General features: G+C 38.7%; 4 protein-coding genes across 5 annotated transcripts; 2 read left to right on the plus strand and 2 right to left on the minus strand.

Annotated features, from left to right (window-relative positions):
• The first annotated feature begins 6,339 nt into the window (after positions 1-6,339).
• Positions 6,340-35,891, plus strand: pcsk2 (proprotein convertase subtilisin/kexin type 2). The gene is made up of 12 exons (XM_085182222.1): positions 6,340-6,940; positions 8,776-8,880; positions 13,029-13,142; positions 13,579-13,687; positions 14,361-14,398; positions 22,245-22,321; positions 23,260-23,348; positions 23,907-24,082; positions 27,130-27,345; positions 28,929-29,029; positions 30,353-30,580; positions 34,802-35,891. Exons 1-12 carry the CDS (start codon positions 6,758-6,760, stop codon positions 35,289-35,291), a joined length of 1,926 nt encoding a protein of 641 aa, XP_085038348.1. The 5' UTR covers positions 6,340-6,757; the 3' UTR covers positions 35,292-35,891.
• A 1,166-nt stretch (positions 35,892-37,057) lies between these two features.
• Positions 37,058-46,734, minus strand: bfsp1 (beaded filament structural protein 1). Of its 2 annotated transcripts, none has more exons than XM_085182221.1 (8): positions 46,174-46,734; positions 45,240-45,300; positions 44,686-44,781; positions 42,917-43,009; positions 41,293-41,400; positions 39,848-40,068; positions 38,815-38,906; positions 37,058-38,612 (listed from the first exon to the last, which is right to left on the minus strand). In XM_085182221.1, exons 1-8 carry the CDS (start codon positions 46,536-46,538, stop codon positions 37,615-37,617), a joined length of 2,034 nt encoding a protein of 677 aa, XP_085038347.1. In that variant the 5' UTR covers positions 46,539-46,734; the 3' UTR covers positions 37,058-37,614. The 2 variants fall into 2 exon arrangements, with proteins under 2 accessions (XP_085038347.1, XP_085038346.1); XM_085182220.1 differs by having other exon boundaries at positions 41,293-41,406.
• A 9,098-nt stretch (positions 46,735-55,832) lies between these two features.
• prokr1b (prokineticin receptor 1b) lies at positions 55,833-67,592 on the plus strand. Its single transcript, XM_085182853.1, has 3 exons — positions 55,833-59,279; positions 59,968-60,606; positions 65,340-67,592. Exons 2-3 carry the CDS (start codon positions 60,167-60,169, stop codon positions 66,043-66,045), a joined length of 1,146 nt encoding a protein of 381 aa, XP_085038979.1. The 5' UTR covers positions 55,833-59,279; positions 59,968-60,166; the 3' UTR covers positions 66,046-67,592.
• Positions 67,593-88,445: 20,853 nt separating this feature from the next.
• Positions 88,446-95,207, minus strand: plek (pleckstrin). Its single transcript, XM_085182855.1, has 9 exons — positions 95,060-95,207; positions 92,742-92,897; positions 92,019-92,200; positions 91,636-91,727; positions 91,349-91,533; positions 91,129-91,233; positions 90,779-90,862; positions 90,264-90,333; positions 88,446-90,159 (listed from the first exon to the last, which is right to left on the minus strand). The coding sequence occupies exons 1-9, from the start codon at positions 95,099-95,101 to the stop codon at positions 90,020-90,022; spliced, it is 1,056 nt and encodes a 351-aa protein (XP_085038981.1). The 5' UTR covers positions 95,102-95,207; the 3' UTR covers positions 88,446-90,019.
• Positions 95,208-109,929: the final 14,722 nt, after the last annotated feature.

Genomic DNA, 109,929 nt, shown 5'->3' on the forward strand with positions numbered 1-109,929 from the left:
CAAGCCCAGTGAGTTCATGTTATTTCTGGGTTTACAGAAAAGTCGGGCTAAAGAGAAGAAATTATAGAGGCAAGGTATGTCGTATGACTAACACAGATAAACAGACAATGGCACAGTCACTAAAAAAATATAATAATGGGGATAAATCAGATTAAATGAATGAATGTAACTTAAGGGCAATCAATAACTATTATATTTACACACTCTTAATCATAGTCAGAGTTAAGCCAGAGTTTTAGCTTTATGGTATGCTTGTTAATGGACAGTTAATCATAATGCATTGTATCTTGAGACAGCACTTTTTTGATTGGGTAATAAATTTACCTATAGTGAAAAACACAAAGAGTGCTCAGATGTCAGGCATCGATTTAGATTCAATCTACAATGATGCTAGAGACCAAAACCAAATTATGTGATGTTTAATGAAGCATCAGTCATTTCAAGTAAAGACATACAGCTCAAATGTATGCTTATAAATGAAATACAATACATTAAAAATAATTTGCTTTGTACATTTGTACATGATTTATAACAATAATAACCTCCAACTTTGTTGAGAGAGAGTGAAGAAGAACACAATACAACACAGTCAGCACAGCACTGCTCCCTTACTGAGAAGAGGATGCTACAGCAGGTAGCTGTGATTTGGCTGATCTGCTACACCTGGGGGATTTGTGTCTCCAAGTCATATAACAATGTAGATTTTTTTTGTGTGTGTGTACGGAATATGATCAGCTGGCCTGTTCTGCTATTTATTCACTGCTCTTTGGGGATTTAACCAACGCAATTCAACAAGATCTAAGCAGATGTTATGCAAGCTGTACTGACACTGTGAATATAAAGCTTGTATAAAAGGTAGAAGTCAGTGAGTGAATTTATTCTGCATCATCTTAAATAAAAATTGATGTCTGCTGCCTTTGATGTAACCTAGTAACAATACCCGAGGTGTAACCAGTCCAAAGTTCATCACTGTAAAGGCTATATTAAACTGCTTGATATGTTCGTGCAATCTTTGAATTGCTTCAGTAATTACTTGAGTTAGTTTTACAAGATGTTTCACAAAAACCAAAACATAATAAGTGCATGTAATAACTTTATTAAAAATTATTTAGCACATCACGTGTGAGATTTACATTTTCAGACTATTAAATTCCATGTGCTGAATAGTCATTACTGACTGTTTAGCAACTTTGCATCTGCACCATGAACACATTACAGAAATGAGAAGAAAAATCTGTGCGATGAGACTATAAGCAGGCTGTGGGATGTCATTATTTTTGTTATTACTGAGCTAGTATCTCTCTGCTGTCACTGGAAGCGATGACAGGCTGTAGCACAGGAAAAATGAACTCATTCACTAGTAATATGCAGTAACCTGCCTATGAGATTTAATTACTCATTAACAAAAAGTGCCCTAATCATTCTGTTTAGCCCCTGATCTTAGGGCACTTTGCTACTAGCAGCCTGTCACAAAAATGCACAAGGTGTTCCATTAATTTAGTTGAAACCATGAAAAATGCTAATGATAACATAGTTTGACAGGCATAAAATAAATGTTGTGCACCAAGAAGGTGATTTCCAAAGAGCTATTAGCTAAAAACTTGGCATATTTCAGCATGGTCTGCAGAGTCTTGTTAAAACATCCAAGAAAACTGGACAAGTGGAGCGCAAAAGTAAAGGTGGCAGGCTTAGAAATCTATCTACAACAGATGACCAGTATCTAAAAGCTATGTCCTAAAGAAATATAAAAAAGTATCCAGCAAAGACTTGGCACAGAACATGAGACATGACAACAGGTCTTAAAGAGTAATGGTAATGATCCTAAATACACTCCTAATGCAGCAGAAGAGTGCCTGGACAGACAAAACACACAATAGCCTCCCCAAAGCTATTACAACTTAAAGAAATAATAAGAAAGCTTAAATGTGGTCATACCAAATATTGACTTGAAGTTCATTAAACTTTACAAACTCTATTTTTGCCTTATATACTGTATTTCCATGTATATTTAATGTTTGTAAAGGAATAGTTGAAATTTCTCATTTTCCCTGTATTCCTGGTATTTAATTGACTACATTTTCAGGAGATACTTGGAAAAATTGTGCACTAAGTTTAATGGTGAGAATAAAAAACAGACTTATTCTTTTCCTCTGCTTGAGAAATAAATAGATTTGCTCGCAAAATCACAATCGACAGCTGGCCAAAACATCAATAGACAAAGTGCCGATATTTTAGCAGTGGAAAACATGTGCACAACATAGTATATTTTCAATACAACCAAAACGGATACAGTGAGTTTTTACTCCAGTCAGTTTACATCATGTTGCTGCATATTAAACACAAGTAGAATGTGGCTCACCTACACTTATATTGATAGATGTATTACAGTATTTCATGGTTTATATTATTAGCTCAAGGCTAAACAGAAGCACAGGCAGGAATATCAATAGCACCATATTAGCTAGCGCCCCACAGAGAGAAAAATCAAAACATCACAGCAGTGTAGCTTTGGACTTTTCATATGAAAGCTGTGGGCTGTGGTAACTTGAATTACCTGTTTCCCCAAGGATAGAACGGGCTTTCCTGAGACTCCCTCAGACCTACTGAGGGGATGTAAACAGCACTTACAATGAAACATGACAAGTTCAGTAGCTTTGATGGGGGGAGGAAATGTTAAATGATACAGTGTTTTGCAGGAAGAATAGAGAGAGTGATGACTTCAGTTTAATCTTCCTCGGTGCTGAGCTGAGTGGTCCATGACAAATCAGGCTGGTGTTTGCACCTGAGCTGGCCATGTGCTGTCTGCCTCATAGCACATTAAGACCAACATATAATCCCTCTTCTTGCAGCTCCCTGTTAACCTCTTCTCCAGCTGCTCCGATGGAATATAATAGATCTGGTGAATACAGTTTTACATCCTCGTATTCGTGTCTCGAGTCTGTAAAATGAACTATTCTCAATTTTTAGAGCAATGAGATCTGCCAAAAATCCCATTTTACATATGTCAACTTATGCATCATTTATATTTGGTTTGCACGATGCCTGAACCGCAGTCAAAGCCAAACTGAATGATCTAAAGGAAGAGACACTAAAGTAATGATCACTCGCAACTTCTGTGAAATTATGAAAGACCAGTGTTGTCTGAATTTTGATGTCTGCCTACCCAGGTCTACCCATAAAGGCTGTCATCTTATGTCACAGGGGCAGATCGACATGCAGTAGCTGCTTATATCATAGGTAGAGTGGAACAGAGAAACATACAGAAAGAAACAGAAAAGAGAGTGAACAAAACCATCAAATATGAGGCTGCTGAAACTATCTGCAATCATTGTGAGTATAGCAACCATAACCCCCAACTCGCTCAGAGACATCCCATCCCATAGCCAGCACTGCCGAAGCATTAGAGGATTGCCTCTGAAATGACAGCTTAACTACTGAGGGAGATAAGACAAGCTTCTGTCATTTCTATCCATGCCTCTCCCTCCATGTGGCTCCTAACATATGTGGCACTAACAAAGAAGAGAACTGCAATATATTAATGTTTTGCTTTGCAGGTTTCCCAAGAAAAAGAGACACACTTGCTCTCTCACTGAATGTTTAATTTTTAGTGTGAGTGACATTTAAATGAGTCACAGGGAATGCATTTTCTCTATAGTCTTAAAATATTTATGATTTCTGCGCACAAGATATATTAAGAAACTGGAATCAGATGTAAATGTCTTGGTTGTTTCAGTGTTTATTTGATTTTATCTTTGGAAACCCAATATAAAGTTCAGCGTGAAATATCAAAAGTGTTTTTTTCTTGTCTGGTTGAAAGGTTGGTAAAGGCTGCAGAGGCTTTGTCGTGGTTTAGCAATCAGTGGGTTTCATTGTGTGTGTGTGTGCCCGTGTGTGTGTATGTGTGTGTGCGTGTTTGATTATCTGCCGTTTATCACCTTGTAGCTGTCAGTCTAATCTATCTACCTCTTGCCCAAACTCTGACAGGCATCCTGCTTTCTCTACAGCCTTGGGCAAATATGAAAAATTAAAGAGCCATGATTCTCAGCACCTCCTCCAACACTACTGCAGATACACATCAATGCTTTTTAACAACTCCATTTATGTAATGCCATCTCTGCAAAGCCAGTTTTTTAATAGACGGTTGTCCAGTTGTAAATTAAATTCCACTGTAACTTATCCTGTATCCAAAGGTTGCCAGAGGTTGAGCTCTTTAATTAACTTATGATAGTACATGCTTGTGGAAACAAAACTTTCCAGTGCTGAACATCAGCAATATTTCAACTTTAAAATGCTATTGTTATAATATGTTTCATAGAACAACCACTGCAGTGAGATGTGAAGAATTGGATCAATTAAAATTGAATGGATAACAAATTTCTACTTCATGAGTTAACAAGCAAACTTGAGTTAAGAGGATGCCTTCCTTAATATGAGCTAAAACATGTTTCTTCAAATGATTTATTAATTTATTTCACATTTTCTCAGGATTTCATGCACTTACTCGAAACCTCTAAAAATCTGACTTTACTCATCCACCCACAAGCTACAAACAGATCTCTTATGTACAAACTGTTATAAAACTCAAGGGAAATTCAAAAGAATCATTTGGGAGATGCAGAGCTGCACAGCAAGCAGTGCCAGCAATCTCAGATAAAGAGCATGATGTAAATACATTGTATTTATGTATTATTATAAAAGTATAATTATATATATTATTAATTTTAACATTAAATTAAAATTAAAACCCTCATTTATTGTGTAACTTTATATTGATTGTGAGAGGTGAGCAGTTTGTACTACTTGCATTTCAAAGAAAATTTATTTGTTTTTTCTTTCTGTAATAACTGCAGACAGAGGTGTAATGTCAGCATCACTTCAGACAGTGAGAAGATTTTCAACATCCTGCTGATGTCCACGTTTCTCACAAAACTGTTACTGAGTTGCCAAAAAAATCTAGGTTGCTCTTTAAAAGCAGAAGATGCTACAGCACGTCAGGCACATAGGCAGGCAGGCGGGCCAGGATACAGTCCATGTGAGTCAGCAGTCAAAACAGACACGCGGATCACTCATGTGGCCCCAGCAGGGAAGAAATTTTTACTGATGCTGAAGAGAAGGGCTTGCCCAAGCTAAATAAATAATCGCTGGGCTACAGAATAGCAGGAGTGTGGGAGGATGTCCGCATGGTGCATGGAAACAGTGATTAGTAAAGCAGATCCACTTATAGAAAATCCACCTTCATTATTTTCTAGACATCTAACTGATCCCCGTGCTATCATTCTCCCTCGTCACGCCTTTCAGATTAATTTAATGTGAACATTATACCAGACAGTATGCCATTATATAAGTACATTAGTATATTTCAAACAAGTACATACAGAGTTAACAGAGAGGAACATTTTAAATGCAAAATGAGGTTTTGCATATTTTGTATGGCTGTTCTAATTATGTTCCACAAATATTTGATTTAATGATGCTGCCTCTTGACATTTACTGACATTTGGTGGGGGAGGAAATGATTTGCACAAGAGTATTTTTGTAATTATGATATTTTGCTTATTACTGGACTCTAAGCAAAGCAAAAATGGTACCGCTCTCAATCCGTTGCTCACGTTCAAAAATGCATGCAAAGTTGCATTAAAGGAAAATTTGCTGAATTTGAAACTGGCTCATGAATGAAGGGGGCTCTGGAGGCATTTTTATTCAAGAATTGCAATGAGTGCTTCTCACTATTGAGTCCTTGTGGCTGAACTGAAAAGGCTATAGCATTAACAACAGATAACTGCGCAGCAATAAGCACTCATGATGCTCTTTGGCGAATGTTGTCTGTGTAAAGGAAATTAGTAGCCTCACAGCAAGCAACCATTTCCCCATCTTGCTGTACTTTCTCATTCATACAGACCACCCTCATATCACCTCCCAGCAGCCCTGTATGCCCACCTTCTAGTTTACAGTAGCAAGAAAGCAGGAGGACAGGGAGTCCTTTAATGAGCTACCTTTGTAGCAGCACTTACCATGTAGCAGCACTCCTTTCGCTGCTACATGCTGCTCACCTCCAAATGACCAATTATAGTCCAGTGGGACTATTCTTTCATTCCGCTGCACAGAAACGGTCAGGTTGATCATTGCACATATATAGGGTAAAACAAGAGAACTTCAGCCTACAGAAATATATTGAAGAATTATGTCATAAAAATCTTTCTGTAGGACTTCTACAGAAAGCTGTATTTAAAGGTCGCTATATGTCACATGAGTTTCCCCCCCCAGTTGGATGGCCAGCCCCAGACAGCCTACCCATCAATAGAATTCCCATCAACTCTGAGGACGATAGGAGGAATTCTCCAAGGTGCAGAAAAGTGCCCTCGAGCGCATCCGGGGGAGGAAACGACGGGACACACCCGCCAAGGCCATTGGTACAACGTCACGCGCAGAAACTACCCGAGCTAGGAAGGTAGATGAATAACAGATGAGAGGAGGAAGAGGAGGAGAGCTAGAAAGCTGAGGATGCAGGTTTGGTCCACAACCGCCCCAACTCGAAGCACACGGTAAGAGCGGCTACACCTCGGTGAAATCCAACTTCCAGTGCCACCATCAGCTGACGACGAGGAGATGCGTTCGCAAAAGCGTTGATTCGACACCTTTACATCCCGCTGTTCTTCCCCCTGTTCCTCCTCTTCGCTTCTCTGACGAGGAGCATCCCATACACTGATTTTACTCTGACGGGCAAGCAGACAAGGCATACTGACACAAGCCAGACACGATGCTTGGATCGCCCCGATATGGGACAGCCTTGGGATTTACAGTGCTGCTGAACGCGCTGCTGCTTGCGACGCAGGCTGCAGAAGGAGTCTTAACGGACCATTTTCTGGTTCAGTTGCATGAGGACGCACAGGATGAAGCGCACCAAGTTGCAACACAACATGGGTTCCAGAGTGCCCGAAAGGTAGGGATGCTCTGATTAAAAAAGCATCACGCAATCCTGGCAGCAAATGTTTTAATTTTTCTTTTCTTTCTTTCTTAAGTAAACCGACCAATTGATATAAATATTATTAAATGAAAATGTCAGCGCGAAATGTTTCTGGTTGTTTAGTAACGTTTGTGGGCATTCTCGCTCTTTTAAAACAATCAGACATACTGCACGTAGTGAAACTATCCAGTAGAGGAGACATTGAGAAGCTTCTTCTGGTTTTCTTCTGGTTTGACTTCACTGCACTTTTTCTTGACTTGATGACGTCATTCTCACTGAACCTAAGGCCTTGTTTATTAGGTTTACCACCGGCCCGTGGGCTAAATTCTATTTCAAAAACGCATCAAATTTCAGTGTCGTGCAAAAGGAAGATTCACCTGGAGCCATCTGTGAAAGATGCTGCTGAAGAAGAGACAAAACATTTCATGAACAAAACATCACACGAAGTTCTGGTTTGATATAATCCTCACAGTTTTGGACACCCCCTCCCCTTTTTTTTAATGCTTAGTTGCCAAATCACATTAAAAAAACAGCAAATTTACTTGGATACCTTGTTGGATGCCCTCTTTGTCAGAGGCTGACATAAAAAAACACATTTTCCAATAAAATATAAAACATCTCTTTATTATTTGTCTTTTGCAGAGCACATAGTGTATTCACATTCGTGGCCCTCCTTTGTCTCACCTGAGACAAATCAGATAGCTCGACAAATTTCGGATGCCTTTCAACATGTCAGAAGACTTAACAAGGCGTTTATGGCAGACTGATAGAAATAATTCCCCAGCAGTGTGTGTTCCTTGTCACATGTCAAAATAAATGTGTGGGTGAAATTGGCTGGAGCCTTAGTCAGTGAGGCGTAGCAGTGAACGGAGGGGTGTCTGCACAGCTCTGAATGAGGATGTGTGTTTTTTCTCCTCTCACCTCCACAGTAATAATAATAATAAAGAAAAGTGTTTGATTTGTATCTCATCATCATAATCTCATAACATCCTTGTGGTAGTTGTGCAGCATTGCTATTTCTGCTATGGCTTGCTCGCTTTCTTGTAGGCAATAGATCATCCCCTCCGTCTACTGCCTCCCAGGTTATGTAATCTGCAGCTATATTTGTCTTAATGGGATATGCGCCATTAAACAATGTCTGCGTTGTTTGAATTCTCTTCTTTTGTAGCTTAATTAACTAGACTGGGATACAGACAGGGGACACGCATACAAATGTAAGCCTAAAGAGTGGCAAAAAGAAAAGCAAAACAGATCTGTGATCAGCCAATGTAAAGCAATGATAATGATACTGCTACTGCTACTACTCTTAACCATCATCACCATAATAATAACACATATTGTAATACTATGAGGACATTTCAATCTGACAAAAATGTTCAAATGAAAGAGCACTGGCAGATAAGGAGAATCTTTTGATAAGTGTTACATTTTCACATTAGATCTGACAGCCGCATCTGAAACCATTTATTTTGAGGATTGACCTGTGCCCTGACTGTTACTAAAGCATAAGGGGGTCTTTAATCTGTGCATAGTGCTGGAGGGAACACTCTGGATGATGCATCTCATTTCCCTCCCCATGTGACTTATTATGGTTGATCCCAGTGCTGTTCTCCAGGCTTAACCGTCTGTGAAAGCCAGGGAGTCAGTGCCCTTGTTTCCATCTGGAAGATAACCTGCTATCCTCTTTCCTTTATGAACTATTGTATTTTGATTTGTCATTCACACTTTATGATTGCTGCCTCAACCCTCCCATCTGTATTTCTGCCCCTGATCCATTTCCCTGTCTTGTACTTCTTTTCTTTTCTTTCCAGCTTCCCTTCGGAGAAGGGCTCTTTCACCTCTACCCTCAGGATACTTCGAAGAGGCGGAGCAAACGCAGTGCCCGTAGGAGACAGCAGCTCCAAAAAGACAAAAGGGTAAGAATGCATATGACAATGAAACAATATACTGTGTATACATGTGCTGTAACCACTACAGCTTTTCTTTCACTTCACATGAAAGTCTTTTTTCTATATGTAAAAAGTCCTAAATAAGAGATTTAACTTAAACAGTGCTTGTTACAAAAAAGCAAAATGTTTTTTTAAGGTTCCAAGAAACATTCTAAATAAAGACAATACATAGATATAAAATCTCACAAGGACGAGATTTCACAAGCCACTTTGTAAACACCAGGCAAAAGAAATTCTAACAAATGAAATAAACTACTACACAATCACCCTCATTTCATCGAACTGAAACTTCCAATGAGCTACTGAAGCAAAATCATTTGGCTCCACATCTAGTTTAGTGCTTTATTGTGTATATAGTCATAGCAGTTTTACCACCAGTTCTCAATGAGAAATTGCAGTCCTTACACAACTACAGGGTAATTATGCAGTAACACTATGATAAGCTGTGGCTCAGCCTAAGATTAACTGGTCGTCGTCCTGACTTTTTTCTGTTTATTTTTCAGAAAAACAAAAAAAAAGAAAACTTGTTTTTCCCATCAGAGCCAAATAGAATGCAAGCAATTCCAAACCCAGCACTAAATAACATGCTAAAACTTAATACACTTGTTTTTGGACATTATTTTAGAATTTATTTTTCATAATGTTGCAGTGAATCTAATTCCTTGTTTTATTTCATTTTTGTATTTTATGATTAGCGTTTTCCTCAGAAACATTTTGATTGCACACATAAATAAACAGGGCCATTTCTTGGATTAGTCGGCGCTTCAGTGGTTCTGCATTTGCAGTAGTAAAAGCTGAGCTATATTAATGAGAAAAAGTGTCTTTTTTTCTTCTTCTGACATCTGCTTTTCTAATAAAAATATACTTTCTTACAAAGTCTGGTGACATTTATGTTGCACTTGGTTAAGTATGTAATCATTAATTTGGGAGCTTAAATGTTTGGATTGGGTAATAAGTCGTGCAATGATCGATTTCCACATACAGTTTGTTACCTCTTGACAAACAATAGCTGTAAGTAAACATTATTCTCATTTTCAAGTAATCTTCTTATTGTTTGGGTTAATATTTAATAAGTCTACCCATTTACCACAATTGTTCAGCTCATAAGGCCTTACACACGTAAAGCAATGCCTTTCTTGGGGATTGCTTTGTAGCTAATGGCCTATGACAACCTCAAACTAGAAATTCGTTTTGACCTGACTCGCCCACTTTGGGTTGCCAGTGGTTATTTCCCCTGTCACTGCTACAAGTTGCCCACTTTCACTGATGTTTTAATCTCAATTAACTGCTACTTGTCCTGTAAGACAAAGTCTCACAATCATATTTATTTTTTTGTCTGACCAACTGTCCAATACCCCAAAATATAATCAGTTTACAGTAATGAAGGAAAGTATCAACTCTTACATTTATGGCAGTAAATATTTGCCCTGTAGCTTGAAAAATAACTCAATCAATTATGAAGCAAGTGTAAATTATGGTAATCTCATGACAGTCATGACACTGGACTCACTCACAAATTGTTTCAGCTGTTTTTTCTTATATAAAAACACGTATGTGCCGCATCTTGAAGCTCAGTACTGTTGTGTGCTGAGCTGTGTGTGTTCAGCTCTGTCCACTGTTGGATGTAGTGAACGTGGAGGTCCTGCTGCATACAATCAACTAACCTCTCTAATTGCGCTTGTGAGAGGTGCTAATGAAAATAAATGCGAGCCACTCTGACGAGCTAATTCTGCAAATGGAAGTGAGACAGCACGAACATGGGCAGGTCCACATTCCAGGTTTTAATCAGCTGCTTGACATGCTCACGTGTGACACCAAGGCTATTGATTTCTTTGGATTTCCAGAACCTATGAGGTCAACAAGTCTGATTTTATGTTCTTTGTTTATAATTTTGAGGTATCTTTCTGTCATTTCCCAACCTACAGCAATATCTCTCAGCTCTGGGAACATAAAAGAAAGATCTAATTGGTGGAAATTGTATTCCACAGCCCTAAATAAATAAGCATTGTATTTAGTAGACATTATATTCTGTTAAACCTCCTTTTACCTGTAACTGAGTCATTAAACACTCATTTAACATGCAGTCTAATTGAGTAGCAGTATTGATGGAACTGGGTGGTGTCCCAAGAACCCTGTTATTCCTCAGATTCTATTAGTGGAGCGTGTTGACCCACTTCCGACCAAAATAATCTACTTGTATCTCTCCTTTGCATTTCTCTCTGTGCATACCTGTCTATACTTCCCTGCTTTTTCCCAGTTTATCCACTGATCTGTCCATCCATAAATCCTGAAATACACCTTTTTTTTATGAGACATAGATAATATAATATAGCCTTTTAATAGAGATTAAAAGGCTATATTAAAAAGTGGGAATGTAGCAAAGGTGGAATGTAAAACTGTAATGTAATATAAAAAAAATGTTGTGAGTGAGCAGCATCCCCTGACCCCGAAAGATGCACGCATGGAAAAGCCAGGAGGGAAATGAGGGCAGTGAGAAAGGAGACAGCCAGCACTGCTCTTTGATTTGGAGTGAACTGAAGCATTGTGAGCAGGCAGTGGCAAAGGCGGAGAGTGATGGCAGTGCATGGGCACTGTTTGATGTTGTGAGTGGGCAGTATGACATGCTGTCTCAAGGGAAATACCAACTCTCCTGCCAAGTAATGGAATAAACTGCTGATGGATGGAAAGAAGACGAGGAAATGCCAGGATAATATAGATATTGCCGCTAGCCGCTCTGAATATGAATGCAATTTTGTGATTACAAAAGTAATATAAGGCTAAAACAGCGATCTTACTTTAAGCAAGAGATCTTACTTTACAGAGCTAGTTTCTGTTTAGCTGATTTGTGTGCTTATTTACAGTTTCTTTGCCTCATTATTGTGTAGGGTATACCATAACAGGAGAGCCAGCTGAATAGGCTTTGGCCATTTTAGAAGGACACATTTAAGTGCTGCTCCGCTCTCTTATCTTTGCGGGTAAACACGCCAGACAATGCCTGTTTCTTTGTGACACACTAGAGGGAATTTGTGAAGGGTAAACATAAGAAGAACATTTAGCTGGAGACCTATTTTCAAAATGAAGCTTTGAAATTGTGAAAAACATATTTAGTTTCTCACGTACAACCGCACAGAGAGAGAGAGAATCAGAAACTGACCCAAAACCTTCAAATGAAATCATTGTCCATATGACCTTCAAGACAAGCAGAGTGTTGGCAATAAATTTCAAATTGAGAGCTTCTCTTCAGGCTTGGTTTAGCCAGTGCCAGACTCTAAAAGATTAAGTGGCTTGTTGTTCCTTTGCCTCTACTTCACCTATTCAGCTTTTCCAAATGACTGAATATGGGTACAGTATTTTAGAGAGAGAGAGAGAGAAAAAGTTAAACTGTCACAGGAGATGGGGTGCAGTTCCCAATTAGAATGACTAAATTGATAGGTTATTATTACTCCTGTCCTCAGTTGCTGACAGAGATGAAGGCAGCGGAATAATGGGAGTGTTTTCTTAGCTCTATGATTTGAAGTGTGAGCAGAAATTAAATACAACATCGCTATCAAAGACAACCAGTCATTTTCATGCCAACCACCAGCTAATCAAGCAACTACATTTCATCCCAATCATTTATTTGTTCTGTCCTATTTTATCTTTCTGTGCTCGATAATGGTTATTGTGGCAGCATTCAGTAAGTATTTGTAATCCAAATCAGAGCTGTTCATCTGCTGAGATTTCTTTGATGATTCAGAGAAACACAAGCGTGTTTGCGAGTGTAATTGCTGTGGCTTTTGAGCATACTGACAAGGTGAGTTTGGGAGCCCCCGGCTCCAGCCGCAGCCACTCTTATTAGGAGAAAAAGAATAGCCTCTTTCATTTAGGTGATGTTCTGCCTTCACGGTACAGTAGAGCACAGCTGGGTTTTGTGATTTCCTGTGCACAGAGCAATTCCAGGCAACATCTCAAGTGTCATATCAAGCAGAATCTTATTGCTTCTGTGCTCCAGCATAAACGCACCTGGGTTTCATTTGGCTCTTTGTATGATTCTTTTCAAAATGTGCGTGAGATCATTGTTGATTTTAAACTGACATTGACCTGACTTTTTTTCCTTTTTTTCCTTTCCCCCGCAGGTGAAGAATGTCATCGAACAGGAGGGATTTAGTCGTCAGAAGCGAGGCTACAGAAATATCAACGATATTGAAGTTAACATGAGTGACCCTCTATTCACCAAGCAGTGGTATCTGGTGAGTAATAAGCCAGCTAGCTGTCTGCGCGAAGCCTGACCTTTAGCATCAGCCCACATTTTTTCCACCTTAATTACTCAGAGACCGACCATATTCCCTACCGCCTTCTGTATGAACATTGTTATTCTTTGTTAAATTAGCCTGGCAAATATCATGCCATCTCATCTCTGCATTCATGTTGCCTAGTTTCCCCTCGTTTACATTAACCGGTGAGCATGACTTTGATGCTGTCGCAAGCTCGCTTTCATTCATCTGGCATGTCAGATGAATCTGCTGACATTTACTTCCCCTTCCTTTCAAAATCACCCTCAAGCAGTCCTTATCCATAACATCCTGTTCCTGCACATACACATTCTGCATGTTGACTAATTTCCTAATGGTGGCTCACCTGGGTGCCATGAGTCATGGACGTTCTCCATATTGTCTGAGTGATTAGATAAACACAGGCCAGGCAGACGGGACCCCTGGGTTGGATCTTAATGTGGCTGAAGCTTGGCAACTGGGCTACACAGGCAAAGGAGTTACCATTGCAATCATGGATGACGGTGAGTATAAAATCCTTAATTTATAACCAGGAGCACTGTCTGGAAGCACTTAATCACACCTCCAAATATCCATCGAGCCGATTTATTTGTATATGTTGAACTTAATAAAGAATGTATGTTGGTTCTGATTAATTTGTCTCCCTGTTTGAGGGGACTCACAGCATGAAATCATGATTTACTGACCAGGTTTTCAAACAGCCGCATGTCATTGTGCAATAAAAAAAACAGAAACCTCTTTCTCCTTTAGTATGCATGCTGTTTTTTTATACACACAAAGAAGCATTTAATCATTTTTGTATATATTGAATATTACCATTACAACTGTTGAATCCAAGCTGACAGGCTCAATTTTCTAGTTTAAAGTCCAAAGATAGAACTGTATTTTATTTCATTATATTTGAGAAGCTGGACCCTGTGATTGTGGAATATTAATTTTAGAGATTGTTAACATGTAATTATTTTCTTTCCCAGTTCATTAATCATCTAAATTGAATTGCGCAATTTGAGTCATTTGCTAATTTGTGAAAAGTTGTGTCAGAATAATATTATTCATCATTATCCTCATTATCAAGCATTCAGAATATAATAAAGCAAAAATGAAACTGTGATATAAAAATCCATCTGTGATGCATGTTATATGACTCAGTATTAATTAAAAAAAGTCCCATTCCAGGTATTGACTATCTACATCCAGACCTGGCATCAAATTATGTGAGTACATACATTTTCTTTTAATGTCATACTTTCCTTCATTTGCGTAAAGTGCTGTTAATAAACAAAGCAGGAGTTTAGGTCGAGGATTTCATGGGCTTCGTGTGGTTTGTCATTGCCAGTGACAGGTGCTTTCCAAGTTGCCTTCATGGCTGCTGAGTCTCCTTGTGTTCCCGGAGGACGCAGAGGCAGGCAGACGGCCAGCCAAGCTGTTTAATGTTAATGCACACTGCACTGTAGCAGGCACAATGGCAGGCCGATCTGTCACAAGCAGAGATAATGCCAGGGTAGTTGGTGCTGCATAATGTGATGCTCTATCTCCAGAATACTGATAAAACCTTAAAGGACAAGAGGGATTGCTAAATGGAACACGGCCTTGAAGGTTCAGTCTGATTACACTATAACTTGTGCAGTTTCATCAGTGTGTCTGCATTGTGGTGTCTTCTTCAATCTAGGGATGAACAAATGCAAACCTTCTAAAGAAACTCTAATGCTTTGTTGATTTCAAAATCCTCCTACTTGAAAACACACCTTTATGGTATTTTAGGCTTTTATCTAAAAATGCCAAGAGTTTTGGCTCTTTTTTCAGCTGTTTGCTTATGTTTTGTTTCCAGGAGATTATCCTGACACAAAGGGCTTTCTGTTTGTACTTGTCTGCTGTAGCTATTGCGCATTAAATGTGGCTTGTTTTTTTCCCCCCTGTCATGCATGCATGTATCCTGAAACTTGCATCCATTTTTGCCTGCCTTTGCATGTCTTGCCTGTTAACAGAGATGAGCTGTGGCCCAAAAATAACACAGCCTCAGCTGTGTTGATGCGGGAGCATCCTCCGCTGGATTGATGGATCATGCTGTGCATAGATCCAAAGTGTGTGTCTGTGTGCGTGACACTGTGTATGTAATCCTGTGGTGCTATTGTTGTTTTGCTTTTTTATAGACCTAGACATACCTAGAAAACCCCCCCGAAACAAAACAAAGAAAGCATTAAAAACCATTTTGAGTTGATCTCGAGTCGTTACTTTGAATTGATCATGTGGTAGAGCTGCTTTGAGGAGACAAATGTCAGCTCATGCAAGGGTTTTATGCTGCTTGTTTTTCAAGATCATAATGCTACAGTTTACGAGATACATTTTGATATGACAAATAAAATGCGAGGCTGTGTTTTTCTCGAGATAAATATTAAAATATTAAAATATTAATAATATAACGTGACACTTCAATTTCATGGCAAATTTATTTGCAAGTGCAGGAGTAATAGTGCTTCACAAGATTCACAAAAACTCACAATTCAAGTCTTTCACTATATTCTATATATTGTTTTTACTACCATCAAAAAAAATTAAAGAACTGAATATAAAATAATAGTAGTAAAAATCACAGGCAAAATAACAGACATTGAATCTGATTTAATTCCTACAGATGCGTATGGAGTTGATCTTTCTTTGTATCTCAGCATGCAGACAATCTGCAGGGGCCTTGTAGTTATAGTAAAATGTTGAACACAGGACCCAATGATTTTGGTGACCCTTGCAAGCCTGGAATGAAAAGTTCATTTTATTTAGCTTTTTTCAATTTCTAAATAACAATGACATAATTGCCTGAATAAACTGACTGTGTGACTTGAGCTTGATTGCCTAAAATACCAACTCTCACCCCTTACAAATGAAACAAAATGGTTTGGTCCACCCCATACCAGGACTGCCCTTTACAGCACTGATAATATTTTATTTATTCTACCTTGGGGACCGTGAGCCACTGTATCCACACAGAAAAGAAAGCAAGAAGAGGGAGAGAAAGCAAAAAAAGGACATCGCCTGTTAACAAAGGTTAGCATAGCTCACGTAGAAGGTCAAGTATTGTTCAGTTATCAGCAGTTGTTAAAAACAGTGAATTAGAGTCAAAATTAACCAGCACAACGGCCAGAAAGAGTGAAGCAGTAACAGGTCCCTCTCCAAAAGGATGCACAAGATGTGACAAAAGGTGAAGTCCCATAGCTGCAATGAAGAGCTGTATGAGCTGAAAGCATAGCACTAAGCTTCACTGTATGTTGGACCAGCTGTTCTGAGCTGCCAGGTATTTTGAGGAAGCCAGGCTGATGAAACAGTATGCTAAAATATCACAATGACACTTCACTATATTTAGCATGGTTCTAATGAAACAGCATGAGGCAGCAGATAACTGAAACAATTTTTCAAAAGTGGATACATACATGAGAGTTTGCTCGCTTCTTCCTCTGCAGCCATTAGTTTGAAAAGTCCCATTAGCCGGGTGAAATTTAGGAATGTTGCAGTTGGGCAGTCATTCCCTTCCTAGGAAACAACTACTTCACTACAGAAATTCAACCACTGGATAAATTTCAGCATTTAACTTTCGATTTATCTGCATTCTACCATAGGAAAACCAATTTAATTCAAACATGGCCCATTTATCCCCCTGAAGTTCAGTGAAATTCGTGTATTTAATGCATGAAGACTTCTTTACCCATGGCTCAGCTCTTCTATGTCTTGTCATCAATTTATTATTGTTATTATCATTGTTATTAACAGGGTAACACTAACACCGATAGACAGATAACTACATCACACCAGCAGCCACTTTAGAACCACCAGTTAACCTGGTAGACCCGTCTTTGGACAGACTCAAACACAGAACCTTCTTACTGTGAGGTGACCGGTAGCTCTGTGCTGATACACTGATATAACTAATCTAACTACATTACGTATATTATTTAATGCTGTCAGTTAGTGTTGTCTTTGTTCTATCCTCTCCTGGTTTATATAATGCCCTTTTACTCTCATGTAACACTCAAATGCTTTTTTACACTGCAAACTGGATCCACAGACACAATTTCAACACTCACGGACACGTGAGCCCACATGGATGTCTCAGGAGATACCTGGGGTTCAAACGTCTAAATAACTAATGACTCTGACTTCTAAAATCAACCTCTATATTGTTGAATGTCTGTGGTTGTAAGATCATTTTAGAATCTTTTAGATTCTTTATACTGAAAATGACAATCAACTTGGTTTTCAAATGGCTAATGGGCTTTCTCAAGAGTAATCTTGAGAAATCTTAATCTTGTTAAGTAATCTGCTGCACTGCGTGTCGAATGAGTGGCGTGCCATGAAACAACCAAGGCATTTTGAAGAAGCCAGTGTGTTTCAGGCTGATGAGATGGCATTTTAAAATACCACAGTGATGCCGCTTGTTAATTTCGTTTGTTACTTACATGGGCACGGATGTGTTTCTTTAGCTTTTTCTACTTCAAATCAAATGACACACAAACACTCTTGTGTGTACACTCTTGCAAATGTTTTCATGTATCGCTAAATTATCAGATATGCAAACTGCCATGTATGAGATCTCTAACTTTTGTGTTTGATAACATTAAGAACGTTAAATGGCTAATGGATAATTAAATTATTTACAATTATTATGGTGTCTCTAGGGGTGTGACCTTAGCACCAAAAAGGTTGAAATCTGCACGAGACCGTAAACAGATTAAGACACTAATAGTATTTTGAGACATAAGGGTTGAAATGTGAGGGGATTTCAAACTGTGCTGATTTATGGACATATTATAGATTTTTATTAAATGAAAATTTAATTACTGGCTGATTTCAGTGACCACTACAGATTGCTGTGTGTGGTTGTCAGAGCAATTTTCTTTCTTTTTTTTTTAGTCAAAAGTTGCATGAGTGATATGGCACAAGAAAGAGACTGCTTATTTATAGGGACCATAGTTCTGAGACAAGTCCATGCAACTTGATCATTGGTGTTATTTGTTATTGGCTTTAGAGGATATAACACTTGTCTTTTCTCTTTTAAATTGAACTTTGTGAAAAGTTGTAATATTGAGTTTTAGGTCCTTTCTGAGGAATGTCATGTTGTTTTCTGTAATGGAGAGATGTCTTCAGAAAGACGTTTTTAAAGATTTTAAAGAGAATTATGTGGCCTAAGATTATGTCCACTAAAACAGAGAATAGTCAGTGTAAACTCTCTGAAATTGGTTGGGACCTTGTACTATAGTTAAAGTGTTTTGCCAAGGGCTTCCAAGAAATCATGCATTAACTTTCCTGCATTATAAATTTGCTTATCAGCACTAGTGGCCTGTTGAAATCTGTCCTGATAACATGATAAATGGTTCTGGGAGAGATACATAAGGAAGTTTTGTCTGAGTTTTCCCCTTTATCACCAACATACCTCAGGAAATAAAACAAATTTTAACTACTTAGAGCATTTCTCAGGGGTCCCACTAATACGTCGTATTACACTGACTTGATCCAGTCATTCCCATGTTGGGCCGGACAAAACAACAAGATTTGTAAAATAAGGAGAGGGTTAGATTAAAATCTTTAAGCGCTTCTTAAATGTTTTCTGTATTTTCAGTACTTTTACCACTTCAGGTTAAAAAGTTAAAAGTAGTGTTTAAATAAAGCCATAGTCAAATTTAAAGGTGAAATATCTCTTTGACAGGATATCTTAAAAAGGCTTAGTGTAAATGTGGCAAGAGTCCTGTCCGGATAGATCTTCTCCTTTTGGCCCGATGAGCCAAAAAGCTGACAGAAATATGGAGCAAACAAAGTGAGGCTGCAAAGTTGTACAGTTGTACAACCTTGCTTTGCAGCTGTCAATTGAGCGAATGAGCTGTTAACTCATGTGATCTAATTGTTACTATAGCTGACTCTAGAAAAAAAAAATACTTGCCTCACTACCACATGAGCATGGATGGATGACAAGTTTGCTTCATTGTTCACTTAAGTACCATAGGTTCATGTGACAGTGAACAGCTAGTGGTTGCTGGGGAAAGGCGACGAGGCTGAGGCTCGGCAGAATCCATTATTCCGACTGTTGCTGTGCACAGGACAGCAGAGAAAGAGTAGAGCCTGATTGATAGCAGAAGAAGAGCTTGAGAAGCACAGAAAGTGATTCATCGACAGGCTTGGTGTCATTTATTACTAGGGCTCAGGACTTTTCACTTCATTTAATAAAAGAGAACAAGGACACACTCCTGCGTCTGACGTGGACTCAAAATCTATTAGGGAACAGCATGTTCTAGTTTCAAATGTTTCTGCTCTGAGTATTAACATTTAAAGACAAAACCTTAGATTTTTAACTTTGCATTTGTTGAGCAATATGTTATATGCAATTTTTGTGTGGCATCATACCTACTTAGAGCAGGAAAAAGAGGAAACCAAATGTCACAAATACATTAGGTAACTTTCACCTTTCTGGTTATTACCCCTTCTCTTTAAACAATTACATAGTTATGAAGTGATCTCCATCACGTAACCCTAGTGGCTCTAAGTATTTGTACTGTCCTCTAGTTGTCTGCTCCACATTGTGATAATTACAGTGTTTCTCCATTGGGTCACTAAGCTATTGTCGTTTTTCTTCTTCCATTGTTGCTGACTGAGTCATCTCCTCCAAATGCCAGCCTACACAGCTCACAATCTGCAGCATGGAAACAGCATCCAAGAATGATCTGATGTATTTGGGTCTGTAGTTAATGAACAGTGCTGTGGCTTCTCTGTGACCACACAAAGCGGCATGTTATAGGGACTAAATACACAGCTCAAAACAGGATGCACTCCAAGTGACAAAAGTGACAAGTAAAGGAGAGACTTCACCTGCTGCAATAAGTCAATAGGCCATTTTGTATTAAAGTAAGAACAAGTGTAGTGTTTACCCGAGGATGTCTTACTGTGTGTGTATATCTTCCAGACATGGTTATTCTGATAATTCTGTTGACTGGGTTACTATCTGTCCAGCGGATGTGTGTCTGTCTCCTGCATTTTCTCTTGCTTTTCCGTTGCTGTGTGCTCTGATCATATTACTTTTGGCCATGTGGAATTAAATGTTGGCAGTGATTTGGCCATTACTTTCTCAGTTTGAAATCCCCACTGTGACCACACATTACATTAGCATTGCCGCAGATTAAATATTGGTAGTTAAGTGTTGCATGAAGGTGTTCAAATGAGTTTTAATGTATAAACCATACTGTAAGTTTTTTAGGAAGAGCTAGCTAAATCTAATACAGTCGAATACAATTCTGCACTACAATAAATCATGTCTTTATGAAGGTTAGACAATAATGTTCAATGCTGACGTAAGCTTTTCTATGCTGCTCTGAGGTATTGTGCAAAAGTCTCGAGCCGCCACTCATTCCTTTATATTTTGCTTCCAAAGAACCAGACCAGACTTTTTAAAGTGATCTAGGCCAACAATTCTCTAGGCTTTCTAAAGGTCTTTCAGTGTTTTTCTTTGGACATAGACTGCTTCTTTACTGAGTCTTATCTTTTTAATTTCAAAGGAATTGTTTTTTTTATTTGTTTTAGCCACTTAGCACTGACTTATCAATCTTTCAAACATAAAAAGGCATATATCTTAAAGGATGAGTCAGTATTGTCTAGATAACATTTGTCCTATGGTGACAACTTGGCAAAGAACCAATTTGTTCCAATTTTCTGACTCTGTGAAAAATGTCAAAGATAACACAGTTTGACTTGCATGAAATATATATATTTTTTCCAGTAAGGTGAAAAAAAAAAGCTATTAAATGAAAACCTAGGCAAGTCTTGGCATAGTGCACAGTGTGTCCTTAAGAAAAACTGAAGAAACTGGACAAGCGGTGGACAAAAGAGGAAGTGCTAGGCTTAAAAAACTACTACAGTTGAACAGTATTTGAAAGTCATGTACTCAAAAATAGGAAAACAATCAAAAGACCTGCCAGAAGACCTGAGAGGTGCATCTGTCATTCCAGTTGATTCATCGACTTTTTTCTGAAGTCTTAACAGAAATGAGAAAGTGTGGCTGTCAAGGACGGAGTCATTCTTCAGGTAGGGAAACAGGTTGAGGTACGCCAAATTACACAAGAACTGGCAGGTATGAACTGAATGATAAATCCATCTTTGATTCAAATATCAGTATGTATGAAAGAGGTCAGGTAAAACAGTGAGTGTTTAAGTCATCTGTGAAACACAGTGGTGGGTCTGGTATAGTTTAAGGTGGCATTTCAGGCACTGGTGTTGAAGATCTTTTCACAATTGTTGAAATTATGATCACGGAAAAATATTTTGGTCCAACACACCATGCTGTACCATGTCTGGAAATACTCTTATTGGCAATGACTGCATTGTTCAGCATGACAATGAGGTCAAACATAAAAGCATAAATGATAGAAAAACACATAATGGACACTATCATTCATGGACTGGCCTCCTCAGAGCCTGGACCTCAACATTATTGTAGCAGTGTGATCATCTTGACACACAATGTAGGAAAACTCAACAGTAAAAGAAAAGCTTTGAATGTCCTTCAAGAAACTCAGAGAGTTATTCCTGAAGACTACTTTAAAGAATTCCCAGAAAACCTAAGAGAGTTCAGGCTGTGTAAATAAAGGTGGTCAGACCAAATAATGACTATTGGCTTATATATTCTGTTTTCAAGTATAATTGCAAATGCTTCACCTATTTTCCATTTTCCATGCAACATATAAAGAAATGCGCAAAGAAATTGGTTTTGTTTTTTTGTTTTTGTTTTTAACAAAAACAATATCAGACTAGATGTAGCCTTTTGGCAAAAAAAAAAAAAAAGTGAATGAAAACATTTCTAAAAATGCCTAAATTTTCCCTGAGCTGCAGGTTGGGTGGCTAGATTTACCTGATTAACTTCCACACTAGCAAGCTTAGAATTCAAAATCACCTCTGACCGATGCATAAGGATGACAGAACAGACTGTGATAAGGTCAGCACTTGACTGTGAAATGCTCTTCCCTGTCGTCTCTCCTGCTGTTTTTCTGTCTCTATGTTGTTTTCGTAAATGCATCCATTCGGTCCTTTCAGAATGCCGATGCCAGCTACGACTTCAGCAGCAATGACCCGTTCCCATTTCCGCGCTACACAGATGACTGGTTTAACAGGTAAAGCTCGCCCAGACGTTGCCTATTTCTATATACACATACTCAGTGTGTTTTTGTGTGCACGTGTGTGCTCTCCCTAGAGTCTGGCAGCTCTCTTCTATTGATTTTCTCTCCACATAGTTCCATTAAGACATAATGGTGTGGTATAAACAGAGCTGTTGTCCAACACAAGAGAATAGAAAACACAATGGCTATTTTTAGCTTCTCACTTGGAGGAGATAAGGTGGATAAAGGCGGACAACCACAAGTCTAGTCTCCTCTCAGGGACAAGTGTTCATGGTGGTGACCTTCTGTCTGATAACATCTTATCTGCCTCCCATCTCCCAATCACACCAGGGGATCCACTACCACTACAACACATGGAGCAAAGGGAACTATATTCTTTCTCTCTCGCTCCTTCTGTACCTCCATCTGCTCAGCTATATCTACATATGTGCAAGTGTCTGTTACATAGAGAAGCGGGTATTTGGGTCTGGTACTGAAGCAGTTGCTGACTGTCGGGCAATACTTGCTGGTTAATCGGCTGGTTGTTATAAATAGCTGCCTGTCTGTAGCAAAGCATGCTGGGAAAGAAGGGTTGACTGCAGTGTCCCTGTGGGGTGTAACGGGATGGAGACATAGACACGCATCACATGGCGAACACAAAACGCTGATATGTGCAGTCGTACTCAGACTCATATAAATGCTCTGAAAATGGATGGAAATGTTGCTTTTCCTCAAGCAGAGCCATTCTGTTAATTATAATAGATTTATGGCTAAATCTACCCATGCTGTTATCAATATCCTCATTCAAGACACACACAAAGGCAACAATGACAAGGGGTACAATGAATGTGTGAATGCTTAGCTCAGACCTAAACCACAATATATCATTTTCAAATGTATGTAAATTAATGCAAATCATTTTAAGCGCTTTCTTTGCTTTCCGCTGTCACCAGTCACGGCACAAGATGTGCTGGAGAGGTTTCTGCGGTAGCCAACAACAACATCTGTGGTGTGGGAGTCGCCTACAACTCCAAGGTGGCAGGTGTGTGTTATAATAAGCTTGCAGGTTCAACAGAGGAATAACAATGAGGGGACAGCAATGTTAAACATCAGGCCCAATGATGGTGATGTGGTGAAAGCTGGGAGGGTGATTCAGCAAGGGAGATACTAAATGCTTCTCCTATAAAATATACTGTAGGGCACTGTGGAAGAGTAGAGTTACATCGCTGAAACATGTTAAAATGGTATTTCTCTGCTCACAGAAGTAGGAAGATTTAGATTCAACTGAAAAACAGGACAAGAGTCCAGTTTTTGTTTCATTTTGATTTTTATTATTTTTGTTTCGCTTTTTGAGTAACAAATTAGAAATAAGAAAATCAGTACTGACAGCTTGATTTATGTTCTGCTACAAAGCTAACATAAAGATTTGCTTTAAACATTGTTTAGGGTTTACATGCATGAATGCATCACACTATGGATATGCAAAACCTATGCTTTCTTTAATTAGCAAGTAAATTAGTAACTTATACTTACTTTTTGGTATCAACTTGATGGCATCCGTTTGTACCAAAAAACTCGAGTCAGACTTTTACTCTTTCAGGTATCAGAATGCTGGACCAGCCATTTATGACTGACATCATTGAGGCATCATCCATCAGTCACATGCCCCAGATTATTGACATCTACAGTGCTAGTTGGGGACCAACTGATGATGGCAAGACGGTGGATGGACCCAGAGAGCTCACATTGCAGGCTATGGCAGATGGCGTGAACAAGGTAAAGGCACACCTTTACCTTGTGCTGTAAACTTTAACCTGTGATGGAAATTTATTGGTGTATCTTTAAAGTTCTTGAAAGAAATCTTCATTTTTTTAGTGCCGCCCCTTGTGAAGGTTTTGCTCACCCTTGAAGTGGCACTAACAAGTAGACAAGGTCTTTTATTACACCAGCTGTAGGGTTTTGAGACATTGGGTAAAGTCACCTGTTCAAAACTGTAAATGGGTTGTGGTTACCATAACATTTTGTTTTTAATTTAATGTTTCAATTAGTTTCTAGAGTATGATTTCATATTCTTTTTATTTTGTTTAGTTTTATTATATTTTCTTTTTTATTACTTTTCTTCTAGAAGGAGGTGATTTGTCAGGTGCTTATGTTTTACATGTTCATAAGAGACATTAGAATACAAATATATTTAATTACCTTTAATTGACTCACTATCATGTAGGTAGTCTAAAGACTCAATACACACGAACCAAGGCCTTGTTCAACAAAATGCTGTATCATTTGTTTTTGTTTTATCTCAGATTTGTGAGTGCACTTATTTCCATTAATTAAAATGTTTAGCTTTAGTTTTTAATCTAGTTTTAGTTAAAGTCAAAGCATTTGCATGTACGTAACAATCCCAATTACCCTCAAATATACTTTGTGTTTTGTGCCAGTTATCAAATGTAGGCAAATGTAGTTAAACAAGTGCAGCTGTATGTGGACAATCTATCGCTCAACTTTAATATGACAGCATTGTACTTGTGAGCATTTTAGCAAAGCTTAAAGCATGTAGATTACAATGCAGACTCATAGAGGCCTCACACTCTTTGTCATGTTTTGCTTGAGTGATGCTCATGAGCCAAATTACTCTTTGTGGATGGTGAGGCACAAGTAACTACTATACTAACGCAAAGATGAAAAGGTGGTACCTTCAGGGTACCATGCGCTCTACAGTACACTGATGCTGATCTACAGCCAGTGTAGATCAGTGTAGATTTTTTCACTCATCCAAGTGACTTCTTCAGTCTCAGCTGACTGCAGATTTCTCCAAACCTTATGAACAGCACATTTGCATAGTGACCGAAACTAAGACCACTGACTAACAATGGGCCGTGTGGTCAGTTTCCTGATTATTAATATACAAACTGTCAACGACCATTGATCAGTGGCCATGAGTACCTTTCACAGAAAGTTGGGGAATGGCTGCAATCAAAGCATTGGAAGATGGTGAAAGATGAACCCTTCGGCCCCCTAAAGGGATGGTCTTCCCTCCTTGACTCAAACCAGCATTCCTCCCGGTCCAGGATGCCTTTCTCCAGTTAAACATAATCACCTTTCTGGGATTTCCTTACTGGACGACTGAGCATGCATGAACACACTCCATATTCACTTCCTAGAGACTTACTCTAACCTAAACCTATTACTAACCATTGCTCCAACCTTGAAAATAAAAAAAATTTTAATTTAGGGCCAGACAACATCAGCAATGTCTGGACCAAACGCACACACAAACACTCACACAGCCATCATGCTAGTAGTGCCACTGCCAGTTGCTTGCCTGATTAATCATCATCTACCCAGGTGTGGGTTGGTCTGAAACGACCCTGTCGTAGGCAGGGTAGGTGAGCGGGAGCAAAGCTCACTGTAATGTCTGATCATGTAAACACAACTAATCAAGCAGCCACTCTGCGATCTGCCACTTAGATTCTAATGATCACTTATGTAAGCTATTGTGTAGGCCGAACATGATGTGCATTGTGCGCAAAGGGAAACATTTAAAATTAAGAAGCACATTATTTCATATTAACAGCTGAATAAGGCAGCACGGCTTTAATGGAATTAAATACACTGGGTGCTGTTCCAAATGAAAGCACTTTGTTTGGATAGTGCAGGAGACAGATTGCAGAAGGCCTAGAGCACATAGGTGTGCTCAACAATACTCAAACCTCTTTTTGCATTTCAAATAAAAAGAGATAAATAAGCATCATGAAAGGTAGGACATGGCACTCCTCCTCCACTTGATCCTTTGTTCTGTGGGGAAATGGTCGGCCTTTTGTAGAACAGGTGCAGCATTTGGTGAGGAGGATGCTCTCTGCGTGGAGCCACAGTCAGTTGTTTCATGTTTCAAGGCACTCTATCGGTAACAAAGATGTCATTTTACTGTGTTTAAATTTGCAGAATGAGGTGTAGAAAAAAAGACAAAAAATGCTGTCATTTTACCTTCCTTGACTGTAGCAATGCCAATTTACATGCTGTAATGGAAAAATAAGAGACAGGACAAAACAGACTTGTGTGCCTGTGTGAGTTGCCAGTTCCGGTACACAAAACAAATTTCACTGAATTCTTTTGAGTGCTTTCTTTTTTCTTGTTGCTATCATTTGTGCGATCACAAAGTTTTTTCATCAATAGCATTGTTTCTTTTTTTAATATTATGACCTTCTGATGAGATCTGCCTGCTTTGCATGCTTACAGGCACAGAATATCACAATAAAATTTATTTAGCTCTAGAAAGCAATTTATTTTAATACCAGTGGGCTGGACAGCGTGGGCCAGTGGAGTTTATGTGTTTTGCTTAAACGCTATCCTCTGTGTCGATCCTTTAATAATGTAAGATTGTTCATTTACTCCCTGCCAGTTTTCCCCAGATCCTTCTTTCTACTTCATGAAATAATAAAGAAGACAAATAATTAAACAAATAAAAAAAAAACACCTGCCAAAAGACAGCAGAGTTTTGCCAGCTTTCAGTGGGCAGTGGGTGATTAAGCAGTTTCTTCTAAAGAGCACTCCCAAAGTGACTAAAAGAAATGATTCCAAATAGGAAACCACCACCTGTGACAAGGGAGGTCTGACTGGCTTGTTGTCAGTGAGTAATTGAGAAATATACACAGGAGTCCTGTTATTCAATCATTTAAAGTTCTAAGCAAAGTATCACACATTGATATGCATCATAAACTCTCAGATTTCCAATTTTCATTTCACCCAAATGAATTCCAGCAAAAAAGAGAAGCACTGTGACGCACTTTCATTTCACTGGGATCATGATGATAATGTTGTTTTAGGGGCGCGGAGGGAAAGGCAGCATCTATGTCTGGGCCTCAGGAGATGGTGGTAGCTATGATGACTGTAACTGCGATGGTTATGCCTCAAGTATGTGGACAATCTCCATCAACTCTGCCATCAACGATGGGCGCACTGCTCTGTATGACGAGAGCTGCTCATCCACCCTGGCATCTACATTCAGTAATGGACGGAAGAGGAACCCAGAGGCTGGAGTGGTGAGTGTGCTTGTGTTTTATTTGATCTCAATGTGCAACACAGTTCTGAAAGAAGAAACAACCTCAAATGTTTGCCGTAATGTCTATCAAATGTTTTGATAGTTCAGGGTCCCTGATCTTTTTCCATTCAAAGATGACTCAAGGCTCGTTTGTGATGTTAAATGCCTTTAAACGATGGCTCTTCTGATTCATAGATGGAACTGGAAATAGCTTTTCAATTCGCCATGCAGTCAGAAAATACTATGAATGTAACTTATGAAGCTGTCAGTTTCTGATGGAAGAATTGCTCCTCATTGTGACCTACAGCCCAGCATTTAATTGCATAATGGATGTCTGTGTGTTTGTGTGAGTGTGTGTAAGTGCAGCTGGCTAAAGCCTATCTGCACATTTACGCAAAGAACAAATACATGACATCTTGGGTTGTTTTAGGATAATCCCAGGATAATAATATATAATAAAAATTGCTCTTCTGTCTTCGTATGCACATAAATTGATCAACATCCTATATAACATGCTGTGAATGAAGCATGCAAAGGCAGCATAAGCGATTATGCAAATCACCTTTGTTGTTGACAAAGTCATGGATCTTCCCAAGGGTTTCCCCTCTAATTAATGTCAGTCTGTTATCATTTCTAATTAAGCACAAATTAAAATTGAAAACACTGTTTATCCAGAGACATAAACATTTTCTCAATGTGTGTGCACAGCAGTTCAGCCAAAGCACCCTGGTCATGCACATCTCTCTATGTCTTTTCATATTTGTGCAGAAACATAATAAAAAGGTTGTTTTGTATCTTGTGCACTCTCACTAACATAATGATAATATATGCAAAGACGATGAAAACACGTTAAATAAAGGATTTCATTGAAAATAGTATAAATACCACATGTCAAGTGCAAAAAATTGAATCCATGAATGTATATATTCTTTTAAAATTTGTGCTTGTTTTTAATTTGATGCCAGCAATATGGTTCAAAATAGCACAACAGCATGTTTGCCCCTGGCTTGCATCACGTGTCACTCTGTAAGCGGGAACCGAGGAGACCAGCGGTTGTAATGTTTCCCATTTTTGGCCTAACGTTTGCTTTTTAAATTTCATAATGGCTCAGTAACAGGTCTGGAGTTGTGGCTTTCAGACGTCTTGCTAAGCACATGCACTGATTTCCACTACACAACTGAGTCTATTTCAGACAAAATCACTGTTATTTCATACAATTTTTTTGTCCTTGTTCCCCGTGTCCACAACATTTATTTATATTTCACAAAGTCCTTTAATGAAATTGTGTACCGTATATGAAGAAATATTGGATTTTCTTTATGCATATTGAGTTATCTGATTTACTACAACAATTATTATAACATATTACTGACTTACTAAAATGAAATTTTGATTATAACATTACATCCTTTTTGCATATTTGCAACAACGGCAAAATCAACTCCACGAAATAAAGACTTAAATTACTTTGATATATATATATTTTTTCACTTGTACTTGAAGAGTGCCTTCTAAAAACAAATTTAAACAATAAAAAAATGTTGATCTTCTACGTATAAAGTTGCCTTTTTGTGATTATTTTAGGCTACTACAGATCTGTATGGGAACTGCACACTGCGTCACTCGGGAACCTCAGCAGCAGCGCCAGAGGCAGCTGGTGTCTTTGCTCTGGCTCTTGAGGCTAAGTATGTACTCTACTGGCCCTTTCAAAGTGCTGTAATAATTGCGATTATTGATTTAGACAGACTGTCTGTATAAAAACATAATTAGGTTTCCTTATTCAACTTCACTCTGCTGGAGAAAGTGATAATCACAAGTTATAATTTTAACCTTTAGATCTGGACAATCTTCAGTTTGTTTTTAAGTACAACCTCGAGCTTTTGTGTATTTCTGAAGTAATGGCTTTAACGTCCTCTGTCTGTGTGCATCTAAACTCCTTGAGAGCACAAATAATCTCTCCACTTTTCACAGAGTTGCTTATTTATCACAACTGTGAAAAGGAAAAACTGCACTCACTCTAACGCCCACAGAGCACAGACTCAATGTATGTTTGTACCAACGGCACAAATAACCCTGGATCAATGCTCTTTATACCTTAGTGCAAGGCTAAAATAAATTCAGTTCATTTTCTTTTATGAGGGTTCAGTACTTTCCCCTATATGCCAGATGATACCAAAAAAACAACACTTATTATCTTAGCTTGCTGAAAACATTTCTGTCTGGAGGCTAATCTTTGCAATCTATGGATTCCATCCTTGATGTGTCATACTAAATCTGTTAATCGTGCCATTTACACTCCATTACAAGATAGAATTCACTTTATGAGTTTCATTAGTTCTAAAGAAAAGGAACCTTGTGGATCAGAAAGTAATTGAAAACCTTTACCACTTAAGCAAACCCACCCACACATTATTATGAAACCTAGAGAATTGCAGCTTCTATAATCCTCGGGGGAAGACGTTTCCTTTTCTCAGATGCTTCATTTCTCACGTTAAAGGGTGACAAGATTCTCTTGCCTTTAACTAACACCAGATAGTGAAGTTGAGTAAAGAAATGGTGTTTGCTTTGCACACACAATAATGATGTTGCTGTTGGGAGGAGCGGATGCTCACCCTGTCCGGCAGCAAATAACCCACGAGCCTTTTTACTGCCCAAACACACTTGAATCGTGCAGCAGCAGGAGTCAGTGAGTCAGCCAGAACAAAGCTGTCACTACACACAGCCAATATAATGGAGGGAGACACAGACAAAAGCAACCTTTCTGCCTCCAAGCATAGACTCGATGATGTTTTAGATAATTGAATTAATTTCAGCAAACCCACGAATCAGAAATGTTTACAATCGTAACATTTGTTTTCTTTTGCTTTTACCACTTGTAACTAAGCTTTCCGTGTTTTTCTAGTTAGCCCTACCACAGCTAACCTACAATGCTGTCTCTTCTCTGTCACTCTTTTTTTCCCCCCCTTGCCTTTGTCATATCTGCGCTCATGACTGTCAATCCATCACAGCCCTAACCTGACATGGAGAGACATGCAGCACCTGTCAGTCCTAACTTCTAAGAGAAACCAGCTCCATGACGAAGTTCACCAGTGGCGAAGGAATGGCGTGGGACTCGAGTTCAATCACCTTTTTGGCTATGGCGTGCTGGATGCTGGGGGCATGGTGAAAATGGCAAAGGAATGGAAAACTGTGCCTGAGCGTTTTCATTGTGTAGCTGGATCCATTCAGGAAGTCCAGTGAGTCACATTTCTACTTATTCTGCATTTTCTTGTGCCCCAAATGCTGCATATTACATATGTACGCTGTATAGTCCACAATCTCAAACTGCTTTTTTCCCCCAAAAGTTTAAAAGGGAAACCCTGCGAGTGCAAAAGACACACTCAACTAATTACTGGGTCATCCCAGTATGGCCCAATTCAATAAAACATTGCAAAGGGAGTGTCTACTTCATGATGCTGTAATGTTTGGATTGGGTCATCAGTCTCTCTGCTGGTCTTGAACCTCTAAAAGATCAACACTGAATACCCTGGCAGAGGAGGAATTACATTTCTAAATTTCAGCTTAAATCAAACATCTAAAGTGGTCATATAGATTTGAGCATTTTGTCTAGTGTTGTCTTGTTTTGATTAATAGTGACAGTTTTGCTAATTTTACTTCCCTGGGTGTAGGGTGGCTGTAGCTCAGGTGGCAGAGCAGGTCAGCCACTAATCAGAAGGTCGGTGGTTCGATCCCAGGCTGCCTCCTGGCTGCATGCCAAATATCCTTGGGCAAGATACTAACCCCATGTTTGCCTACTGGTGGTGGTCAGAGGGCCCGGTGGCGCCTGTGTCCGGCAGCCTCCCCTCTGTCAGTGCGCCCCAGGGCAGCTGTGGCTGCAATGTAGCTTGCCATTGCCAGTGTGTGAATGTGTGTGTGAATGGGTGAATGACTGAATGTAGTGTAAAGCGCTTTGGGGTCCTTAGGACTAGAAAAGCGCTATACAAATGCAGGCCATTCCCTGGGATGTTTGACCTTCATCGCGAAGAATAACGTAAGCGCTCAGTTTATCAGATGACTAATTTATCTGTTAAAGAGAAGTGACTGAGTGCACATCATGAAGTCTGCACTTACCAGAAGGATTTTGTGTCAATACAACTACAGATAGGGGAGAAAATAAAGGAAAAGCCTGCAATTGCCTACGGAGAAAGGTGATATGATGGTTCTCTAAAGCCATGAGGGTGAGGGGTAGGGGAACTGCTGGCATGGTTTGGGTCCAGATGTGTCATATGTGCGAAGCTTTCCTACAAATCAATACAAAGTTGCTATGTTTATATTTATCCTATGATGGAACACCTCTGTTCTGCTGGGAGTGGTCTCTTCCAGGATGTCAATACTCCAAACCATAGGATACAAGCAGTCACTGAATGTTTGAGTATGGCAATAATATGAAGTACACAGTGAACTATATCACAACCTAAGCGAGATTTTGACCTGATGTCTAAGGTAACGTTCTACTCCACCACCATTAAAACAACAGCTTTGGTCCTTGTCTCCAGGAGATTTCATGAGACCTTTAAAATTTTGTTGGTTTTCCTTTAATTTGCTAATGTTACCATTACTATTGTTGTTTCCCAGTGTGCACTCACAAGAAATCTATGTCTACAAAATGTCTGGGGAGCATCTTTAGCAACAGAATTACTAAAGCACAGAAGGGAATATGTAACATGCTTAAGGAGTTGGCGGGAAGGAGGCAATGTAGTTTTTTGGATGAGATTCCTTTAAAATGACTATATCATTCTAAGCATGATGCATTTCTCACATGAAATAATGTTAACTACATCAGTTTGAGCTCTGGCAGCTTTAGTCTCTGCCCTCATATTTCACAGATGTAGCTGTAGTTAATGCGTCCTCCCTCTCGTCTTATCCTCACTACATTAGTACATGATCTCTCCCTGTATTTTGTCCATCTACAGCCTTGCTTTCACTTCACTGTGCTTCCAATCTCCATCTCTGTCGTCCTCTGATTCCTTCCTCTGATTCCCCTGTCCCACCACTGTACCAGTCACAAGGGTTCTGGTATCCATTCATCTGTCATATCGTAAGGCTTTGAGTTTAAGTGTGCGATGCCTGGTGGTTTCCTCCATCCCTCTTATTTGCTCTAATTAGAGCAACACAAGTAGGCTTGGAGTTCCCTGGAAATGCCATCAATCCTGGTGGAGGTGTACATTTGTGTAGATGTGTGTGACCTAAAGTAATGCTCTAACATGTATTGTGAAAGTGTCAGTGTGTGGGTGAAGATAAAAAGCTGAGTGAATGCAGTCCGTCTTTGTATTTTCTTCCACCATCAACACCCACAGTACCTTATTTCGGTCTCTAATCAGAGCTTCACAGACGATTCAGTCACGACAACATGGTGTGAAAATGTTCCTTTGTGTGCTTGCGTGTGTCTGTGTGTTCCTCCCCTGAGTTCAGTGACACATAAAAAAAAGAGCATGGTACAGCTTTTATTGCATCCCTGGAGAGACCACATGCAAATGGTGGAAAGAACCTGCTCTCTTATACAGAGTGCTGGTGACTTTACACTGCCATCATTATCTGGATATTTAAGTTTCCAGTGCCAAAAACTAAACAAAACCCCCAAACAAAAAATAACCTATTTTTTACACTGACATGAAAAAGGTTTGCATATCTCAGGGAAAAATGAGTAGCGGGTGATGTTCATAGGTAAGAAGCTCCAAAAGAAACCTCTCTCTTCTTTTGAGTGGTGTGTTGAAAGCTATACTGGCTGTGCCATATTTTTCATCAGTTCACTGTTTCCAAAGCAGCACTGCAGGGTTTTTGCTGCCTCTATTGTGGTAGAGCTATAATTACAACAAGCCCACCTCTGATGATATTGTATCAGCGGAGAAAAGCAATAAACACTAACATCGCCATTCTAGCAAACACACTCTCAGCACTGATCTGATAGCTGCTCGGGCTCGCTGCAGCTTACTTTGCTGGAGGAGAACTTCTCATTATCAGTGGAGCTGGCACACAGTGCCACGCTGTGTGGCAGGTTTGTTTTTAATCTCCACTGGTCCTGCCCTTCAGAGGCATCTCTGTCCCTGCTCCATGGCTGACTGCTGTAATTACTCTTGCATGTTAACTGATAGGCACAATGCAGCTGCTGCACACAAGATCCCCCTTTTTAGGTTCATATGCACACGCTGTAATAAAAAAAATAAATCACGAGTGAACTCCCCAAGAATAATGCTTTTAAAAATGATGCCAAGAAAAGCTGTTGTAGTACATCCAGACATTAACTACATGTTTTTAAAGAAGTGTTTCTTCTTTACAGTATGGGCTTTTTACATATAACACTTCTAATGTTGATGGAGAAAAACAAAGCTCTTATATTTGGCTATGTCAAATTTCTTATCACAGGGTGTAACTTGTTGTGCAGTACTGCGCTACGAACTGTTCTGTTTTTCTGGGAATAGCAATTTACTTCATCAGCTCACCACTGCACTCACCTCGCTGTGCTCTGCATAGCGCTCTATTAATCATTTTTCAAACTGAATGCTGTTCCATGCGTCTCTCTCTCTCAGTTTCTGTGTTTCTTCTCTGCTTCCCTCTCTTCACCCCCTAAACCAGGCCCATTTCCCACTGCTGTGATGTGGCCTTAGCCTCTAATAATGTTATTAAGCCTCTTCACAGCCTTTGGCCACCACCCCTACCCTGCTGTGTTCCCACTCTTTCTTCCCATCACCCAGGGAGATATAAAAGTATGTCTTACCAACCAAAAAGCGGCAACACTTGAGAAACCAGCTATCATAGCAAACAGCAAATCTCATGATGAGCCTAGAAATCATTAGAAATTTTGATCATATGCAATAATTTATTCTATTAGAATAAACACACTGTGTGAGACTTGTAGTAAAAAGGTGCTATGCAACTACCAGTCAATTTAACAAATAGGGAACACATGTGAAATTACTGAGTAAGAAGAACAGAAGACATCTGTGCTCTAAATTTTGGAAAACAAGCTTTAGACTCATTGCAAACTGGTTACTTCTAGAATATCAAGTATGTGGTCTTTTAGTGTTGACCAAATAGCATATTATTCTCACTGCAACAAAAAAAGTACAGAGTAAATTAATCAGACATGACAGTCATGAATGCTTTTGTGCAATGAGGGAACAAGAAAAAAAGGTGCTTCCTTTTTTTGTCAGGGTTGGCTGGTTCTATTGAAAAAATAGGTCAGGTGCTGTATTTACTGGAACATTAAAATAAGAGCAGGTAAAAGGTAACGGTTCTTTCACCTGTTCTCTCATGATTACATTCAGGGATTCCCAGTGCCATTGTCCAGTGCCATATAATACTTACTACACATACTACATGGTCTTGTTTCATTATTCTCTTTTATAGCTATTATGTTACTTTGCTATGTTTCTCTAACATGTAGTTTTCATTTCTCCAATCTGATTCTTCTTCCCCAGTAAAATCCAGTCTGGTAACAAGCTGGTGCTGGCCATAACCACTGAAGCCTGTCAGGGAAAGGACAACTTTGTCCGCTACCTGGAGCATGTTCAGGCTGTAGTCACTGTCAATGCCAGCCGCCGTGGTGACCTCAACATCAACATGACCTCACCAATGGGCACAAAATCCATACTGTTGAGCCGAAGGCCCCGTGATGATGACTCCAAGGTGGGCTTTGACAAGTGGCCCTTCATGACCACGCATACCTGGGGAGAGGACCCCCGTGGGACCTGGGTCCTTGAGGTGGGCTTTCAGGGTGACGAGCCACAGCGAGGGGTCCTGAAGGAGTGGACTCTCATGCTGCACGGAACACAAAGTGCCCCTTATATAGACCAGATAGTACGTGATTATCAGTCCAAACTGGCCATGTCCAAAAAGGAGGAGCTGGAGGAGGAGCTGGATGAGGCTGTAGAGAGAAGTCTGAAGAGTTTGCTCAGTAAAAACAACTAGAATCCCATCTGCATGTCACCTATCACCTATCTTCCTTCTGCAGTCTCGCTCTGTCTTTCTCTAAAATTTCTCTGCATCTCTTAAGTTCTCCTAAGTCCCTTGTTATCCTCCCTTTGGTCTACCTCCATTCCTCTCCTGTCTCTGCTTTTTGTTATCAGATGTTAAAATTAGCCCCTTCAATGAATGTTTCTTGTAATCCAGTCATGATAAAAGTGTAACCTTCAATAATCTATTCTATAGAGAGAAAACAAACTATATCACTTGGGTTTTTACACTCTACAGAACTGTACATAAAGCAAACGCAAGCCACTCTTTCATGCTCTTGCTTTAACTGCCCTACACCTCTCTTCTGCCAAATGTTGTACAGTTTGTGACTGTAAATGATTTTCTGTGCCATTCTACTTAAAGTTTAATATCTTGCAAACAGAGCAGTGCTATTTCTTTCTGTTTATATTTTTGTGACATGCACTGTTTAGATAAACATGGAAAGAATGTGTAATTCATTTTGCAGCCTGTAGTCATCAGTTCATATTTCATAATCTTTGATGGACTATAATAAATCTATTCAGCTGTTTATTAAAGCACTTGAGTGATTTGAAATACGCCGCCAAAGGCAGTGAATGCATGTAGAAAACCAGCCATTCTCGGTTACATGATGCTGCATGGGCTCCACTAAAACTGGAGCACAGGCAGGATCACTGTGGGATAGCAGTCACCCTACTGTAAAACACATCAACAAGTAAAATCGTCTAATCTTTCCCAGGCTTTTTTCATTCTGTATTGTGCTGTTCAATAAACAGAATAACCCCCCTAAAATGCTCCTTGCCTAGGTACTATAGACACTTCCTTTATTTATAGAAGCAAAATGTAGCACCAATAAATCACTGTCATATAAATTATTTACAGCCTATTGACTGTAAATATTTAAAACAAAGAGGCTTAACTCAGTAAATAAAGTGCTTCCTGGACAAATGTTTTAGGATGTAAATAAGAATCGTCTAAAGAGAGCTAAAACACTTACTTTCCCACAAAACAAACTCTTTCAGAATGAAAAACGAGCAGCAGCAAAGAGCAGAAAGTTAGCAATTGTCTGAACTAGCTACCCAGATGCAACCCGAACTAAAAGCAATGTGAATGTCAGATATGCATTCATCAGGCTGCCTCATAATCCAAAATGAATGCTAATGCCTGTGCTAATTTCAGTGTGCAGTTCGCTATGTAAGTAAGCAACTGTTGCTCTTAAAATCTAATGTCAGTAAATTGCTTTTACAGCTTACTTCCACTTCCTCTATTGGGCAGAAATTTAAATCAGTGTTCATTTATGAGGAGAGAATGTGGAAAAAGACCATTACTAGCATGAAGACTTTTAATTATCTCAGCCATTATTCAATCTTACTCAAATAAGTTAGCACAATTAATAGCAGTAATCCAAGTAATATATACATTTTTATAAAGTGAGATTTCAGACTAATCTGTTCAAATACGTCTTAGAAATCTTCTCTGAAGTGTTTTACATACTCTGTATCTTGTTTGTCTTCTACAATTGTCTTACATTATGAACAAGGTAAGGTCACATTAAAAAAAATCTTATTATTATTCTTTTTGCAGATGCTGCAGCCTTTGCAGTAAGACCTTCTGAGCCATTTATAAATGTTCAAAGGCACCTACAATGTCCAGTAAAAAAAGACTTTTATCATATATTAATAGAACGTATAAGGTGCTTGCTACATGTTGGTTATGTGAAGGCAAACACAACAATGTATCAATTGATGTTTGGGTCTTTTTTTTATTATTAAATATATCAAAGCAAATTAATACACAGCAAAATTGTGCTGAGGGCAGGCAGTGGCATCCAATTGAACAATTGAGCTAAAAAGGGGAAGGTCAGAGTTCTAAGACATAGTTCAAAAAGGGTGGCCCAGCTTTTTGTTTTCAATTTTTTGGGTTTTTTTCTCTCTTTTTATAGGTGGCGCTTTGTTTTTTTCATTGTTCCAAGTTTTCAGACAGTAAAGGACTCAGCATGAGTATGGGTGAATATCTCGAACAACAACAGCAGTACTTATGGAACCAGCAAAACATATTCTGGACGCAAGACCAGAGACTGCAAGCAAATGGAAGAGCAATGTTTATCAAAGCAGGAATGTCTAGTTGCTCTTTATGTGTGGATGGTCTCCCTAAGAGACAAGAACATTAGAGTTAAAACAGTAGTTTTAGAAACAGTGGTGGTTATGAAGTCCGAGTGTATCAATATTATCTTCCATCTAGCGGACCTGTCTCATGTAGGGTCCTGGTTTTCTGACCCTTTATGTCAGGTGACATGGTTTCAGTGTTTCTTCTTGCTGGACTTCTCAATCATGGTCTCCACCACCACGGAGGTTTCCTCATAACCTTTCATCTTGCGGCCATTGGAGAACTTTTCCACGGACTCCACAACCTCCAGCTTCTCGTAAGTCATGGCATCTGGAGTAAAGCTAGTCGAGCTGGTGCTGGTGCTAGTGCTGGAACTTGAACTGGAGCTGGTGCTGGCACCACGAGGTGCAGGCTTTGGAGTGGGCCCGCTTGGGCCGTTGTCATCCCTAGTTTTCTTGGGATGTTTAGCACCTGGGGTGGGATCTTTGGGGCCAGAGCTTGGGCCAGAGGGTGGAGATACTGGTCTTGGCTCCTTTGAGTGAGGTTGAGGCTCTCTATTGTTGTTTTTACCTTTTTCTCCGTTATCCTTTTGTATTCCACCCTTTTTATCCTCCTTTCCTTCTCCTCCAGAGGTGGGCACGGTTGGACTGAGAGGCCTAGGATCTACCATGGGTTGAGGAGGTGGAGGGGATGGTGTGTCACGCCCATAAGGTTCATAGGGAGCCATCATTCCATCTCTGATAGTAACAAAGATGTGGCCAGCTGATGGTGTGGAGGTGTAGAAGCAGGGATCTAGGTAGCTTGCGTCACCGGTGACAAGCACATAACGACCCTTGGTGTAGAAATCAGCGATTGGTTCAGGCTTCTTGTATTTCCTCATTCTTTCTCTGACAATGTTACAGAGAGTGTCAAAGGCTTTGCTAATCTGAGCTCCATCTGGAACATCCTGTGGAGACACTCCACTGAGAGCAGGTCTCTGCTCTTCTCTCTTCACCCCCTCCTCTTGCACCTCCTCAGACTTGACCCCCTTCGTTTCTTCATTTGGACCCTCTCCACTGGCTCCGTTTTCTTCCTCCTGGCCACAGTCCATCACATCTTTTGGGGTCAGATCCTTCTTCTTCAGGCCCTTCTTAACCATTATCTTCTGTCGTGGCTTGATACTGGTGATCTCCTGAATAGCCTGTGTGATATCTAGACACAAATGAGGTTTAGGTCAACTAGATATAAATAAATAAAATTAAAAAATGTATACACCATTAAATCTTTGTAAATTCTAAATATTATAAGGACATTGCTTTTATTAGACATAATCTTTAAGGACTCGTGTTGGTGTCTCAACTATAACGACTGCGACTGAAACTAGCTGTTTTATGTTTTATGTTGGTGATCTTACCTCTCCCTCTGCTTGATGCAGTAGATCTGGGAGTGTAGCGGTAATTAGGGGTAAGCAGGGTAATGGGAGTGCCAATTATTGCTGAATTCAACCTACAGGAAAGGGAGCAGTAAATTGTTACACAGTGATGTTCTGAACAGTTTTCCTGCGCAGGGGAACCTGATCATTCATATGATTCAAAATATGAAATAAGACATAACACATAAAATGACCTAAATATAGGCAATCTTACATGAAAACAAAAATCCTTGAGCTGGTAGGGAAGGACACATTTGTTGTCACACGGTGCCATCTGTTGGTGGATTGCACAGAGAAAATAAACCTACTCAGTGTCATAAGGAGCAAATCTAACCTCCTTAGACGCCTTAGGCCAGGTGACCAAAGGTCTTTCAAGAAAGTGATCCTGGAAGTTACGCTGGCAGTTTTGGCTTTAAGTGTCAAAAAAGCCACAAAGGTGATACATAAAAATACTTGCCCAATTACAAATTACCCATGACAGTATTAATGTTTTAAATTTTGAAGATTTTACACACAATTAAAAGGATGTTTTGCAAGAGGTACATCAAATTTGTGTTGTTTTGAACGTGTTCTATTTTTTCTTTTCTTTTTCCCATCACTTCTCAGCCTGTTAATAAAAAATAGCTCCATTGCCAAAGGCTTTCTCATAGAGCGCTCTCTGATTGTTTCTCTCTATTATTGTAGGGTCTTAAGAGAGATAATATTTACAGAAGTGTGCACTGCCTGAATCTATGCTGATCTCAGAAACTTAATTTATTTTTTAAATTTATTTTTAATATTTAAAATTTCATTTATTTTAGCTGCTGCAAGACTATGCTCACGCTGACTGTGTGATTAAACCTTTTTAATTTGTTCGTTTAAATGAATTTATTGCTCTGTATCAGATTTACTGGGCGCCAGCAGTATGTGACATTCCTGTTAGTGATCACTCAGTGAAGTGAGCAACTAATGTTCTCATTCAGGTGTGCGCGAGTGTGTCTTTAGGTGTAATAGAAGCAAAGTGGTGTTAGCCTACCTGTTATCTTCATTCTCAATGATCCTCTTGTACCTCTCCAGCTCATTCTCAAGGGATGTCTGATACATTGCCAGGTGGCGACATTCGTTGGTGTACTTCTCCAAGGACCTCTCAGTTTCCTCAATCTCTTTCCGCAGAGATTCGATTTTCTCATTGTACATTTGGATCTCATCGTCATAGCTCTCCTGTGTGTTTTTGATGGCTTGCTCCAACATTGTAGACTGATAGAATAGAAAGAGGCAGAGAAGAATAGACAAGGGTGATTTCAAGGAGAAATTCACGTTATTAGCGGTAATGCAATGTGTCTAAGAAATATTGCGAATGAACTAAATGCCACTGCATCTTTATTATACCTGCAGGATCAAATAGACAGGTATGTAAAGTGCATAACGAAAGCTGACTGAAGATCGTTATTTGTGCATATAGCAGAGGTTTTATATCAAAAGCAACGCAGCCAGATGAAAGAACATGTGCTTTGAAATCAGTGCAGACAATATATTTATTTTTGAGTTATCTGTGCTATTGAAATAAAGCACTGCTGTGTTTCTCTTTCTCTCTTTCATGAAAGGACACACTACTTTGACAAAACTCTACCTTTTAGCTTATTAATCTTCCACAGCAGGGCCGTTGCTGACACCTAGTGGTACATTTGCAGCATCTTTTGCTGTGACATAATGACGCTGTTAGGTGAAAACCTATTTAAAGGGAACCTGTAACCTCCATCTCGAGCTTCGTGTTTCAACTTTTGAATTTTACTAGAATAGCTTTAAAGGATCCTTATCTCTCAGTCCAGGATTTTGCACTTAGAGCGAGAGTTGTATGTATATCTAAGGATGTCCACTGATATGGATATCTTACAGATCCAAGTGTAGAAAAAAAAAGACTGAAATACAATTTATAGAACAGCGGATTGATATATATATATACTGAAAAATGTAAACTGTTGTAAATAAATTGTATAACAGCCCACTCTATGCATTAGAATGGAAAGGATTGATTAATTAGACAAGGAAATACATACACAGCATATTTGAGTCATCTTGAACAAAAGCACACAAAATGCAGCTTTTCAAATGTGCAAAGATATCAGAATAAATACTGATTTTGGAATTTTGGTCTGAGAAAAATCAAATAATGAGCAGTGTGATATTGTAGTCTTTCAGATGTGTATTTTGTAACTGAATAATGTTTGCAGAATTAGACCAAATGAATCATCAGTTAACGCTAAAAGTGAGCTTAGTTACAGCAGCCACTGGGAGTTTGGACTGGTCTTTGTGGAATATAGTTTTCCTCTAATAAAAACACTCTTGGCTTCTTTGAGAAATCCTTTTGTGTGCTTCTATAAATATCAGCTTGGCAGTAAAAAAAAGAGCAAAGGAAAGAAAAGAAAAAAGAAAAAACATGATGTAATTAAGGTGAAACCTCCTGTTGTCATGGTGACCCACCTCAGTCTGTAGTCGCTGTTTCTGGGCCTGCAGCTGGCAGAGGGCACTCTTGTATTCCTCCAGCTGACTCTGTAGCACTGGTACTTTTTTTTGGGCCAGCAGCTTCTCCTGCTCCTTCACACATGGAGCACAAATCAATGAACACATGCAGACAAATGCAGTGCGTCTCTACAACATGAAGGTAATACCACACATACTTAGCCAGCAATAAGGTCTCTCTTCCCAAAGTAAGGAATGTTTAATGAATTTTGTGGCTTTTTATGTTAATTTGAAATGCATTCCTTTTAGATCTTAACAGTTTGTAATTTTCAATACTTATTGGCTTTTCTGCTGTTGTTGTTGAAAGTGACATTATTAACATTTGTAAATTTTTTTCCAATCCATACTTGAAACGTATCATCAGCTACTGCAGTAAAAGTCTGTACTACTCTGACAATCTCTAATACGTACGGCTGTTCTGCTGTAGAATAAAAGGTTAAACTAAGAGGACGTTTCTGAAATTTACACTTTTTAGGTCATCTTAAACTAAAGGCTGCAAGTAGAAATAAAGATAAATTGGGATTCGATAAATGTTCATAATTACTCACATTACATTCATGGCAAGGCATTCAAACTGCTGGCAGGTCAGTGAGTCAAATACAGTATACAGAGATCAGCTTGGCTCACAATGTGCCCAGAATGGTTTTTTTAAATCTTGCCTCAAAGATAGAGACAGTCACATCTGCATCACTGAAGTCACAAGCTGGTGTGCTTCTCTGTCCTTCAAAAGGCATCCATTTATAAGACTGAAATAGCTTAGTTGTTATTATATAGCTTAAAGGTTTAGAGAAATAAGTTTATTTCATTTTTTTCCATTCAAAACAACTAAAAAGAAACCAAGAAACATACAAAACACTTCACATGTACTTTAAATTAATTACTGCTACCAATAAATATTAGAGTGTAGGATAAATTGTCATTGTACATGTGCAACAAAATTATATCAATTCAAAGTGGTCTGTCGATTCAAAAGGCCACACAGTTTCCATTTTCATCAGCAATCACTGTCCTCCTTTGTCCTTTGTGGAAACATCTGGAACTGCCACACATGCACAGGTCATGCCCACTTGCTTACACTTTATTTTCCACTGGATGTCAGCTCAGCACAGCAGAGCCAAGAGTTGTGGCTCTTTGTTAGTACCCGCAGAGACTTAATCCAACCAATTAAACAATTTCTGCATTTAGAGTCAACATGCCTCTGAGAAATGTTTATATAAATAAATCTCCAATTTGCCACACAAACGCTTGTCACTGTGGCGCCGCTACTAGAAAATTAGCATGCACAGCCGTTCTTCACAGCATTTGCTTCATTATGTGCCCTGACACTCTCATACTGCAGGCCTGTCAATGTGTCTGGATGGCACTGTGACTGTCTCTCTCCTGTGCTTTCTGCACATGCACTCACACACGTATACAAAAACACAGATGCAGTCCCAGGCAACCAATTGGACAGAGAAGCCAGTAACCTCATCAACCCCAGACACGTAGCCGGGGCTGGCACACATGCAAACACCATCTTCTCCCCCAGGGAGGGCCATGCACACTCACACACACACACACACAATGACAGCATTAGTGACCTCACCTCGGAGATGCCAACTGACACATTGGGAACAAGGGGGAGCGTCTGGTTGATTTGCTTTAAAATGTTTACATAGGTTTGGATCTCTGCGAGGTTCTATGGAGAGAAAGACAATATAAAAGGAAAGTTTTAGTAAGAAAACTCTGCAAAAGTAAAAGTAAAATAAAAATAATTAATCTGTAACTCTTCCACTTTGTAGACTAAAATCTTCAGCTAACAAACCTTTCTCCTTTCTTTATCACAATCTATTGAAAATCAGCTGAAAATGAAATATTTGATAAAAGGCTTTCATTTAGCTGAAATGTATTTATAAATGGAACAACATTTACTTCGAGCATGGCCGAGACTTTCTGTCCAAATCCTTTTGTAATAGGCTGAGCTCAGAGTCTTTCCACAAGGATACTTCAAAGCTCGAGACCACAAGCCCAATATTCATGTGAGAGGACTCTATTATTTCCGACATAATACACTGACAGTAGTGCCCATTGATCTGCTCATGATCTCAGTATTGCAGAGTCATGTATTAATTCATTACCAAACACGCTGCTGGGTGAAAGTAAAAAGGAGAGAAAATGCTTAGGCATGAAATTCTGTGCAAAGTATGCTGTCTTGTTTTATTTCAGTGTTTTTGCAGCCATTGTTTTGGACCTTCTAGCTATTGCTACATCACAAAAGAGGGTCTATTTTTATTTTTTCTATGTGCTTTCCAGTCATATGATGAGCATTTTCTGAGCAATACTTTCCGCGCTCACATCACCGACAGTAAATTCACAAATCCCCAGGAACATCATAATATATCCACTGGCAATAATTTCAAGGATTTGAGTCACAACAAAGAGTTGCAGCCTGAGGTGGGCTGGCTGGTCAAAAGGAACAGGACTGAGTGGGGAATAGGCAATAAATCGAGACCAAAAAAACTCTCTTGAGCTTATTTATGTTGTCAAAAAACAATTTCAAGATGCCAGGGCGTAATTAAACACTGAAAGGGGGTTATTATATGAGTGCTCTTTGTTTGTAGTTGATAAAAAATTTGTGTTTTATAGAGTTTTAACCATTGTTTGATGTTTTAAAGACACATGGCATAAACAAGCAGAGCAGATTAGAAACCTCTAATCCACGTCATTACAGCATTTGCTTATTTTCCCTTTAAATTAGCATAATTTGTTACTGCAAATGAGTTTTGAAGGAAACTTAATGCACAAAGCACAACAATGACTTTGCCTTTTTTCTACGTTTTCTTTTTTTCAGCAGTATAATATCTGCTGATAGCAACTAAAGTATTAGCATTGCTAATTATGAACCCTAAACATGAGTTAGGTAATGATAATCTCGTGTAAATATGCAGAAAAAAGTCCATGTTATTCTAGTAATGTTTAATAAAGTAGTGCTTTTGCAGACTACATTTAGCCTCAGGAGAATCTGGTGCGCTGTAAATCTTTCAAGTAGCAATCATAGTATTCAATCAAGATCTGTCTAGAAAAGATATTGCCATGTATATTAAAAAAAAGGAGATAAATATGAAATAGGATATAGTAATCTCTAATGACTTAGGCAAACATGCTTCGTTGCTATGTCGCTAAGTTGGCTGTTAATACTATTCACTGCCAGAATAGAAGTCAGATCTCAGTGAGCTCTTAATGCCTTCTGTGCTGAGAATACTTTATGTATGATTAAATAAGATGTTAAGAGGATTAGTAGTTAGCAAAGCTCAATAAGTAATTTCCTTTTTTTGGTTGAGGTTAACTTTGATCATTTCCCATTAGAGTACTGACCTTCTTGTGTCTGTCTCTTGTGGAACTGATGTCATCCTGCAGGAACTGAGACTGAATCTGGTACTCCAGGTTTCTCAGCAGAGCGCTGTCAGCCTCCTGCAGGTAAAGAGACCCAAGAGAGGAAAAAATAACTGAGCGCCACAATGTTATTTTTTTTTCTTTAACAAAAACATCAGTGGCAGACTGCATTCAAATAACAATGAAGAAAATTCTCTACTGTCCCACAAAGTGTCATAGTGGTAGTGCTCTGGTATTTTCAATCTAAATGAATTATATCTGATCCTTTATACTGATATATATATATTTTTCAGATGAAATATCTTTTCATTGTGGTTCTGCTTTTCTTCAGTTTTTTAAAATACAAAAGAATGCATTGGAAAAAAGGCAAACTTTAATTTTTCCAAAATATCATGAGCGAAGCTTTTTATATTTTTACTTACACATGCTCCACACTTAAATGTTAGAGAGTAACAGTGCACATTTACTGAAATGCAGTCATAAATGTCTGTTTGTAGGGGTGCTTAAACAAACATAGCTTTAACTATAGATATTACCTTGTTTAACTGTTCCAGTGTGCCTCGAAGCTGCTCCTGATAATCACATTCATTTCTGTATCTGAATGACAAAAAAACTCATTTATGTGTTCATATAAAGCCAGAGTGCAGTGATTACACTATATACCACCACATTATTTATATATAATGCCCTGCTGACATGGTAAGCTCACAGCGAGAAGGGATAGCTGAACAAACTCTGTTGTATTTGTAATGTGTCAGAGTAAAAAAATCCCGATTATACATGCTGAAATCCACCTGCCTTTATCTGCTAATTCAACCAAAGCTGGTCAATGTTATTCTTAACTGATCAATAATGCAGCAAGACTGCCTGCAGATAAATGATTACAAGGCCTTTCTAGACAGTTCCAATTAATCAACTGATTCACCCTATTTACAAAAGAAATATCTCTCTCTCTCTGTTTTTCCTAATAGTATACTGGAGCCATGGATATACTTCGGGCTTCACTTCACAAACATTTGAGACTTTTCCTTATGACCCTGGAGTGGATAAGCATTAGAAAATGGGTGGATGGATGTTTGCTTGTGTTGCTTTTTTGTTATGGGTAAAAGAAAAAAGTATATAAAAGTATATAAACTGATTCCTTTATACAGTTCACAGCGTTATCGCAATTTAATGTCTAACATTGTGTTTTATAATTACTAGTGACACAGTACAGCACATATGATTTAAACCATTTATACCACATTTTCCTGACTGCCGTATTCTGATTCTTGATTATAGAATAGGATCATTTGAAGGCTTTTTTAAAAATGCCACGCTTCAACAATTGTCATCGTCATGTTAGTATTGGGTTCATTAGCATTTTAATGACATTTCTATAGTAACAACATTTTTCTCATTACTCCATATCTGAGGAAGAAGTTTGACTCGTTACACACATAAAACACCAGCTACTACCCACTCCCTTACTTGTTGGTATATTCATCCAGCATGCGGCAAGCATCCTTCAGCTCCCGCTGCAGCTTGGCATGGTCGGAGAACAGCTCTCGAATGCGCTGCCTGTTGACTTCAATCTGCTCTGTGAAGGCTTCCTCCAAGCCGCTGGCCTCTTCCATTCGCTGCAGTGTCTCCAGCTGCTTGCGGAACACGGCATTGCGCTGCTCTAAGACTCTTGCCCTGTTGATGTACCGGGCAAAACGGCTGTTGAGCTCCTGGAGGCTCTCCCAGCCCTGGATGGCTGAGATACCTGCAGATTCTTCAGCATCGTCCTCAAAGATATCTGAGCGCTCATACTTTTCCTTGTGCACCTCATGCCGGTAGCTTGTCTTAAACATGATGGCACGCTTTTCTCCCGTGGGCTGGTGGTATTCCCGGAGTGCTTGGTCCACCTTAGCACCTTTAATGTGTGAAAACTTGGTTGCTCACCCTTGGCTGTCTCATGCTAGACTGAGCGCTGCACAGTAGTGGCTGATGGCGAAATAGCCCCCCAAACCACCCTCTGGCTGTTGCCATGCATGCTTTGATCCTGGGGGCTTCCAGAGATTATTGTTGCCTTTGTGGCAGAAAGTAGAAAAGCAATACTGTTGATGACAAAGCAAAACCACAAAGAAAACACAAATGGCCAGCCCACGAAAGCACTGGGATGTCACACACCATTGTTTTGGTTCTTAGTCAGCTGCTTTCTAGATCCCTGGCAGCCTGGATATTGGCACACCACAGGACACAGGAGAAATTTCATGTAGTGCAGTTTGTGGGAGGTGTGGAGAACAATTCCTGCCAAAAGTGGCTACTTGTTGATACTCATTCTGCTTTTGTTTATATTTACAAGTTGGTATTGATTCTGTTTTTGTTTATAACCTCAAAGGTATTGGACAGCAAATGTATTAACATTCACGCAATTGCAGCAGCCATGTGAGTAGATACAGAGATATCCAGTATAGTCAATTGTTCAAAGTCAAAGTCAAATTTATTTATATAGCACATTTAAAACAACAAATGTTGACCAAGGTGCTGTACAATTAAGATAATCAAAAGAAATAAAAACATACAGAGACATGATAAAAGTTAAGAAAAAGAATCATAAAATTAAAAGATTTGAGTAAGAAGTAAGATAAATAAAAGTAATACAAACTTATTCTGATTTAAAAGTCATGGAGTAAAAGTGGGTTTTCAGACAGGATTTAAAAGTGTCCAATGTTGGTGAGGTCCTAATGTGAAGGGGCAGTTTGTTCCACAATTTAGGAGCAGTCACAGCAAAGGCCCGATCTCCTCTGTGCTTAAATCTGGACCTTGGGACAGGCAGGAGCAATTGATCCACAGACCTCAGTGATCTTGCAGGAGTAAATGGCCTGTATTTGTATAGCACTTTACTTAGTCCCTAAGGACCCCAAAGCGCTACACTACATTCAGTCATTCACCCGTTCACACACACATTCATACATTGGTGATGGCAAGCTACATTGGAGTGTACCAATTTAAAAGATCAGAAAGGTATGAGGGTGCTAACCCGTGCAACGCCTTAAAAACAAATAATAAAATCTTAAAATTAATTCTAAAACTAACTGGCAGCAGGTGTAATGATGCCAGTATGGGGAAATGTGGCCTCGCTTGCATGTGCCAATTAGTAATCATGCTGCAGTGTTTTGGACCAGCTGCAGATGGCTAATTGATGACAGACTAACTTCAGAGTGAAGACTATTACAGTAGTCGAGGAGATGAAATGAAGCCACGGATAGCTCTTTCAAAGTGTCTAAAATAGAGAAATGGCTTCACTTTAGCAAGTAGCCAAAGGTTAAGGAAACTCGTCTTGGTTACAGCATTAATCTGTTTGTCAAACGTTAGATTAGAGTCAAAAATCACTCCTAGGTTCCTCGCAAAAGGTTGTTAATAATGGGTTTTTATTAATTTCCAATAGAAGCAATAAATACAAGAACAATGACATAACTGAAATAAGTCCTGACCTAACCACATACAACTTTTCTTTTAATGTTGTACTTGCACATTGTGTTATTTGTTTTAACTTCAAATCAAATTGCAGAGCTCAGTCAAGTGAAAAGTAAAGTAGAATCTCTGTGTTTTGCTGAAAAGATGGCTCTGAAGCAGAAACATGACAACTTGCTATTAATAAAATGAAAGCCCCTGTCCGCTTTAAAATTAAATTCTTTCTCATGCACTTATTGTGATATTTAGCAATGCTTTTTATGTCCAACTTGTTACAGTAAGTTGTACTTCGCCAGTGAACCACAATTGTAAAATTACAGCAGTGCAAACTGTGCATTTCATTGACACTGAAACATGCATGTGTTAATTTGGTAATGTGGAAAATGTTGGTTGTTTTTATATTTGATTCTAATCTGCTGCTAAGTTTGTTTTAATTAAAGTGCCGCAATTGCAAACACAACCCAAGAATTCTTATTCCTTCAGTATAATTTCACTCTGATCTGCTGGCAAACTAAAGTGATTTCCATGTCTCTGTTAGGCTATGAGACGGTAACATTTAATGTTTAAATGCATGCAGTTTAAACTTTCAGAGCTCTAATGTGCAGCCATTGTGGCAGAAATAAACAGCAGCACTGAGAATTCACTCAGCAATAAAATAACTCAAATTAAAATGTTTATTTTGCCTCTCTGTGCGCTCAATCCCCAAATTAACAATTTTCAACAGTATTATTTCCTGTCTTATTTGCAACAGTGTTGCAAATGGTCTTTATAGACTTTTATCGCCATTTTACCATTGTGATGTGATAATGTCTCTAGTGGAGCAGGCGGCGCTCACAAGCATCACATTGTGCACAAGATGAGTCATATGACACACGAATCCCCCCCTTTATCTGAATACACACACAGAGATACACACAAAAAGCCTGGCTTAACAGAGAACGCTGAAAACTATGATACCTAATATCTCTGACTGGGGTTTTAGGTTTTCCCAGACCAGCTAACCTAAAGAAAGCCTAGCTGTGTTAAACTTCCTTTGTAGTATACCCATCTGGTCATTAGTGGAACTGCATATCAAACCCCAGGACCAAGTCGCTCTTGCTACTGGCCACTGCCCTATGTTCTGAGTGAGTGCTGTTAGTGAGTTTGCATTGGCTTGCAGTGTTTTCAATGTTGCTTGTTTAGGTTAACTTAAGGAAAATTGGTAGGAATTGTCTACCATTTATTTTTACTCAGTTTTTCGCCTGTTTGTGTTTCTAGGGCAAAGAAAACTGGAGTGCACTATTGTAATAAATTGGGTTTTTATTTTCTACGCAGTGAGCGGTTTTTGTTTGATGTTTTAGCTTTCAACCTCCTGACATTTATTAGCTTTTTTCCCCCTATTACCTGAGCTGGCTGTCTTTGTTAATATTTCTGTTGTAGGTAAATGTCATTTTATTGCTATACTGAAAGCTGTTGAGGTCTTTTTTTTCCTAGTGTTTGTCTGGACCCACATATTAGTGATTATCTTACTTTCAGTGTATATTGTGCAGGGGGGAAAGTCTCTCCAGGAAAATTATTCCAAGGTTTTAGTAATACAAATTAAAGTTTCTAGTTTATTACTCTTTGCTGTATCTTCACTCTTCTATTCACACATATTGTCACACAGTATGCGTGAGAAAGAGACAAAGAAGATTTCTTTTTCTTGCTCTCCAAGCTATGCTATAAGGTCAGTCATATTGTGTCTATAGACAGATCCAGAAAGTAGTTTGTAAGACAGTATTATGTCAGTGCTTCAGCATATTTTGGTCAATTAATATGCCATGTCACAGCTGAGCTGCAGTATAAAATTCAAACTACTAAATAAACAAATTAGATTCAAATATTTTAACTTCACAGTATCAATCTATTTATACATCTATGTCTGTATCTCTCTATATATGGTAGTAAATGGATTTAATGACTTTTATGTAAATGTTGAACCAGATTTAGCAGCAAAGATTACAGAAGAAAAAAGAGACAATATACAATAAATGAATTAAAGTGAAACTTTACTTCAAAACAATCCATATTCGTGTTTTCAGTGTTTTCAGTGATTTTACGTCTAACTCACTAGGTGAGTTAGACGTAAAATTTATTGTTAATATGTGTAAAAATAAATTACCTACTGATTGTGATGGGTGTGATATGACACTGGTAAAAAAAAAAGATGGTATTTCAAAGCTTTGAACATATATTTGCAATGTATCTTTCTTAACTGGTTCATTTCCAAATAAAATGAAAATTGCAAAGGTAATACCACTCTTTAAGGAAGGGAATAAACACCTTTTTACAAACTGTAGGTCAGTAATGCTCCTCTCTCAATTTGAAAACATTTTGGAAAAAAAACTTTTTAGCAATAGACAAGAGAAATTAAATAAATATGATTTAAATAACCAAAGTCATATGGAAGTAGAACTTCACCGGATAATAATTAAAGCAATGGAAGCAATAAGAATTGTACTGAACCTAAAACAATACGCAGTTGTAGTATTCATTAATTTTAAGAAAGCATTTGATACAGTTAATCACTCAATACTACTAAATAAACTACAACGTTATGACATAATTGGAGTGGCACTGAGCTGGATCAGAAGTTATTTATCTAGAATACAAGAGTTTGTGAAGCTGGGAGAATTTAGATTTGGGTACATGGAAATTGCTTGTGGAGTCCCCTAAGGGTCAGTAGTGGGCCCCCAGTAATGTGCCCCAGTCTATTTTTTATATATGTATATGTATATTTTGTATACATGTACACATATGATCCAAATAAATGATCAACCAATCAATCACTCAGTGTCTTATAATAATTAATATTAATTACATAAATTATTATTATAGAATTCTTTTTCACCAAAATGTTGAGGAAACGTTTAATTTTCCATACACGACATCCAGTAATAGTCCCAGGGGTAAAGGCTGCTCAAGCATATTTGAGTTTTTAGAGCATTATCAAAACCTCGTAAAGACTGTGCAAAATATTTGTTCTGGAGATGTAGATTACGAGGTAATTCAGTTTTGTCCCCAAATAATCTGGAAAACTAATAATTTAGCTGAATTTGTTTTTGTGTCATATCTGCTTTTTTATTTATTAAAAAGTACAAAGTTAAATAGCTATCCTCATAAAAGTTTAATAAAAAAAATTGCAGTCTATCCATTTTTTAGGGGTTATAAAATCACCTGTAAGCACCACTTTAAACATTCTGATACCATTCAAATTTTGATACACGGTCTCAGCTCAATGCATGCATATATACAACCTGTTAAGCTGGATCTCATTAATATGGGTGAGAGAAGCTTCGCTGTAAAATTAGAGCAACACAAAAGATAACATCAGTGTGATTCGAACAAAAAGAAAAAAAGCATTTTGCACATCTGTCATTAAAGTAATGTGGTAGATGTAATGTATTGTGTTAGAAATGAATGGCAGAGCTAAGAGCTTACTGAGTGGATAAATCAATATATTATATATTAATATATTAACATCACAAGACTGATGATTTTGTGATGCAGTTCTCCCATTCCATATTTGCAGCAACAATGGTTGCCTTTTGTTATATTTTTTATATTCTTTATGTGTCTCTAACACCTGTGTCTCATATTGTCTCTGGCAGTAGCAGGTGGCACTCAATTTATCCATTTTGACCAAAAAACAAGTCAAATGAAGCAGAAAATTCACAATTTTTGCCTCAAGCAGAAAGTCTTGGTCGGCAAAGACAGTTGATAATCACTGTTGTAATACCTATTATCACCAGTGGTTGTTTTTTGGCTTCACCTTTGTTATTGTTTCATTTCACCTTTACTTCATAGTACACCAAGCATGCTGGCATCAGTATGTCTCCCATAAATTTCAGCCATGTGCTTAGGATCACCATCCTGCTGAAAGGTATGACTCTAGCTAAAAAGACAGTGTTATTTTATTGTCATACACAATGCAGAAAAATTTCCACACAGCAAATCCAGCATGTCCAGATTAACACTGTCAGATTTGATTTCAACACTTTTAAAGTGTCTATATGGGTCCACACCAGAGAGTGTTAATTTAACTCTTTTTGGAGAGTTGGTACGTTAACTCTGATTTAGTGTTAAACACCAAATCTGTCTGGAGTTGATAATTTAACACTTGGTGTTAAGAGTTTATATATTAACTCTCAAAGAGTATTTTAGTTTAACTACGTAAGAGTTATCTTCTAATTAATTCTAAAAAGCGGGAATTTTACTGTCCTGAACTTCTAGAAATTTCTTTTGGAAATAAACATTTACTAAAAAGATGCAATGGTTTTTGAAAAACATTTATTCTGAACTGTGCACCACAATTTCAAAACATTTTCTAAAGATGTAACAGTGTACATGTTCTCACTTTCATTAGAATTTTGTTTATCAAAAGGTCTGACATAGGTGAGCTGGTAAATGCAAATAACAGCATTCTCATCACTTATTTCAATAAATACAAAATACAATATGCATGTCCTTCATTCATCACTTTGTGGAACTGCAACGCACTTCTGCTCTCCCCCATATTCCATCTTCACAAGCATATCCTATGTGGAGATTGAATAAAAATTAGTTGACACTAATTAATGGCACAAATCAATTGCAGCACAGAAAAAAAAAAGGAATCCTTTTTGAGCCATTACTTGTGTAAAGTATTTTCCCAAAAGACAAGGACACAGGCAACAGGTAATACTGAACTAAATGTAAAACCTCAACCTTTTTCATTTTTTCCTAAACCGTGTGCACAAAACTCTGGAGGGATCTAAATGCTAACGTAGAACCCAGTCAGGACGTCTGCTACTGCTGTTTGCTCGTTTTTTATGGGAGATCGTTTTCAGGCTTCAAGTAGCACCATTATACCAACATTTCACATTGTAGACATTGTTTTAAGTGTATTTGACCAAGAAATTTGATTGAAAATTCACATGCAAGCTTTTTTTCAAGGCTGTGGTATTTGCCGCAAACAATACCTTTCAGCTAGCTAAAACAGCGAGCGGTGCTATCAGCGAGCAACACGGCTAATGCCTTTCACACAGCTTTGTCTCAACTCCAAAGAGCCACAGAAGTAAAAGCTAATAATAATAATTGAAACAATCTTTGAAAAAATGACTTACCAAGCATGGCAAACAACTCAAATATGTAGAGCAAAATGTTCTGAAACGGCTTCACTTCAGCTTCGATTGGAGCCGTGCTGGGGGCGGAGTCTGTGAATTTACTCTATTAGTGTCATAGCCCCTGTAGGAGTTCAGAGTTAAGAGGTCAAGAGTTAATGTTTCCATTGTAACACCTCCAGATTTGAAATAGAAACACTCATTTTTAACACTCGATTTTAACTACTATCATTTTACACCTCAGAGTTACATTAAAAGAATGTGACTCTACTTAGAGTAAAATTAACTCTAAGACTACTAACACCAAAACATTTAACACTTTTGAATTTGCTGTGCAGTCTCTTGTAATAACCTTAACAAACATATGCTTACAACAAGCACATGCCAAGTACTCTGGAAGCTTCCATGTAGCTGAGAGGTTTAGGCTGAGAGTAACCTCAACCAAAGACTAAAGTCTGAAAACTTCAGCCACCATATTTCACACTTGCTGTGATTTCTCTTGGGAAGCAGTCTTTAGTCAACCATGTCTACTGCTATTATAAGCAAGCAATAAAAGGATTCAGATGTCCAGAATAAATGTTTCTTGAAGGCATAGTGTTTGCTTTTATGTTCACTCGAATGCATTAGTTTTCCTCTGGCTTCCTTTTGGACAGCAGAAGCTTTTCCTGGCACATTTCTCTTGGGAGTTAAATTTGTGCAATTTGTGCTGCAAGAAATACTTGCAGTGTTCTTAGAGATTTATTATTTGCATCAAATGATTGACAATAGGGTGACTTATTTCAATATTTGCCACTCCCTTTGACTCCAGGGGTTTTATTTCACTGATTACAATTTGACATGATAAACATGACTACAGTGTGTCAGTTTTATGTATGATCTGTTTTAATATTCCATCTTTATCTGTAGGCAGCATTTCAAAGAAATGTTTTTTTAAAGCAATTTTCTTTTTATTTATTTTTTTTTACATTACATCACTACATAAGATAAGATAAGATAACCTTTATTAGTCACACACGTGGGAAATTTGTTTTGTCACAGCAGGAAGTGGACAGTGCAAAAGTTATATAGCAAAAATTAGAATATAATAAGAATAAATACAGTGCACAACTGTACAGAATAGAATAAAATAAAATACTATATACAGTAGAATAAAATAGAATAAAATATACAATAGGATAAAAATAGAATACAAATTTTATATACAAGTGAGTAAAAATACAACTTTGTCAGAAAAGAATATTGCACTTAGTCTTATTGCACATGTGTAGGTTTGTGTGTGTTTGATCAGTTGAAGTTTTTGTTGTGGAGTCTGACAGCAGTGGGGAGGAAAGACCTGCAAAATCTCTCCGTCCCACACCGTGGGTGCCGCAGCCTGCCACTAAAGGAGCTGCTCAGTGCTGTCAGAGTCTCCTGCATGGGGTGGGAGATGTTGTCCAACAGGGATGACAGCTTAGCCACCATTCTCCTGTCACTCACCACCTCCACTGGGTCCAGAGGGCATCCTAGAACAAAGCTGGCCCTGCGGATCAGCCTGTTCAGTCTCTTCTTGTCCCCAGCAGAGATGCTGCCGCCCCAGCAGACCACACCATAAAAGATGGCTGAGGCCACAAGAGAGTCATAGAAGGTCTTCAGGAGTGGGCCCTCCACTCCAAAAGACCTGAGTCTCCGCAGCAGGTACAGCCTGCTCTGCCCTTTCCTGTAGAGGGCGTCTGAGTTATGAGTCCAGTCCAGTCTGTTGTTCAGATGAACACCAAGGTACCTGTAGCTGTCCACAGCCCCAGTGTCCATACCTTGGATGTTCAGTGGTTGCAGTGGAGGATGTTTGTGCTTGCGGAAGTCTGCCACCAGCTCCTTAGTTTTACTGGTGTTAATCTGGAGGTAGTTCAGCTGGCACCAGTCCACAAAGTCTTGAGTCAGTCCTCTGTACTCCTTGTCGTCCCCATCAGTGATGAGGCCGACTATTGTAGAGTCATCAGAGAACTTCTGCAGGAAGCACTGGGTGGAGTTGTGGGACAAGTCTGCAGTGTAGATGGTGAAGAGGAACGGAGCCAGAACCGTTCCCTGTGGGGCCCCCGTACTGCAGACGACCCTGTCCAACACACAGCCCTGAGTTCTCACATACTGTGGTCGGTCGGTGAGGTAGTCCAAAATCCAGGTAGTGAGGTGATGGTCCACTCCAGAGTTCTCCAGCTTGTCCTTCAGGACTGTGGGAAGAATAGTGTTGAAGGCACTGGAGAAATCAAAGAACATGATTCTCACAGTGCTCACAGTGGTCTCCAGGTGAGCGAGGGAACGACGCACGAGGTGAATGACGGCATCATCCGCTCCAATGCCAGGCTGGTAGGCAAACGGAAGTGGGTCCAATGGTCTCACCAGGTGCCGAAGCTGAGCCAGGTCCAGCCGCTCCAGGGTCTTCATCAGGGTCTTCATACATAATGTAGAAAAGACCATTGCATATGTCAACATATATAAATATATATATATTTTCTCTTTCAAACAAAAGTCACTGAGATTTGATTGTGAAATTGTCTTGAAATCCTTTTCCACATACTGAACTGTAGCACTGCAACAAATGTTCACTGACATTCATGGGCACATTAACATGTTGCCTGTTAAACAAAGGTCATTTAGACCTCATTTAGAAAGTTTGTTTCTTTCCTACAATCAGCATTGAAAGAGGGACTCCTACTAGCAGATCAATACAACCTGTTTCCTGTATAAGCAAAGAAAGACAACTGGACATCTAATAACTTGTTTACACACAACTTCACACATAGAGATAATGAATGACTGAGAAGGAAACAGAAAACTACCTATGCCAGACCAATGAATGGACTGGTATGGTAAATGTGTTCTGTTGTCCTTGACAGAACCAATATTTTTAACAAACAGCTTCTGTTCCAATTCAAAACCCCTGAAATATGTTTATGTGGATTCTGATTCCTTTGCTGTCTATTCCCTGAAAACACTATAACCAATAAAAATTATTTCCAATCCGTCCACCTACATGCAGAAACCACAGATTAAAGGTCTTGTGCATATTATTCATGGCTGAGGAGAGAAAAGCAGGTTCTCCTTGTTCTCTTTTCTATCTATATTCTCTGGTTACGAGAAGCAATAAATCTGGGGCCTGGGTGAGATTATAGAGCTACCCTTAGCTGGAAATGAAAGCTTGGTGTTTATCCTGCTGGTCAAGCCTCCTGGGTTACACAGCAAGGCTGAGCAAGTGGCTAATATTTAGAGGGTAATAAAAACTAATAGGAAGATGCAAAGACAGTTCTTTAATCTCAGGTGAACAGGAGTGTAGATGTAGTGTTGTTCAAAAAAAGAAAAGTCTATAACAGGAGTAGTTGTCTGCTGTTTCACTTGTGTCTTTGTTATCCATTCTTAGGTTTAAAATGCACTTGTAGTTGCCAACTGGCTACGTTCAGTAGGAGAGGATACCAAAAGGCATTTTGAGGCTACTGAAACATGATTGTCAGAGGTATTGTAAGCAACAGCAGTCTTGAGCCTTAAAAGTCATCAGTGCTGCTGTCTGTGTGTATTCATCTGAATTTAGGATGGCTGATCACAGACAAACAGTGCTCAAAGTATTGTTTGTGTGTTTGTGTTTGTGTCTGTTTTCCCAAACTGTAACAAGTTGTTATTGTCAATAGTAAACATGTGATTGAATGCAAAACATGAATTGTGTTTGTAGGTGTGTGTGTGTGTGTGTGTGTGTGTGTGTGTGTGTGTGTGTGTGTGTGTGTGTGTGTGTGTGTGTGTATGTGTGTGTGTGTGTGTGTGTGTGTGTGTACAACTGCACAGAAGAAGGCAGAGTTTCATCAGTCAGATAGCGGAATAGTGTGTTCAGTGAACGTTTTCAGGTATTAATATTCTACAAAGCAGATCATACATAGAATTAATCAGAAACGTCATACATTTTATTTAGACTGTTTATATAAGGTTAGAATCATATTTATAGCTTCTCTCGATCACTCAAAAAATTTGACAACACTACAAGTGAAACACGGTCTTTAACCCAAGCAGCAAAGCAATAACACAAAACCAAAACGTGCTGCTATTACAGATACCCTGACTCGTTTTGTTTTACTTGTTATTAATAAATAGACTAATCAGAATATTTCAAAAGTGCTTTCAGTGAATTTTTCTAGGTTCTGCTATATCACAAAGACAATACCATGCATCAGAATAATGGTGGGATTTGTGAACATTTAATGAGCAATGCTAACTGCCAGCACACTAGAGTTGTCTAAATCTTGGAGTTATGAGATAAGCAACATTAATTTTTCTTCCATTCTATATGGAAGTTTTTTGGTCCTGCACTGAATACCTACAGAGCCTTCACCATAATGGGAAGCATCATAGAGTTTATTTGTGCTTGTGTATGATTTGTGCATTGTGCTGCCATCACAAGTAAATCTGAACTAATCATGATAGACTATGAGCTATTTAATCTCGAACAAGTTACTTTTACTAAAATGCAGACAAGAAAAATTAATACTGGACCAGCTGTGTGGATGAAAGAACTATGGAAATGAGAACACAGCATAGCTCTACACTGGAAGAATACTAGGTATTGCATAAGCATTCTGAGAAAGACAGACAATGACAGCTTATTACATTTTATGGAGCAACTTAGTATTAACCAATATATTGTAATATACTACTATAAGGTTAGAAGTGAAGCAGCTATTTTAAATCAAGCTTTAAATTTACACTGTTGCAAGTAAGACCCAGCAATTGTGGTGCACAGCATAAATTTGCAATATGTTGTTGAAAAACTGACAAAAAAAAGGCTGTAGGCTAGTCTTTAGCTAAACTTTAGGTTAGCTGAATTTAAATCCTTTCTGCAAAGCATTTTTTTTTCTGGAATCCCTTCTTTTCTCTGTTCTTCCGCTATATTGCAATACATGCAAATTAAAATGCAGCTTGTAACAATGTCATAAATTGGTGATGTGATTTGAAGATAAATAGACATGATGCCACCACACCCGAGACTTGGGAAAGAACATATTCATAACCAAATAAATAAATATATAAATTTGCTGTGGGTTAGAAGTGTCAAAGGTGGTGGGCTTTGCTTTCAAAAGGTCAGCATAGGGTGAAAGTCAAACTCTGAGCAGAAAACCACATAGCTACTCTCTTTATCTAATATAATGGCTCTGTTCTGTGTCACTGACTTGTGTGCCTAAAACCCTGCCAGCCAGAAAAGAAAAAGAAAAGGAAGAAGAATAAACTATTGCATAAAACCAATCTTGCACCAAATTAACTAATTAACTGGTATCCACCCTGGAGCAGCAGCACCAGAAAAGGAAAGTCATTTCTGTTTTCTAATAATAATCATGGTAACTTGTTAGTGTTACTCCATACTGGATGTGTATGTAGTACCTGTTTGCAGACAAGTTCACTACAATTATTTTTCCAACTTACTAAATATGCATGAGCTAACCCTTCCTCCCACGGGAGGAAAATCACGCATTTTGAGTGAGATTCAGTCGGGAGTTAATCATCTGTATAAACCACAGTGTGGCGCGATGAACAACACAACACACAAAAGGTGAAGGGACTCTCTGTTCTGTATGGTGTGATGCCTAAAGCCTCACCGTATGTATAGATCTATTTTCTTTTTTAACCATTTAGTCTTATATTAAGTGTTAGCTTAGCTAAACATCCTATCCATGCCAAGCTGCGCATTTATGGACGTCTATTAAACTGGTAAACTTTCAGGTATAATTCACACATACATACAATGACACCCACCCCCTTTTTTCACTCCATCCGAAAGAGTGTGGGTTCCTCACTGCGCCTCCTCGTCAGATTTATCACTTGGAGCTGAGGAGAACCAGACGCAACTTTTCCTTGTGAGGAAGTGCCGAAGGACAGAGAAGCAGTCGTCACATCAGCACGCACAGTTTAATCAGTGAGCAGCAAAGCTGAGACCTTGCGTCTCCACCGGCTGGATTGTCCGTTAACAACCACCTTCAGCTTGCGCTCACACCTCACACAGAGCGGGTAATTAAACTTTGTTTATTTATTCTTTTATCCTAAACTTTAAAAACACGGAACATTTATCAATGTTTGCTGGTAAGTGCCTGAAATATTATTTCAATTTCAGCTGAATTTCATCTATATAGTTCTGCTTTTTTCGAGGGGTCTGTTTTTTCCAATGACAGCAATAAGTAACGATCCCATGAATTGATTTGTATGGTTCTTATTAAAAATAATTGTCATTCTACTTTTTTGTATCATTCTCCCTGCTTTCTCTCACATTATATTGTGTGCTGTTTTGGGTCAGTCGGGTTAATTGCATTGCACTTATCACTACAAATCCGTTTTTATCCTGTTAAAATGTGCCCTTTTTCCTGCGATGCGTTGCCATATTTAGTGTTTCTTACCTCATGTTCAGGGGCATTTAAGTGATGAATTTTGCAAGAAATAAAGGGCACTGTCATCAGGATCAGCCTTGTCTGTTATGTTGGTTTGCAGTAAAGTGACAAGGTCCTAATAAATTACATAAAATCACCAACTACATGTCTTTACCCACACATATATTCATCAGGAAAAAAATCAAAGACATGTCACACTTGCCAACACGATTAAGCGTGAAGCATTGCGATCATGTAATTTGTTGTGATCATATCTTGTTGCCATGAATGTGACCCTGCATGAGTAATGCTGAGTTGGGAAATGTCTTTTCCAGGTGAAGATGTCCTTTTGTTTCCAAAGAAGACACAGCATGCTGAAATGCTTTATCTTCACGCAAACATCTTAGCTCTGGAATGCATTATGTACCACAAAGTATGAACATTTAATACCTAATTTATTGGATCAAGTTGTTCTCAATTTAAAAACCAAACAAACAAACAAACCCAAAAAAAAGAAGCATTGTCTGCTAAGATATGGGAGAGTCAAATATCAGCCTCATGGTAGGACCTTCTAGAGAGATGCAGGAAAATATGGACAACTATGACATGGACTATGGCATCCCTCCAGATGAGATCCCCGATACCACACAAGGCCAAGCCTTCTTTGTTGCCACCATTGTTATTGGTGTGGTCCTTGTCTGCATCATGCTTGTTTGTGGATTGGGAAACTTCATATTCATTGCCACACTGACAAGATACAAAAAACTCAGAAATCTAACCAACCTGCTCATTGCTAATTTGGCCATCTCCGACTTCATTGTGGCAGTGGTTTGTTGCCCATTCTTGGTGGACTACTACGTGGTTAAGCAGCTTTCCTGGGATCATGGATTGGTGCTCTGTGCCTCTGTGAACTATCTCCGTACTGTGTCACTCTACGTGTCGACAAACGCATTGCTTGCCATTGCAGTTGACAGGTGAGTTTCTCAATCTTTTCATTTGTCTGTATGTCTGTGAATGAGTTTGCATGGGTGTGCAATTAGATTCAGTTCTTTTTATTTGAAAAAAATATTTCATTTTTGTGTATAAAGTGTATAGAGATTATATAACTTGAAAAACTTTGAAAACTGTACACCTCTTTATTCAGCTGTAATGGGATGATATGACAACTCTGTGCAATTCTTTGTCTTTGTCTTTTCAACTTGAGGTCTTTACTTCACTTGAAAACAACACAGTATTTTTCTCTGAGTGATAGAGCCAAGAGGTTATGATGAGTGTTTAAATGCAGAGGTATCAACCCAAAAGAAAAATACAGATATGCTTAATAACAAAAAATGAGAGTCTTTATTAGGCTGTTTAAAGAAGTCTGCAAGCATAATCCAACAGGGAAAAAGCATAAATACAAAAACAAGGATCAGTAAGGTGCCTGAATCACACCAGTTGGTCCCTGTCTATTTGGAAGAGTAGCAGGTTTACTTTGAGCTCCTTGCAAATGACCAAGCTTCTCCCCCTATATCTAAGGTAGAGTCAGCCACCCTTCACAGGAAGCAGTTTTTTAGTTTTGCAACTGTGATCTTTTTCTTCCATTCACTAACCACAGCAAGTGACTATGGGTGATAGTGGAAATGTGGATGGACAGTTAATATACAGCTTTGCTTTCATGTTCTCTTCATTATGACAGACAAGTACAGCATCTACATTACTTCAGATGCTGCACCAATACATGTCTCATTCCCCTGCTCTCTCCTTTCTTCATTCTTGAACAAGGCCTCACGATACTTGAACTTCAATTTGGGCAGCAACTCATTCCCAACATGGAGTGGGCATGCTGCCTTTTTCTGCCAGAAAATCATGTCCTCAGATTTGGAGGTATTAGCTAGTTTAGTTTCACTTCTCAACCACCTCAATGTAAGCTGCAGGCCATCATTTGATGAAGCCAACAGAATGACATCATTTGCAAAAGGCAGATATGAGATTCTAAGACTACCAAATCTGGCCACGTGAATCAGGTAGTCAAAGGCAGAGGCTTGGGTGGTCTCATCCCCAGTTGTTGAAACAGGTTCTCGGGATATGGAATGTTATTGCTGTGGTGGGGAAGTAACCTGAGCTAGTGATTGAGGTGTTACCACCAATATATTGCCATGCTTGCCTCAATGAGCAGCTTGGGTTCTGGAGCTAGTATCCTGCAGAGAAGCTGAACTCTGGAGCTGTCCAGAGTGGGGAGGGCAATGAGCCAAGCCAATATACTTATATCCCACCCTGCTCTGTGCAGTATTCCTCAGAGTTGCTTTCCTCTGCCTTTGGACAGGGGAACAGATCCCAGCTCTTGTTTGTGCTCACAAATAAAATGGCAGTTCAGAGACCTTGGCCATCTTGGAGCTCATAGATGGGAGATCTTTATCTCATCTGTTGCAGAGGTGGGAAATCTTCACCTCTGGCAGAACTTGGGCAGCATTCTGATGTAGGCTAGGGACACTGTCTCAATGAATCATGTTCTGCTCCACTGCAAGGAATTGTGGCTGTTGCTTCCTAGTGGCAATTGTCAAACCAAATTATGGAAGGAACTGTCAAGTTGAAGTAGTTGATGCTATTAAATTTGGTTCGCTTGTTTAGCCCTTAAGGCAAAAGGAACACGCATCTGGCATTTGCTGAAGAACTGTGGGAGGTGTTTGGAGAGGTCATGGTTTGGTTAGGCTTTTGGTTGGCTTCAAGATGATTCTGTCATCAGACAAGTCAAGACTGGTGAGATCCCAGGGATGGATGAAATTCACCCAGTTTCCTTTAGGATCTGGACATTGTGGGGGTTCCCTGGTTGCCTCTGCAACATCAGGTAGATGGTGGGTTTCCACTTCAGGGGAATCACATGCTTCAGACTTCCTGAGAAACACTTTGACCTCCTGCAGGAGAGCAAAGTCCAACTGCTGGATTTAAGAGGAACAATGTTGTTCCCTCCCTAGCCATTAAACAGTAGACCACCCATTTTTGAAGGAACACAGAAGTTTGCTTAGCCAGTCTATATGTGTTTTTTGGATCTGAAGAAGGCGTTCAGTGAGTATGTGTGTCATGTGGGTTGTGCTTTGACGGTATCAGGCACGTTGTTGCATGCTATTTGGTTCTTGACCAAACTGACAGTTTGGTTAACATTATCAGATTGTCAGACCACCAAAATAAATGCCCGTTACTCAGGCCGGACGCAGCAGGTGTAACCAGATAATCTTCCACGGCACACCTATGTGCAGAGGTTGGGAAACACTGCTCTATATAGTATAGTCTTGTACCTTTGTGCAAAAGTTAACCATGGCTCAGATTTATTTTCAAGTGTTAATACATTGTCAATAAGGAAAAAAAATATGTGTTCACACTATCACTAGTGCTTCAAAGAGCACATTAGTAACATTGGTTAATTCATTTTTGACTGTTCATTATCTGAAGAAGCTCAGTATAAACAGATCCGCTTAATATTCTGTTTAGCATGCAGCAGGTAGATATTCTGCTATGATGAATCTTTTTCATGTCCATCTCCATCTGTCCTAGTGATATTATCTATTCAGTTTTCTGGCACATCATTTGCACGCTATACTACAGCATACAAATGAAATGAGCAGGAAATACTTACATATCAAACATTCAACTTTTGGCTCAGCAGAAAGGTCATCCTACTAAAAAATGCATTTCAAAACATGAACATTTCTGACTAATAGTCAAGTAGATCAGTCTCTCACTAGCAGTACTTTATCTTAAATATCAATAGTATTTTCAGATAGCAATATATCTTCCTTGCATCATCAGCAGATGCCGTAAGTGACTAACTGGTGAACATAATAACATATTTGTCAATGAAGGCACGAGATATGTTAAATTCAAAAATTCAAATTCAAATTTTATTTGTCACATACACAGTCATACACAGTACGATATGCAGTGAAATGCTTACACAACTGCTCGTGACCTAAAGAAAAAAAGAAAAGGCTATGAATAAGATAGGAAATAAATATGAAAATTAAAAAGGGTAAATTTAACTGGGAAGGAATAAAATAAAATAAAATAAAATAAAATAAAATATAAAAATTAAAGTTGAAATTAAAATAACTGTACAACAAAATACACAATACACAGTATAGAAATATACAAGAATGTATGACATGCATAGCATAGTTACATAGCAGCTGGAAAATTTTTAAGTAAAAAACTGGAGCCATGCTTAAAGAAACTCAATATTCATCTTACTGGTATGATGAGAAACTTGTTTCTAAATAATTGATAATTCTCATCCCTATAACATCTGAAAAATGATGTATATTAACTTCAGAGATATTTGTAACTCTCCACGCTCCCAAAGGGGCCATCTTTAAGTTAAATATAAGGTATTTGGTAAATGTTAGGTAAAGACTGTCTTCAAATGTAAAAAAGAATAACATGAAACATGGCAAGTGAGCATATCAGCAATATTATATTTGGTGAGTAAGTAGGAAAGGACAAAAAAAACCTCTCTGGAGGATGCAAAGTGTAGCCATTTCTGTCCCCTTCAGACTTATATGCTTGAGGGGCTTTTAAGAATACGCTATTAGGCCACAGGTGCAATCATTGTGAGTGCTTAGTTAAACAGAAGCTGTTTAAAAGCCTTTTTTATAGCAGATAATGAATTTGACGTGTGGGGAAGCACAGGTGTAAGAAATAAAAAATAATGATGAATGAATTTCATTTAGCTGCTTTTATTTCAGGATTGCTTTGTGGTGACTGTAGCTCATGACGTAGAGCAGGGCACCTACTAATCAGAAAGTTGTTGGTTTGATAACTGGCAGCTTAAGTCTGCATGCCAAAGTATCACTGAGCAACATACTGAACCCCAAGTTGCTTTCCGATGTGTTCGTCAGAGTATGAATGTGTGTCGCTGTTAGATAGAAAGCATTTAGGTGTCCTGAATGGGTGAATGAGGCATGTTGTATGAAGTGGTCAAACAGGAAAGTGCCATATAGGGACCGTTCCATTTGTGGTCCCTCAGTTGGTCAGAACACAACAGAACCATACTAAATGTCTCTTATTTTGTCGTATCAGAACAGCTGCAGTGAAAAGGTTTTTTTTTTTTTCAATTTTCATGTTAAAAAGGCCCTTGGAAATAACACAAACAGACACAAACAAAATTTACCCATCCTTAAAACTATTGCAGTATGATTACATACTTTAATTGGTGGTTGGCCTAAGGGAAGCTGGTGGCTCTGTTAAAGCCGTGGGGCCATATTGCCATCATGGTTTTTATCTACTTTTCCACTATGAGGGAAGGATTGCCGTTAATCAATACAAAGTTTCCCTGAAATCACCTTTAATGTATGATGCAACATTTCTGTGATGTAATAGTGGTCACCATAATGATAATGCTCTCATTCACATCGGGCACAAGGGGTAACATAATTTTTGGGTCTTCATCATCTGTATATATTAGCATTTTTTATTTAGATGTGTAAATATTAAACTTTTAGCTGTGTCTAGAGGAACAATTATAATAAAAATTATTTTTAAAAAGTAATTATTTGTAGCAATAAACATTTTACTGCCTCTGTCTTCCTTTACATATGGACATACATATTTCTTTTATCTATATTTTCATACAATTCTAGATATAATTTTTTTTTAACTATGGCACTTCCATAACACTCAGATTGCTAAATATGCTGTTTAATATTGCATAACAGTTGTCTTGTTTTTCTTCCAGGTATATGGCCATAGTCCATCCTCTGAGGCCTCGTATGAAGTACCAAACTGCCTACTGTCTGATAACAGGAGTCTGGATTGTTCCCATTCTGATATCAATTCCCTCTGCCTATTTTGCCTCTGAGACCATGTACCCTCATGGAGGCGCCACCTCAAACACTCACAAAGTCTTTTGTGCCCAAATATGGCCTGTGGACCAGCAAGTGTACTACCAGTCATATTTCCTGTTTGTCTTTGCTGTGGAATTTGTTGGCCCTGTGATTGCCATGGCGATGTGTTATGCCCGAATTTCCCGCGAGCTGTGGTTCAAAAATGTCCCAGGTTTTCAGACAGAACAAATACGGAAGAGGCTGCGCTGTCGCCGTAAGACAGTGATGGTCCTGATCGGAATCTTGACCGCATACATCCTGTGCTGGGCACCGTATTATGGATTCACCATTTTGAGAGACTTCCACCCGACACTTATCTCCCGCCAGAAGAACTCACTGGTGGCTTTTTACATTATTGAGTGTATTGCCATGAGCAATAGCATGATAAATACCTTCTGTTTTGTTAGTGTCAAGAACAACACAGTTAAGTACCTGAAGAAGATTGTACTGTTGCGCTGGAAGTCAACTTATACCCCTAGTAAGACTGTCGAGGAGATGGATGTGAGAACTTCCTCCTTGCCAGTAACAGAGGAAATTGAATGCATTCACCTAAGGTGAAAAGAAAAATTGTCAAACTAAATATTACTGACATTTGGGTCTCTGTAGTAGACTGTTGAGATTTGGACATCAAATCTTGTGCTCAGATGATGGAAACTGTCCAAACTTCACGAACCGCTCGGAACCACTGAACTGACTACTGGGCCATTAGGCAGTTCCATATATATTTCAAATACCTACAGTATCTCTGCATTATGAGAATGTGATCGTTGTGCTGTTCATACTGTGGGTATTAACTGTGCATTGTAGAATATTGTCTCATCTGTATACACTATATTACACTGAAAACATGTGAATAATAGCTGCTGCTGCCCTAACTGGCCCATCCAAAATGCATATCTTGGTATTACTTGTATAAGTTCTGAACAAAATCAAATAAGTGTTGACACTAATTTTAAAATACCAAATACCATTTTTACTGTATATATATATATATATATGTGTGTGTGTGTGTGTGTGTGTGTGTGTGTGTGTGTATAAGTGCACATTTTATAAATTCCATGAAATTACAAATTCCATGCCATTTAAGTATATCTAAGTATTGAACATTTAGCAAAGTTCATTTTAACAACTGAATAACCCAACAAAGACATATTTCCATGTCTGCTGAGTGTAAAGATACATTCTTTTCATCATTTGCGCTACAACAATCAATATATTGCATGCTTATTTGTAGAACAGTATATGTTATATTTCCTGATGGTAATAAACTATAAGAAACTGGAAACAAAGGCTATTTTTGTTTACCAAGCTGCATTTTTTTCTATGTGTCCCTCAGTTGCCTGTGCTATTTGTGAATTTATTCTTTACCACAGGAAAAGTTTTAAATATTAAAAAATGGAATACCTGACAGCTTGTTTTCATTTATAGACATAGAAGCAGTGAGGGGCTAAAAGACAATATCTTCCTTGGCAGCCTTCAAGCATCCAAGTAAATTTGTTTGATAGAGAATAAAGTTTAGTGAGATTTATTTTTGGTCATGTTGGTAACCACCACACTGACGCACAAGGGCTATAATGAATAATTAAAGTGCTATTCCTCCAACTGTGAGAGTGAGACAAAGTACAAACATTATACTCCCGTATATTTTCTGAGTTGGTATAAATAATGCATATGGGTACTTTTATCGGTCCTGTGGGTATGTAAAGATGTACAGTGAATGATACCAAAAAGAGCTGAAAAGTGTGAAATAGCCAGCACGGCTCCTTAAAAATTACATTTCCATGTAGCTAAATGCTATGTTATTATTTTTTCACATTAAGTTTGTGACATTTAACAACAACAAGTGATTGATGTGTATTTGCTATTTTTGGCCTTTCTTTTCTACTGACATTTCTCGTAAAGGAAACAATCTGATATTAGATGGGGTGGAACTCGTCACCCTGGTAACCCTACTGTCTGTACATAAAAGATGGATGTAGCCTCTGTGATTTAACTCAATGCTTTGTGAAGTCATGTTTTGAAGGCTGGATTTGAGCATTTTTGCTGTTGGCATCTTGGATTTTTGTAGTAAATGTCACATAAGAATCTGATTGAGAAATCTGAGGATAATGGTAGTGACTTGTCAATCAAGATAACCATATCCTAAAGCATACCATGCTTTTTTTTTCTAAATAGACTTTATTTAAAAAGCTATCAGACTTTACAAAATTAAAGTATTATGTTAAATAAGAGTTGTAACAAGTGACTATAACCAAAAACACAGGAAAGTATCTACTGATGTCATAAAAGAAAAACGTGGCATTGTGAAGTTATTTCTTTGAACTATGCTTTTTCACTCATTTTCCGCCCAGTTCTTGAACCTGACCATTCTCAGGAATAAGTTTTTACTAGCAGCCTATGTTATCTATGAAAAAATATCAAAGATAACAAAGATAAAGAGTTTGACAGACATGAAATACTATTTTTAGAAGAAGGTCCCATTAAGTGACCACTCAGCATATCTCAGCATGGTGTGCAGTGTCCCTAAGAAATTGATAAAAACAGACAAATGGAGGACAATAGAAGAGGTGGGCGATCTAAAAATGACTATCTACAGCAGAGGGAGAGCATCTAAAAGCCACAACCTTAAGAAAAAGAAAAAAACAACAAAGACCAGATTACGATCTGAGAGATGCATCTGACTCTTCAATTGATCCATATGCTGCTCACCAGAAACAGACAGTGGATGTTCTGTCATGGTTTGGAACTGTTTTTCACCCAGTGGCTGGGGATCTTTTCAAAAGTGATGGAATTACGAACAAAGAAAGTGCCATCAGCTACTGATCCACCATGCAATACCTTTTTTAAAGCTTCTGAAAGGCAAAGGCTTAATTTTAGTATAACAATGATATGACACATGGAGCCAGTGCAGTAAAAGCATGCCTAGATAGACAAACACACAATAGTCTCCCCAGAGCTTTGACCTCAGCATTATTGGAGTAGTGTGTGATCATCTTGACAGAGAACAGAACAAAAGTCAGCATCCAAAGAAGTCCTTCAGTAAGCTCAGACAATTATTTCTGAAGACTTCTTAAAGAAATGATAAGAAAACTTGCCTGAGCCAATTTATCTTATGTTGAAGAATAAAGTGGCCATTTTAAATGTTGACTTTCAAGCTTGCTTGAATTGTACAGATTCTGTTTTTGTCTTTTTTTAGGTGTCTTTGCACATTTCAATAAATTTTCCTTTTCCCCTATTTTCCTAGCAAAATATGAAGAAATTAGTAGTCACTCAAAACTGCTGCATAGTGCTGTATACACATTCAGCCAGAAAAATCTTTTGCATACTGGTCATTACAAAGAACAGAAGTCTAAGGCATATCTGTGGTGTTTCGACAGAAGAACGGAGACGGCTTGGTTTAGAATGGAACGTGTATTCAGCAGTAGTTAGCCATCCAAAACGTATCACCATACACTTCTCTTCTTCTATCCTTCTATCACTATTAGTCACAGAGCCCCCTACTGGTAACTGAGTATATGTTCATATTCAGTCCCTCTTGTAAAGCAACCCTTCACCATCTTAGCAGTGTATGTAAACATAACATCTCTCCTCATTCTCACAGAATTCTACTACCTCAGTATTACTTACTTAGCATGGTAACATTACTATTTGCACATAACATTATCAGTAGTAAACTTTGCAACCAGACAGCATTTTCAATACTGCTTGCTGAACCTATTTCACTTATAACACTACTGGGTGTTTGAACTATACCTGTGATCTTAACATACCCATCTTGTTATGGTGCCTAAATCGTCCTTTATAATGAATACTTGTACAGTTAAGGTTACTGTAGTAACTTAACAACCTTAAGTCACAAAACTTCACAAATAAATCACAGTAAATCAATCATCTATTATACTTGGACCTCAGAACTAGCAGTATGGAACTTAACATTAGCATCCAACAGCTCAAGAGTAGGGATGGGTACCGGTATCCGGTGCCATCATGGCACCGGTTCTGACATAAACGGTAGTAACCAGACCGAAAAGCAGCGCGCATTTCGGTGCTTTATTTCGGTGCTTTTTTTTCCTGAGCTGTGATACACTTTCTTCTTCCTTACATTTCTATTGGCGGTTGGCAAACAACTGAAAGGTGCATTACCGCCACCAACTGGTATGGAATGATACACTTTAGATTCTAGCCAATCATTTTACGTTTCGAGGATAGTAGGCGGGTCCAGGTACGTACGTTCTTTTAGAGCAGAGCTACAGATTAAAAATGCCCAAGGCAAAGCGGTCAAAAGTCTGGCTGTACTTCACAGCAAAAGATGCAAACTCAGCAGCCTGCAACAAGTGCTTTAAGCTGATACTGTCAAAGGAGGTCACACTTTAAATCCGATGAACCTAGCCCTGCCAGTGTAGCAGAAATGATGAGGATGATGATGCAGCAGCAGCCGTTCTTCTCTGCGTGAGTAGCTTAATGTTGTTCGTGTGTAATTTACGTTGAGTAAGCTAACCGCGTTATTAAATTAATGCATGTAAGGTGAACTAGCAAACACCATCATAGCTACATGCGGCTGTCTTCTTGTTTGATGGCAGATACTCCCTTCACCCTGGCCAAAAAGGCTAAAATGACCGAAGAAAAAGTGGAAAACAGCTAAACATGAGAGGTTTTTGGACAAAGTTTGTGTTTTTTCCATTGTTTAAGCACTGCTTCCAGCCCAGAGTGATACCATATATGCCCCATAGCTGCAGAAAAAACTAACATTGTTATCTTTTTACAAAAAAACAGCTGAACATGAGGTTTTTGGACCAATTTTGTGTTTTCCATTCTTTAAGCACCGGTTTGAGCACCGTTTAAGCACCGGCACCGTTTCAAAAGTACCGGTTTGGCACCGGTATCGGATAAAACCTAAACGATACCCATCCCTACTCAAGAGTGTTATTTTCCCACTTTTTTTTTTTTTTTTTTTTTTTTAAACTCATTTCATTACATAATCCTTGGTCCAAGCTGGTAACTGTCTCGGTCTGTTAGGAACAGAAGGTCTTTTAGGAGTTTCTCTTGTGTTGTTTTCAACCTCTTCACCAGCCTGCAACAGCTCAGCATTCTCTGCTCGGCAAAGTGAGAGACGGGCTGCATTCCATCTCTTTCCATCACTCAAGATGAAGGTGCTCAGTCCAGTCTGTTGCTGCACTGACAATGGATCAGTGAACTGTCTCTCTCCCTTCCCCACTCGGAAAGGCTTACGTATCCGCACCCTGTCACCGACCACAAGCTGGGGAGGTTTTGCCCCCCTCTTAGCATCAGTGTAGCGTTTACTCCTACGCTGCTGGTGAAAGACTCTGGCCCTGCATTGGTCATACTGTCCTGTGTCTTTGGGAAATGGCAGGACATTTAGCTTTGTTCTCATTGGTCTCCCTCTGAGAAGCTGAAACGGAGCTGCTCCAGTTGTTGAATGAGCTGTAGCACGGTAATTCTGTAGCATCTCTGTTACGGCGAGCTTCCACGGCTTCTGGGACACCTGTGCAGCCTGAACACAGTCCTTCAGTACTCTGTTGAATCTTTCAACACACCCGTTCGCTTGAGGGTGATACACACTTGTTCTAATGTGCTTGATGCCCCTTTCCTTCAGGAAATCAGCAAAGGCAGATGAAGTGAATTGTGGTCCATTATCTGTCGTAAGCTCACAAGGGTTTCCCTCCCGTGCAAAAACTGAAGACAAGAACCTAATAACAGTGTCTGTAGTAGCTGATGAAGTGAAGGCTACTTCTGGCCATTTGCTGAAGTAATCGACCAGTGTGATAGCAAACCTGCAGTCCTGCGACCCACGGTCAAAAGGTCCAACAATGTCAATGGCCACATGCTGAAAGGGACCATCTGGAAACTGAACCGGCTGTAGGAGAGCAGGAGCAGTTTTGGCCATTTTGTCACACGATTGACAGACTGAGCATGATGACAGAATCGCATGGACTTGAGTATCCATGCATGGCCACCAGTAAAGCTCTCTGAGCCGCTGCTTTGTGCGAACTATGCCCTGGTGACCTTCGTGTGCGAGGCATATCACCTTTTCTCGCAGGGACCTTGGGACCACCAGACGTGTCCCCCGGAAAACCAACGGTGATTCCACAGCAAGTTCATGTCGCACCAGGAAATACGGCTGCATCTCAGGTGGGAGAGACCTTTTCACCTTAGGCCAGCCTGAGTGGATAACCTGTCGCAGCAGAGAAAGGTCAGGGCAGTCCTCACATTCAGCTTTAAAATCCGCCAACGGTGTCGCTGTCAAGAGAGGAGAAACTTCAGCTATCTCCAAGAGAAGGTCTTTTTCAGCATCAATGTCAGTGCTGGAGTACGTCAGGGGAACCCGTGAGAGGCAGTCTGCGATGACATTCTGAACACCAGGACGGTACTGCACATCGTACTGAAAACACATCAACCTTGCAGACCATCGTGCGATTCTCATGCCCGCTCTGTTCATACCTTTGGTGCTGAGAAGGGTAGTAAGAGCTTGGTGGTCAGTACGAAGCGTGAACTTGCGGCCCCATACATATGTACGCCATCTTTCCACCGCCCAGACACAGGCTAACGCCTCCTTTTCTGTGGTGGAGTACTTTCTTTCAGCAGGAGACAGTGTTCGGGAGGCGAACGCCACAACCCGCTCCACTTGATCTGGATGTAACTGTGTCAACACAGCGCCTAGCCCGTAGTCTGATGCGTCTGTGGTGATAAAAGCAGGTAAGTCAGGGTTATAGACGGCAAGTGCAGGACTTTCCAGAAGGAGTTTTTTCAGGTTACTAAAGCTCTCATGTGCTGCCTCGTTCCACTGGAGTTCAACTTTCATGTCTGTTTTCAGCAACTGTCGCAGTGGCTCCACCAGTGTAGCATAATCTGGAATAAATTTACTGAACCAGGATGACAAACCCAGGAACGAGCGCAATGCAGCCATATCCTTTGGAGCAGGAGCCTCAGCAATAGCAGTAAGGTGATGTTGGCTTGGACGCAGGCCTTCCTTTGAGATTACATGGCCCAGAAATGTAATGTGTGACTGGCAGAAGGAACTTTTCCCAGCATTAATCTGCAGGCCGACGTCTCTGAGACGTTGGAGGACAGCTTGCAGGCATGTATCATGCACCTCCTTTGATGTTCCGTAGACGATGATGTCGTCCAAGTAGTTGCGAACACCAGGCAGATCTTTCAGGACCGTTTGCATCATTTTCTGGAAAGCCGAAGGTGCTGATGCTAGGCCAAATGGAACACGTGTGAACTGGAACAGTCCCTCATGAGTGATGAAAGCAGTCAGCTTGCGGCTCTCCGGATGCAAAGGTAATTGGTGGTATGCTGAGCTCAGGTCAATCTGGCTGTAGTGAGTGGCACCCGCCAACTCAGAAAACAGATCCTCCATATGAGGAAGAGGATGGCAGTCAGCAATGATGCTCTTATTGGGTTCACGAAGGTCAACACACAGTCTCAACTCCCTTTTGCGCTTCCGGGCCACGACCAGAGGACTCACCCACTCAGCTGCATCGATCCTTTCAATTATGCCAGCTTTGAGTAAGCGAGAGAGTTCCGCTGATACCTCTGTACGTACACTTAATGGCAGGCGTCTCAGCTTTTGATGTACAGGCTGCACATTGTTGTTTACCTGTACTTTATGGATGAACCCTTTAACACATCCAAGTTGAGCTGGTGGAACAGGATCAACATTGTATACAGCAGACTTCCGGTTAGTAGAATCCGGCTCATCTGCAGTTTCTTCCTGAATGCGGTCCACTTTGCCTCCGACGATGCAGACGTTCAGTGCTCTAATGAGGTCGAGGCCTAATAGCGGGGAACCAGCTTTGACAATGTAGAAGGAAGCAGGAACTTTTTCATTCTGTGCATGCAGTGCAACTGATGCAGGCAGACAACCCATCACAGGTAACTCATCTTTAGCATAAGTAACTAGTTTGACTTTAGGTCGCACCAGTGAACAGTCTGCAAAATACTGTCTGTAGATAGTTTCTGGCAGAATAGACACAGAAGCTCCAGTGTCTACTATCAGCTCTACCGTCTTAGAATCACTTTGTACAGTTTCAATGTCGACAGTGCAGGTAAGCTTATCTTGAATAGCTGCCATCATTTTAGCATCTTGCACGCACAGTACTGCCAATTCTGGAACCACTACTTCTCTCACTTCACTGACTGATGACTTACATACCTTGGCAAAATGTCCCTTTTTCCCGCAGTTGTTGCATTTTGAAGAAGCAGCCGGGCAGTTTCTATCATTAGCTAAGTGCTTGTGAGAACCACACCTGAAGCACTTCCGCTGCTGCTGCTTTGAACCTCCCCGTTTGCGTTGGTCTGGAGTGCAGCCTTTAGCAGGGCGAGGTCCTCTCTTCTGGTGAGAGTGGAAATTTGGCGCGTCGACTGTCTGAACAGGCGCGGTCGGAAACGAGCCGGGTGTGGAGAGTAGAGTAGCGTTTTTGACTGCTGCTTCCACCTGACCTGCAATAGTTAGAGCCTTATCCAGTGTGAGATCGTCCTCCAGTAACAGTTTGTCTTTCACAGCGCTGAGATGAGCGTTGGAGATTAATTGATCTCTTATCATTTCACTTTCCATTTGTCCAAAGTTACAAGATGAAGCTAACGCTCTCAGAGCCACCACATACTGAGAAACAGTCTCATCCGCTCGTTGAATACGCTGTCTGAATGTATGACGGCACGCCACGACATTCACTTTTGGCACAAAGTGCTTCTCCAGTGCGCTCATGGCGTCAGCATATGTATCACCTTGCTCCGGTAACGTGTAGAATAACCGCTGTCCCTCTGGGCCCAAGCAGTGTAGCAAAACAGCGCGTTTCCTAGCATCCAGCCATGCGTCTCCCGTGGCATTGATTACTAGCATGTAATTGTCTAATATTTTCCGCCATGTAGTAAATGGAATCGGCGGCTCACCCACATGTGGAAGAAAAGATGGTGGACTCGGAACTGATGCACTCATCCTCGTCGCCAATTTGTGGTGTTTCGACAGAAGAACGGAGACGGCTTGGTTTAGAATGGAACGAGTATTCAGCAGTAGTTAGCCATCCAAAACGTATCACCATACACTTCTCTTCTTCTATCCTTCTATCACTATTAGTCACAGAGCCCCCTACTGGTAACTGAGTATATGTTCATATTCAGTCCCTCTTGTAAAGCAACCCTTCACCATCTTAGCAGTGTATGTAAACATAACAATATCGACATTAGTTTCACCTTTCAGGCCTACGGGTGTTTTACATACAACCTAACCTGCCTGGACCTATTATAACTATAGGACATATTTAATGTTTTCTGGCATTTGTCCTACTTTATTACATACTGGGCACAGTGCCTCTTGCACCTACAAGGATTTGTCAATATAAACCTGATTCCGAAGTTAATATTGACAAAGGTCGGTTGGCCACCTAACCTTGTATCCGTTGTCACCATCAGCAATGCACCTGGAAAAATGGCCGCTTATTAAAAGGCTTTTTAAATGTTGATAATGTCTGTGTCAAAATCACTGTGGTCACAAGAGCCACTCTATATGGGCAATTTCAGCTAAACATTACAAGGACAGTTAAGCATTAAAGAATTTGCTCTTCTAAATAGCAAGCTATCTTCATAGTGTTGACCTTTAGGGGACCTTTAGTGTCCATTGTAGATTAAGCTAGTGCATTTTAAATCTATTAAATATCATTCACTTTCATTTAAGCTCCTTTTTGGAAGAGACAGCAGTGTCAATTGCACAGTTATAAGAGATAAGTAAATGCTCTAAGTGTAGTAGTCTACAAAACAAACTGCATGAACCAAAACAAGCTAAGCTAAGAAGTATTAGCAACTTTAGATCAACTGGGCCAAAAATAAGTAAAGTGTGATTAGCACTCTTGCCTTACAGCAAGAAGGTCCTTAGAGGGAATCCGCTACTTTCTGGGGCCATGCTAAGTGGAGCTTGCCTGAATAGGCTCCCTGAGTGAGTTCTTCCTGAGTACTCTGGCTTCCTTCCCCTGTCCAAACTGAAATTAATGCGGACACATTTTCCTAAACAACCCCATTTTCCATTCGGTCTTTCAGTACCCACTCACTTCCTTTAATTGCCCTATTTCCCAGTGTAAATCATTTAAGTGAAAATATCTAAGGAAAATGAATTCAACACCATGTCTTTAACCATTTACAGGACACTCACTGAAATACTTGGAAATTCACATTTTACATCTTAGAGTTTAATTGGATAATGATGTCACTTATAGGTGACTTTTCGATGATTGGCTGGGAGAAATCAGTGTGGATAATCTCACAGAGACAGGGAGGGAGACCAGCTTGGGTGTCCACTGAAGGTACCCAAATACGGTTTCTCACCTGATAAACAGTTCAGCAGGGAATTGCTTGTTTGCTTGTTTTCTTGGAAATCGTCTAATGAGGAAATCATTACCTTTTCTCTACCAAATGCATGCTAGTAAGATGGCTACTCATAACAAATTTAAATGAACCCATGGCAGTGGGCACAACAATGCCATCCAGCTATACTAATGCACGGAGACATTTTAACAGTATCGAAATCATTAGCCTGTAAAGCAGGAGCGGAGGTAAGAAGAGGTTCTATCTCTGGAACACATTTAATTTGAATCACACATGCTGACCTTTTTTATTAACCACACTCCACAGCATGTGTCACACTTAGTCTACACTGAGCTTAGTCATGCTCATTTTCATCATTTGGCCATTAGTTTCCTATTTACATCATGTGAAGATTGCTCACTTGCGCTGAATTTCTTACTGGCTCTTGGTTGATGCTTGGAAATGTTTACTTTGCCATTATCAGGGTCCTTGCTTATTGTCTCCATCAGTCTCTGTGCTCGCTTCCCTGTGGGCAAAGTCTCACTTAGTGAAAATGTGTTATTTTTTTCCCCCCTCAGTACCTCACTTTCCTGGAGAACCTGCTATTAGGCTTTACAAATAAACATTTTCAAAGAAATTATTTCATCCTCCGACTGACAGCTCAGCTTCTCATTGATTGGCTTCCAATGTGGTGCAGTGTTTACACGGCATTTGCCCATGGAATTGCTTTTCCATCTTTCCAAAGCTTTGTATGTGTTTTCTATTCCAAAAAAGTAATAATATAGTAGTTACATTATTCTGATATCTTTTGTCACCTGATGTGGCAATTTTCTACATGACTCCCACTATGAGGCACTATTGATATAAAACTAATACAAATTTGTACAGAAAAGAGAATATGAGAATGTTTGGAATTTAAAAAAAAGAAGAAACACCCACTGGTTTTGCAAAATCCTTTTAATTGAAAACTAACCACTTATGTCACAAATTCACACCAATAAAAATTGGTTTGTTTAAAATGTAGGGGTGTGCTAGTGCTGACCTTTTTTGATGAAAGGTTGTGGATGTTGCATCTCCTCTGCACCAGAATATTGAGATGCCTTTCTCTCTCTCTTTTTTTCATGTAAAGATTTGAAGTTACTGATGACGTACTTGTTGGGCTCAGCAAGCATCATTGCGGTTGGATGGAAAACTATGGTTCTGATAACAGAAATACAATGAAATAAATCTCCACCTTTATTTTTTCATTATACAAGCATTTTCACCTTTACAGGACGCGCATGAACACAGCTGTTGTTCAGACATCATGTAGCATTCAGGTGTTGCTTGGTTTTTATCCCTGGGATTCATCTGGAATGAACTGCAGAGTTGTCTTTTTATTGTTTTTTCTTTTTTCTTCTTTCCATCTATTATAACAGCAGGGTCCTCAGAATTTTTCAGACCATGAAATGGTGTTGTCCTCTGATAGAGCCCCCAGTGTTTTAATAAAATAACATTCATCCTTTTAAAAAGAATGTTATGAAATGAATAAATGCATTTACCTTATTAGCCTAACAGATCACTTCACTCTTGGACTCACTTGTGACTTTTAGAGTTCTTTTAAAGTAGAATGGGAGTCAGAGCCTTATAGCTCCCAGTTTGGATTCAGAAGACAGACATCTTCTGTAGGCGTAACCCTTTAATCATGTGACCCTGAACCATCCCTCAGTTACGCTGCAATAGGCTTAGGCAGCTGGGGGACTTCCCATAATGCATTCAGTATTTCTTATTAAACTCTGTTTGTTTATACATCACCACTGTATTGAATCATTAGTTATCATCGAAATCTGGCTCCCATAGTTTGTCTTTTATCCCGCCACCCTCTGCTCTCTTCTCTGTCTCCTTACCCTCAGCTTATTGTGGTAGCTTCCTGGTTTGTTCCTGCTAAAAGGAAGTTTCTCCTTCCCACTGTCACCAGGTCCTTGCTCATCATAGGGGGTTGTGTGATTGTTGGGGTTTCTTTCTAATATTGTTGGTTCTTTACTTTACAATATAAAGCACCTAGAGGCAATTTGTTCTTGTGAATTGTTGTGAACTGGTGCTATATATCATGAATTGGATTGAGTTATTATTATTGACAGCACTGGTAATATACTCCTAGGTAGCCTACGTTTGTCCTACTTACAGCAATAACTTTAAATGTGATAAATATCATGGTTGAGTGAGTCAGGAAATTTACAGCAGTCATTTTTTTCTTTTTTCTTTTTTTTTTGCTTTAGTAATCTTGAATGGCATACATTTATTCATACATTTACTAAACCAAAATTTTGCTTATATAACAAGAGATGGTAGTTTCTTTATAAAGCCCAGTGGTTGATACCATAACTGAGCACTTTCTACTCCTGCAAGCTGCCATCCTCTCAACTAGCTTTCTTGCATTATAACATATAACAAAGTTTCATCAGTTCAATCAACATTGCTTTTGAAAAGTTACAATATTTTGTTTTCTTTCTTCTCCTTTTGCATCTCTCAGTCAGCTTCTCGTTTTCTGTTAGACTGAAACCTGTCTGTCAGTACAGTTGTAATATTCCATCAGGATGTTTATGATGCATATAAAAGTGTTATTTGTTGATCTCCTTTGGATAACACTGTGTGGCGCAACGTGGTTCGCGATGCTGCGGCAGGTGCAATGGACGCACCAGCGTGGCATCTGCAATCACGCCTCGCTGGCTTAAAAGTCTGGATTTTGAGTTAATGTTGTTTTTATGTTGAGCTGGCAACTGTGTGTGTCCAGCAACCGTCATTAATGAAATAAAAATGAGCATGTTTACACACCGGCTGAATTCAGCGTTGTTAGCTGTATTCCAGGTGTGCTGTCAGATTATTACAGATTTTGGTCACAAGGTGGTATGATTGTGAAAGATGGCAGTTACTCCCTCAAGACTTTGGTAAGCCACCTTTGTCTGTTTTATATTTCAGGGTTGTTTTAGGTTGTTTATTTTGAAACCAGAACAAAATGGAGGGTGATGTAAAACTGCTGTGTAAAGTAGTTGCAGTTGGGGTTAATGACCTGTATTAGCAGTGCAGGCTAGAAGCCATGCCCTTGTTTAGTACGCTAATATGGTAATTGTGTAATTTCCCGAATGACTCAAGGTGGAGTTAGAGAAACTGCTGTGAAATGTAAGTGCCTTTAAATATTGTGCGTTCAACATTTCACTGTCCTTTGTGAGGGTTTTGATTTAACATTCATTTATTTTTTTTGTGTTTCATTTCTGTCTTTCTTTCTTTGCGTATTCATGGCAACTAATTTTCTATCTATTGTTATTTTGTTAGTAATTTGACAAACTTATATGTTACAAAGAACTTAATGCATTTGAAAAGGTATAGATATTTCTAAAGTAGCAAAGGCATCCTGCAAAATATTTGTTTAAATGTGTCAGTTCTCTCTGCTTCTCACCTGGCTCTCAGCTTTACCTGCCATCACAAGAAAATCTGGCAGGGGATTTTAAGAAAGACACAGCTAACTTTGTTAAAAAGCTCTTTCCAGCATTCACTTTTCCTCCTCCTAAATGTGAAACGCTTGAGTTTCACTGAACATGTTGACCTCTAGACCTCACAGAGTGCAGGCAGGTGTAGTAAAAGCTTTCCTTAAATGCCTGTGTAGTTTGATCACGATTAGAAGCACACCTAACATTATTACTGTCCAGGAAGCTATACATTTGGCAAGAACTTCTTTTTTTTTTTTTTTTTTCCATTCTTCATGTCTTTGCTAAATCTCCCTATAGTTCATATTCACAATGAATACACTGTACTAACTTTATCATCTTAGTTAAGCTGTACTACTGTAGTTTTTCTAAAGCAATGAGTTTGCATAATATTTTCTGGGAGTTAATTACATTTTTCTGTGTACTGGCTACTACTTCATGTTGTTTTATGAAAAATTCCACTTTCACTTACTTTTTTTTTAAGATCACAATTCATGTCCCCATCAATTTATACCTAAAATGCTGTCCTTTTCAAGGAAAATGAAACCAGAAAAACATCATTACATTTATACAAACGTGATGCTAATCACGCCGTCTAACATCAAAAATTGACAACCTACTTGAGAGCTGTGTCAAAAAAGCCTTTAGCTTCCTTTTTAATCGAACGTATCAAGTGCAGTCATCTTGGCTTGCATCACTGGTAATCCAAATGTTTGGCAAAACAAAAACCTTTCAAAACAATTATCTTTAAATCAAATCCTGTATATAAATACATTTTGTATTACATTGAGAAAAATGCGATTCGCAAAACCTTAACAAATGCATCCGTTTGTTTTGATCTTTCAGGCAGTATATTGCCTCTGTTTTTTTTTTTATAGGTAATCCTGTGCATGTAGATTTTTTTCTATTAATTCACTACATTTCTTCATTTCATATGGAAACATAAAGGTTTCATCTTTAGATCAACAGGTAAGAAGGTCTTGACAGGAGCTGCATGTTCAATTGACAAATGACCAAACCTTGCCTGTTAACCTCACGTCTGTTGGATAGCAGATTAATGCAATGTTTGTCTGCTTCCTTATCCTCAAATGACCCACAGCTTTGCAGGCAGACATCCTGGGACAGCAAATCTTTGGCTAGTCATGAATAATGATTCTGATTTTGTGCTCACTTGAGAACAATTTCATCAGCAGCGTTCCTTTAAGAGCTTAAATGAGGATCTGTCTATTTGTCCACCCCTTTTTAAAATACAGGCTTGGGGGTGTCTCTAAAGAGCATGGTCTCTTAAGAGGGCTGTGTGAAATGAGAAATATTTATTTTTAAGAACAGTTGCTGTTCGTTGGTTGTGTGTTTGTGTGTGTTTCACTTTTACATGAACTTTGGTAACTTCCATTTAAATTGTACAGGCGGTTATATAGCTCATTCCCTGGCTAATGCCATCCGTACAGTGAAGCATAGCTGTGGCCATCATGTGGGTGTTGCTTCTCAACTGCAAGAAAAAAAAGAATAGTGAAGAAAGAACGAGGTCAAAAACATCCATGTACCTGTTTCATGAGGGACACAGTTTGAGATCATGTCAGGAGTTTATCTTTCAGCACAGCAATGAGTTTACAGTCAAGATAATACTCAATGGCTTCAGGACACATTACTGATAGTTCTCTTCAGAGTGACTAATTCTTGAAGATGGCTATTCACAGAAGCTTACCATCAAATTTCAACAGGCTTGACAGGGTGTGCCTGGAAGAATGGGACACTCTACCAAAAGTATGTAAAGCTCAAAGAAACCCACCTAAGACGACTTGAAACTGTTGTTATTGCCAGTAGAACTTCTGCAAATTACTGAATTAAGGATCTGAATCCTTCAATGAGAAATTACAGCTTTTGACTTTTAGTTATGATTTCTTTGAAGGTTTTGTGAATCATTTACTGTAGCTAACTAGGTGTGGATTGATGAATAAACCGTGAATTTTAGCAATTTAAATTAAACATACATTTGTGCACAAAGTGAACTGGTCTGAAGCAACTGTACAATGGAGTAATGGGCCTAAAGTTAACACAATATAACTCTAATAAGAATTTCATTACATGACAGGATTACATCTTGCAGATCAATATATCACTGTTGACTTCAGCCCCACCAGGCACAATCTCAGGCAGGAACTCATCCATCCTGCTGTGTCATTAGTTGTTATTGTGGCTCTTCCATCCCACAGGACTGCAATAATGATGACAGCCTGTCAAGGTCAAGAATTAGTCACTCCGGAGCATGAGAGACTATGAGGAGGAGTGACTACACAAAACAAAACACGTACAAATTCTCATTACTGAGATACTGATTAATTCATCCCATCAATAACAATCTCAACAGTTAAAATAGGCTACTAGTAGGTCCAAATTCGTTGTCAGTCTTAAATCAATTGGAATCACTGTGCTAGAGTGATGTCTTGTTGTTAACCATGGAAACAATCTGCTTATATATTAGATGAATTACTTATGAAGTGTGGACATAGTTTTCATAGATAGAGAAGTCTAACTTTATGACATCAGCTTTGTGTCATGGCAAACCTGGTTTCTTTGTACTAAGAATCAGCATCAGTCATTTACTGTGACCAGGACAGATGCAGTACAAATTAAATGAGCCTCTCTGGAATCACAGACAAGACCCCAGAGTAATGGAAAATTAAGTGTTTTGCTTTTCAGGCTTTGGAAATAGCCTCTTCTTCACCCCGGGGGTAGAAGGAAAATATAGTTACAGACCTCGCTCCTTTTTTACAGAGGTGTCTTACCGAAAGAGCCAATAGATTTATTTCTGTACAGCACTGCATATCCCAATAAATTCAACTCTAGTGACAGATTAAAAAAATTAAAAATACTTTTTTTTTGCCATTTAGCGTAAGAGGCAGGGTACACTCTGGACAGGTCACCAGTCTCTGGACTGTGGGAGGAAGCCAGAGTACCCAGAGAGAAGCCATGGAGAGAGCATGCAAACTCCACACAAAAAGGTCCCAGTCAGGTTATTAATTCAAACCCAAGACCTGCTTGCCATGACTCAACGGTGCTAACCCATATGGAAAAGAAATAGTAAAAACTTATATGACTTAACTCATGAAAGTGGCCACTTTCATGAGTAAATCATATAAGGCTTACATGATTTACTCATGAAAGTGGCCACTTTCTCATTACTTTCATATATTCTTTTAGTAAGTATCCAAAACATACAAGTTTCATTATATAATTTTTCAGGGGATCTTATATCTGTTTTTACTCTTGTATGCTTTTCATACAAGTTTCACACAAGACAGATAGAAACTTTATAAGATTTATATACATCTTTTCCATATGGGAACTAAAGTGTGATGATGTGCTGTTTGACAGGCAAGGTAGGACTCTGAGATAATGATAATGAACTAAAGGCAGTTTTATTTCTTTAGCTTGAAAACTAAAAAATACTAAAAACTCACAAGAGGTGGAAACTAGGAAACTTGAAAGCTACAAGGGAAACATGGAAGTCACAGAAAATAGGTGAACGCAAGGCAAAATAGGACAACACAAAAATAAATAGAGGAAAACCAAGGACTTAAATAGACATACAGGATAAAAACAGGAAGTGCAACAGGTGGGAACACACCTGGAAGTAATTACAGACCAAAGAGACAGAGGAAGTAAAACTGAAAACAATTCACACAGAATGAGAGACTATTAAAATGAAACAGCAAGTAACAAACACAGAGACACAGACTAAGACACATGACTGACAAATGAGACAGAGAGGAATAACAAAAAACATGGAGAAAAGACTGACTACCAAGGAGACTCGATGAGACAAAGACAGACTGGACACGAAGAAGGGAATGGACATGAAATCAAACAAGAACCAAAAACTAGAAAGGTGAGTAACAAAACTCAGAGGCTGTCAAAAACTGAACAAAGTACTTTATAATTCAAAAAAAATAAATAACAGTCCAAACAACTATTCGGGGGTTTAGATCAAAATCCAAACCCCCGAATATGAAATAACCCAAAATCAAAAGCCAAGTCGCATAAACACAGACACACAGCACCACCATGCTGCCTTTTTATTAAGATACACAATACACTACTGAGATAACTGCAGAGGACCCCAGGATCAATAATTAAGCAAATAAATAGTTAAATGAATATTTTTAACTTAATTTTTTCAAGTTGGAAGGTGGTTTTAGACGCTCATGAATAACTACAAAAAAATTTATAAATTATACAGCCACTGACAGTGTTAATTTTTCATGTAATTTTTATTTATCTATTCTATTTTTCAAACATTTTTCCTGAGTCTAAATGATGGTTCACCTATAAACTGTTATATGGTGGGCACCTTAAATCTGTCCACTTGTGGTTAGTATAACATTCATTTCTCTCAGCATCTCATCTTTAACCTCATTTCAAATAGAGTTGGGATGCTGTGATAAAAACTGAATTAAATGATTTTAAAATAATTTCATTTTTAATTTTTAAAAAGTAAACAATAAGTGTACAAAAATATGTGATAAATGACTTTGCAATCCAAACAAAACCTGTTTGTTTACCACTTGTTTTTTTTTAATACTTGTGAGCCCTCCCTATAGCTTAACACTTAAAGATAAAGTCCAAATATGTGTTAGAGAACACTCATGCACAACTTCCACAGGTGGGTCACCTGTTAACCCGTCAAAAATCAGCTCTCTTACAGAACACTTACACCTGGTTCACGATGCATTATTAGCTAAATAGTTGATGCATTTTCAAACAACAGATAATCCAAAGTTAGCTTTCGCTTCTTTAGCATTGGTCATCTTGCTATCACTGACCGTTATAAATAACATGAGTCTCTGTTGATGGTGATATGATGGGCCATTTGAAATTTGAAATGACATTTGAAATATTTTGATAATAAAATGTTTTTAGAAATTCAGTAAAATCTCTATTTATTACTTTTGGCTTTGTGGCAAGTGGCTTGCCACTTATGGGTTCACTTCACCTACATTATGAACATTTTTCAAAAATACCTCAATTCCTTGGTTTCCTTTCTCACACTAAGCTCCAAACAAGAGCACAGGCAAAAAGCAGAAATGCCACTATGAGACACTGCACACCCATGCACTGTTCCCCTTCACTGAAAATTATCCAAATAAAGGGTGTTAAAATCATCTCACACTCCCTAGCACACAGTAATGATTCTCTAACTTCGATTTTTAGTAAGATGCACCAAATATTGTTTAGGATACACTAATAAATGATTTTTGAAGCTAGGAAGCTCATTTCAGGATTTTATACAGACATTTTAGAGTTAACAAAGAGCTTTGATGGCTATTTTTTTTATTTGGGTGAAATTACAGCTTAGAAAGGAATAGTGAACAAAAATTGATTTCAACATTTCATTCATTCATCTGTTTGTTTACAGTATTTACAGAAAAAAATTGAGATGAATGAATGGCATGGTGAGTATTATACTTAGTGTCAACCATGCAGTGAATGTGAGGGAGTTTAAATGAAGCTGTCATGCTCTTTTCATTAGCAGTTAATGGATCCCGACTTTAGGGAAATTCAGTCATCTGTAGTATGCATACGCGGGGGTGAGTCTTCTGTGAGCAATTATTCAGTATTTCTGTTCTGTTGTTATTTCTTCATGAAAGTAGAGTGCACTTATAGTGCTCTAGTGTCACTCTAGTCTTGCTTACCTGACATGATAAATAAGTTAAATACTCCTAGAATCAACATGCATACATTGCTTACATGTATAGTCAGTAAGGCGATAGTGCTGACTTTGAAGTACAACCACTCTGGCCCTGCTGAAAGTCTTTCGTAGGAATTTTCTGTTGAGGCTTTTATGACTTGTTGGACAGTTTGACATTTTTGACGCTGAACTGCAACAACGAGTGTCCAATTTCTATTTCATCAAGTATGTGTCAATTTTTCGAATTTGAGTTGTCTTGTTCCTTGAAGATATCGTTCCACAAAGAACAACACATATAATTTACAGTACAAAACGTGGTGAGTCAGACATCAGAGTCTTTGAAGTTAGTACAAAGAAAGCACATGCTCATTTTAAATGCTGTTAATAAGGAACAGATCCAATCTTGCACACAGAGTCTGTTAAACGGTTGATGGAAGATGGGCTTTTATTCTGAGGAGCTTTGAAGTACTCCACCTGGGCAGAGGCTTATCCACGATTTAACAGCAGGGTACAGATCCAATCTAAAAACCCATGTTATTTGAGAGCAGACTCATATAAAAGAGTCTTCTTGGGGAGTCACTAGTAAATGATGAGGTAAACTTTCTTTCACACTGGTCAAAAAGAGGCACTTAAAAAGTCTGTTTGGCCAAACTCAGGGATGAGTCATAAGCTGCTTGATGTGCCTAACACCTCATAAATGTGGATGGAGATGAACTTAAAAATACTATTCATGAGGCAAACAGAGTTAGACTTTTCATTTCCCATTTGACACTAAATAATGAAAGTGGTCTAGTTCCTCCAGGTTAGTTTGATGGCAGTTGGAAAACAGTCTCTGGAAAGACTACAGGTTCAGGAGTAGGGATGGGTACCGGTATCCGTTGCCATGATGGCACCGGTTCTGACATAAACGGTAGTAACCAGACCGAAAAGCAGCGCACATTTCGGTGCTTTATTTCGGTGCTTTTTTTCCCTGAGGTGTGATACACTTTCTTCTTCCTTACATTTGTATTGGCGGTTGGCAAACAACTGAAAGGTGCATTACCGCCACCAACTGGTATGGAATGATACACTTTAGATTCTAGCCAATCATTTTACGTTTCCGGGGATAGTAGGCGGGCCCAGGTACGTACGTTCTTTTAGAGCAGAGCCACAGATTAAAAATGCCCAAGGCAAAGCGGTCAAAAGTCTAGCTGTACTTCACAGCACAATATGCAAACTAAGCACCTGTTTGAGCACCGTTTAAGCACCGGCACCATTTCAAAAGTACCGGTTTGGCACCGGTATCGGATAAAACCTAAACGATACCCATCCCTATTCAGGAGTGCTTTGAAACGCATTACTGTACAGTGCTTTGTCTCAGCCGGGCAAAACTCAAACTCTGTGTGGTCATTCATGTAGTTTAACTTTAATACTCTAGTACCCTTAGATGCATGCTCTGTGATATATCTTCATGGCTTTGTTGTCCAACGATTAAATGTGTCTAACTTTTCAGTCACACAGAAAAAAAAAGTGAAAATCAGTCACCATTTGATACCAGACAAACAAAGGTGTGATTTGAAAAGATGTGGAATTACTTGCATTAAAACACAAAGTTTGACTCTTTAATCATGCTGATACATACAGTAGAAGTGTTAAAAAGCCTGTCTTCCCTCTCACATTACAGCATGCCAGGTTAAAACTTTCCCTGCCCTCGGGTTCATTGCTGACATAATGCCCAAAGAGAGTTTTCAAGTACATCCATATTAGATAGGAATGGATTTGAGGAAATTGTGTTTTCTTATGGGTTTGTCTTTTTGTTGATTTATTGCTCCCATTTCACATTTTATGAAAGTTGTATAGATTTTTGTTCTTTTCCCTGAGCTTTTCACATTGTCACACTTTGTTTCTTAGTGGAGAGGGAGGCATTAAAATCCCTTAAATGAGTTAGTAAATGAAACATTTACCATATGATTACATATGATGTACGTGTTATATACAGTGTTGGAAAGGTTACTTTTAAAATGTATTCCACTACAGATTACAGAATACATGCCCCAAAATGTATTTTGTAACGTATTCTGTTACGTTACTCAATGAGAGTAACGTATTCTGAATACTTTGGATTACTTAATCATGCTGTTTACAACTACATGAATGTGATTTATTACTGTTACTGAAGGTCCGCGGCTCTAAACCGTAGTAAAGGGACCTCTGGCTAATACGTTGGGTTCCGTGTCGGGCTCGTAGCCAAAAAATTACTTTCTTGTCTGGGTCAACTTTGCTAGCCAGAGACAGAGAGAGGCGTTGAAAGGCTGCTCCAACGGAACTTATTGTTTCGGAGGAAAACACGAACACGGTGTACAGTCGAGTCTTAATAGCTTACTTACAGCTGGGCTTGTCAGGCACTCTTCTTGGCTGCAGTGGTTATTATTATATTTACATGCTTCCAGCTCCCGTTTCTGCTCGATGACAACTCGTACTTTTCCACTTTCCTTTTTCTCCCTCCTCGTGCTCACAGACACGTAACGAGTATGGCAGTCCATTCTCCCTGCAGCACGGACTACACTGCCCATGAGGCTACATTCTTTGTATTGTATATCCAGCTTCTACAGTGAAATTGCTTCATTATAACCACATTGATTGTTGGACTTTGGTATCTGTACATAAGAATTTCATGATGAAAGAACATTCACATAAATGGCATGCTGCCTCTTCTCAGTGATCACTACCTTCCACTAGAACTGAAAGGATGCTTGGGTTTTAGTGCTTTGTTTTGACCACCACTGTTTGCTTCTTAGAAGAGACTAACAGTGGGGGATTTAGAATGATGCCTTTATTGAATTGTTTGTGTTTTCCTCTCAGTTTGGTGGCTCTACACATCTGTTTTTGCCCGTTTGCCCCCTTTTTTGTTGTGTTTTGAAAATCTAGTGAGGATGAGAGGTTTGAACTGGCAGTGTATTGTAAAATGTTTGTGTTAATGTGTTTTCCCTAATGAATTCATGGCTCTTTACTGCTCTTAAAACACTGACTTTCTGTGGAAAGCGTTCTGAGTCATTTTACTATACTCAATATGCTTACTGCTGCAAGTCAACAGATGTGACTCAAAAACTTCCACTGATTTCCAATTAATCATGCCAGTCTTATAGATATTACACTTGATTGTTTAAATACAGTGTTTACTATCATTGCATTTAAAATATAGTCTAAGGGTTGTTAGTATACTATTGCTTTATACATAGTTCCATTTACTACAAGGTGCATAAGTGCGCTTTATTAAACAGCTGAGCTTCAGTCTTCCATCTTTCCTTTATAGAAGCGCCTGGTTATTTCTTATGGGGACAGTATTAAAAGTCTAAGTGTATGTAGACTAACGTGATTTCAAAGCATAGTGATATGACCATTATACATCGAACACAAGCTCCCACAACTGACTGATAACAAAAATATAAAGTTAATATATAGCGCCCTCTTGTGTTAAAATTGTAAAACAAACATGCAGGAAGCTACAGTTAGACATTCTGTTTTTATTATGAAATGTTGCTTTTGCTGATTTATCCTCTCACCCTCTCTTAGAAATATTAACATTTATAAGAGAGAGAAGAGAAACATGCTCAAGTACTTAAAGAAGCACCAGTTAGTGGCTCTGTGTCAAAACAAGAATATAGTGACTAGCCAGCTAGAATATATGACTTGAAAGGGGAACAGTTGAAGCCAAAGATTGTACCTAACCCTCTAGTATGGCAATGGTTCACTGGTCTGTACTAAAAAACATGAAGACAGAAAGAGGCAGTGACTCTTGGTAGAAAGAAGAAAAAGTTGTCAAAGCTGTGCAGTCCTGCGCTATAGAATTAAAATTAAGAGTAAATTGTTCATTTTTTTAAAAAGAGCTTAAATGGCCAAAGTAACATATTTTATTAAGTCAAATTTATATCAAAGACCTGCAGCTTCATAGTTTTTGCCATTGTTCCTTTCCGTTATGGTAGGGTTGTCTCTAAGTGACACCTCAGAAAGCATTGTGTCAAAAGAGAGAATGCTATGTCCCGTGTAACACAGAAAAATGAAACCACAATCAGATAGGTTATTAACACATTTGTAGTTTACATAAATGATATAAACCCAAGTATCAAGGTACCAGATAAAGGGCCACCTCAAATACCACTCCTGAAAATAAAATGCTAGATGGTCTGCAGTGGTGTATGCTGCTATGATAAATTTGACTTATATGACAGGGATTTCAAAATAGAATGGCAATGTTCTCACTTTCAAATAGGTCTGAAATAAATAAGTAAATATAGCATTAGTCCAGCTAATATAGACTAAACTAAAAAAAAAAAAGAAAAACTAAAAAAGTCTTCATAAACTCATCAGTTTAACTGTCAGCACTAAAATTACATTTCTGAATACACATAGTAGTGTACGCTTGTCGTTTCTGTCACTGATAAATTGTCTCATGTATGCAGCAGGCCTGTAAGCCACAACGTGTGAAACTGTGAAGGCTGAAAGTGATTCGTAGTTAGTTCACGCTCAGGAACCAACTGTGTTCGTGTGATAGCTAGAACTGTCTCCGACTTTTGAAGGGCAGGTTAAGAAGGAGGAAATCAAAAAACCACAGTGGAGTGAATAATAAGACTCAAGAGGAGAAAAAAACCCAGTTTATCTTTCATACTGTCTTAGCCTTTATCTTTTGTCATTTGGTAAGACTCAGCTGTATCGTAGTTTTACAGAATAGCATATTTAATATAAATAGATATTTGCAATGTTATCTAATTATAATTCATTCTATTTATTCCTCAGCTCATTTTTACTTTGCTATCATATCTTCGTGTTCACTAACATAGAGTAAACATTGGTTACGACACTTTATATTAAGCTTGCAATTTAAATTTGATCATCTTTAGTTACAGCAGAAGTGATGTTTGCAGTTTGATAGTGTGTAGAGAACTTTATATTTCAAGTTACTCTAAAACAATTAAAAACTATACAAAAACGTGGGTGACAGAATATAATTACAGAACTACCAAACCTTTGCATTCGATATGCCACTGCAGCTGTTACATAGTCCCCTGCTGCTCCATGCTATTTGTTATTTTCCGCTTTTTGACACCATCTGTATTGCTTTGATCCACTCCTTTCTTTCTTGGTCTGTAGCAGCTTGGAGGAAGTAGTGAGTCTCGTCTGCAGTGATGATCTCAAATAGGTTGCCATCAATATCTTTTTTTTTGGCTGAAAGCATTGAAAGACAAGGTGATGAGTTAAAGGGGATGACGTGAAGACAAACTATTAGAAGGAAAGCAACATGTTTATTGCGTGGCAGCAGTCTCACACACCATCAGGCACATAGTCCACAGCTGTGACCACCGCCCCACGGAGGTGGATTGAGCCCAGAGGGTCATCAGCCTGACAAGAAGAAAAGAAATTAGAGGAATATAACAGAAGGAAGACAACTTGTGTAACTAGGGAGGGGTTGTTTCTAAATGATTAGCCCTTATTGTTTCAGTTCTTTAAATTATTTTTACCGTTATTATTTTGAGCGTAAACTTAGAGGAGATTGTGCTTTTGCTGTAGCAGCTCCCAAACTGTGGAACTATCTCCCTTTAGAGATTAGACAGGCCACTTCCCTACCTGTTTTGATTCTATGCTGTTTTATCTTGTTTTCTTTTTTAATATAGGGCTGTTTTAATTTTTATGTATTATGTGTTTTATTTATCTATTTTTGCTGATTTCTGTTATTGTATTGTTTTTAACTTATTTTCTGTACAACACTTTGGTCCTGTGCTGGGTATTTTAAAGTGCTTTATAAATAAAATGGATTAGATTGCATGTCTGCAAAATCAGTATTTACCTTTGCAGGATCGTAGTAATGTATATAGGCAGGGTCATCTCTGAGTATGAATTTTCGCACCTTCCAGTTCTTCCGTCTATGTCCCTGTGACAAATAACACAGTTTGAGATATCAGATTTTTATTTGATTGTATCACTCAGCAGCGAACACAGGTTTCCTCTTTGAGAGAGTGACACGACTGCTGGAGGTTACTGCTATCTTTATCTCTGTTTTGAAGGATGTTTTGCAGCAAGACAAATGACAACAGTGGCTTCAAATCGGGAGACGTCTGCAGACTTTGTAGGTCAACTTTCTAAGAGTATATGTTGCAACAAAGATGCTGGGAACATTTTTCTTGTTTTCTGATTCACCTGTTTAACCAAACAGCCCTGTTTTATGATGTTTCCTCTGAATTCTTCCTTTAGAAGAACATCTTCATCACTGGAGTAGCCTTCACAAAAGAAGCCACTGTCTGCCTGCAAGCACAACAAAACAAATCCATTTATATATATATATATATATATATGATATACAATGCTTTTGCTGATTCCACTGACTGTTAAATGGCAGTGTTTGCTCAGGTTAACTTACAAAATAATAGAGAGCTTTTGTGTCATCTAAGAAGGCTGCTTGCTCTCCGCTTTCTGCTCCCTCTTTTGATAAGTCACCTGCAGGCTGGAGAAAACCCTCATTCATGAGCCCTGTTGCCAGCATGAGTGCCTCAGGTCTATTTCTCGCCTTCTCCTTTGAAATCAGCCAGTCTATCACCGTCGCACCTTTGCAAAAATGGGGAAACGGAGAAAAATGTTGAGAACATTTGAAGTTAAAAAAGAACTTCTTGCACACCTGTTACATCAACAAAACTAAGCCAGGTGTACCGGTGAAGCAGTGGTTGAAGACTCGATTCTCCTGTTCCAGTTTCAACTCTTTCACGCCTTCATCCTGGTTTTTCATCTCTGTGTACAGCGCACTGAGGAAATAATGAGAGTGCTGTCAGTGTTGCTTCTTCATTCTATTGAAGTACAAGCACTTTACAGTTCACTGAACCTCACTGAAGTAATGATGTTCCAGAAATTTAGCAGTTGTAGCTAGGCATGCTGGGATGTCAGATTTTACATTTTGTATATATGCTGTAACCTTATAATAGGTACTGTAATCTGATAGCAAGTGTTTATATAATAGACAAACAATTACTGTTAGTTGCTGCTGTAGTTCTTAAAGTATAATGAATAAAATATTAACAAAATTTAACACAACATACGCTAGGTTGACTGTTTCAGGCAGGCGAATGGAGCGTCTGGTAGACTTTCTGGCAAACCTTTTTCCCCCTTGGATGCAGGTAATGGCTCTCTTGATGTCCTTGACCCAAAGCTCTCTCTCCTCCACGTGCGAGGCTTGAAAAAAGTGATCTTGCTTCTTCTCAGTGGTTATCTTGAAAACCAGCTAAAACAAGCATATTTAGTCAGTCTAACATTTTGATGGCATTGATGGTCTCAATTTGAATCTACCTTTTAGTACTTTTACTGTGGAGTGTGAATAATGAACAGTGTCTCTACATATGACAGATCTAACTCTTCAGAACTAGTTCTTTATACATTATATGAACAAAAGCTACTCCTTTTTTGAATTCAGCTGTTTTTATTCCCACTGCCACAGTGTATAAAATCAAGCACTTAGCCATGCAGTAGGCCTCTAGAAGATTTGAAGAGCTCACTGAAACAGGATGCCTGATTGCAACAAGTCAGTCAGTGAAATTTTCCTTCTTCTTCTTCTTTTCCCCGGTCAGCTGTGAGTGGCCTTATTGTAAAATGGAAGCATTTAGGAGCCACGACAGCTCAACCACAAAGTGGGAGACCACATAAAGTTGCAGGGTGGGGTCACTAAGTGTGCAAAAGTCACCAATGTGCCAATGACTCAATAACTGCAGTTTTTGAGTCAGCAGAGTCCCCACCCTCTTTTTTTCCATATAGCAACATTTTCTTACCATCCTCTTGACAAAATCCTGACAAGGGCTGCTCAGTGTTGCTCCCTTCAATGGAATCATCCCTTTAGGTGAACGGTCTGTTTTCTTTTTATAGAAGTCCACTCCATCTTCTGACAACACCACCCACACTGCACTCCAGGAGTTTAGCAATGTGCCCTGAGGATCAATAAGAAATAAGCTGCTTTAAGTCAAAATGCAAAAAAAAAATCATATATATTTATTTATATATATGTATATATAATTATTATATGTAAGATGGCGCTGGCAAAGGTCAGCAGCCTTAACCCAATTTCCTTTGGGGTCAACCTTCAGGACCAATAAAGTTTTATTGAATTGAATTGAATTGATTATTGTTATTATTGTTCACAGAATGATACTTTACAAGATGACTTGGGTGGAGGTGTAAATAAACGTATTCTTCCACACACCATCCTGCTTAGAATTGCATGTGGTAACAGCTATGTAATACTTTGTATACATTTATTTTTAAAATGTAAAACACCATGCCTTAAAGGCCACTGGTCACTTATATTAAAAAAAAAACAAAGTGTCACCTTTTTGTTTAAATAATGTAGCAAGAAGAAATTTAATTATGTTTTGATTTTGAATGAATTCCCTTAAATAAACAAATAATCATATTTTCCATGTGGACTCTAAAGTGCAACATTAACAAGCACGCTTAAAAAGGAAAGCAGGGTATACTTTCTTGGCCCCTTGTTTGTGGCATGTAAATGCAGAAATGAATCTGCAGCTTGGGGAATCTGTTAGTAGACTGCTTTCACTTTGGGTTTGTGCTTATAAATGTTTAATTTCACCTGTTTGGGTTAAGACAAACCATTATATCTGTCAAGCTCGCAGTGTTCTCTGCTCCATTCACTCCTTAGGGAACGAAACTTTTAGCGTGTGATTTCATCATGCCAAGATCTGAAGAACAAATTATAATTAACTATTTAAATTATTTAACAAAATAGTTAAATTAATGAATATCATCTTAAAGTGGTATAGTTTTCAATCAAGTGGCCTTTTGTCTGGGGTCCGGATGATGAAGTTCAATGCAAAATAAGCCTTTGAGTAGCTCTAGAATTTCATCACAGGAAAAGACTGCACACATTTGACTCGTGGCAATAACAACACCTTTTGGGATTATGTGCTCTGGCCATCAAAATTGTAAAAAAAATTTTTATTGAAAAATAAAAAGGCCATAAAAAACCTTTCCAGATTTAACATCAGCACCCACATTGTGGGCCAGAATACAATGCAATGAGTTTCCATTGCTGAGGCATGATATGTAGGCGGCCCAGTATTTTTGTCCATACAGTCTAAATTTAGATATGTCATCCATGAGACATGGCTATGACTAACACCACTCACACTGTCATACATTTTTCATAATTGAACAAGCGAAAGGTCATCATTTGTACATAGCTGTTGTCATGCACGCTGAAAAGAAAACCAGTGTCACAAAACTTCAAACACTTCCTGAATGGCCTTTGATCAGCATTTCAAGTGTGTGGAAAGAAAAAAGTCACACCTAGACACAAAAAGAACAGTGTGCTGATGTACCTACCAAATGTATGAATGTTGACATTCATAATAAATTCCATTATGCATGCAGGAAATGGCTTGTCATCTAAGTGTGTGAATATTCTTCATAGTGTTTGTGTAGTACACTGGAATTTGTCTCCTGAAATTTATCTATTCGTTACATCTTTTCACTGGTTTTCACAGCACTGTTTGATGACAGCGCATTGCAAATGACATTGTTTCAGGTCATATATTCAGATGTTCTCTTTGAGCGACAGTTTATAAGTAGAACAAGACCACAACACATTCATGTTTTACTTCGTGTTGTAAACAGAAGTAGGAACTTGAGTCACTATTGCGACTACAGAACAGAAGTGTGCAGTTGACTGTCATGAAGTACCTTTCAAGAAACTTGTATCGCTGTTCCCGATTGAGTAAAACAATGTTAGTTTTTTGCTATTCCTGAATGACATATTCACTGTCTTTTTGTGAAGTAAAGCTTTTCCTGCGGGTGTGCTGATTTCCTTTTCAAGTGGCTGTTCTTTCATCTTAGTTTGAAACCTCAGAAGTTGCCCTACCCTTTTTATTCAAATTGTTGTTGTGGGTTTATTTTTCTTGTCATTCCCTCAATTTTGTTTTTGTTTCATTATCAAAAAATAATGAAACAAAAACAATAGTATTACAGGAAGTAACAATAGTATTTTATACTTACTTTATCAATACTTTAAAGAAGCTCTGTGTTTACAAAGACAATGGCAAGAACTTTCTGGTAGTTTTCATGTAGTTATTCTTACCTTTTTCACTAAGTATCCCTCTCTGATCTCTTGTGGCTCCATCACGCTGCTCTGTGCTGCTGTCTGCTGCAAATGTGACTTTTGTCAGTAACTGTCAAAAAAAAACCTCTTATGCATGTCACTTCTCTCTCTCTCTCGCTCTCTCTCTCTCTCTCTCTGTGTGTGTGTGTGTGTCACTGTCAAACCACAAAGAGCAGCGTACCATGAGCAGGAAGTTGTGCTCTTGGGTGTCTGCCAATAAAGACTGGTCAGCTAGCTTCCTCTTCTCTGCGATATAATTAGTTTGTGCTGCTCTGCTGAAGTGTCTAAATTTTATAGCGTCAAATTTAAAGAGATAGCATTGGAGTTCTAATAATACATGCCCTTGTTTGCGCATCATTATGGTAAATTTCTGTCTCTATCCATTTCAACAGAGAAGCTTGTACCAGTAAAAGTATTTGTATTCAGCTTACTGTAAATCTGCTGCATTTAGACACCTTCAAACCAAAATTTAAAGCCATTTTTGCTGTGTTAGTCTACTTGTATTTCCCCTACTGTATTTCTGTCTCTTTTTTTGTTGTTGTTGTGTTCTTTCCCCACTGTGTTCCTTCTTTGTCTTTTATACACTGCGTTGAAACTGTTGTGATCTGTGGCAGCAGATCAAGTGGAACAGAGGGAGGACCTAAATGCTGATCAGTGGAGAGCAGAGTTAAGGTGAGCAGTTTATTCAGGCTGATTGGCAAAACACTACAAAAATAAGAAAACCAAACAAAATGAGGAACTAACCATGAAACAAGCCAAAACCAAAATGGGGGGATAAAGTAGTCTTATTACCAGCCAACTCAAGAACAATGAACATAATTTTACTATTTTATGGCTCAGAAACAAAGTTTTCCAGCTGGGGGTGAGCATCTAGGGAAGAGGCAGTCTGGGCAGAAAGGATCATAAGGAACCCAGCATCGGCTGATGTGGGCTGGGAAACAGTGGAACCTCCAGCGGGCTGGGCAGCAGGCCCTCCAGCAACCACCGGCAGCCACCGCCCATGCCTCAAAATTTTCAGAAACAAAATCTGCTGGGTCTATTCTGATCAGGGCATACTGTCATGATCTCCGGCAGCAAATTGAGTGGAGCGGAGAGACGACCCAAATGCAGACAGTTGAAGACCTGTCTTAACAGAAAGACAATGTACACACTGAGGGGTGATCAGGGAAGTGGAAACACATGGGAACACAAAAAGTTGATTTTGTTCATCTGAACATAACATTTTCAGTGGGAGGCCTGACAAGTTGGACCTTCTGTGTTGTGCCATCCGCTTAGGCAGAGGCTGTTTGGTTTTCCTAACATATAAATCATTTCAATCCTCCTGGCAATTACTCTGTTTGTGTCGGGGAACCCAATCCTTGGGTTGGACCAATTTTTGGCGCAGTGTGTTTTGGGAGTTGAAAGCTCCAGAATGTTCAGAGAAAATACTTCTCAAGTGTTCTGATACTCCTGACACATAAGGGATCACTAAGGGTTTTCACAGCAGTTGTCCTTCTCTCCTGGATCAGCTGGAGCTTTCTTTAGGTGGCTTCCAGGCTTTGACAAATGTCCAGCTGGGATCATCACGTTTACTCAGGCCCTTTTTGAAGTGTTCTTGTTCTTCCCTGGCCGTTGTATCTGTGGGGATGGTGTTTGGTCTGTGTTGTAGCGTCCTGATGACATCCAGTTTGAGAGATGATGAGAGTCAAACCTTAAATACTGATCTGTATGTGTTGGCTTACAGTACACATTAACTTTTAAATGTCCCCCATTACTGACGGAAATCTCATAGTCTAAGAAGGCTAGTCTGTCATTTCTCATATTCTCCCTGGTGAACTTGAGGTATTTGTTCTCTGGTTTAATGTCATCAGTGAATTTGGTACATCCTGAGCTCTGATTTTCACCCAGTTGTCATCCACATACCTGAACCAATGACTTTGTGGTGTTCCAGGGTAGGATAACAGGGCCCTCTTTTCCACTTCTTCCAAGTAAAAGTTGGCCACAATGGGTGAAACTGGGGAACCCACGGCACAGCCATGTTTCTGCCTGTAGTACTGACCGTTGTATGTGAGGGTCAGTATGAAGACACAGTTCTGAGAGCAAACACATTTGGTTGGTGCTGAGTCTAAAACACAAACTCTTGGTCAAAGACCCATGACAGATACATTTGTACGTCTTACATAAGGCACAAAAAAAACCCAACTATTTTTGCCTGGGAACAGAAAGAATAAACAGATTTGTTAGCACTAAGCATGAATTGGAAACATGTGAGATATGTCAGCGTAATATGAATATTCATTAGTAAGCATCTAAGGTACATGATCTTAATGTAATTTGACCTTGCTCCTCAGAAGCTGTGCTTAGCTTCTTGGTTTTCACTTAGTTTCTGACATAAAACACCCAAATCCTCTTTGCTGTATGTTTATGAAAATCAATACTTTCCCAGTTTCAAGCCAAAGGTTCCACTTTCCCTTTTCATATGCACTGAAAATATGTCTAAACAAACATGTTTTTTTGTTTGTTTGTTTGTTTTGGGGGGGGAGGGGTGTACTTTGGAATATTATCACTTTACATACACTGTGTTCAGTATAAGTCAGAAATAAATGTCAAAGTTTATTCTCCACTACACTACACTACAAAGCAGATTAAGTATGTATAATCCAAAATTCTGTGTATGACTTCATCTAAAAATGTATGATTGGAAGTGTTCATATAACTTGTGCGTGTTTTCGAACTTAACTGAAGCTTCTGATTTGCATATTCTTATTGCGTCTTTCTTCTGTATGTTTTGCGCTGCAGTTTTTATAATCTGTTGGATGATTTCATGATGTTATGAATGTTTTCAGCAACCTCACATAAATGTGATTCTCTATTCTAAAAACACTCCATAACAGATGCGTTGCACGTAAAGCTGAGCTAAGGTAGACGTTCTCTGCCCTAAAAAAAAGATTCTTTTTTTTCATAACTGCACAATTTCTTTTAAATGTATTTTAGCAAAGTATGCAGACTAAATTTTAAAAAGCTATAACAGCTTCAAACAGCCTGTTTATTACATATATATAATATGCTTGCAACTACAGTCGCCCTTTGCGCTCTTGTGAAAAACCAGTTAATCCCATGATTCAGGGGCATGTAGAAGCATCCTTAGTGGTAATTATTTGAAGTAACTGTTTTCTGCATGACATTAGTCTCTCACAACATTGTGGAGGGCTTTTGGCCATGCCCACGGACATCTCAACATGCAAACTGGAGAAGCGCTGACCTTCCTAGCAGTGGATGACCTGCTCTACCTCCTGAGACAGATGATAAAATATTTTATAATTACAAATTGCAGTTCTGAGAAACATTAAATATGATCTTTTCATTAACCATTAAAAAGAATTTACAGTCCCACCTTGTTCATCAACTTGTTATCAGAGAATGTTGCCTGCCACAATGTTTCACAACCAGCTGTCGTTTGTTGGCATGAAAGGAAGTCTGCTTATCTGTAGTTTCAGGTTTCAACATGATGACTCAGCTGTCTGTTTCACCCGAATTAGTCACATTTTACCAAAGAAACTGTCAGAGGTGACCTCCTAGATGCTGGTGACAGAATCTAAAATTGTATTTGTTTGTGCAAGATTGCAAGTAGTTTTTACTTTCACACTTTTCTTCTCCTTTTAATTTATTTTAGTTAGAGTTTTAATATTATTTCTTGAGAACTAAAATATAAATTTAGTCATGTTGATTTTCTGTTCTGCAACCTTGATTGAGCTCAACGGTATATCTAAAGTGAATTGTAAAATGAGTGATGTTGTTTTGGGATAATGTGACATCATAGCTTTGCCTAAGCAAACACCTCCTCCTTTTGTTCGAACCTTTTAATTTAATTTTGTTTTCTTTTGGTTTTTTGTGATGTTTTTAATGCACCTCTAGAGGGCATAATAACTACATTTAAAACTAAATGCAACACATGAATCCAGGAACACTCACTTGATTTAGCTCAAAAGTGTGAATAATCCTGAGAAAGTCGTGCTAAAGATGGCTAAATAACTAATTAATTTACTAGCTCAACTGTTACAAGCTTTCACATGTCCAGTAATCTCCCCAGTGATGTTTAAGAGATTAAAATGCAACTGCCTTCCTTTAATCATCCAGTTTCTTTCTTCTTCTTCTTTTCTTGTGAGGCTATGATGATCTCATTCCTATAAACACGGATCACAGGAACGTTCCCGATGACCGTGGCATTTATCAAAAAGGACACCAGCCATACTGTTGTCTGTCTGGCTTGAGTCATGCTTTCCTCTTGCCCATGCTATGAATAAAGATCAAGGGGGATGGTATTTATAAGTTTTATTAATAAATCCTGGAGCAGTGTGTATCATTAACCATCAACATGAGAGCCATCTCTCTGTGTTGGTGATTGAAAAGGGGTTACAGTGTGGAATATTAATTTTGCAAAGCAAACAAAGAGATGTAACCTTGGTTCTTCTTCTATGAGATATAAAAGTGCCACATAAAAAAAAACTGTATTATGATCATGCACTGTATGTCTCAGGGGTAGGGAGACAAAACATCTGTCAGCACTAAGAGTCTGGAGGAGACATGTAAGGCACTGTAAGTATGATGAAATCAAGGAAACAGTACCACCCCCACTCACTTCAAATCATACACCCACTGTTCACACCTGAAACTACCTGTGGTCATCCATTGTTAAACACCTACACTGCCAAGAAGGCTCACACACATGATGCGATGTGACCACTCATGACAAGGTGCTGCAAGTTTCTGTGTAATACAGGAAAATTGAAAATGCAATACAGTTTTCCAGTGAGTCAGTTTGGGTTTAGGTAGGTGGGTTGGTTTTTTCACTACATTTCTCACACACTTTTTTTTTAAAAGTTACACTTCCACAAATTAAAGTGAAAGCTTGTACTTCTTATAACACTTTGTATAGCTAACTGACAAAACTGCTAATAGTTATAGGTTATTTTTAAGGTGCTTGTCAGTTTGCATAGTTTTCACTTCTAGTCCCCGTACAATTCAGCATCAACTATCAGCCTACAGTATCTGACAGCTGTGGCAACTCAGCAAATTCAGAATTGACAAACAAAAAAATATGTGAGCACATAATTAATGCTTTTTGCATTTTGAAATTAGCTCCGCATGCACAAGCTACAATGATTAAACAGTGAGCTTTTAGTAATAAAATAAATGGCTCAACTATTATCTGCAATAACATCAAAGTACCCATAATGCAAAATTATACTTTTATTTTCAGTATGTGCATTATGACTCTGCTTTTGCTCTGGGGAATTTCATGATGCATTGACTATGTTCTCCTTGGAATTCAGCGCATTTATGGCATGTAATTGCCACATTTACTTCATCCACCGCTGCTAATACAGTCAGAGCGGTATAGGGTGAGATGTATGTCGCTCCATTTTTCACCCTGTCCCTCCTCATATTGAACACAGCAATAAATACTGCATGTGTTGTTCTTTGCTCTGCCCCGCCCTTTGCCATAGCTCTTGTTTTGCAGCCCTGGGATTGAGGCATCTTCATTCCAGTCCTCTGTACCTCACAAGCACCATCAATAATTCTGCTAAAGAGTGCACTGAGCTGAAAATGGGGGTGGACTAGTAGGGATGTGTGTGTGTGTGTGTGGGGGGGGGGGGGGGTGAGGTGACACTTGATGGCTTTTCCATGGCACACTCAATCTCTCTCTACCTCCTTCTATTCCCGTTGTGCTCCCACATTTCCTAACATGACCTTCTGCAATGTTGTTTATCATTTTGTGCCGTATGGACAGCAGGAACACAAACACAGGCACACAGCCTTTAGCCCTTTGAGAAGCAGAAAGGAGGCACCATAAAAAGCTGAAGTAGGCTCTCAGGGGAGCTTTTATTTGTCTTTTTACACCGCCATGAGAAGCCATGAGAAGAGGTCATTATCAATCGGGGGAAAGGGTCTGAATGTTACAATAAGCACATTATGACAGATAATGGAATTTAACATTAAGGCACTTGAAAAGCATACCTTTTTCATTTGGTTGGAATTTAACCTTGATGTTTAACAATAGATATGTCCACAAAGCAGTTTAAGCTTTATTAAATTTTGTCAGGCACTTTGTATAAAACCTCTTTATGCCACGGAACATAAGCTTTGTTCCGTTTGTTCACACGTGGTATTTTCAGCTTGTTTATGAGAAACAGTCTGAAATGTTTTTCTTCATTTCTCAAATAAACAAGAGTCTGCTGCCTCATAAATGTTTTCATGCCTCGCACACAAATGGAAATCAACCTTTTAGGCTGAGACTGTTGCTAATAGATGGCAGTGGCCTTCCCTGTGGGTGTTAGAACATTTGTCTGCCGCCACACATTCCACTGAGCCAATTCCTCGTTTGAAACTCAGATCTTATGATACCAGATGAATCAGATGAATTTTTTGCAGCAGAAAACTATCTACTCCTATCATGCTGAGAAATATAATAAGGCCTCTCTAACTGGTCTTCAATATGCTTTTTTTTTTGCTGTGCATTTTTTAAAGAGATCTTTTGCATATTGGAAGCCCGTCTCATTGTTACGTGGTCATTTTAAGCAAATAAACAACATTTAATAACAACGTGACTATTTTAGATTTTCATATGGAGTTGTGATTTAGTTTTTGTTTTGTTCTGCTTTTGCAACTGTCCTTTCCACCAAACCTTCTCTAAACATCTCCTTTCCCTTTGTAATGTTGGACTTTTATTAACAAATGTCAGCATCTTGCAAATCAACTATGCAGCATTAGACACTGTGGCGACCTCTTGTGACTAAGGGAGCAGCTGAAAGTGGCTTTTTTTTAAGCATGGTAAGAATACAATTTCCGATATGCTACACACAATATCTGTTGTACCTTCTGAGCAACATATAAGCAAATTAGCATGATGATATAAGAAATCAAATTAAAGATTCACAAATGTATCGCTCTCATCTGTTTCATTTTAATCTAATTGTATCATATTTTAACAGGACAGTGTTCAGAAGTGGGGTTATGTTTTTTTGTTCTGATGCAATTCCTGATGCAACCCCAAAGAGGATTTGTGTCTCTGAGTGTACTTGAACAAACAATCTTTTCATTGTAAAGCAAATGTGTAAATAAACACTGTTATTATCTAGAGCATTCCCAAAGTCACAAGAGCTGCAGCCCACATAAAAAAAACCAAAATCCCACAAAACCCACCCAATTATAAATGTAATCAAAATACAAGAGAAAGTGATTTAGTTCCTGGAATTTTTTTCAAAATCATAAACGTCACAGGCTGTTTGCTATAAATGGCTTGTGTTACCCAGTGCAAAGGGTTAAGGTCAATGTATGATCTACCTGCCACTGGGACACAAGCTTTAATACAAAGCAGTAAATTTAAGTCAGAGTGATGAGTAATATCAAAAAGTAACCACCTCCTATTCCCAGTTTAATTCACGCTATATATAAATAAATACATTTATATAATTATGTAACTGTACATAATTGAAAGTAATTTCAAACTTTCTTCTCCTCTTTCTTTCAAAATTTTTGTGTCCCACCATGGGGCCCCTGCCCACACTTTAGGAATCACTGATCTAAAATAAATGTGACCTTGCAAGATTCCTACGATTTAATGACAGCATTATTCAAAAATGTACACAATTACAAGCATAATGTCATTTAATCATACAAACTCCATTAAGCTGGCACATGTTAAGACTAAACTTCCACAATCTCAGGAAACAGATGCGAGCGTCTCTATTCTCTAACACATATTCTATAATTACCTCTTTATTCCCTCATCTGTTATGGTATCAAATATAAAATAAAGGGCGAAGACATTAAGATCACAGTTTAAATTGACAGCAAAGTGAAATGAATGAGCTGCTGGAGAAGATGGCCTACTGCAGTGGGACTAATAAACCTACAGGCAAGTTCAGAAGGCATAGGAGGTTCCTCCATCTGCCAATTAAATGAAGAGGAAACTGATGGATAAACGGTTTCATTGAGGATCAGAAAAGAGTGATGAAGCTGTGAGCGCCACAGGGAATTTTACTGCATTTACACCATAACTGCCACCAACTTTGTCTTCTTAAAGAAAGAAATAAATTTATTGGTGCACATCTTTCTATGCTGCTGCCGAAACTTCCTTCAAGAAGTTAGTTCTAAAGGAAAGTTATGCTATGTGATCTTTTTAATCGTATGTTTGCCCCATATAGATAAATATCAGTTGCCAGACGGCTGCTTTTTTTAATGGCTATTTCTACTCATTATTTTGGATTATAGACATTGGTATAGCTTGAAGAGTTTGTTCACACACCTGGTTATGCCTTTCAAAATCTGCACATATGACTACATTGGACCAATAACTAGTGTATCAGCAACACTGTAGCAACACAAAATGCAGCAGCTGGAAGATATTGAGTGCTTTCATATGCCTTGTCTAAACCTTTTAAAAGGTATTGATTTGAGTAACAGCCTGGAGCCACTGAGGTGATTTCTTCTCATCACTGGACCCGAGCACTGATGGGGTCTATCCATATGTCTGTCTGTCTCACTGCCCCAAAGCTTTCTTTTATTTCTTCAGCTTTTACATAAATTCTATTTGACATCTAGTGGTTTGATGACACCTGTGGAAGATATTGCCTGGTTATGCCCCTTTAGCTCCTAAATGCTGACATTTATACTCGTGGCTGCAGGCTGTGCCATTTGGCTAGCATCGTTAGTGTACAAATGTTAAATTGTCTTTTTTTTTCTCTCTTTAAAGCTGAGATGAACTATTGTTCCAGCTGTGTAATAATTTGCCCCAGGCCTCGAGCTCCATTTGTTTGAGACACAAAAACAGATCAGTCTGTCTTTGCACCCAGTGAGACACTTTGACAACTTGGACAACATGCTAGTATTTTATTTTCTCCTTCCACATTGTGATACATAAAAATGCTACTTGAAAGCTAGACCATAGTGGCCATTTCCATGTTCTCTACAGACAATAACTCTGAAATCTGCAAAATGCTTTATGACCCTTCTACTCCTGTGAATTGTCTAGTTCTAATTAAAAAGGCTTATATGTGGCTGTGTGAGCACTGGCATGGATATAATGTGCTTTGATGGGAAGAGCTGGGTTGGTCCTGCTCTGGGGGACAGAGGGTAGCAGGGAGCAAAAGATACCGAACAACAGACTGAGGGAGGATATAAATCAAATCTCTCTGGAGATAATAGGACACACAAAACACACACATGCACTGGGTTTTCTGGGGTGTGCTGGAACTTTGGCACCCAAGTCTCCAGGTTAATGACATCAGACCTAATTGGGAACTGAAGCATGCAAAGATGATTACAAGAATAGAAATGTAATTGAGATGTAAAGCATTAGAGATTTGATTTTTAGGAAAATATGAAGGCATGATAAAATTAATTCAGTCGCGATTCCTTTATCTTATGTGGTTAGAGAAGTGTCGCTGTTATATTTTACCTTTAATAAAAACAGAACCAGGACGATCTGATAAAAAAGGCTGGCTGTACTTGCATATAATGATGATTAAAGCCTTGGCTAAATTCAGGGATTGGATTATGTGACAATCCTTTGTCTGTCTGCTGTCCTTCTGCATGTGTTTTGCTGTTCAATTCAGGAGCCACAAGGCAGAGCAGTCTTTCTAACGGTTCATTATGGGTAAGTTTTGTCTTTCACATGTATCTTCTTTTTTGGCTCTTAGTTTTGGTTTCTTTGTGGTAGACTGTGGGGATATCAGGGATGGATGCTGACATAAAACAGCCAGAAGGTTAAGATGCAAAACTCAATGGTCCATTCTGAGTAGCCTTTAGCAAGTGGTAAATAAACATTTTAAGTTCATCACCAAAAAGCTAATCATTAAGACTCATTAAGGAGTACTGCTGGGTATTTCATGAAAAAAACGTCTTTCTAATCAAGTGAAATAGTGACGCTGTTTATCTTTCATCTCATGTGGAGCTATGCCGCAGTCAGTCTGGTGCATTAGTCACCTGGTTACTACGGGGATATGTGAAAGATGGGCGATGTATGCTGAACTCCAAGGTTTACATCCTCCCTCAGGCTGTGATTCAAGTTCTTTATAAAACAAGAATCGATCGGCTCAAAACAAAACCAAAACCAAAGCAATCGACGAAAACAGCAAAAAGGTTGCTGCTGTATGAAGATGTATAATGATATACCTCTATTTTGTCTCAATCCCCTGATAAAGCCCATAAGGCCATAACATTTGCATTTTTGATTATATGGCCTGAACAAATTGGCGAGCTTATAATTTGTCAGCTTTTTCTGAAAGTTTTTGCAAGTGCTACCTGATTGGGTACTTATAATTGGACTTACATGATTTGTTCTAGCACAGATGAATATTCTAGGAAAGCACATCCTCTATAGAGACTGTACTAGATATGAATGGAACTTTTGCAAAAAATTGCAGATGATCTTATAACAACACTTAAATACAAAAGTCGCATAAAATTGTCCCCTAGCAAAATGTAATTTATTTTTTTAGAAACCTTTTGTTTGCTCATATTAAACACGCAGGGTATGACAGGCTAATCAGTGAGAACAACTGGTTACTTTAACCCCAAGACAAGCTTATTCCCTTGTTTCTAGTCTATTTGTTAAACAACAAAGCTACAGATGGTAACTTAATGATTACTTTTTAAACATGTGAGCGTCATAGATCACTTTGTGCAATTCTTGAACATAAGGTAAACTTTTCCCAAAGCCTGCAAGCATGTTGTGTTCAAAGGTAAGTTACATGCTTGTCAAACAAACGATCCAAATTTTAAAAAGAAGTCAACAAAACAAACAAACACAAACTGAGCCTTAAATATTACACTGAGCCTCTGGTTTTATTTTATTCCAGCTCATGTGCACGGTCTAAGGGGAAACACTTTTTTAGTAAACACAGTCAATTTCCCTAAATCTTTTAATATGACATAACATTAGGAATCAAATGCCACTGGTTTTATCCAGCCTCTCCTTCCCCCAGCATCTGTATTTTTGTCTCTATAGATTTCACAGATAATCTCATATAATAGTGAGAAATGCTTACTTCATGTTGATGTTCCTTGTCAGTTTTCTCGTGTGGTTTAAATGCTTCATATCTCCAGCATGCCATTTAAGAAGAAAAAGCGCATAAATTTCACATTTCTACTCCATGTAAATCTATATTTCCTTTGGAAAACTCTTGCTTTCATGGAGTTTCATTCAGCAATGATAAATGTATTGACTTTTATTCATAATTTGCATTACATTAATAATTGAAAAGTATTTAATTATGGATTACATGTTTTTGACACATCTTATGTCTTGTGCTGCATAATTCAGAAATGCTACAAGATGAATACAAGAGCAGTGGAATCAAAGATGAGTTCACCTTTCATTATGTAACACTGAACTGGTTCATCAAATAAAGACCTCATGCAATACTTAGGACTTCTGAATATGGATTAGGACCAGTATTACACTTCCTCTACATGGGAAAATGCATTGATACACTATGAATACTTATTTTATCCTCACACTTGTGCATCTCTCACAACCTAAGCGTATCTTACTAGTGCAATTATATATAATTGCCCAGTAATAATAAAAGATTACAATAATATTAGGCTCATGCCACGGGGGGGGAACGAGGAGCGTTGAGCCCAGAAGCACCGTAATCGGGACCGTGGGGTAACTGCAACAGAAAGGGGAGACACAGTTAACAGCACGCAGATTGTCAAGAAATGAACAGCTAGACTTCATAAGTTGCAGAGGCTTACAGGTAGAGCAGGACCGTGGAGCTTGGAGGGGAGAGGTGCCCATGAAGGGAATCCTAGGGAGGAAAGGAGGGAGGCGTCAGGCAGGAGGACAGGCAGGCCACAGGCTTCCACGCCGAATGCTGGTCACACTGGGAGGAGACTTACAGACTGGTGAGGAGATTGGCGGTGATTGCCTCAGATGAGACGCAGGTGGTTTGGAGGCGGCCCAGCCCGAGGGTGTGGCCACCGCAGCCTCCCACGGCTCTCTGGATGCCGAGCCACGAGCCATGACATACACATGTTACACACACACACATATAGTTTAATTAAAACATTATTAAATGTATACATAAATATATATTTTATATATCTTGATATATCATATGTAATCTTTATATTGGCCATTAAAAATCTTTGCTTGCTAATATAGAGAATCCAAAAGCACTGATGTTTTTAAATAAAGGAACTTTTTTTTCTATCATTTTTTACTGATTTTGATGACCCTGACTCTAAAGAAGTCAACGATATAATAAATTAATTTTTAAAAGCTCCAGATTCTGGGGGAAGTTGCACCACCCTAATCAAAAACGGACTGATTTTTATGACTTCTAAAACTGTCTTGTTTTGCTAGAAGATTTTGTGTCCTGTCATTCATGAAAATATTACTTTGACACATGACCCACTTAAGTCACTGCAGGTGTCTATGATACCATTACATATAATTTTGTAGTAGCTCAAGTTTTTCTCACTATACACACATCACATAAAACGTGAACAAATTAATACTAATAACTGTTCATTGAAAGTACTAAATCATATGATTCTATATTTTTTACAGGCAGACAGGCAGACAAACTGATAGCATGTGTTGTACATACAATTTGCACAGCATTTAAAATTATAGTATTATTTTTTTTAGTAAAACTGGATTTAAAATAATTATCATATGTAACTGTACAGTATTTCAGCAAAGACAGAAAGAACCTGGCTTATTTACTAAATCAAAGATGAGGCAAAGCTTAGTCTTGATACAATGTCAGATATCTGTATAACACTGTGTTATGAAACATTTAAGATGTCAAGAAATGCTACTGCATGGCAAAAAAGAGACCACAGTCTGACATCTTTATTTGCATGACAAGTAAGGACAGTGACTTGTTACATACAAAATCTCAACATTGCTGTGATATAATCCACATGTTTTATTCATTGGGGAGCTTACTGTGAGATTTGTGGATTGGCTCCATGTTGAGCCATTTAGCACTAATTCTCCCTGAAATATCTGTTATTGTTTGTGCTTTAACAACGATACCAGATTATTTAAATCAGTTGGCTAATGGATCTGTCAGACTACACAAATGGATTTTAATTAGATTAAACATCTCTTCGCAGTCATGGCCAGACTACTGATTGAACCTGACAGATTGAGTTATTATGATTAAGCTTGGTGTTTATGGACAAATGATTCCAGCCTACCTAAAAATCAATAAAGGACACCTCAAGGACCATTTTCACGAGAAGTAGCTTGTATTGCATAATAAGGTTTCTCCAGCATCTACATGGTGATTAATTATGTTCAATACTGCTGTTGAGCTCAGTCATTTAGTTTGTGTAGAGAAGCATAAGCTGCTTTAATTCCTGTCTCAGAGTCAAATATGGCTTTTAATCCCCAATAACATTCCCACCTGCACATCACAAATCTTTCGGCTGTAGTATAACATGAAGCACCTCATTGATTATACAGTTTTAGTCACACAGTCAGTGTAGAGCCTTTGCTGAAGTATTCCACAGCTTCCCCCTTGTGCTATTTTGAGAGACAATATTTTGGTATGCAAGGAATCATGGAGGGAAAACACCTCACATGTCACATTGGTTCATTATTTGACTCTATGTCAGTGCTACAATGCTTCTTTTATTTTGTACAGGAATTCTTGTGTTTTTGGCCTGTATTTGTATAGCGCTTTACTTAGTCCCTATGGACCCCAAAGCGCTTTATACTACATTCATTCATCCACCCATTCACACACTGGTGATGGCAAGCTACATTGAGCTGGGGCTCGAACCGGCAACCTTCCAATTACAAGATGAACTGCCAACCCTTGAGCCACGAACGCCCCACGATAGCCTATTCCATTGACAAATTATGTTTGTGGTTATTGTTACAAATAGCAAAATAGTATGCTAATTATAAATACTCAAAGCCATTAATTCATCCATCCGCCCATCTATCTGTTCAGCCAGCTATCCTTCCATTCATACATTTTCTGGTGTAGCCTACAAACTGTGTCTATAAAATGTATATCTTATTACAAGAAATGAGAACCATGCTCATTTGGTTTTACATAAGTACCCACCCCTCCCTCATATTCACTATCCCCTACCACCAGACACTACTTTAACTCAGTTGGTGACCACCTTCCACATGGTTAGAATACAGCAGCCCAGGTTTCAGTCTGATCTTTTCCCTCTCTTTCTCCCCAATTTCCTGTCTACCTTCACTTTTACACTATCTAATAAAGGCAAAAATGACAATAAAACAACAACAAAAAATCCTAAAAAGAGGTGGGACCTAATCCAGGCTCTGGACCTTCAGCCATGTTGGAGAGGCTTCTCAGCCAGGAAAACAACATCGAGAGTCTCAGGCTAAATCTCACCCACCCCAGGGGCTTTGACACAGGCAGCACTTTTTTAAACACTGTCCTGGTAATGGACAAGGCGTCCTCAAACTCTGTTTACTTTGCAGAAATCCCACAAGCTGGGCCAAGCTTGAGAAAACTCTATCTTCAGTTTCATGGCTCCCTTCACCTCTGGTGTCTACCATCTGTTTGGGGGGTTTCCATTAACCCCCCAAACATGCAACAACCACAACAACAGAAGTGAAGAGCAGCTTTATTTGGACTCAGTGTCCCCAGCCTTTGTGTGAATGTTGTTGAAGTTCTGCTGGAGGTGGGAGCTGAAGATCTCCCAGGTGACTTTTACTTTCACTGTGAGCCCAACCTAGGGACTCAGGCAGTTAGAGCCTTTTTCAATTGATTATACGTATTAGTTGAAATTTTACAGCCCTCAAGTACTGTGAGCAGTTACTTAGTCACAAATTCTATTGTACTCTAAATGGGACATGAATTTAT

The sequence above is a fragment of the Neolamprologus multifasciatus genome, chromosome 13 (assembly GCF_963576455.1).
Source record: "Neolamprologus multifasciatus chromosome 13, fNeoMul1.2, whole genome shotgun sequence".
In the NCBI taxonomy this organism is placed as follows: Eukaryota; Metazoa; Chordata; class Actinopteri; order Cichliformes; family Cichlidae; genus Neolamprologus; species Neolamprologus multifasciatus.

What these genes read in the sequence shown, in the direction of transcription:
- prokr1b (XM_085182853.1), top strand. Translation starts at nt 60,167, where the DNA reads ATGGGAGAGTCAAATATCAGCCTCATGGTAGGACCTTCTAGAGAGATG. An exon ending in CTTGCCATTGCAGTTGACAG is followed by an intron (nt 60,607 to 65,339) that starts GTGAGTTTCTCA and finishes TTTTTCTTCCAG; the next exon opens with GTATATGGCCATAGTCCATC.
- bfsp1 (XM_085182220.1), bottom strand. Translation starts at nt 46,538, where the DNA reads ATGTTTAAGACAAGCTACCGGCATGAGGTGCACAAGGAAAAGTATGAG. An exon ending in CAAGAGACAGACACAAGAAG is followed by an intron (nt 43,010 to 44,685) that starts GTCAGTACTCTA and finishes TTCTCTCCATAG; the next exon opens with AACCTCGCAGAGATCCAAAC. An exon ending in AACAGCGACTACAGACTGAG is followed by an intron (nt 40,069 to 41,292) that starts GTGGGTCACCAT and finishes CTATTCTATCAG; the next exon opens with TCTACAATGTTGGAGCAAGC.
- pcsk2 (XM_085182222.1), top strand. Translation starts at nt 6,758, where the DNA reads ATGCTTGGATCGCCCCGATATGGGACAGCCTTGGGATTTACAGTGCTG. An exon ending in AGCTCCAAAAAGACAAAAGG is followed by an intron (nt 8,881 to 13,028) that starts GTAAGAATGCAT and finishes TTTCCCCCGCAG; the next exon opens with GTGAAGAATGTCATCGAACA. An exon ending in ACAGATGACTGGTTTAACAG is followed by an intron (nt 22,322 to 23,259) that starts GTAAAGCTCGCC and finishes CGCTGTCACCAG; the next exon opens with TCACGGCACAAGATGTGCTG.
- plek (XM_085182855.1), bottom strand. Translation starts at nt 95,101, where the DNA reads ATGGAGCCACAAGAGATCAGAGAGGGATACTTAGTGAAAAAG. An exon ending in AGGATTTTGTCAAGAGGATG is followed by an intron (nt 92,201 to 92,741) that starts GTAAGAAAATGT and finishes TGCTTGTTTTAG; the next exon opens with CTGGTTTTCAAGATAACCAC. An exon ending in CCTGAAACAGTCAACCTAGC is followed by an intron (nt 91,728 to 92,018) that starts GTATGTTGTGTT and finishes TTATTTCCTCAG; the next exon opens with TGCGCTGTACACAGAGATGA.